We start from the raw sequence: 144,179 nt of genomic DNA, 5'->3' as shown, positions 1-144,179 counted from the left end.
GAGGAAGGACCTACTCCCACTAGTTATCGATGGGACTGGAGGGTAGGGATGAGGGCATTAATTCTCTGGTATATCCTGCCCACTCACACTGCCACAGGAAATTTTCCGGCTGTCAGAATTCAGCCATAGCATTACTACAATGGTAAGGTGGGGAGGTAATGGCCCAGGCACTAACAGTGGCTGGTACAGACTCTCTTCATGCCTGAGCATTTCACTGCCCTAAGAATATCAGAATTCCATCAGTAAGCATAACTATTTCCTTTCTTAATTTTCTGATTCTCCACACCCATGCCCAACAAAATCCAAACACTGAAAATAAAAATCATGACAGCCATCCGCCATCCACTAAGGCAGCTCTCCACCCAAACCACTCCCCATCTCCACATACACCCACACGGAGAGGTCACTGAGAGAAAGATCTCTTTGTTACTCCTTAATTCCCCAACATCCAGATTAGCATGGGGCAGGTAGTTGGCTCTCAAATGCTTCTTGAATGCATTAACTGAACTGACCAGCCTAGTTCGGATCCATGGAATCACAACAAAGTCTAACCTCGGAATCCCACACATGCTTCTCCCGCCATTTAGTTCCAAAACAGAATATCTCGGCTGTTTTGCCAGATTCAAGCATCAATTTTGATACTTGAGAACATTACTCCTTCTCAGACAAAACCGTGTTGCATATTTTATTAGGAACTGTGGAACTACACTATAGCATTTACCACTCTTAGCATAAGAAAGAAAAAATACCAAGTGCTACTAAATACCAGCACTTTCATTTCCTGAACACCCAATGGTATGTGTTACTAGCGCCCTTGACAGAGGAGTAACACATCTGTTACTAAGGGCACCAAGTACAATGCAGGGAATAGAGCTGGGTTTTTTTCTCATCTGTTATATTTACAGGTATCTGCTTGGGTTTTCTCTGGTTCCCTCATTAAACTGTATACCCCTCAAGAGCTTACCGTTTAATGTGTATCTTCTGCTTCTTTCATAATCCTCCAAAGTGCCTGGTAGAGGGCTTGGTGTGTGAAGGATTGTCAATAAACCGTGGCTGATGGCTAAAAATCTCCCTGTACATAGGTGGAACAACCCTAAGCAAGCATTAACAGCTAGAATTTCTTCAGTCTTGAAAGTAGTCAGTGTCTAAAACCTGGAAAACAGGACGCTCTGGCCACATCAGTACTCAGGAATGACTAAATATTTCATTTCTGCAACCAGTGTGTTTGTTTTTTTTCAAGCCATCTCCAAAAGTAAGTAAGCATATAGTGACCTAAATCTTTCATTTTTATGACCCACTGGTATATAATAAACAGTAATCATAACGTAGACTCAATGTTTAGTAGTAGATGGCATAAGAACAGTCATCCTAAAGGGAGGCACTCAAAGACTCAAGCTGTGGAAAACATAACTGAATTCTGTGAATGCCTATTAGTTAGCATAAATGAGGTTTTCAGTGGAGACTTTTCCACTCAAACTCCTGAAATATTCATCTTTGCTTTTCAGGCTTTGTATGAACAAAATCGAAAGAAAACATGTAGGGTAAAATAAAAATTAGGAACTCTACCTCTAGAAGAGTAACTCCTGCACTGTGATTTGACAGGGTCAGGAGCTAGGAGGAAGGATTCAATTTTCAGCCGCTCTGCTCTGTCCCTGAAGCCTGCCAAGTGTTCCAGCTTGGCCTTGATCTGCAGCCGTCCCTATTTACTATATTTACTATGTGACAGACAGCTGTTCCCTCCCGGCTCTCCGCCATCATTCCTCCACCTCACACGCCATCCCTGTGTAAAATAAGTCAATGCCGAAACTGCAGCCCCATGCGAGCAGTAGTCTTTGGCTGGAAGGCTCAATATAAGACAAGGACCGATCAATCAAAGGGACAGATAAAAAAGCAGGCAGAAAAGAAAATGCTCTGATTCACAAGACTACCAAGACACAAAGCCTCCAATATGCCATCAAAAATCTTCTTGTACTTTTTATCATATTTGGTTCTATTCTCGGCTGTGAAAGCCTTCCCCTCACCTGCTGGTCTCTTTTTGAAGTAGAGACAAGAGGAGAGGGAAGCTCAGTGCAGATCATGATTGAGAGCTCCCTGTGTGGACACTCAAATCACACCTGGAGACAGAGACACTATTGTGTCTAGCAGGGACTGCCATTTGTAAGTGTCCCGTCCTCATTATCAGGCTCAGGAGTCTCACCACCACATGTTTATGTAACAGTTTAAAAGCTCTTTACAAAAATAATTTGGGATGGCCTGAAATAAGGTATTTAAACACGTGTGTTTGTGTGTGTGTATTCCTTATTAGCATATGCGTGTATATATTTGTACACAAATGTATGCCACTAAAATAAAGAAAAAATTAATGCAATAAAAATAAAAGGGAACACCATGTCTTCTTTCAATTCTATATGTATATATTTTTAATATAGTTTGTTTTCATTTTCTTTTAGATTTCCTGTTTCTGGAAGACAATGATTTGAATGAAGTAGAGGATTATGGAGCCCCAAATACAGAAATTCACCTTTTTCCTTAGAACAACTTATTTTCTCCTTCTGAATGATTAACAGCATGGTTGGCCATCTGTTAGAGAGACTGAAGAGGGTATGCCTGCTGCAGCTGGGAGGTTAGACCCCTGATCTCTCCTCCTCCTCCCAAATTAAGCAGTTCCACGATCTTTATGTGCCAGGCAAATTGCTTTTAAAACATTTTTCCAAGAAAATTGTCAAACTCAAAAGTAGCTGATTCATACAGATAATTGCCAATACTTTTGGTATCTTTTCTGTTCAAGCAGGAAAAGAAGAGTGGAGAGGAACAATTCCATGGGATTCCATTCCATTGAAAGTAGAGAAATCCTTTCAGACAGTGACTGAGTCTGCGTCAGCTTCCCAGTTGTGATGCTGCCATTACATGGTTGGGTTGTAGTTTCCATTATGGTTCCCATTTTCAGACTTTTTTATTCACACCTACCTTGACATTACTGACTTCAACCAGGGAAGAAATATTCCTATGAAAGACTATGAAATTTATTTTATTAATTTGCTTTCGAGGTGAGAAAAAGCAAGCAGAAGATGATTTAAATTTCAAGAAATCTCTTTACCATGTCTAGTTTCATTACCATCTATGGACACGGGTTTTATTTTCATTTAAGAAAAGAATACATAAATACACCCATGGCCTCCCAAGGGGAGAGTAGAGCAAGTCTTACTATACTGATCCCCATCCCAAAACCTTCTAATGTTGGTGAATCCTAGTGAAAATAAAAATCTAGGGCAACTTTGAAGAGTGAGAGCAGTTGTTTGTTTAATGCAACATAACCTCTAGAAAAGTGGAATGGAAGAGAGTAAAACTGTTGCTAAGAGCCAGCCCCAAATCCGCAAAGCAAGTTTAAAGAATAATTGTATGGACTGTTTGTACCATCTTGAATCATTTTGAGCTCCAGCAAGTAGACTCAGCTTCCTCTCCTTATAATGATGCTCCTTAGTATCTACTCACAGCACTTGGACAATTACCCCATTGAAGATAATCACCACTGAGCATTTCCACCACATGTCTAAACATATACACATATATATGTGTGTGTATATATAAGGACACTTTGAAATACATTTTCTGTCATCCTGAAGAGTAAGTACTAAAAGTACCAGAGAGTTAAATCGTGGGTATCATATCTACCATTACACAAGTTAGGAATCTGAAGCTCAGAAAGATTACTTACTTGCCCAAGCTACGCTGCTAATACTGATGCTACAGAATTTGAAATTCCATTTGACTGGTTAAAGCCCATGCTCTTCCCAATATACCAGACTGCTTTTCAGTCCCTTCTCCCTGCTGAGGGGAGCACTCTGTAAAAAAATTGTCTAGTTACTATGAGTTTCTAGTCCATTGGAGTGCATTTTTCTTAAAACAAATAGTGGAGACTCCTTTTTCTACTTAAAGAAATCTAAAACATCAGGTATTAATGTATTAAAACAGTTGTTCATTTAGCTATGGGGGCATTTTCACTGGAGGAATGAATGTTTTAAGGCACAAATTAGTACTTAATTTTAGTAACACATTTAGATAGTAGCCCTTAAAGTAAGAATTTTCCTGGTAAAGCATCATTTGTTTTGCTTCGTAATGAGAAGAGTCAAATACATTAAAAACTGGATGATCACCAAATCACGAATGGGATTTGACTGGACAGTTACAGTGAGTAGCACCGTTTTGATTACTTGGACAAAACAGAAAAGAGCACTCGGGCAAAGAATCAGGTTTATGTAGGATCTAACCTTGGCTTTCCACTGACGACCGTAGTCAACTATCTTAAGCTCAGTAAATGTAAAGTTCTTGTTCTACAAAATGCACTAAATTACACCTAGCTCCACTAAGATATAAATTTCTATGCTATATTCAGTACACCCTCTTACTATATGAAAGTTTTGATTAGAGACCACCCTTGAATATTATTTTTAAGTAAGGAGAATGATTTGAAGGACAGCTTGATTGCATTCACATAGTCAGTCATATTCTAATAACACTGCGTTGTCTAACATATCAATGAACATTCTATCCCAGGCTTTAGTTTATCAACAATACATATAATACAAAGTAGAATGAAAGCCCCTTCAAAGTTAATGAGCTGAATGTGAAGGCTGTCTTTGGAGCCGTTACTTGCTGTTGCCTCTTTCCATTTTCCACATACGCACTAGTTAAAATATATTGATTTCTGGTTACCAATACATATAAAATACATTGGTTTTGTAATTAAAGGATATTTTACAATACCTAGCTTATACTCTTCAAAAATACCAAGGTCACAAGAAGGTTGAAAAAACTATTGCACATTAAAGGAGAGTAAAGGGACTTGATAATTAAATACAATGTGTGCTCTCAGATTAAATCCTAAACTAGGGAGAAACTAGCTCTAAAGGATAATATTGAAATAATTGATAAAATTTGAGCATGAAATAAAAATTAGGTAACAGTATAAAATCAATAATAAATTTCCTGGGTTTATGATTGTATGCGAATTATGTAAGAGAATTCCTTATGCTTTGCAAATACACACTGAGGTATTTAAGGGTAAAATAGTATGATACCTCTAACATATTCAAATGGTTCAGAGAAAAGATATCTGAATATTTATATATGTATCTATACATATATAGAGAGAGTATGTCTAAACATATACACATATATACGTGTATATATATAAGGATAGGCTTATACATGCATATATAAATATATATGTGAGAGAAAGAGAAAATTTTATAAAAACAAATAGGACCAAGGGGTGCCTGGGTGGCTCAGTTGGTTGAGCATCCAACTCTTGATTTTGGCTCAGATCATGATCTCAGGATCTTGGGATCAAATCCTGTGTCAGGCTCCCAACTCAGCAGGGAGTCTGCATGAGGATTCTCTCTCTCTTTCTCTCTGCCCTTCCTTGCTCTTTCTCCCTCTAAAATAAATAAACAAATCTTAAAAAAAAAAAAATAGGACCAAATCTAAACTATTCTTAAATCCAAACAGTAGTTATATGAGGGGTCCTTGTACTATTCTTATAGCTTTTTTGTAAGTTTAAATTATTTTAAAACTAAGTTACAAAAAAATTGGCTCAGAACAAACATTTTACAAAATACGTTATTAACTACCTTATGGGTAAAGAGTTATGGTTTTATATACTCAACCAATGCATCATCCAACACGTATCCTATCTTCTGCAAATAATATCCTTCTATGTCTTGGACCTGCTTCTACTCTTCATTCCCTTTACCCTGACTCTGAGCACTTTTTCCGCTATTCTACCCATGTGATAGCTACCATGTCCCTGCTCCCATGGCTGCAACCAAGTAGACCATATGTAGGCATTTGACCCAAGATGGGCCAATCTAAGAATCTGTCCATTAATTTTGCACTAGTCGTAAAGGACTAAATCAGTTATTCTCTGAAGGTTGTCTCAGTTTGGATTCCCCCCCCAAAAAAGGTTCTGAGGAAGAATTTGAGTACAATACTTTATTTGGGAGATGATCCCAGGAAGCGTGGTAAGAGAGTGAGGAAATGAGAGGAGGAAAAGAAGAAAACAGTAACGAAAGATGTTGAGTCCTGCTGGGGACATCTCAGAGGCCCAGAGCACAAAACTCAGAACTGGGGAGAGTGGGTGGTTTATGGACCCACTCCCATCCCTCTCTGACCGAAGCTAACTCCTGAGCATACGAACCACTGGGCACTTTTGGCCTGCCCTCTCCGCCATCCCAGCCCGTTTCTCCAGCCTGTGTTCTCAGAAGAGAAAATGCAGAAAACAGAAAAAATTGTTTCTGTTTTTCTCAATACAGAAAAATGCAGGTGCTCAAGGTAGGAAGCCTGGGACAGAGAAGGGACTAACTCTTCAGCCACAGATGACCTCACAGATGGGCCAGGGGCATGACCAAGGCAGCAACAGTGCCTAATACAGCGGTTATTAATGGAAATTTAAAAAGTTATTAGTGAGCTGTGCTTCCTGCTGTGTGGAAGAGTCCTGTCTAGAGCAAAAGAGCAGGAAGCAGACTGGCAGAGAAAGAGGAGAGAGGGTTGCAGTAATGGGAATATTAGCTCCAGACACTCTTGAGGCCCAGGCCCCTGGCTTTGTCCATTCCACCTTTTCTAGGATTCAGGGAGCAATTGAAATCACCTTTACTGCTCAACACAGCTGAATTGAACATGAGTTCTCTCATGTTGTTCTTTGAATATGGTGAATGATAAACATTAGAGCTGCCTCTTACTTTATAGACAGCCAATGCAAATACGCTTTGCCTTTCTCTTATTTATTTGGTGCAAGACATTTAAATGTCTCTTTTGAAAAGCAAAAGAGTTTTGTGCAGTGGCAGTATCGTAGCCAATGAGGTTTATCTGAGGTGCGATTATTGCTAATTGAAAAGCAAAAGAAATCTGACTATTAAACTTACTAAGATATTATCATCTACATCCCTGTGATGAGATAGCAATACTTTGACCTTAAAGCCCCACCATATAAATGTAACCAAAATAGAGTAACAATTGTGAAAACTTAAGCTGGGACCTCTGTATTTCCTTTTAATTTGAGGCCATTTTTAAACTTCCTCAAATATTTTCTTTCTTGATCTACTGTTGCATATATCTTTGTACAACCAAAACTCATCAGATTTCATAAAACATTCTCCATCTACCCTGAGGATAATCTTGTGAAAAAAATATCCAATGATTTCAATCTCTAGAATGGACTTGACAATTTTTGAAAAAAAAAAATCTGTTTCCTAAGTATCTAAAAGGAAACTGAAATATAATTTAGCTTACAAAAACAACTCAAACATTTTATTTTGTGAGGTAGGAAACAAAAACATATTTATTTCCTGATCCTGAGAACACAGCAGTGTTTTGAGACCAAATAAAGATGGATGATTTTAATGTGCAGTGAAGTTGAAAAAAAAATGAGAAAGAAAAAAAATAGCAAGATATATGCCATGCACACACACACACACACACACACACAGTAAAGACAACCCAATAAAAAACATTCCTCAGGACACATTTCTCATGAGATTCTGGAATTTAGGTTGTAAAAGCATATATGGAGTACGTACAAGTTAAGACACAGACAAGTCAATGGCACAACAAAGCAGATCATGGAATGATCACCATCACTATTTTTCCCATACCCATCCTGGCCACTTACCTAGGAAGAGTCTATTGTTCAGGCTGTTCTCAGCCTTCCTAGAGTAATATTTCATATCACTACATGGATGTATATAAGATACACCCTACATGCTTACAGATATTAAGAGCTTAAACAAGGAGCTCTTTTTCATGAGATTTTCACAAACTAATCATCCTCTTTCTTAATTTGTATCTGTCTTATTATCTATCTTATCTGTCTTATTATGGCTGTGTTTATTGAGAATTGGTTTAATTTTGAAAATATGAAATTGTCTAGATTGCCAATATCAAAGCAATTATATGAGCAATTTTTTAAAAAGGTAACTCAAAAGCACGATGTTTACCTGAATTATCTAGATAGCTCTCAACTTTATAATTCATTCTGTCAGCATGATTTTCATTTCTCTTCTTTATTTTATATTCCCTGATGCAGGACACCGAGATGTCTCTTTTGGAAAATAGAATAGCACAGAGTTAAACACGGGAGATCTGGAATCATAATGAGTTGCTTAAACTCTATATGCCTCAGTTTCCATATCTATAAAACTGGGGTATTAATGGTATCTGATTCATAAACCTGTATTAAGGATCAAGTGAGGTAAATACAGTAAAGCACTTAGAAAGTAATTGAAAGCAGAGTTATTCGTATACTATTATCAGAGTAGCCTTATTGTCAATAGCCAAAAGGTAGAAGCAATTTAAGTGTTCATCAATGGAGGAATGAATAAAGGGTACATAGATGTAGATATAGATACCATAAAATACTGTGCAGTCTTAAAAAGGAAGGAAATTCTTTTTATTTTTTTAAGAGAGAGAGCATGTGACAAAGGCGGGGAGGGGCAAAGGGAGAAGGAAGAGAGAATCTTAAGCAGGCTCAACGCCCAGCAGGGTCCTGCACGGGACTCCATCTCACAACACGGACATCATAGCCTGAGCTGAAATCAAGAGTCATACGCGTAACCCAGAGCCCCCAGGCATGCAAAAAAAGAAGGAAATTCTGACACATGCTATCACATGCACGAACCTTGAGAACATTCTGCTGAGTGAAATAAGCCAGTCACAAAAAGATAAATACTACCTCATTTCACTTACATGAGGTATCAAGGGTAGTCACACTCATAGAAACGAAGTAGAATGATGGTTGCCAAGGACAGGGGAAGGGAGGAATGGGGAGTTGTTGTTTATTGGGTATAGTTTCAGTTTTGCGAGATGAAAAATTCTGGAGACCGATTGCACAACAATGTGCACCTACTAAACATTATTGAATTGTACACTTAAAAATACCTGAGATGGTACTCAAAAAACAAACTGAGTATTGTAGAGAGTGGGGGAGGGTGGTTGGGTTATGGATATTGGGGAGGGTGTATGCTATATGGTGAGTGCTGTGAGGTGTGTAAGCCTGACAATTCACAAACCTGTACCCCTGGGGCTAATAATACATTATATGTTAATTTATTTTTAAAAAAAACTGAGATGGTAAGTTTTGTTACATGTATTTTACCACAATAAAAAAAAATGAAAAAAAAACAGAAAAGGAATTTTTCTTAAGAAGATTTTATTTTACCTTCAAAAAATAACATTTAGAAAGTACATGGCACAGAGAGCTTCAATTAAATTTTCCCTTTCTTTCTCAAATTTTCTAATTCAAGATGAGGCTCTTTTCATATTCTGTAATTGTGTGTAGATATTTAATAAACATCAGAAGATCCTCTGGGTTCAAATGGAAGCAAGCGATTGATATTTTGTAGAGTTGTTCAGGGGGCCCTGGGTGGGGATAAGCCCTGTGAGGAAGGAAGTGCCTGGAATCAGATATCTAAGCTGGGATCAGAAGCACAAGTGGTGCACTCTGCGTGGGGTAACGCGAAAAAAGCTGGCAGCCAACCAGTTAGCTGTTTATGTAAATGAAGGAGAGCTACTACATACAGATTCTGGTTCCTGATCCAGCAATGGGTCACTATAAACTCTCTCCAGGCCATAAAAGGAGACTAAGAGGTGGGCAATTCAAGTACAAGAAGAATAAATAATATCCCTCAGACCCATGGCATTCAAAGCTTCTGTCAACTGTTCTGACGCGGGGGGGGGGGGGTGCCTACTACTGGAAGCTATAGAGATGCTGAGTGAGAGAATATGACACAAAGTCAAAAGGATACTATAAAGTAACCCAGTCACTGGGGAAGGGGTTATAAATTCCAATACCTCGGAGTAAACTCAATAAGAAATATGCAGTGCCGACAGCTAAAAAGAAAAACCCAAAACAACAACACCAAAAAAAACCACACAAAATTTCACTGGGGAATATAAAAGTGGTCTTAAAAACCTTGATAAGGACATCTGTCTGTCAAATAAATAAATAAAATCTTTTAAAAAAATTGATAAGAAGAATTCATGTTGTAAAATTTCAAATCTCCTCAATATCACTATAAATTTAATGCAATTCCAATTCTAAAATTATATAACAAAAGAATAAAGGATAGAATTAAGACTTTAAAGCAAAAATAACTAGACTGTGTAGTTCTACCATGATACTAGACACAAAGGTCAGTGAAAGAGATTCTACATTCTGTGATGCACCCAAGAATACATAAGGACGGGGTGCCTGGGTGGCTCAGTGGGTTAAGCCTCTGCCTTTGGCTCAGGTCATGATCTCAGGGTCCTGGGATTGAGCACCGCATTGGGCTCTCTGCTCAGCGGGGAGCCTGCTTCCTCCCTCTCTCTCTGCCTGCTTCTGATCTGTCAAAATAATAAATAAATTCTTTAAAAAAAAAAAGAATACATAAGGACTCAGAATAGTGAAACACTTTTGTAATCAATAAAGAGTAGATTTTTAATAATGGTTGCTTTAAAAATTTGTTAATTTTTTTACTTTAACTCTGGAAAAATACAGTTAGATTCCTAATGTAATGCCAAGTATCAACAAATTTATATATTTCAATATAGTTTATATATATATACTATATATATTTATATATAAACATATATATTTATATGTTTATATATTTCAATATAGTATGGATCTTATATCAGAAAAACACAATCAGTGTATTACTTACGTAATTTAAAAAACAAAAAAGATTAAAAAAGAACTCAAATGATCAACGTATAACTTTGAAAATGTGTTTAAGGGTGCCTGGGTGCCTCAGTTGTTAAATGTCTGCCTTCAGCTCAGGTCACGATCCCAGAGTCTTGGGATCCAGCCCCGTATCAGGCTCCCTGTTCCACAAGGAGCCTGCTTCTCCCTCTCCCACGCTCCTGCTGGTGTTCCCTCTCTCACTGTCTTTCTGTCTGTCAAATAAATAAATAAAATCTTTTTAAAAAATAATAGTGTTTGGGGCGCCTGGGTGGCTCAGTGGGTTAAGCCGCTGCCTTCGGCTCAGGTCATGATCTCAGAGTCTTGGGATCGAGTCCCGCATCGGGCTCTCTGCTCAGCAGGGAGCCTGCTTCCCTCTCTCTCTCTCTGCCTGCCTCTCTGCCTGCTTGTGATTTCTCTCTGTCAAATAAATAAATAAAATCTTAAAAAAAATAATAATAATAGTGTTTAAACTCATTACAATTTAGAACATGCAAGTTAAAATAATGAAATAAAAATTTAGCCCATCACATTGGAATTTAATAGTGTAAATACTATTAAGAGTCCAAGAAAAAGGGTGTTTCTCTTAACTGCAAGTGAGAATTTAAATTAATGTTATCTTTCAAGGAGCAATTTGGCAATATGCTTCCAACGTGTTAAAAAATGTTTAGACTTGCTTCCTTTTCTCTGCCATCTTGGTCTGTGCAGTTGACTGTTCCCTGCCATGTCTTCTTACCAGACTTTCAGGGTCAAGTAATTCATAGCCAAGAAACAAAAGCAGAATTGTCCCATTCCCCAGCAGATTTGGATGAAAACTGGTAATAAAATCAGTTACAACTCCAAGAGGAAATATTGGAGAAGAACCAAGCCAGCCAAGTCTATAAGGGATCACACATGAGATAGCACACAAATTTATGCTGCATGAAGTCACATGTTCATATACTATCACTCAGTAAACATCACTACTACCTGAACAATAGATATGTTTTATCAGGGAAATGATTTTTCTGTTACTTTGCTTCTGCACCTGTAGGTTGATTCAGCAATAAATATGTGAGAACTTCTGTTTAAAAGAAATTTAGACTTTTTCACCCAGCTTCCACCTCCAAAAATATGTGAAGACATAATGAGGACTTTAATCTAGAAATATCATGAACTATGTAACTGGAGATACAAATTATTTTTCTGCTGCAAAACACCCAGGAACGTTGGATTAAAAATAAACTTATTTTTTTAAATACTGGTGGAAAGAATAAGGGGAGGGAGAGGGAAAGATGAGGGAGAACTGTAAAACAAAACAAATTCATTTATGAGCTAAAACTTCCTCAGACCCAGAGGGGTTCATTAGTATCAGTAATCAAGGAGCTCTTTTTATTTTTATTTTTTTAAAGATTTTATTTATTTATTTGACAGACAGAGAGATCACAAGTGGGCAGAGAGGCAGGCAGAGGGAGAGAGGGGGGAAGCAGGCTCCCTGCTCAATCCCCCACAGGACCATGACCTGAGCTGAAGGCAGAGGCTTTAACCCACTGAGCCACCCAAGTGCCCTAATGGGCTTTTTTTAAAAATAGGAAATATAGGGCGCCTGGGTGGCTCAGTGGGTTAAGCCTCTGCCTTTGGCACAGGTCATGATCTCAGGGTCCTGGGATTGAGCCCCACATTGGACTCTCAGCTCAGCAAGGAATCTGCTTCCCTCTTTCTCTGCCAGCCTCTCTGCCTACTTGTGATCTCTGTCTGTCAAATAAATAAAATCTTTTTTTAAAAAAAGTAGACAATAGGGGCACCTGAGTGGCTCAGTGAGTTAAAACCTCTGCCTTCGGCTCAGGTCGTGATCCCAGGGTCCTGGGATGGAGGCCCGCATCGGACTCTCTGCTGGGCGGGAGCCTGCTTCCTCCTCTCTCTGCCCGCCACTCTGTCTACTTGTGATCTCTGTCTGTCAAATAAATAAAGAAAATATTTTTTTTAAAAAAGTAGAAAATACATTCGAATGATTCAAGATTTGAGTCTTATTAAAAAAAAAAAAAAAAAGAGGTGGGAAGAACACTTACTCAGAACCTTTCCTCAAACCACTCCCTAGAGGCATCCATTGTTAACCAGTCGCTTGTGTGCCTTCCCACAGTTGTGGTACATATGCATCTGCAGACTTACTTTTTTAAGATTTTATTTATTTATTTGAGAGAGATTGAGAGAGCAAGCATGAAAAGTCAGGGGGCGGGAGAGGAGAAGAGGCAGAAGCAGGCTCCGCACTGAGCATGGAGCCCAACCAGGTTCAATCCCAGGACCCTGGAATCATGACCTAAGACAAAAGCAGACGCTTAACCAACTGAGTTACCTAGGTGCCCCTGCAGACTTACTTTTAATCTATATGTAAGTAGGATATACACACTGTTCTGTACCTTACTTTTTTCACTTAAGATGAGATTTTTTCATTCCTACTTACAAAGAGCACTCTTGTTCTGTTTAACCAACGCACAATACTCCATTTAATGGCTGACCTCATAATTATTTAACCAATCTCCTGTAGACAGGCATTTAGATTGTTGCCAGCCTTTAACTATTACAATAAAACTTCAATGAATAGCATTGAACAAAGGTCACTTAACTCTTAGACAAGTATGTCTGTAGAAAAAGATTCCAAGAAGTGGAAGGATGTAGAAGGATGCAGCCATTAGATAGATATATATGTATTATTAAGTCATCCTTCTTAGCTGTTGCACCAGTCCACATTACCACCTGTGTGAGAGGGCACCTGCTTCCCTAGACTCATGCCATTATTGTGTTTTATGAAATTTTTGGATATTTGCCCATTTAAGAGCAGAAAAACAACATCAGTGGAGCTTTAAATTTAATTTTTCTTATCACAAATGAGGTCAACTATATTTTCTCAGGTTTAAGGGTCAATTATTTTGCTTTTTCATGAACTGTTGTAACTTTTACTCATTTGGGGTTGTTTTGGGGTTTTTTCTTATTGACTTGATGGATATTTTATATTAAGAAGACTAGCCCTTTTCTTATGATTTGAAAGTATTTTTTCAGTTTTCATTTGTCTCTGACTCTTTTAACAGCTTTATTAAGATACAAGTGATACAAAATAGACTGCTCATAGTCAAAGTGTATAACTTGAAAGCTTTTAATACCTATAATTAAGGAACAATGGACCTGCCATAAACAGCATAATTAAAGTATGCAGTTAGGTAAATTTTCACTTACGTATACTTTCTTGAAATTGTCACCACAAGCAAGAGAAAGAATATATTCCTGGGATGCCTGGGTGACTCAGTTGGTTGAGCATCCAGCTCTTGATCTCAGTTCAGATCTTGAGCTCGGGGTTGTGAGTTCAAGTTCTGTGTTGGGCTCCATGCCAGGTGTGGAACCTACTAGAAGAAGAAGAAGGGGGGGGAGGATATATTATATTTCTCATTCCCAAAAAGCTTTCTTGTGCCCCATTATAACCCTTTTGTCTTGCCCCTCCCAGCCTCCCACTCTATCTCCCAGACAGTAGCAGTTCTGTGTTGTGCCACTATTGATTGGTTTGCATTTTCCATCATTTTAAGTAAATGGAAATATACAATATATACTCTTTTATTTTGGTCTGGTTTCCTTTGTTCTGCATAATTATTATGCAATTATTCATGTAATGTACACCAATAGTTCATTCTTTTATTGCTGAGTAGTATTCCACAATCATCTCAAATGATTTTCAAAAGGGGTCAGAAAAAATGTATACATACACATACATAATATGTATATTTAGAAAAAGAGAATATGACAAAGTGAATGGGGCAAAATATAAACAACTGGTGAAATTGAGTAAAGGGTAATTGGGAGTTCATTGCACTATTTTTTAAAAAGTAGATTTATGGAGATCAAACTTACATATCATACAACATATCCATTTAATGTGTGGGTCACCTGGCCTAGGTTTATGCAATCCTGCAGCGCATCTCCAAAGCCCAGGTGGCCCATTCCCAGAAATACGTGGATGAGGCTTCAAGAAAAAGATCAAAGACATCCTTATCTAGTATGACCAGACCTTGCTGGTAGCTGAGCCCAGTCAGTGTAAATCCAAGCAGCTCAGAGGCTCTGAGGCACGCTCTGGATGCCAGAAATCCTACTGATAAGCCCACCACAGGACCAGTTTTCACTTTTATACAACACAATGGTTGTAGGATTTTAAGGCTTTAAAAAAAAAAAAAAAAGGTGGGGTCTCTTGCAGGTTAAGATGATGTGAATACATACACCTACTTTTCTCCCTCCCTAAACTCTACAAAATTATAGCAAATAAGTTTTGTTTAGTATCTAAACCTACAAGTGTGAGGAAAACAGCAACATTTTAGACATTGGAAAATAGGTGATGTGTGAAAACTGCTTTAGTATCCCCCAAGGAACCCAAATCCCAAGTTGGCAGCAACAAAAGTTCAAAATCAACATAGTTTGCACCACAGTCTCAGAAGGATGAGAAATTGGCAACACCAGAAAAATCTGAAACAGGGTGAGAGAGTTCCTATGTGGGTAGTGCTCGCTTTGGCAGCACATATACTAAAATTGGAACAGTACAGGAGGTGTGAGTAAAAGCTGTTTGAGAAACAGTAAAATGCCAGGTCTCTTACTCCAACCTAGAAAAACACAGAGAAGGGACGCCATGAGACCATATGTCTAGTGAATTGCTGGATGCGGACATCCCTAGCCTTCTTCCCACAACTCCCAACATGCTGACAGCCAGAAAAAAAAACTAAAAAACTCTTTTCCATAGAATCTGACCTTCCTAAGAGTAAGACCTTCAGATGCTGATCCTGGAGGTTCCTCTGTAAATGGCCCACCCAAATTCTGAGTCAGTAAAATTCAAAGTTGAAAAGTTCTTCCCATAGGCTCAGTGCATGAATCAGTTTTTCAGGCTCACACTTTCTTGATCATGAGCAGAGAGCCAGGGAATTACAAACCCAGTGAAGAACGCCTCTACCACAGAAAATGGAAATCAAGATAAGCAAACAGTGGAGAAAAACAGAAAGCAAACATGGAGGGAAAAAAGGCTTAGAAAAATACATCATAAATTTATTTAAAAGAAAAAGAGGGATAGAATGTATTGTATCCATGAAACAAAAATAAGATGCCAGGAAAGAAAGAAAGAACAGAAGGAAGGAAGGAGGAAGGAAGGAAGGAAGGAAGAAAGGAAGGGAGGAAGGAAGAAATGGAAAGGAAAGAAAAGAAGTAAAAGAAAAGAGCCTTAAGACATTAGAAATTCAACAGCAGAAATGAAAATGTTGATAGACGGGTAGAAAGATAAAGTAGAGCAAATCTCTCAGAAAATAGAATAAAAAGTCAAAAAAATGAAAAACAGGAAAGAAAGAAAAAGAAAGTTACAGCATCATTCCAAGGAGGCTAGTGTCTGAGTAATGAGGGAAAGAAATCATCAATGAAACAGTCTAAGAACATTTCATGGAACTGAAGACTGTGAAATTACTGATAGAAAGGACCCACAGAAACAGGTACATCATTGTAAACTTTCAGAACTCTGGGAAGAAAAGTAGTTTCCTAAAAACTCTCAGTGAGAATAAAACAAATTACATATCAAGGATCTGAAATGCGATCATTTACCTCTTTTAGAGATACTTATTGGATATTGAAAAGTGAAACAGTATGATGTCTGGATTTTGATTTAAAATAACTGAAAGTTGAGTAGGAAGTGGGGAGTGAGCTACAGATGCAACATTATTGGCCAGGAATTGATAACTGTGGAAGTAGGGTATAGGTATGGGGGGGGGGTGGGATCATTATATTACTCTTCTTTGTAGATATTTAAAAGAATAGTAGGAATGGTTTGGATTTCTCAGCAACACTGGAAACAAAAAGACAATGAAGCAATGCTTTCAAAATTCTAAAAGAAATATATATCCAAACTAGAATTCTATACCTAGACAAACTATAAGTCAAGTGCAATGGAAATGCCAAAGTAGATCATGGCCTTAGATGAATCAATGGCGGCCCATCCATTTTATTAGGAAGTAAGACAGAGTGTTAGTGCTGATAGAGTTAAGTTGTATATTTGTGTAATAGAAAAAAGTGTTAGTTCTCTTCAGATTGCTTCTGATTGCTTTGCTCTGAGGAGCTCCATAGTCTAGTAGGGGTTGTGGATATAAAGATAAGACTTAATGTACTAAAATAAAGTGTATTAGGTTCTATAAGAGAGCTCTGTATAGGATCTTCTGGACCTCAGCCATATTATGGGGTCAGTGATGCCTGAGATGATTCTTGAGGAATAAATGAAGAAGAAAGGGAAAAGCATTCAAGGTAGAAAGATCACATTAACAGTGGTACAAAGGAATAAACATGGTGTGAATAGAATATAGCACAGAGCCGAACACAAGAGAGTGCAATAAATACCAACTGGCATTAGTTAAATTACTTGGTGTTTTCATAGACTTGGCATATCTGGCCGGGGATGAAACCAGAAAGAATTATGCAGATGTCTATTCAAGGGTTAGGCTAATCATCATGAAAGAGCAGAGCCAGGGAACACGGTGCTGAAAACTGTATAGGGTGCCTCATTTTACTGTGCTTTGCTTGACTGCATTTGGAAGATAATTGAGTTTTTTACAGATTGAAGGTTTGTGGCAACCTTACATTGAGTAAGTCTATTGGTGCCATATTTCCAACAGCTTTTGCTCACTTGTGTCTCTGTGTCACCCTTTGTTAATTCTCAAAATAGTTCAAACTTGTTCATTATTCTCCCGTTTTTTATGATGATCTGTGATCAGTAATTTTTTTTGAGATTTTGTTTATTTATTTATTTGAGATAGAGCATGTGCACGGTGAGGGGGAGGGGGAGGAGGTGAAAGCAGCGGGGAGGGGGGAGAGGGGCAGAGGGAGAGAGAAAAGCAGGCTCCCCACCGAGCAGGGAGCCCAATGTGGGACGCCATCCCTGAATCTGGGATCATGACCTGAGCTGAAGGCAGACGCTTAACCTACTGAACCACCCAGGCACCCTGAGTGATCTTTGATGTTATTATGGTAATTGCTTTGAGTCATCATAAATCACACCCATATAAGACAGTGAATTTGATAAATGTTGTGTTTGTTCCAACTACTCCACAGAATAGCAGTTCCCTGTCTCTCTCTTCCCCTCAGGCGTCCTTATTCTCAGAGACACAACAATCTTGAAATCAGCCCAAGTAACCCTACAACGCCTGTAAGTGTTCAAATGAATGAAGAGTCACAGATCTCTAACTTTTTTTCATTTTAAATGTTTTATTTATTTTGAGAAAGAGCACACGAGCAGGGGGAGGGCAGAGGCAGCTGGTGAGAGAATCTCAAGCAGGCTCCATGCTGAGCTCAGAGCCCAACGCAGAGCTTGATCCTACCACCATGAGATCACAACATTTCTCTCACTTTAATTCAAAAACTAGAAATGATCAAGCTTAGTAAGGAAGACATGTTGAAGGCTGACACAAGCTGAAAGCCTCTGGTGCCAAACAGCTTGCTAACCTGTGAATGTAAAAGAGAACTTCTTGAAGAAAATTAAAAGTGTTACTCCAGTGAACAATGAATGATAAAGTGGAGCAGTCTATTGCAGTGCTCTAAATAAAAGATCAAGCCAGCTACATTTCCTCAAGCCAAAGCCTGATCCGGAGCAGGGCCCTGACCCTCTTCAATTCTATGAAGGCTGAGAGAGGTAAGACAGCTGCAGAAGACAAGATGGAAACCAGCAAGGGTTGGTTCGTGGGTTTGAATAAAATAAGCTATTTTCATAACATAAAAGGGCAATATGGAGCGACAAGTGCTGGTGTAGCAGCTGTAGCAAGTTCTCCAGAAGATCAAGCTAAGGTAGCTAAGGAGGGTGGCCATATGAAACAGACCTTCAATGCAGATGAAACTCCCTTATGTGGGAAGAAGATGCCTCCTAGGACTTCAGAGCTAGAGAGAAGTCTATGCCTGGCTTTAAAATTTTAAAGGACAGGCTGACTCTCTTGTTGGGGACCAAGGAAGCTGGTGACTTTAAGCTGACACCAATACTCATCTGCCATCCTGAAAATTCGAGTGCTCTTCGGAACCATGCTCAATCTACACTGCCTATGCTCTGGAAATGGAACGACATATCCTGGAGGACAGCACATCTGTTTACAATGTAGTTTATTGAATATTTTAAGTTCAATATTTTAAGAATATTTTAAGTTCACTATTGAACTTAACTGCCTAGAAAAAAAATGCCTTGCAACATATAACTGTTCATTGGCGATGCACTTGGTCATTCAAGATTTCTGATAGAGATGGGCAATATGATTAATGTTGTTTTCATGCCTACTAATGCAACATCCATTCCAGCCTATGGATCGAGGAGTAGTTTTGACTTTCAAGTTTAAGAAATACATTTCATAAGACTCTAGCTGCCATAGACAGCCATTAAGTCTGACTGACCTGGGCAAAGTAAATTGAAAACTTTCTGGAAAGGGCTCACCATTCTAGATGTCACTAAGGGGTTCCCTGGCTGGCTCAGTTGGTAAATAATGTGACTCTCGATCTCAGGTTTATGAGTTCAAACCCCACATTGGGCATGGAGCCCATTTAAAAATGTTTTTTCAAATAAAAAAAATTAAAAATAAAATAAAATCTAGATGCCATTAAGAAAATCCATAACTCATGGGAAGAGATCAAAATAACAATACTCATAGGACTTTGGAAGAAGTTGACTCCAACCCTCATGGATGGCTTTGAGGAGTTTGTGAGACTTCAGTGGAGAAACTAACTGCAGATGTGGTTGGAAACAGCAAGAGAACTAAAATTAGAAGTGGAGCCTGAAGATGGCACCAAACTGCTGCAAACCCAGGACAAAACTTGAACAGACGAGGAGTTGCTACTTAGGGGTGAACAAAGCACGTGTTTTCTTGAAATGGAATCTATTCTTGGTGAAGATGCTGGGAAGATTGTTGAAATAACAACAAGGGATTTAGAATGTTATATAAACTTCATTGATAAAGCAGTGGTAGGGTTTGAGAGGACTGATTCCAATTTTAAAAGAAGTTCTACTATGGGCATGAGGTTGTCAAATAGCACTGTGTGTACAGAGAAATCATTTGTGAAAGGAAGAGTCCATCAATGCAGCAAAATTCACTGTTGTCTTATTATAAGAAATGACCACAGCCACCCCAATCCTCAGCAGCCCCCAATTAGTCAGTAGCCATCAACATCAAGGCAAGACCCTCCACCAGCAAAAACATTATTACTTGCTGAAAACTAAGGTGATGGTTACCATTTTTTAGCAGTAAAATATTTATTTTTTTAAAGATTTTTATTTATTTATTTGACAGAGAGAGAGAGATCACAAGTAGGCAGAGAGACAGGCAGAGAGAGGAGGGAAAGCAGTCTACCTGCAGAATAGAGAGCCCAATGCGGGGCTCAATCCCAGGACCCTGAGATCATAACCTGAGCTGAAGGCAGAGGCTTAACCCACTGAGCCACCCATGCACCCCAGTAAAATACTTTTAAATTAAGGTATGTACATTGTTTTTCTGACATAACACTATTGCATACTTAACAGGCTATAGTGTAGTATAAAAATAACTTTATACAGTGGGAAACCAAAAAATCATTTGACTGGCTTTATTGTGATATTTGCTTTATTGCGGTGGTCTGGAACTGAACCCTCCTTGGCTAATATTTCATTTGTTTAATTCAACAAAGTTTATTTATTCATTTATTTGTTCATTCTACGAAAGAAAATTCATCCTCTAAAAAACTTTAAGCACCTATTTGTATAGACAGTGTTTATACAAAATAGTCCTGGGGGTTTTTATAGTCCAATGGAAGAGGCAGATGTTAAAGAAATAAGAAATTATGTGTGATTAAATATAAAATGATATTTTTAATAAGGCACAAATTCCCTGCCATATGACACAACTATGAGGTTCAAGTATTTTATTTTATTTTTTTTTAAAGATTTTATTTATTTATTTGACAGAGAGAGATTACAAGTGGGCGGAGAGGCAGGCAGAGAGAGAGAGAGGGAGAAGCAGACTCCCTGCTGAGCAGAGAGCCCAATGCGGGACTCAATCCCAGGACCCTGAGATCATGACCTGAGCCGAAGGCAGCAGCTTAACCCACTGAGCCACCCAGGCACCCGGTTCAAGTATTTTATTATCAATAAGGTCAGCCTCAATCTTAAAAATACTTCCTAAGTACAATAGTAATTTTTTTTGAGATTTTATTTATTTATTTGAGATCACAAGTGGGCAGAGAGGCAGGCAGAAAGAGAGAGGGAAGCAGGCTCCCCGCTGAGCAGAGAGCCCGATGCGGGGCTTGATGCCAGGACCCTGAGATCATGACCTGAGCTGATGGCAGAGGCTTAACCCACTGAGCCACCCACACGCCCCACAACAGTAATTTTTTTTATTTTATTTTTTTATTTTCAGCATAACAGTATTCATTGTTTTTGCACCACACCCAGTGCTCCATGCAGTCCGTTCCCTCTATAATACCCACCACCAGGTGCCCCCAACCTCCCACCCTCCATCCCTTCAAAACCCTCAGATTGTTTTTCAGAGTCCATAGTCTCTCATGGTTCACCTCCCCTTCCAATTTCCCTCAACTCCCTTCTCCTCTCCATCTCCCCTTGTCCTCCATGCTATTTGTTATGCTCCACAAATAAGTGAAACCATATGATAATTGACTCTCTCTGCTTGACTTATTTCACTCAGCATAATCTCTTCCAGTCCCGTCCATGTTGCTACAAAAGTTAGATATTCATCCTTTCTGATGGAGGCATAATACTCCATAGTGTATATGGACCACATCTTCCTTATCCATTCATCCGTTGAAGGGCATCTTGGTTCTTTCCACAGTTTGGCGACCATGGCCATTGCTGCTATAAACATTGGGGTACAGATGGCCCTTCTTTTTTTTTTTTTTTTTTTTTTCAGATGGCCCTTCTTTTCACTACATCTTTATCTTTGGGGTAAATACCCAGTAGTGCAATTGCAGGGTTATAGGAAAGCTCTATTTTTAATTTCTTGAGGAATCCCCACACTGCCCACAACAGTAATTTTTAATGTATGTTATTAAGCAAGGACCAGGACAAAAACTAATTTGGTCTTCATGTTTGTTTATTTTTAACTGAAACACTAACCACTATTTATCTTTTCCTGTGAATTTCTGAGTTTTCGTTCAAGATGAGTCTAGACCAACTGCATAGACTCTGAGTTAGCAAAATTATAGAACATTTCTACAAGGAAAACATAAGAACATATAGATTCATTCTCTTTTAAGTCTGCAAAAAGAAGTCATTGACTGAAATGGAACTTCTGTTTGGTCAATTAATGGGCCCCTATAACCAAACGATTATAAGTCACAATTTAACTGAAAACCAGAAGGGTAAAAATAGCAAAGACTAAACATATAATATCCCTCTTTCTTCATCTTTACTTCTGGAAGGTGTGTCTTTCCTGCACGATGAATCACTGCCACAGACCTTAAAAATTTGTTCCATAAGAAGGAAGTACCAGAGAAGCAGGAAGACTGTCACAGTGGGCCCCGCTGCTCAGGAGGGAAAAGGCACACAGTCTGCTTGTTGGAAAACTCTCCTTCCCCATAGGCCCCACAAAATGGAAACTAATGTTAAAAGAGAAACATTCCTCCTTGTTTCAACTTGTCCATACAACTGCAGTGATTATGCTACTGATTATCATAGAAGGCAAACTTTTATTGCCACCTAGCCTTCTTGAACTAGTCTTGGGTATTCCCATAACCAACACCACTGTAAAACTTTCAACATCTCAATCCTAGAAGTTGAATGAAAGCATGGTGCCTAAAATTTGCAGTGTATGTTTGAGATTTTGGCAACCATCCCTTCTCTATGAGCCTGGAAACGAAATGAAAACTTATTGACTTTAAACCAGAATCAAAATTAAGGTTTTCTCTTTCAAGACTTAGCTTGATTGCTACAGAATTGTATCCGATTTCCAGATTAATAATTGTTATAGTAACCAAATGTTCCAATAGTATTAAAACCACAACATTGTCTAAAGTCTGTGTATATACTTTACCTCTGTTTTTTGTGTGTTCTCTAAAATTTCTATTTTTATGTATTCCTTTCGTTGTTTTATTAGAAAATGAAAATCAGTATTGACCTTTTTTAGCTTTCCTCCTAGGACATTTTTTTTTTTTAAAGATTTTATTTATTTATTTGACAGAGAGAGATTACAAGTAGGCAGAGAGGCAGACAGAGAGAGAGAGGAGGAAGCAGGCTCCCTGCTGAGCAGAGAGCCCGATGCGGGACTCCATCCCAGGACCCTGAGATCATGACCTGACTCGATCCCAGGACCCTGAGATCATGACCTGAGCCGAAGGCAGCAGCTTAACCCACTGAGCCACCCAGGCGCCCCCTCCTAGGACATTTTTCTTTCCATCTATGAAACACAAGTTGCAAATAACAGTGTCTTCAAAGTTAAACAGAAATTTAAAAAAAAAGGTTATACAGAAATAAGTTATGTACACTTATTTTCTCATTTGCTTTTCCAATAATGATTGCATAAACAATTGTGATAAAGAATTCGTGGGTAGAATTATTATTTTCTATTTCTTTAGGCTCTTTTAGCTAATTCAATATACCAGAGCAGCCCCTAGTGGACATTTTTGTACTCAGAGAAGAATCACCTCATTACCTTACAATGTATGAAACTGGCTAAGGAAGGCAATCTGTACAGATATTACTGATGGTTATATTTCTTAATATTGCTCTGGTGAGCAAATAGGTGAGCTCATAGAGTTCACCTAATACAAAGAATGATAACCAGCCTCACAACTATTGAGTATTTAAAGAGAGAAGTATTTCAAATGTGTGAACATACACACATAGTCTGCTTCAAATTGAATGTGTCATATTTTCTAAAATAGTCCTTATAAGGAAAACAGCCGATGCCCAAATTGCTAGCAATAAAAATTCTCAGTTAAGCCATTCATTCTCACTCACGCTCCTGGCTATCTATGGAAAGATGCTTAATAGAGACAATGCTGTTGCTGTAAAACCAAGACACAAGGTAGAAAACACTGTATGTTATCCCGGGTGTTGATATGTAAATGCAGTTAACAAGGGGAAAAAGCTATGCTAATACCAACAGTCTCATTTCCTTTTGTTAAGTAAGGTTGGATTCGTCAAACATTCAGTTAAAACCAGCAAGGGAGAGAGGATTTTACACATTCATGGAGAAACATAAATAGGTACCATCAAATTGCAATAATACAGTATTTAACTTTATTCTAATACTCTTACCACTTTTCTCCCCAGAATAATTTAACCATGCACACAGCTGCCCTGCTGGGTTGGATTAGAGACCCAGAGAGTCACAGATGTGTAGGAGAGGCAACTCACCCCTGCTTCCACGCTTTGGGGGATTCATCCAACTTGTTGCTAGCCTCCAACACAGGAGAAGTGTCAGGACTTCAAACGGTGCAGGGGAGAAGGGAGCAAAATGGAGTCATTTGCAAGCAGTGAAAAAGAACAGAGGCACTCCTGTAGAGTTCGGCCATGTCATCACTAAGTCAATGAGACAACGTTCTTCTGTTAACTTTTACAGGCATAAAGCACTTATCTGGGCACTTGGACAGTTTAGCAGGGGTCAGCAAATTATGTTTTTGTGTAGCCTGTGAGCTAGGGATGAATTCTGCATTTTCAAAGACTTTTTTTTTTTTTAGGATTGATCAATTGATTGATTTTTAGAGAGAAAGAGAGAGAGGTCTAACAAGGGGAGGGACAGACAGAGAGGGAGAAAGAACAACAGTCTCCCCTGCTGAACACAGAGCCCAATGAGGGTAGGGGGGCTCAATCCCATGGCCCTTATATCATGACCTGACCCAAAACCAAGAGTCAGAGGCTCAACAGACAGAGTACCCCGGTGCCCCTCAAAGATTTTTTTTTTTAAGATTTTTTATAAAGAAAAAAGAGGGGAACCTGGGTGGCTCAATCAGCTAAGTGTCTGATGCTTGTTCTCAGCTCAGGTCTTGATCTCAGGGTTGTGAGTTCAAGACCTTGTGCTCCATGCTGGGAGGGACCCTACTTAAAAAAAAAGAATATGTGTATCAGGAATAACTCAGTTTATTCCTCCTATAAGTCTCCTTTACTCTTACACTACAATCACATTCACAACCAGATATGAAAGTAGGGTTCCCCACCAAGCAAGCCTCTGACACCAGCTGGGTGTCCTATGACTTCATTCAAGTCTGACCCTGTTTACTTGGAGATAGCCTCACGTCCCACAGGTTAATCGCCCTTGAGACTGCCTCCGACGTCCGATGCCAATTGTACATGGTAGGTCCCCAGGTTACCCACAACCTGTGTCCAACTTGACCACAAATTTGAGCCAAATCACAACCCCCTTATTTGGGTTCAATGACTTTGCTAGAGGAGTTCCTAGAACTCAGGGAAACACATTACTGGTTTATTAAAAGGTATGATAAAGGATACAGATGAAGAGACGGATGAAGAGATACATAGGGCAAGGTCTGGGACGATCCCCAGCACAAGAGTTTCTGTTTCTGTGTGGGTAGGGTGTGTGGATATGTTCACCAATCTGAAAGCAATCCAAAACCCATATTAGAATTTCATGGAGATTTCCTGTCATTGGCATGATCAAGTATTAACTTCATCTTCAGCTCCTCTCCCCTCTCTGGAGAAAGGGGGGTTGAGTTGAAAACTCCAAGTTTCTTTTTAAGATTTTTATTTATTTGACAGAGATCACAAGTAGGCAGAGGCAGGCAGACAAGAGGAGGAAGCAGGGTCCCTGCTGAGCAGAGAGCCCAATGCGGGGCTCGATCCCAGGACCCTGGGATCATGACCTGAGCTGAAGGCAGAGGCTTGAACCCACTGAGCCACCCAGGTGCCCCGAAAACTCCAAGTTTCTAATCATGGCTTGGTCCTTTTGGTGACCAGTCCCCATCCAGGAGACCACCCAGAGTTGCCTCATTAGAACAAAACACACATCACCCAGAAAATTACAAGGGTTTCAGGAGTCCTGTGTCAGAATGGAGATCAAAGACCAACTATTAGAACAAAAGATGCTCTTAGGGGGCGCCTGGGTGGCTCAGTGGTTTAAGCCTCTGCCTTCAGCTCAGGTCATGATCTCGGGGTCCTGGGATCAAGCCCTGCATCGGGCTCTCTGCTTAGCGGGGAGCCTGCTTCCCCCTCTCTCTCTGCCTGCCTCTCTGCCTACTTGTGATCTCTCTCTGTCTATCAAATAAATAAATAAAAATCTTTAAAAAAAAAAAGATGCTCTTAGTGCATTTATAACTTAGGAATCTATGAGGGTGTCTGTTGTTCTGAGCCAGAAACCAGGGGCAGAGACCAATTTTTTTTTTCCTATTATTTCACAATATGTGACAGAGATATATGATTCCTGCAAAAGCCTAAAATATTGACTATCTGGCCTTTTACAGGAAAAGTTCACTGATCTCTGCTATACAGAGAGATTTAACCCTCCATAAAGTTAGTGTCTAGAAAGGAAATTAAAATAACAATAATAATAATAAACAAAATAACATAATTTTTTGACTCCTTACTATGCAACAAGCACTGAGTTAAGTGTATGACATTCATTACCTCATTTAAGCCTCACACACACACACACACAAAAACTTAGAAATAATTATGATTATCAATCTCCCAATGAAGAACACAAGACTTTAACAGGTTAACAACCAAGGTCACATAAGTGACGAGACCCAGAATTAAAATCTAGGCTGTCTGATACAGAGCACTTAACCACTCAGTTCAGGTGCAATTGTAAGGATGCCAAAAGGTAGGAAGTGGTAGGAATCTCAAGGAACATTAAAAACCCAACATGTGGGGCGCCTGGGTGGCTCAGCGGGTTAAGCCTCTGCCTTCGGCCCGGGTCATGATCTCAGGGTCCTGGGATCGAGCCCCGCATCGGGCTCTCTGCTCGGCAGGGAGCCTGCTTCCCCTTCTCTCTCTGCCTGCCTCTCTGCATACTTATGATCTCTCTCTCTCAAATAAATAAATAAAATTAAAAAAAAAAAAAACCAACATGTGGTAGAAAAGCAAGGGTGACAGATAAGCCTTCTAAAGGGATGCTCTGGGAACATTTCATGGACCAGGCAGCTTTTAACAAGGCCATGAAATATTGGAAAGATCGAGATAAAGGACAACCAGGTGGGGGCAGTTTAGAGGCAGAAGCCTTGGGAGTGTTGAAGGAATGGTGAGCCTCATTTCATAGAAAGAACCGGCAGTTCGGCTCAGGTCATGATCTCAGGGTCCTGGGACTGAGCCCCGCATCCCTCCTCTCCCTCTGCCTGCCTTTCTGCTTACTTGTGATCTCTGTCTGTCAAATAAATAAATAAAATCTTTAAAAAAAAAAAAAAAAGGAAAGAAAGAACGAACGAACCGGCAGGAAGACCCTGGGAGATCAGAAGGACACTAGGTTAGAGGGGACTGTGGATGCCAAGGAATGCTAACCCTAGGGAAGAAGGGTCACTGACGTCAATGGGCCTGAACATTTATGACTGAACAATTGGCACAACCAACCCAATGCTCTGGGGACATTAACCTGATCAGGATACACTGGATGGATTAGAAGAAGGAGAATCAGAAGCAGAAACATAAATTAGGAGAGCGTTAACATACTCCAGATCCAAGATGGTAACAATCTGATCGAGAGGGCAGACAGGGAGAGCAGAGTGGTACAGAGAGAGAGATGTCTAGAGTATCCGTAAGGTCTCTACCTGCAGCCCTTCCAAAGTCACAGAGCAATGCAGGAGGGGGAGGGGGAGTGGTCTGGCAATGGCAACACCTTCTTGTTCCCACAGTGCCCCCCCCGCCTCAGGCTAAATATTGCCCCTTTTCATGACATTGCTACTCCAATTTTTCCCCAGGTTTGTGCCCCCCCATACCCCCCACCAGTTTTACTGACTAAAGTTCCCCGTTTTTGTTCTCTTGACAAAGTCATTCTTTGATTTTAATGGAATTTTATCTGAATAAAAATGCCAACATTTGGGGGTTGTGTGAGGGAGGCAGAGGGAAAAATACTCACAGTGTGGTTTACCAGGTCTATAATCCCCGGGAATTGTCTTCTAAAAGAGTGATGACATCCATACACAGATGAACGGCTCATACTTCCTGACATGCAGGCCTTGGTTTAATGAATCTGTCAGTTTGTCACTTAAAAAAATTGAGTGTCTATTCAGCAAGGGAAATAAGAGAAATGAAAATGCAGTCTCTGCCCTTAAGTAGCTGAGAGTTTAATATACATACCAAATGAATCAAATAAATCAAATGTACACCAAATAAATCAAATATACATACCAAATCAAATATACATATCAAATGGATACAGAACATTTTAATGTAACTATAAGTTAGTACCATCGAATCATATTCCTTTGGAACACTTGAGAAATGACCATTTTTTAATAGCTAAATAGTATGAACAGGTACGTTCACTTACCCTCTCATTCTCCTTTTACATGTTTTTTACGTATCTACTTTAACAAAGTTCTTTATTTCAAACTCCTTGAATAGAAAAGTTATTTTAAAACATACTATCTCAGGGCACCTGGGTGGCTCAGTGGGCTAAAGCCTGTCTTCAGCTCAGGTCATACCGAACACTTCATCAGGCTCTCTGCTCAGCAGGGAGCCGGTTTCCCCTTCCTCGCTCTGCCTGCTTTTCTGCCTACTTGTGATCTGTCTGTCAAATAAATAATAAAATCTTTAAAAATAAAATAAAATAAAATAAAACATACTATCAGTTTATGGGGTGCCAGGGTGACTCAGTTGGTTAAGCACCCGCCTTTGGCTCAGGTCGTGATCTCAGGGTCCTGGAATCTAGTCCTGCATGAGGCTCCCTGCTTGTCCCTCTGCCTGCTGCTCCCCCTGCTTATGCTCTCTCTTCCTCTCTCTCTCTCTCTCTCACACACACACACAAATAAATAAAATCTTTTAATAAAATAAACTATCTATTTAAGAACACACCACCATATCTTCAACCTACCAGAATCTCACTGGAAGGAGAATGTCCCAAAAGGCAGGATACGGTTTGTTAAATCTTGAGAGTGAAAACAAGCAAGGAAGAGCATTGTTACCCTGACACTGTCTGTGAATGCTTCAAGACAGAGAGGAGCGATGAAAATGTCGCTGAGGGGGAAAACAAACTCAAAAGCCAGCAGAGGCTATTTTAGCAATGAGCTGAAAGAGTGGGGTGAGGACCCCAACCCCAGGGAGGCATCAATGTTGAAAGCCGAGAGGATGAAAGAATGTGGAAGGGCTGGAGCCAGTGGGTCAGGCATTTGGGACAGGAGGTCCTTGTATAATAGCAGTGAAGTCTGGTCTGTGGGGGAGCAGAGGGGTCCCTGGCAGGGGTCGCGAGGCTGGACAGCCCCAGTCTACTGACCAGATATGTGTTTTGGACTGGTCGATGTCACAAGACAAAGGCCCTGACACATCTGAATGCATACACGCTGGAAGTACTCCGAGAGTAACCGCTGACGTAATCAAATCAGAGTCACCAGGTATATTCTCACAGGGCTAAGTCTAGACTCAGATTTTGGAGCTGGTGTTCCAGAACTTCTTTGTCCCTGCTGACCCGTCTGGTCCACTTCCCAACAGCAAGTTCTGGCTTCCTTTCTGCCCTATGGTGCGTTTGAATCAAGTCCCACCACCCTGCACGCGTGAATCATCACTGAGCCCACAAGGAAGGATTCCAGTAAAGGAAGCGAGCCGGACTGTTAGAGGAGCTATTCTGGGAGCCTCATTCTTCACTGGACGCTGCTGATTTCACTTTGTGGATTTACAGGGCAGCAGCTGTGTTTCGATTTCTCCTGTAAAGCTAGCTGCGGAGAAATATCACGAATTAAAACAGACAAAAAGAGACCAAAAATTACTTTACCAGTTACCCCCAAGTTGACAGTCTATAGATTACAACCAAATCTGAAAGTGGTTTGCTGGTCAATCGTATTATTCTGTAGCTCAAGTGTCTAGTTGAAGACCTAAAGCAGGTGAGGTTTTCGGCCCAGATCCAGAGTTTAAAACTTGTGTAATACAATGTCAGCCTACCTACAGTTTTATGAGACTCTCTGTGAAGTTTTGGGGGTTGGGACTGTATGCTGTCATCCATTGTTTTTAACGAATACATTTTTTTTTTTATGATGGTGTTTCCCATATCTACTTCCCATTGTCGGCAACCTCGACCCTGAGTTATTTATAAACTGTTGTCAGACTCTCAAAATGTCTCTGCCTCACCGCATACTGAACTGATCCTTCTCCCTCCCTCTCTCACTGTGGATGGAGAAACAGATGATCACAAAGTTTTAAGAGGCCCTTGGCAGGTTTGTATGGTGGGAGAGAGCTTGGGGAGAGAAAGGAGGGACTAGAGTCGAGGCACAGAAACAGTTCCTGGGAAAATGGCTTTGCAGGGGAGTGACTCCATCCGATGATATTGAGTGCAAACCTGTGAGGAGAGAGAGCCGGCCATGTGCCAATGGGCAAAAGGGATGGTCCCTGTGGACCCGCAGCTGGAGTTTGCTCTGCCCCTTCAAAATGTCATCCAGAGACATCCTTGGGCCACTGAATGGGGCACACAAATCCAGATCTATGCCTCCAGGTGAGAAGCATAAGAAAAAGGCTTCCTCTCCCCTGTATTTAGGAGACCTGCGTTCTCTTTCTGATTTTACTCCTAGCTGGGTGGCCCAGGCTACAATCCCTTAGCATCTATGAGTTCCAGTGACATTTTGTGAATCAAGAGGGGATCTGAGTAAATCAGCCCCCTGGCCCTAAAATCTCCCAGGCCTATAATATGTCAGTGTATCTGGTAGCCTCTGCAGAAGGAAAAGTCTGGGGCAGCGGTTCCTCTAAAGCTTCTGGTCATTGTCTGGTCATGTCTGTGATTGGGCCAAGTCCTCTGGTTTGTGGGATTAACAGGAGGCACCAAATAACTGTGTGTCATCAGAAACAAAGAGTTTGGAAAAGACATTTCCCCTCGCTAAATTAAATATCGCTGCTCGAAAATAATAAAACGCTACAGAAAGCAAACATCAACGCCACCACAAATCAACATCTGAAGAACAGCTCTAGAAAACATCTGGAAAATAGCAGCAAGTGAACGAACCACCAGATAAAATGTTCGATTTCCCAGTCACTGATGTTACTCACTGCAAAAGCCGTTAAAAGGTCTTACGAGGAATCCTGTCTTGGCACTGTGTGAACAGCAAGAAACCCAGCTGTTTGCACTTGCTCTATAACAAGTGCCAGTCAGTGTACATACCATAAGCCGCACAGTTGGCTAAGGAGGGAGCAGCCAACTGCGAGATGGAGGTGAAATCCCGACGCAGGAATGATCAGATCAGGCTGCTGGGACCCAGGAACAGGCAAATGCCTCTTTTTACTCCAACAGCCCACTTCCAGAGCAACTTCCTTGTGAAATGTTGTTTCTTGCTATATATTCATTCATTTGCTTTTACTAGCAATTTATATCAGGGCCTGGAAAGAACGTCTATTTCCAGGCAAGCATCCCTCTAAACCATAACAGATGTTGGGAATGCTATGAGACTGGCCAAAAAAAAGGCCGGGAGTGGGGGGATGGGGGGGAGGAGGGGATATCAGCAGGGACCCTATCAGCGACAGACACGAAAAGAAGGGGCCCCCAAGTGAGTGGGCAAGAAGACAGATAAGTTGATGAGCATGACAAAACAAGATACAGTGAATCCTTCAAACTCTTCACTTCAAAGAACCAGAGGATTGTATCCATTCTGCGTTGAGGTTTTAACAGAGGAGGAGGTAAAATTGCAAGCAAAGGGGGTGCCTGGGTGGCTCAGTGGGTTAAAGCCTCTGCCTTTGGTTCGGGTCATGATCCCGGGGTCCTGGGATCGAGCCCTGAATCAGGTTCTCTGCTCAGTGGAGAGCAGATAATTTTTTAAAATTATTTTTCTCTCTGCCTACTTGTGATCTCTGTCAAATAAATTTTTTTTAAATCTTTTTTTTAAAAAATTGCAAGCGAAGGATAAAGGTGGGAGTGCTCAGACACTCAGACATCAGGGCAGAACGATTATTTGTAATCCTATTTAAGCACTCACTGAAATCAGCAATTCCCTGGAATTTCAAAGGAAAAGTCTAATCAACTTTGCTATTGCTCATTCAATTGTTAAGCTCCTTACTATGTATCAGGAAAGCTTCTGGGTGCAGCTGGGGTGAGCAGAATAAGAGTAAACAAACTGTAGGGTCTGTAGGGAAGACATATTATTCTGGTCATCTCGTGAGTAAATAACCGCCACCTACAATCACCGTCATGAAAACAAACCAAAACATATGCAGAAAAGGGGTCTCGTCTCCTCGTTTATACACTAGGAAAGGTAGACAGTAATCAAATAACCACAGAAATAAATATAAAATTGCAACCATATGGGTGCTGCCAAGGAGAGGCAGGGGTTATAAGAAAGAACAATTAATTACAAGATCAGAATTTGTCAGAGGTTAGAGATGGCTTCTTTGAAGAAGGGATATTTGAACTTTAATTTGAAGGATGAGTGCAGTTTAATTAGGTGAAGAAGGAACTGGGATACAGGTGGGAAAGAGTTCTCTGGGGAAAGAACAGAAGGAATGGGCCTCAGCTGCAAAGCCAGTGGTCGGGAATGGAGCATGCTATGGACTGAAACTGGGAGAAAAGGGAAGAGGAAAATGTGCAGAGTCTATAAGCCATATTTGTCTTTGCTCTCAAGGCATTAAAGGATTTTTTTTTAAGATTTTTTTTTTTTAAATTTTGACAGACAGAGACTAGAAGCAGGCAGAGAGGCAGGCAGAGAGAGAAGAGCAAGCAGGCTCCCTGCTGAGCAGAGAGCCCAATGCAGGGCTTGATCCAGGACCTGATCATGACCTGAGCCGAAGACAGAGGCCCAACCCACTGAGCCACCCACGCGCCCCTAAAGGATTTTTTATGGGAGATAACATGATCAGATTTGGTGTTAAAATCACTCGGGCTACAGTATATCAAATGGTTTACAGGAACAGGAATGGGTACAGGTAGACCAGTCAATGGATTCTCTCAGTCCAAGTGATAGAAGACTATAGCTTGCACTCAGGCGGGTGGTGGAGGAGATGGAATTTCATCCAGACTCAGGGCCAAGACAAGGTGAGCTTGTTGGGTCTATGATCAGGCGGGTCAGGTGGGGAGGGAGGGTGGGTGGCACTAACAATCCCAAGAACCCACACTTCTCAAACAAGAACTTGCTTTGAATGCAGAATGCAGAAAGACGGCAATGACTTCTAGGCGACACAAATACCCAAGGAACGCTACCATGTCTTTTCTTATTTCCTGACATTCCTTTTCTTAATTCCTGATATTAGCCAACAACTTGTGCCCAAAAATGATGACAAAGAAGGAGAGGGAAATGTAGGAAAACCAAAGTTCCTTTTTCCGTTCGTCCTTCCTTATTCATCAGGAATATGGAATGTTCTAGAGAGTATTGGTATGTTGTACACATATAAATAAGTGCAAAAAAGAACTGAGTTGGCAACACCTAAAAAAACAAATAATCTAGTCAAGAAATGGGCAGAAGACATTTCTTCAAAAATACATCCAGATGGCCAACAGACACATGAAAAAATGCTCCACATCACTCAGCATCAGGGAAATACAAATCAAAACCACAATGAGATACCACCTCACAACAATGAGAATGGCTAAAGTTAACAAGTCGGGAAACACCAGGTATTGGCAAAGATGCAGAGAAAGGGGAATCCTCCTATACTGTTGGTGGGAATGCAAGCTGGTGCAGGCACGTGGAAAACAGTATGGAGGTTCCTCAAAAAGCTAAAAATAGAGCTACCCTAGGACCCAACAAATCCCCTACTAGGTATTTACCCAAAGGATACATAATGATTTGAAGGGGTACCTCCACCCCAATGTTTATAGCAGCAATGTCCACAATAACCGAAATAGGGAAAGGGCCCAGATGTCCATCAACAGATGAATGTTAAAGATACACACACACACACACACACACACATATATAATGGAATATTACACAACTATCAAAGAAAATGAAATCTTACCATTTGCAATGTTGTGGATGGAACTTGAGGGTATTATGTTAAGTGAAACAAGTCAATCAGAGAAAGACAATTATATTATTTCATTCTTTTTTTTTAAGATTTTATTTATTTATTTGACAGATATCACAAGTAGGCAGAGAGGCAAGCAGAGAGAGAGAGGAGGAAGCAGGCTCCCTGCGGAGTAGAGAGCCCGATGCGGGGCTCGATCTCAGGACCCTGGGACCACGACCTGAGCCGAAGGCAGAGGCTTTAACCCACTGAGCCACCCAGGCGCCCCTATTATTTCATTCTTATGTGGACTTTAAGAAATAAAATAGAAGATCATAGAGGAAAGGACGGAAGGATAAAGTAAGATGAAATCAGAGAGGGAGACAAACTATAAGAGACTCTTAACTACAGGAAGCAAAATGAAGTTCGCTGGAGGGGAAGGGATGGAGGGATGGGGTAACTGGTTGACGGGCATTAAGGAGGGCACATGATGTAATGAGCTTTGCGTGTTTTATGCAACTGATGAATCACTAAACTCTACTTCTGAAACTAATAATACCCTCTATGCTAATTAATTATATTTAAATTAATAAAAAGAGTTGAGTTAGTTTTATGCCACATTTCCACTCTTCCAGTAAGAACAAAATGCATATGCATGTACAAGCTAAGAAGTAAAAAGACTGTGTAATTTTGTGATTTCACAAGTTAAATCCTCCTATATTTGCCTTTTTTAAAAAAAGATTTTATTTGTTTTTTGACAGAGATCACAAGTAGGCACAGAGGGAGGCAGAGAGAGAGGAGGAAGCAGGCTCCTCCCTGAGCAGAGAACCAGATGCGGGGCTCGATCCCAGGACCCTGGGATCATGACCTGAGCTGAAGGCAGAGGCTTTAACCCACTGAGCCACCCAGGCACCCCTATAGTTGACTTTTAACCAGTATTATACTTGGGACACCTGTGTCACTTGATCAATTAAGCATCTCCCTTCAGCTCCAGTCATGATCCTAGGGTCTTGAGATCGAGTCCCAAATGGGGCTCCTTGCTCAATGAGGGGCCCGCTTCTCCCTCTGCTCTGCTGCCCGCCCCTTTGTGTGCTCTTTCTCTCTATCTCTTTCTGTCAAAATAAATAAAATATATAAAAAAATAAACTGGTATTGTACAATATAGATGAATGGTAAAGTTCTTGTCAATAATTAAAATTTTATCTTTCTTTACTTAAAACGACATGAAATAATACTCAAAAGACATTATAACGAGTTGAGACAGACCATTGAAGAAAAAACTAAACATATATTAGTGTCTTTAATGGTACTTTCCCCCTGCTCCTTTGAATAAGACATCCAGAACTTTCATTTGTGGTGGACCCAAAAATTTCATAGCAGGCCCTGCATACTATATTCCTTCGTATCTTGTAATTGACTGTTTATTTGCATAATTCTTACTAGATTGCTTCCCTGCTGAACATACAGCAGACAGGAAAGAAATGTCCAATAGAAACAAATCTGGACATGGGTCAAGAGAGAGTATATTTGAAAGGATTATTGCAATCAGAGGATAGGAACTACTGGAATAGAGAGAAAGCTCTGGTCAACCAGACCATCTGCACGTGTATCAATGGTCCTTCTAAGAAGAGGAGATATGCACACGGACATGTGTACCTGCAGAGGAAAGACTGCGCCAGGACACCGAGGAGGCACCACCTGCAAACCACTGAGAGAACCCTCAGAAGAAACCAGACCTGCTGATTCCTGGATCTTGGAATTCTGGTCTCCAAAACTGAGAAAAAAAATTTCTGTTGTTTAAACCACCCAGTCCGTGGTACGTTGTTATAGCGTCCCAAGCAAGACTGATGCAATCTTCTTATTTTTGAGATACTTTTTTATATTCTGTATGAAAGTTTGTGCTTTCTGTGGAGTTTGTTGTTGTTGTTGCTGTCACACATATGTATTGGAAATATTTCCTACTCCAGTGACTGCCTTTTCATTTTCTTCATGGTGTCTTTCAAGGAGCCAAGTCTCTAACTTTCATGAAGCCACATTATTTAATTCTTCTATATTATGGTTTGTGCTTCAGTCATTCCCAGCATCTCCGTTGCCTCATCCAGTCAACCAAGGTCCAATCAGGAGACAAAAACACCTCGGTTATGTACTTTTATTTTTTTTTTTTAAACAATCTTTAAACAGAAATGTTCGGTATAAATGATTGTTAAGCAATAAATTGTGGTGAACCACTAACGGAGATTCTAAGAGTTTTCTGAGGGACAGATGGTGGCTACTTCCTTCAAAGCCAATGGAGAGTGAATGGGGAAGGAAATTTCAAAATGGAGAGTCATCTCTCCCACTAGGGCTGAGATTGAGACCTTCCAGGGAAGGGATGGCTGCCACAGGAGCCCTCAGCCTGCTGGTGGCAAGGGACTACTGGAGGGCACTAGGGGACATAGAAAAGTGACAGAGGACACAGACCTCACCTGTGTCAATGACACAGCAGGTCAGGTCTCAAGATAAATATTTGTTAGTTAAAACACTCTAAGCAAGAAAGCGAGCAAAGAAAAGAAGAGGGAACTCTGAACCAGGAAACCTGAAAAGGAGCCGGAAGACAAGCAGAACCCAATGCTGCTAAGAGAAGGTCCCAACACCAGGTTTTTGTATTTGCAGTTTCTCTTGGGGGATTTCTTTCCTAGCCCATCTCCATTTAATCCTTATAACCTTCCTACCTTTCAATATTAATTTAACACATCTCCTCTTCTGGACGCCTTCTCAAATCCAACACATGGTGAGCTGCTCCTTTGGGTGTAGAACGTGTCTGCATTTACCCTGTGATAAAAGTTAAGCTCCTTGAAGTAAGGAGATATGTGTATTCTGCATTCGATCTCCAGATCATAACACACTTCTTAGCACGTTGTTGGTATTTTGGCATTCAGTAAATGAAGTTTTCTTTTGTTTTGTTTTTTGAAATCTGAATAAATCCCTATTTTCTCTGTCCCGAACCACTTTATTTATACTTCTGTCATGGAATGTACTGCCTATGGTTATGTTTCTATGTTGCTTGGTCTCCCGAAGAAAGTACTGTTCCTACTAATCTTCTCATTCCTGTGATCAACAAGCACTGTGTTTGGCATCAAGTAAGTATTTTCGGAATATTTGCTATATGAATTTCAGCAAACTCATACAAGGCCTTTATAGTGTAGTAAAACTGATTTGTGATTGGCTTGTGAAGCCATTTCTCTTATAACTATATCATATAACCTTGGAGGTATTGGTTTAAACTCATTTGCCTGACAAAAACAAAAGAGCTTAAATAGGAAGGAAGGGAGTGTTTTGTTTTTTTGAAGAGAGTTTTTTCTATGAGTAGTAGGACTGCGGTTGAAAATCAGGAATGCGGGGCGCCTGGGTGGCTCAGTCGGTGAAGAGTCTGCCTTCCGCCAAGGTCGTGATCCTGGGATCCTGGGATCCAGCCCCGCATCCCGCTCCCTGCTCAGCAAGGAGCCTGCTTCTCCCTCTCCAGCTCCTTCCTGCTTATGTTCCTTCTCTAACTCTCATTTTCTGTCAAATAAATAAATAAATAAAATCTGGAAAGCAAGAAAGAAACTCTAGAATGGGCTGGAGGGAGCCCTCATCACTAGCACTGCCTCCTCTGTGCATCCTCATGGCCTTGTCCCCACTTAGAGCAGATCTTTTCATCCTTTACTGCCTGCCTTTCCTCCTTTCCTTTCTTCCCTCTAACCGGTGAAATCACAAGGCACAGGAGGGAAATGCTGTTGATAAGCATTCGCTATGGTTGAATATGGCCTCTCACAGCTCCAGAATCTAGTTTCTCCACGGAGACGGACTCCAATCTAAGAGAACTGAGATTGGATTATTTTAGTCAGTCCCAGGTTGTAAGTGGAGGGACTCTGACTTCGCCTGTTTGTGTCCAGTGCCTGCCTCTAGTTCAGTCAACTGTAGGGTCATGCAGTGACAGCCTGGCTAGGACCCTACCGCCCTCCCTGCCACCCCGGGACAATGGGGCCTAGAGGAGGAGAGGAGAGAGGTTAGAAAGGAAAGGAATCTAAATGGAACTAGACAGAAGGAACCTAACACCTTATCCACCAACCCAAGTCCCCCAGTCAGAGTTTAAAAGGAGGAAATCATGTCTGGGTGGGAAGAGGGATTCTACACCACCAACCATAGGGCTGGCCCTAAATTGAATAGTGAGCAATACAATGTAGAGAGGGTAGGGTCAGGTTGCACATGACTGATGGAACTTGAAGGGCCCAAAACATGCCCCGGTCACATCAGATATGACCTCTTATGGGGCTGAGGCTTTTTGGGCAGCTCCTATCTTGCTCAGTAGCGGTTGAAGTCTGGCCAGCAGGCAAAGGCACTGGGTTGGACACTGGTAAAGGTTTATGATTTCCACCATATATGCATACTAACAACATATCATTGCCACAATGACCGTTTTTGAAAGGCAGCATGTATTTATATAGCTAAATATATTTAAATGAGTCCGAGAAAAAGATAATTTTATTATATTTTTATCACATCTCATAGCATTTTCCTATATTTATTATGGAAGAAGGTACCACTGAGCCAGATGCAGATCTGTCTCATTTGTTTAATTAATGGAAAAATAACAAAAAGAAATTAATTTTTTTTAAAACTCAAGTTTTCTGATCTACTCTGCTGTCTGTTGTCAAATGCTAAGTACTTTCCTAGAATCATAGCACTTTCAAAATCTTAATTCATAACTTATTGACCAGAAAGTGTCCCACGGCCAACCTAACCACCAAGGTCATTGTGCTGAAAGGCAGGGTTTTGGAACAACTCGGTACCCAGTCCTTCATACTGCTGTCCCCTGTCACCCACATCTCTGCCCTAGCACTTTAAGGCTTATCTGTATTTTAAAATTAAAAGGACAAAATCTTTAAAATTAAGAAGACATAGGACAACCTTATCAAAAAAGAGTAGATCCTTAATGCTGAGATTTTAGGTGTAAGAGAAGTGCGATTATAGAAATAAAAATGTATGTAGAAACAGAACTTCCTGTCCTCTCAAACAAGAGCACCGGGTAAGCATCTTTATTTAAAATGGTCCATGGTGCTGGGGTTGTTTATGGAGTGATATATACTATGGAATGTGGAGCTGAAGGACTCTAATTCTAGGAAAATTAGTTAAAGAACATTTTCATTACTTTGGTTCCATACCATCCTACTTTGTGATCCAACACCTAAAAGCGATTCAGCTTTCCAATTACCAAGAAACAAACTATTTTTTGTCCATTTTGTGTTTATATTCCCATGCATTCTTTTCAGCTTCACTGCATTATAGAACTCCTCTCAATCCCACTCTTCATGTCCCGTCTTCTCCAGTCAAAGCACTTCTATGCATTGTCCACCAGATGGCGATGGAAGCCCACCGACACGTTATACCACAAAGCAGGAGAAAAATGAGGTAAACCCAAAGGGAGAGGTAGAACTTTCTAATTTGTTTTTAAATTTAATTGTTAAATGGAAGAGGGCTATTGCATCTTACAGCCTCAAATATTGAGCTTCTTAAAAAGCCCAATTTTTAAAAATTTAGAAAGATTTGTTAACGACAATGTTTTTAGTGAGCTAACTAGATAAAGTTTGCTAACATTTTTTTTCAAGTTCTCAGTAATCTCCTTATTGTAACTTCTTGGGTGGGGAGGAATCAAAAGTGGTGTTCTTCAATATGCTTGAAATCTCTTATACTTTTTTATACTCAACTATAGCATAGAAGAGAAAATCTTCATAATGGACCATATCATTAGCTACTGGAGACGGGATCAACTACCTTCGTACCTGGATTCTGGAGTCTTTCAGGCAGCTCTCTCTCCTTTCTTTGTGGCCTCCCCCATTTCCTATCCCATTCACTGAATTATTGAGATAAATGTGATCTTGGGGTAAGTTTCTTAATCTCTTCGAGTTTCAGATTTCTTGTTTATAGAATCATGATTTCTTAAAGATTTATTTATTTATTTATTTGTCAGAGAGAGAGAGAGAGCATGCGCGCGCACAAGCAGGAGCAGCAGCAGGCAGGGGGAGAACCAGGCTCCCCATGAAGCAAGGAGCCCAATGCTGGACTCAATCCCAGGACCTTGGGATCATGACCTGAGCCAAAAGCAGACACTTAACTGACTGAGCCACACATGGTGTCCCTATAGAATTATTTTTTAAATGTCTACTATTTTGTGGAATTAATATACTAGCATACCTAAAACAATGCCTACCACATAGTAGGTGCCCCCAAATGGCAATAAAGATTTTATTTATTTATTTGACACACAGAGATCATAAGTAGGCAGAGAGAGAGGGGGAAGCAGGCTCCCCACTGAGCAGACAGCCCAATGCGGGACTTGATCCCAGGGCCCTGAGATCATGACCTGAGCCGAAGGCAGAGGCTTAACCCACTGAGCCACGCAGGCACCCAAGAATTTTATTTTTATCACCAACTTTTCCCTTATTTTGAAAGTGTACATGTTGCTTACTAACCGTAGTGATTTGTATACAGTTCTTATGATTTATGCTTAATGATGATGGGACAAAATTATGAATATGCCTTTTGTTTACATATGTGCAGATTAACTATCAAAATGACTACATTTTGTATCTATGAAGAACACATGTATTTGCAGCCATTACAATTTTTTGCTACTTTATCTTGGTTGGCTGATTACAATATCAACATAATACATACCCCCCCACACACACACACATAGAGAAGATTTGTTACCTAAGCCCAGAGTGTGTCTCAAAGCACATATTTTCCAAACTTCAGCTAGGGGGAAAACTAACAGATACCAGACCCAATGACTTATTCTGCCTTGGTTCTGGAGAAAGCCGGTGGATTATATGACCTGATTTCAGCTCTACAACTTCTACACCTGTACTAGAGTTCCATGGAGAACAAAGTAAGAACTCTTTGTCTTAGAAAGTAGGCAGGAAATGCCCCAGTTCACTCATGTATCAGAAATCTCCCAGATCCAGGAAATAAGAACAGCTAGGCCTTAGAGACGGCTTTTAGATGAAGTTTGTGCAGTCTACAATGGGGCACCGTCCATCCAGTTTCGATGGGGAGTCTTATTCAAGGATAATAAGACTGATTTTGATAAATAATAAAGATCTTCAGTAGGTTTTCTTAAAGTTGTAACACAGAAATCTTTCACAGAAAAAAAAATAGAAAGTAAATCTACCTATGACACTTCTATGTACCATTCCTCACTATTCATGACAGTTAAAATCTCCTCCTTTTTCAATCCCTCAGTCCCTCCTTGTTGTTCTCTCAGTATTGCTTGTACTTGGCTCACTCCCTTTCAGTGAGCAGCCATCAGCCGCATGCAGCCGGGCACCAGCCACAAACGAGGACAGCTAGAGGCCTCTCCGTTCTCTCCTTGTGAGAAGTATGTAGGATCCCTTAGAATGTGTCGTTCTCTCTTCCTGAATGTTTTTTCTCAAAAGAAATGTTCTCAGAGAATTTCTGGGGAGTAACATTACCCATGTTGTTATATTTAAAAGAAGAAAATCTCATGGGAGAAATTTCTGTTTAAAATAACCCTCTCCCATACCAACTTTCTTGTAGCTCAAGCCCCATAATACCAACCAAATATGCTAGAATGTGATAAGGACTTGTTTTAGTGTATTACACAGCCACTGTGAATAGGATTCTACGTGATTTCTACTTTTCACCAGTGAAGTAGAAAGTTGTAATAAGAAAAAAAACCTTTTCGAAACAAAGTGTGAGCCAAGAAAATAAAGAAAATCTAGTTCAATCCTTGAACAAAACACAGCAGAAAGACCCCATGGGAAGAATACCGTATTAGCTTGCCAGGGGTACCTTAACAAAATACCACAGACTGGGTGGCTTAAACAGTAGACATTCCTTGGGGCACCTGGGTAGGGCCGGGGGGGGGAGCATCCAGCTCTTGGTTTGGGTTCGGGTGGAGACCTCAAGGTGGTGAGAAGGAGACCTGTATCAGGCTCTCTCTCAGCTCAGAGTCTGCTTGAGATTCTTTCTCCCTCTCCCTTTGCTCCTCCCCCTCGTGCACGCGCACTCTCTCGCTCTCGCTCTCTCAAATAAATAAATAAATCTTAAAAAAAAAATTCATTTTCTCATACTCTGAAGGTCTGAAGTCCAAGATCAAGGATTCAACAGGTTTGGTTTCTACCGAGGAGTCTCTTTGGCTGGCAGATAAATGGTGGCCTGCTTGCTCTGTCCTCACATGGTCTTTCCTCTGTGCACAAATATCTGTGTCCTCATCTCTTCTTATAAAGACACCAGTCACATCGATTACGGCCAACCCATATGACCTCATTTTACCTTAATTACCTCTTTCAAGGGTCTATCTTCAAATACAGTCACATTCTGAGTTAGGAGTGGTTAGGACTTGAGGAGGGGTCCGTTAGGCCCCTGGAGAACTTATCTCTTTGGCATGCAGATTATTTTGAGAACCTGTGCACCCAGGAGAAACTTTTGCCCTTCCCTTAACTACGTAGAAGAATCTAAGTTAAAGAATCTTTCCAGAATAAGGGTATTAGCAAAGATAAAATTTATCTGTGTGACCCATCTACCCCGCAGGGCAAACATCTAATTACCAAACACCTAATCATCAAACATCTAATCTTCTTATCTTCCTGGAATTACATTCCTTTCCTCTGAGGTCCCAAATCCCTTCCCCCTTCTTAGTCCAGAATGACATACATACCTCGTTTTGCTGGTCTCTGGAATTTCCATGTCTATGTGGACTCCTTGTACATATGCTCTTACATTTGATTTTCTTCTTTTAATTTGCTTCATGTCAATCTGATTTTTAGTCCCTCTAGGACTTTTGAAGGGGACAGGAATTCTTGCTTTCTGACATACAAGTTACAGGGAACAGAATTCAGTCCACAACAGAGATTTAAATTTTGTTGGAATTTTAGTTGGATATGCTTTTAAAGACTGTAAGGATATTAATAAGCATTTTTGTAATTATTGAAAATATCAAACTAAATGAAATCCATGTGGCAAATTGAATGACAAGTTATGGAAGCTGGAATGGAGAGCAAGTGTGGAGCATGTATAGTTGAACTTCTCTCCCACTATGGGGCTCCCTTTTCCAGAATTCCCAGAATCCCAGATTAAATGTAGCTCATGATCAAAATTCAGCTCATTTGTCCTGTTCTGACACCTGAACCAATAGACTTAACCACTCTTTAGAAGAAAGCTTTCTAATATTTTAGGAAGTTAGACTCATTTTCTCTAGTCCACCCCCCCACCCACAAATTCTTGCACATTTTTATATGTCAATCTTTTTTTTTTTTTTTTTAAGATTTTTTTATTTGAGAGAGAGAGAGCAGGAGAAGTGGAGTGTCAGAGGGAGAAGCAGACTCTCTGCTGAGCAGGGAGCCTGATGCGAAACTTGATCCTGGGACTACAGGATCATGACCTGAGCCAAAGGCAGTTGCTTAACCAACTGAGCCACCCAGGTTCTCCAAACTTTTTTTTTTTTTTTTTAAAGATTTATTCATTAACTTGAGAGAGCATGCATGAGTGGGGGGAGGGGCAAAGGGAGAGAAAGAAAATCTCAGGCTGACCTCCCCACCCTCCCACCTTGAGCTCAGAGCCTGACTTGGGCCTGATCTCATGACCCATGAGATCATGACCTGCGCTGAACTCACGAGCCAGATGCTTAACCAACTGAGCCACTCAGCCACCTCTATATATCGTTTCCTAAAAACCTTGTCATCGTAATGATTTTTTAAAAGTGTGTCCTAACTGAATCAGTACATTTGACATATTTAATCTGGGATGTTTTGAAGAGAATTGTTTCACATCATTGACCTTTTTATGTAATTGAATCTTATCCTTTCCACTAGTAACAAAAAAAAATGAACTAGATCTGTAATATAGAAACACCCCTTCTTAGGATGTTTTAACTTATGTAGCTTCATAGGGATGCCTGGATGGCTCAGTGGGTTAAGCCGCTGCCTTCGGCTCAGGTCATGATCTCAGGGTCCTGGGATTGAGTCCCGCATCGGCCTCTCTGCTCAGCAGGGGGCCTGCTTCCCTTCCCCTCTCTCTGCCTGCCTCTCTGCCTACTGTGATCTCTCTCTGTCAAATAAATAAAAATAAAATCTTTAAAAATAAATAAATAAATAAAAATTTATCTTCTGGAGCAAGTTTGTCAATTTTGCGTGCTTCCAGCAGATGGCACTAAAGATTGTGCTCAGTAATTTTAGTGGCGGGTAGCCCTTCCCAGCCCCTTCATGGTCTCTGCCACCCAGAAAATAAGGGAGTTTCTGAGGGGTAAACACACAAGGATGTTGCAGGGAAGGAAACTAGGCTGGGGATCACCCATAGGCTCCCTGAGTTGTCCCACTGTTTGAGAAGGATGGATATTTCCCGCATCTCTCAATGCACTGTGGGCCACAGTGTGCCCTAGCTCTTCAGTTGGGAAGTTCTGATCTGGGTCATCTTCTTATCAGTTTGGAACCTATGAGTTTACTTTTTTTTTTTTTTTTAAGATTTCAGTTATTTATTTGAAGGAGAGGGAACAGAGGGAGAGGGAGAGAGAGCAGACTCCCTGCTGATCTTAGAGCCTGACGCAGGGCTTGATGCCAGGAACCTGAGTTCATGACCTGAGCCGAAGGCAGCTTCACTGGCTGAGCCATCTGGGTGCCCCTGAGTTTACATTTTTAAAGTGTATTTTATAAATATGAATCCCATGTCAGGGAGAGAGCAGTGAGAATTTTTTTTTTTAAGATTTTATTTATTTGAGAGAGAGAGAGCATGAAAGGGGTGAGGGGCAGAGGGAGAAGCCAGCTCCCTGCCCTCCCAGGCAGAGGGCCTGATGTGGGACTTGATCCTGGGACTCCAGGATCATGACCTGAGCCGAAGACAGTCAGTCGCTTATCCAACTGAGCCACCCAGGTGCCCCGAGAGCAGTGAGAATTTTGAAGGTATTCAGAGTAAGGCTTTGAAGATAAAGGGATTTAGGAATGGAAATTCATAATAATTAAGTATACGGTGAATTGGCAGGGCAAAGAGCGAATCATGCCATTGTTATGGACTGAATTGTGCCCCCACTTCAAATTCATATGTTGAAGCATTAAACCCCACGTGACTGTAGTGGAGCTAGATCTTTAAGAAGTGATTTAAGGTTACATGAGATCATAAGGATGGAGATCTGATCTGATAGAACCTGTGTCCTTACGCAAAGAGACACCAGAGAAGTATGTCTCTCTGTCATATGAGGACATAATGAGAAGGCCGAGTTCTGCAAGTCCAGAAGAGAGCTCTCACCAGAGCTTTACTAAGCTGACATCCTGAACTTGGATTTTCAGCCTCTAGAGCTGTGAGAAAATAAATTTCTGTTATTTAAGTCACCCAGTCTGTGGTATCTTGTTGTGGCAGCCTGAGGTAATACACCATTTTTTCTATTACAGACAATGATCAGCAAGAGGAAAGGTAAATGCCAAAATGGAAACACTGCTGAATATGTGGCAAGGTGATCAGTATCAACATCCCATGGCCATTAACCCATTAGAAGCTGGTTTGGTATCTTAAAGGTCTAAGAAAGTACTGCTGCTGTAGAATGCCAGGGAAATGCCAGAACCGGCAGCATCAGCATCACCTGGGAGCTCATTAGAAATGTAGAATATCGGGGCACCTGGGTGGCTCAGTCAGTTAGGCTGAGCGTCTACCTTCGGCTCTGGTTGTAATTCCAGAGGCCTGGGATCAAGTCCTACATCAGGCTTTGCGGGGAGCCTCCTTCTCTCTCCTCTCTGCCTTCCGCTCCCTCTGCTTGTGCTTGCGCACGTGCGTTCTCTCTTTTTCTCTCTAGCTATCCCTCTGTGTCAAATAAATAAATACAATCTTTAGGGGCACCTGGGTGGCTCAGTGGGTTAAAGCGTCTGCCATCAGCTCGGGTAATGATCCCAGGGTCCTGGGATCAAGCCCTACATTGGGCTCTCTGCTCAGCGGGGAGCCTGCTTCCCCCTCTCTCTCTGCCTACCTCTCTGCCTACTTGTGATCTCTCTCTCTCTGTATCAAATAAATAAATAAAATCTTTTAAAATAAAGTAAAAGAAACACAATCTTTAAAAAAGAAAGAAGAAAGAAATGCAGAATCTCATGATATCCCCAAATACACCAAATCAGAAACTGTCTTTTAACAAGATTCTCAAAGTGATTCATATACACACTGACGTTTGAGAGGCACCACTTATCGTTTGCTACAGGCAAAAAAAGAGAAGAGTAAGCTTGCTCCTAAAACCTCAAAGAGGTGACTCAACTTTCTGTTTGGTGGACATGCATATATGGCCCAGGACTACTTACTCAGGACTTGCGAATATTGGGGCTTAGAAACAACGGTACTTTAGGAACCTAGCCTAATCATATGTAAGAATTTCTAAGGGTTCTAAAATAGGTTGTATATCCTTGCTGCTATATATCTCTGTGTGTGTGTATGTGTAGAGAGACAGCTATTCTAAAGAGATTCCAAGTTATATAGTAGGTGCTCAGTAAATGAGAATTCCATTCATTCAATTCCCTTCAGAATAGCAGGTTAGAAATTCTCAGATGGCAGACTTGTGGGCCACGTTTATCATATTCCCAGTGGAATATATACGGTTGTTCAATTTAACTAATTGCTTCAGACTGCTGTGCATTTTCAGTTCTCCCATTTTACCAATTTTCTTGTCTTTAATGTATTTATTTTGCCAATAGCAATTGTTGCTCTCAATGTGTCTGTATCAATAATAGCTCTTTCCCTGGCCTTGTGACTCATTGTTTCTAACTTGCTATGGGCTGGAGAAGTATAGAAATTACAGTACTGTAGATCTAAAATAATAGCCAAATATTCTAAGTAAGAACCTGAGAGAATTTCCTGCACGTATTTTTGTGCACAGGTTGACTATGTGATAATTATTTGCCTAATAATCCCATTTCTTTTAGGATCTTAGCTATGTCTTTGATGTTCAGATATAACCTTGCTACTCAAAGTGTGGGCCTACTAAAAATGTATTAAATGTGTAAATATACCAGATAGAGGAAGAGAAAAAAGAAAATAATTTTTCATATTGGGGGATGGGACACCTAAGAAGGAAAGCTTCTAAAAGAGAAAAGGTGGGGGCGCCTGGGTGGCTCAGTGGGTTGTCTGCCTTCGGCTCAGGTCATGATCTCAGGGTCCTGGGATCGAGTCAGGCTCTCTGCTCAGTGGGGAGCCTGCTTCGTCTTCTCTTTCTGCCTGCCTCTCTGCCTACTTGTGATCTCGCTCTCTGTCAAATAAATAAATAAAATCTTTAAAAAATAATAATAATAAATAAATAAATAAGAGAGAAAAGGTGTTCCACAAAGTCAAACAGGTCAAACAGGATTTAAAAACTAGAGAATTAAAAAACAAAACAACAAAAAAAAAACTGTCTGAGGAAGATACAGAAAGAATTGGACTATCATCTTCTGAGATACACACTGATCTTTAGTTGTGAAATCTCTTGCACCTTCTGTTATAGAGAATAGGACTCCCAAGTTAGGGGTGACAAATAGTGGTGCGTGTGTCAGAACTTCACACTCGGCAAAAACGTCCCTCCTGTACCTGCAGAAGGGCTTAATTTCAATTATAGCACTTTCCCACTGAACACAGACTTGGAGTCAGCATTTGCCTCCAAACTGCCCATCATTTCAGAACTGACACAGGCCCTACCACATTTGGCATTTCTGTATTTAGATGTGTATTCGCACATCTAAAAACTATGACTTTTAATGACTGGTTTAAACAAAATTTGAAGAGATGTCCTGAAGAAAAAGAGCATCACCTCCTAATGTTAAATAAAAAACGAACCAATTCAGCTTAACTTTGCTATTCAAAAGCAGTGTTTCTCCTGTTCTCCTGTTCTCCTGTGTGTCAGAATCACCAGGAGAGACTGCTGTTGGGTGCCCTGTCCAGAGTTCTGTAGGTCCTGGGTGGGACCTAATAATTTGCATTTCAAACATTTTGAGATCCACCATTCTAAAGAATACTGGAACAAATTTTAAATATGTAAAACTGAAAATCCTTTGACAAGCAAAATAGTACATGATAATTAGCATAGCTTTATGAAGAAAAATGTAAAGGAACCCAGCAGAGTTTGTAGTGAAAGAACAAAGATTGTGGAGCTAAATAGAACTTGGTTTGATCTCTGGTTCTGCTACTTACAGGTTCATGATTTTTACTAAGATGACTTGAACTCTATTAAGGCTTAGTTTCTTCTGGTAAAGTGGGGATAAGAAAAATATCCTGTAAAGTTATTGTGAGGACTAAATGTTCAAGTGACTAGTACAGTGCCTGGTACATGGTTAAGTATTCATTCAATCCTTCCTCTTTTCCCTACTTTTCTCCATTGATGACAGTCATGGAACTTAAAGTAATGGAGTGAAATAACATTTTTTTTTAAAGATTTTTATGTATTTATTTGACAGAGAGAAATCACAAGTAGATGGAGAGGCAGGCAGAGAGAGAGAGGGAAGCAGGCTCCCTGCTTGAGCAGAGAGCCCGATGCGGGACTCGATCCCATGACCCTGAGATCACGACCTGAGCGGAAGGCAGCGGCTTAACCCACTGAGCCACCCAGGCGCCCCTGAAATAACATTTTTTAAAAGGTTGTAGGATCTGACATGCAAAAGATTCTTATAACCATACTAGAAAAAACCACAGTGAATTAGTGGACAAAGTGGAAGCAATTTAGGTTGTAAAGACTGTGGCGAAGATCTGAGGAAACATATGGTCCCAGCCCACCTCATTAGGAGTCACCCCTAAAGTAACAGGGCTCACCTTCATTCCATATACCTGTGATGAAAATGGGATTCCTATACCCAGGAAAATACATTCAGGGGCACAATACCAATTGCCTCGTTATTCCCTTACCCTCATAATGGTAGCCCTTATCCAGGAGTTTTTCTTCTGAGCCTTTTTTCAAAAAACTCCTAGAAAAGTGTTGGAAAACAGCTTCTCCCTCTGTCTCAGTGGAGTGTGATATATCGTTGAAAATCCTAAAACCCAAAAGTACAAACCCAACCACTGAAATCCTATTTGTAGTCCATTTGGGTCATTAAAGCACCAAGTACCATTAATTTATGGCAATGAGGAGAGGCAAGCTTTGCATTATTTCGGAACACACTACATGATCTCCATAATTAATTCAGTAAATTAGACTTATCACTCCAGAAATATCTTGCTAGATCCCATTTCGAGTTCAATGATGTTTCTGAGCAATTTCATTTCGAATACAGAGTGATGGTAGCATACTCAGAATTCCAAGATGGCGAGACGACTTGGCTAATGTAGTCCAAGACTTGCTTGCCTGTTAGCATGCTGGGACAGGTCAGGGATTCAAAAATTTCAATGTAGAGGAAGCAAACTGAATTTTTGCTTCGGATGCTGGAGCTTCTTTTCTAAACATCAAAAGAATGAAGCTACCCTTGGCAAAAATCATAAAGATAAAGCTTGTCCTCCAGTTTCTCTTACTGTTTTCTCCTTCCCTTTTCCCGAGGTTTAACTCAGCGGGAAAAGTTTAGAATATTATTTCGATTCTTGTGCTTATCAAAGAGAAATGTTTCCTTCTCCTCTGCCGAGGGTTAGAATTCCCTGGGAATTCAGGGACCCTGAAACTCATATTTCCTTTAGTTAAAAGTAAGGGGGGTAAAATTCAGGATTAAAAACCAAAACCGAATCCAGGGTTCTCTTTCGGGGGAAGGGAGAACGGGTGGGTGGGGTCAGCCCGGTGCAGCGTGGCCCCGGGGCACCGGATGTCATCCCGCGGCTCTCGGATCACCCTCGCAGCAACGTCGCGCCAGGCTCGCCGCGCGCCTGCCTCCGCACCGGTGGGAGCCGGCCCAGGTTTTCTTCTCCTACCGCGGTCCATCCCTCCCGCCTCATAGCGACCCTGGCTACGCCGAGGCCGGAGCCTTTGTAGCCAAGTTGGCAGTGAGGCCGCGGCCCCCCCCCCGCCCCCGCTCCGCCTTGGGCCTGAAAGCGCCGCGTTTCCGCCGGCAGGGGGCGTTGCAGCGGCGGCCCGAGGCCCGCGGTGCGGGGACCGACCCGAGGCTGGAACCTCGCACTCAGCGTTGGGGGCGCGCAGCACCGCCGGGCGGGACTGGCCAGGGGTCAGGGGCCAGAGGCCAGAGGCCAGGATCGCGGCACTCGCGGCGGCCCAGCTTGGCTCCGCGGTGCAGCGCCGGCACGCCCGGCCGCGGTCCCGGGCGACTCCCTCGGTGACGCGGGGCGCGTTCCTTCCTCTTCCTTTCGCCTCTCCGGCCCCGCCTTCCCTTCCCTCCGCCCATCTCCCCGAAGCGGAGCCGCCGCCGCCGCCAGCCGCGCCGTCATGTCGGCCCCCGCCGAGTCCCCTCATCCGGCCGCCAGCGCCCGGATCTCGCCCAAGCTTGGCGGAGCCACAGCCTCAGGAGCCGCCACGCCCGCAGGCCCGGGCCCGGCGCCGCACCAGCAGAACGGTGAGGCGGCCCGCCCCAGCGGAGCGCGGGGCCTAGCGCCGGCGGGGCAGCCTGCGCGGCCGCTCAGGACACACCGGGCCCGGCCCAGAGGGGTGATGGGGCGGGGGATGCCGTGGGTGGGGGCGAAGGTGAGGGGAGCCGCGGACGAGGCTAAGCTGGGGGCGGACTGTGGGGGGGGGCGCGGGGCGTTGGGTGCGGGGCGCGGGGGGGAGGGGACGGGCGCCCTGGCGCGGGGGCGGGGGCCGACCCGGGAAAGCTGGGGCCGGGGCTGTTTACGTAATGTGACCCTAGGCCCGAAGGCGTCCGGGGTTAGTAGGGGAGGTGGACAAGGAGGGGCCCAGGTCCGCTTTAAAAAACCCTCGTAACCCGGCCTGAGCGCCGGCGAGTTGCCCCGAACGACCCTTTCGCCGGCGAAAAGCCGAGGCCGCGGAGTGCGCGGTGTGGGGAAGCCTGGTGTAGCCCGCGAGCTGTACGGATTGTGCCCTTCCCGTCTCAGGAAAATTGCTTTGATTTCTGCGGCCCAGCGAGCACGTTGCCTTGAAGGGAACTTAAGTTAGCGCTCAAGTTTGTAGACAAAAGGGTGTAAATATGCAACACAAGTGTAACCCTAATCCTGACCCAGTTCGGCCGCAGGCTCTGTCATTGCTGCTGCGGCTGCCGCTCTGGCGTTCAGAGTCTGCTTGTGGTGTTGGAAAGGGAGCAGGTGTCAGACGGATTTAAACGAACACCTTTAGATTGTGGGGGGGGGGGCGGCTTTTTTTTTTTCCGCCAGCTCCACTTTCAGAAAGACGACAGCATGCTAGAGTTAGCCCCGCTTGGAGGGAAGCTTCCAAGGCCTTCACACAGGCTGCAGCCAGTGCGACTTGAAAGCCGCGTTCATGCTAAAGTCGTAGCATTTTAGTATGCGGGAGATTCAAGTGAAAAACGATCATTTCTAGGATATTTATTCCCTGATCGTTGGGATCTGAATGTTTGTGGGTGGTGCCGGGGAAGGGGGACCTCACGTTATAAACTTGATAGTATTTTAGATGAGAACCCTCGAAAGTCATGAAAAAGGCCCTGTTTTTGTAAGAGAACAAAACTACACTAGTACTTTTCAAACAGTTGTTAGACTGACCTGTTTTGTCCAAATGGTTAATGGAAATTCACTGGACTATATAAATCAGTTCAGCCACTATGTGGTTTTTCAGCTGACACTTTTCAAACATGAATACCGTTTATCCTGAGTATCAGAGGTTGAATTTTTTTTTTTTTTTTTTTTCATAAAAGTGATGTCTTGGGCCGGCTATCTTTTGGATCAGCCATACTTGTCAATATTACATGCTTTACTTCCAGTGGTCATTGTTTACTAGGGTGTAGAGTGAACAGTGTAGTAGATTTTGTGTTCCTGTCCTGAACATTCATATTTCTGAGCAGTGTTTGTCCTTGTAAACTTGATATAAATTGTTGTTTTTCCTTTTAAACGTTCTTCTGTGTAAAGGAACTAGCACATGTTTTTTTAAGGAGAGATTGCAAGTCTTTTGGAGTATTGTAAACCCATGTTTAACAGTGATCCAAGGATTGTCTTTTCTTGATTTTCTGGGTATGCGTTATTTTGTTAGTGAATGATTCTTTTTCAAGATTTTATTTATTTATTTGACAGAGATCACAAGTAGGCAGAGAGGCAGGCAGAGAAATAGAGGAGGAAGCAGGCTCTCCGCAGAGCAGAGAGCCCGATGTGGGGCTGGATCCGAGGACCCTGGGATCATGACCTGAGCCCAAGGCAGAGGCTTTAACTCACTGAGCCACCCAGGTGCCCTGTGAATGATTTTTTTTAAAAAGTGGCAAATACGGCTCTTAGCCTTACAAATTTTGTGAAGGCCCAAGAGATGCCAGGATATCTATTGTAATGAGGATATTAAATCTGTTAAGAACATTAGAAGCCAAATATAGATGATGCTTAGTTTCTACTGTTTGTAATCATTACTTTAACATAATTCATTTCAGCATTTGTTGGTATTTACCAGTTGGGTACTTAATATTAGCCTAGTAGAAATCAGAATCCCTGCCTGTATCCTAAATTCACCTTTATTTTGTTGACATTCAAGTTGGTTCTGACCTTGATGGATTTGAAGGGTAGGATTAAGAGGGCAAGACTGTCTTGAGGCAGAGGTTACAGCATGAACTAGTCTCTAATTGTGAAAGTGCATGGCATGTTTAGAAACTAAGGTGTCAAGCGGCAAGAAGTGTGCTGGGTAATAGGGAGAACCCAAGGCATTGAAGCTGAAAGGAATACTTAAAAAGGAGTCAGGTTGCAGAAAAGCCTTAAATGTCATTGGCATGGAATTTAGAAATTAAATTCCTCCTACATTCCATCTCCTTCATAGGCCAAGAGAGTAAATTTTACCAGTTCTCATCACAAGAAAAAAAAAATCTGTAATTATGTATGGTGACAGACGTTAACCACACTTATTCTATGATCATTTTTGTAATTTATACAAATATTGAATCATGTTGCATACTGGAAACTAATAGAGCCTATGTCAGTTATATCTCAATTTAAAAAAGATAAAGAACTAGGGTCAATTTTTTTGTTGTTTTGTGGAAGGTAGTAGCTTAAGTTGAGAAGTAACAAGGTCAAATCTAGTTTTTGGGTTTGTGGTTGTTTTTTTTTGCTAATCTTAGAAAAAATTTTTTTGCTGCATTGTATTGGCATTTATAGATAAAGATTAAGCAATCCTTCGGGGTTTTGGTTTATTCTTTAGGCCTACATGAAACAGTTTGCCTTTTAATGTGTCTCCGTGGAATTCCAGACATGGTGAAAAGAAACAGGTCAGAAGTGTGCATATGAAACATTACAGAAGACAGAATTGTTAAACTGAAATGGTGTCTAGTGATCACTTATTTTAATGGTTATCCGACCATTTAAAAATCAGATTTATTTTTTCAAAGAAAGTAGTGGCTAGAGCACTGATGGAGAAATCCAAAAAAAGTGAACCTGCTACAGTTAAAATAGAGGTAGGGGTTCAGGTGTTCTTGGAGTGCAATCTGAAAAACACCTGGTCCACTTTTGTAGATGTCCAGTTTTGTAGATGAAACCAAGATCCGGAAAGGTTAGGTGGGTATGTTTTTCACCAGTTCCTGTGTAAACTTTGTGAGGGCTGCAGTTCTGTTGCTCTTGTCACTGCTGTATATTCAGGTATTCATTAAACATTTGTTACATCAAGTCCAATTCAGTCTTCCTAATTCCTCCAGTTCTCTTTTTATTAAGAGACTATAGAAAGTCTCTTTAGAGACTTTGACCTGTTTTTGCAAGGGTAGGGAATAGGCAGAAAACTGAGACTTCATTATCACTTTTGTTTTCTAGGTTTAACTGCTCACATGCTTTCCCCCCCACTCATTTGAAGATACAGTTTGACTTGAGCCTGTGATGTACTTGTCTTAAACTTCCTTTTGTGTACTAGTATTTCTATACTTGTTTTTCACTGAGCAGGTTATAGGCTTTTAGAATTATTTGTACTTCCATATGAAGTGTTAGTTGAATATTCTTCAGATTTTACTCCACCTTTTGAGAGTCTCTCCAAAACCCAGTCCTCAAAGAAGGGAAGATTGGGTGAAATAATATCCTGGTAATATGATGGTGTAATTCCAAAATTTCTCCCAGTTGACTTAAATTAAAAGAGATGTTTTAATTAGTTTATTTATTAATGTATTTATTTTAAAGGTTTTGTTTATTTATTAGGCAGTAAGAGAGGGAACACGAGCAGGGGGAGTGAGAGAGGGAGAAACAGTCCTCCCACCAAGCAGAGCACCCGATGCGGGACTCAGTCCCAGGACCCTGGGATCACAACCTGAGCCAAAGGCAGAGACTTAACCAATTGAGCTGCCCAGGTGCCCCTGAAAGAGATAGTTTAAAAGCTTTTGATTGGGGGGGGCACTCAGATTTAACAGTAAACCACTATCACTTCATTCTATTTAAGAAGCAAATGGTGCTCGTTTTCGAATGAAAACGTGTTTTCTTCTTTCCATATGCCTTTTCCAGGAATGATACTACTGGCAGTTTTATCATTTCTATAGCCAATCATGTGAGAAAGATGAGTTAGTAATGGGAATTACTGGGATCCATTATGGAAGATATAAACATACCCTTTGCTCAGCAGTACTATCTGGTCAGTTATAGGAAACCCTTCAGCTTTGAGAGCACATGCAAAATTTAAAAGGATGAAAATCTCCCTAGTGTGTCTGAAGTAAGTTCCTTTTGCTCAGAGCAGGATCTGTGTCTCAGGTTTCTAGTCTTCCTTTATAGTTTAGCAGAAGCATCAGGTCCTCTGGTGAAGATATTGCCATGGTGTAATGTAACCATCTGGATACAGCATTTCCTTCTAAGCTGATTAATATCTCAAGAATCTTAAAAATCATTCCATATATAAACAAGTGCCTTTTATCTGGGTTTAATTTTTCTTTTTCATTGCTGTTTGTGTTGCATTAGTTATTGTGGTATCTTATTCCTACTCCACACCCTCCCTCCCCCCTGGTTTCTGAGACTAGATCTGTAATAATTTTTGTAAACCCCATTCCTTGCCACTGGTTATAGTATTTCAGCTAACTTCATTTTCCTAATTATCTGTAAACCCTGAAGTATTAGAAGCCTAAAGACACTGAAACTTTTGAGCCAGTCTTCAGTGGACTTTCCTAGAAATGAGAGCATCCTCACAGTCAGCCCTGCATGCGAGAGCAGATCGGTTGTTTTATTCAGAATTGTCAGAAGGTGTGGGCTAGTGAGAAGGTTGACGGCTTTGATACAGCTCCTGGTTTTGTAGAGGTAATTACTTAACATCTTTGAGCTAAAGAGGATAATAATACCTTCCTTCCGGAGTTGTTGAGAGAATTATATTAAATAAGTAACTATTTTTAAAGTACTTGATGCTTAGCAAAATGAGATACTTAGCAAATGAGAGTCTCCTACATTCCATCTCCTTCAGAATACCAGGATGTAATTTCTTCAGATGGTGGAGACTCTATGAGTTTTCCTCATCATATTCCCAATGGCAGCAGGCAGTAGGCACTCAACTGAGTAAGTGAACTTGGTTTCATATTCACTATTGTTTTTGAAGACGCCTCTAAAAGGATCTGTGTAGGGCCAGCTCTCCCTATCCTTTCCTATATTTAAGGCTCAATCACTGTTTCCGTCTTTTTATTATCTTCTTCCGCTGCCCAGCCCTTCCTGCCTCCAACAGATCTGCTCTTGGAAGGTTCCCTCTAATGGCCATCTACTTCAGCTAGCTGGCTTGTGGGAAGGTGGATTTAATTGGTTTCAAGTTTTCTTAAAATTCTGTGCTGAAACTGCTTGTAATAGGAGCCAAAGAAAAGCAGGATGAGGTAGGGAGGCGAGAGGGAGTAGTAAAATGCCTCGCCTAAGCCAATGGCCAAGTTGTAGCTTGCTTGTTTTTCCTAGTATTTCTGAGAAACAGGTATTGTGAAATAAGCTTTGGAACCTGCAATGCTTGACCTTTTCACTACTTACCAACTATTTGAATCTGTATATATTAATGACCTTGCATGTCCTTATTTGTAAAATGATGATAGGATAGTGCTACTTCACAGGGTTGTTTTAAGAATCATGTAAGATTATGTAGAGAAAAGCAGAGTTCTTGGCGAATAGTAGGTTCTCAACCAGTATCTGTTTTGTTTTGGTCCCGTTACTCTTTTTTTTTTAAAGATTTTATTTATTTATTTGACAGAGCGAGAGAGATCACAAGTAGGCAGAGGCAGGCAGAGAGAGAGGGGGAAGCAGGCTCCCCACTGAGCAGAGAGCCTGATACGGAGCTTGATCCCAGGGCTGTGAGGCCATGACTTGAGCAGAAGGCAGAGGCTTTAACCCACTGAGCCACCCAAGCACCCCAGTCCCGTTACTCTTAACACTCTTTATTAAAGCAGCCAAAGAGGAAAACTGATGGACTTAATGCAGTGAGATTTCATCCAAATGGTCATATAGACTGTGTCTGGCTGTGGGCTCTGTCTGCCAGCAGTGACTGGGACAGTTAGTTTTGTGGCTATTAGTCTTCCATTAGAAAAGAATAATCCAGGGTATCCAGATGTGATTGGAATTCCTCATTTTAAAAAAGATTTATTTTAAAGAGAGAACACGTGGAAGTGGGGCGGGGCAGAGGGAGAAAGAGAGAGAGAATCTTTAAGCAGGTTCTCCACTGAGCACTGAGCCTGATGTGGGGCTCCATCCCAGGACCCTGAGATAATGACCTGAGCCGAAATCAAGAGTCGGATGCTCGACTGACTGAGCCACCCAGGCACCCCAGGAATTCCTCATTTTTAAAATCACTAAGAGGCACCTGGGTGGCTCAGTGGGTTAAGGCTCAGTGGGTTAAGCCTCTGTCTTCGGCTCAGGTCATGATCTCAGGGTCCCGGGATTGTGAGTCCTGCATAGGGCTGTCTGCTCAGCAGGGAGCCTGCTTCCCCTCTTCTCTCTCTCTGCCTGCCTTTCTGCCTACTTGTGATCTCTCTCTCTCAAATAAATAAAATCTTTTTAAAAAAATAAAAATAAAATCACTAGGGGTGTACTGGTCATATATTTTTTATGCTTGTAAAAAATGTATAGTTTAGCAACATTATTGATACTTTATTGCCAGGGGTCCTATATCCAAAATATTGAGTAATCAGTACTATGTGTACTGATGACTAAATGGATACCAGCCTTGACACCAGAACAGGATTCTGTAAGCCTGTAATGTTCCAGGCCTTAGTCTTTTAATTAGCTGGATCATGAGGAGGTCTTGTGGGCCTGGGGCAAGAGGGCAGCTTTGTGGGGTATAACAGGAAAGCAGATCAGGGCTGTGTGACTATTTACTGGTGGCATTCTTTAACAGAAATGATTGTTAAAATGCATAGTAGCTGGCTATTGACCTATTTCTTGGTAGTTCAATGATGAATAAATTATGTTCTTATATCTGATTCTGCCTCTCCAGGTTAGTATGAATGTGTCTCTGTAGGATAGAGGAGCTTTTCTTTACTGACCTTGATGTTCTTTTTAAGGTGCTGGAAAAAAAACTTTAATCTGACTTAAAAAAATATTGAAATGTGATTCAAGAAAAGACTAATGGAGCAAATATTCTGGATATTAAAAATGTTACTTCTGGGATGCCTGGGTGGCTCAGTACGTTAAGCCTCTGCCTTCGGCTTGGGTCATGATCCCAGGGTCCTGGGATCAAGCCCCGCATCGGGCTCTCTGCTCAGTGGGGAGCCTGCTTCCCTCTCTCTCTCTGCCTGTCTCTCTGCCTACTTGTGATTTCTCTCTCTCTGTCAAATAAATAAGTAAAATCTTTTAAAGAAATGTTACTTCTCTGACAAGGGAGAAGATGAGGAAACTCATTTAAGGAGAGCTTATGATTAATTTTTTTTATAAATGTATAGTGACTAGATATTTCATAAAATATTTACCTTGTAAATTTGGATTTTCATGTCTGGCTTGCTTACAGCAAGAAATAAATTTTTCTTTGGTGGGAATCTAGTCTCTAGAAAGAGATTATGTTCCTGAGGCAGATACATCCTTTGGGTAGATCTTGTGATAATTTAGTCTTGCCAAGAAGGGCATAGATGCCTAGAGAAAAACCAGAGGCTGTATCTAACTGGTATCTAACTGATGGTATAAACCAGGCTGACCAGTTAAGTACCTCCATTGAAAAGTATATAGCCTATTTGTTGAAAATCTTATGTTTACTTCTCAAGTCAGTTTGGTAACAGTGAGTAGATAATGTGTTAGAATAATCTGTTTCCTTTTTTATACAGATACACCTCACTTGAGGCTAAGAATGTAGAAGCTTTTCAGAGATTGTATATAATCTGAATTTTTCTGCTTTTCAGTGATTTGTTGATGCTCTTTTTGTGAGTCACTGTTAAGCCATTTGGTGGATGCAGTAATTCTATTACTTCATCGATTCTAAGACACTTTTTTTTTTTTTTTACATTTTTATCTCTTAATTTGGGGAGCATCTTAGAATTGGTAAGTTTTTTTTTAAGATCTTATTTATTTATTCATCAGAGAGAGAGGCAGGCAGAGAGGGAAGCAGGCCCCTGCTGAGCAAGGCGTCGATGTGGGACTCATCCCAAGACCCCGGGATCATGACCTGAGCTAAAGGCAGACGCTTAGCTGACTGTGCCAAACAGGTGTCCCAGAATTGGTGAAATTTTGAAATTGGTTTTACTGAAACTGTAGAAGTTACAGTATAGTTTTTTGAAAAGCTGCCATTGACATCTGATGTGGTGAGCTGAGTAATGGCCCGGTACTATGTTCGCATCCTAATCTTTGAAATCTTTGCAGCTAAGATTAGGAAGTGGGGATATTATCCTGGATCTGGGTGGGCCTGATATAATCACAACAGACCTGATTAGAGGGAATCAGAAGGAGTCAGCCAGCAGAGAAAGTAATGAGACCACAGAAGCAGAGGTGGGAGTGATGTGCTTTGAAGATGGAGGAAGGGGACACAAGCCAAGGGATGCAGGTGGCCACTAGAAACTGAAAAGGGCAGGGAGAGGGATTCTCTTCTTGGAGCCTCAGAAGGAACCATCTCTGCCCATGACACTTGGACCTTAGCCCCATGAACTGATTTTGGGCTTCTGACCTCTGGAACTGTAAAATAATAAATTTGTGTTGTTTTAAGCCACTAAATTTATGGTAATTTGTTATAGTAGCAGAATATACCTTGTAGGTTTAAAAAGCAGCATCATCAAAACACCTTAGATATAATGAAATACAATATATTACTGTTTTTCTTTTGTTTCAAGTGATGTTCTTGTATCTGAATCAGTAGAGTAAAATGTGTAAAATGCCACAGTAAACAAGTTCAATTCTACAAGAACATATTTGTTCTTGTACTAGAGTGTAAGTTGCTTTAAGTAGTGGAAGCTCTTAAAGTTTTGTGTTTTCTTTTTACTTACCATGTAGTCCTTGTTGATCCATCATGATGAGGGAAATGCCTGATTCAGAAATACTTGATGATTATTTACTAGACTTTACTAGACTCAGAATATAGGAATGGTTTCCATGAGCCAGGCACTATGCTGAGCTTTAGGGATGTGATAGAGCTGAGAGCAAACTAGACTCGTTCTTCACTGAGTTTGCAGTCAGACAGTTAAAGTAGCATGTGAAAAGTGCTAACATTGTGGTCCAGGATACTACAGATGCAACATTAACTAGCCATTCACTTGCCGGGTTAGCAGATGTTTTCTAGAAGCAGAGCTGAACTGAGATCTGAAGAATGAGTAAAAGTTGATCAGATGAAGGGGGGAAGAGGGAATTTTTAAAGATTCCAGGTTGGGGGGGTGGTCAGAGGTGAACAAACACAGTTTGAGAAAAATTTAGTATGGTCAGAGTGCGTGTGGAACAGTGTTTCTCAGCCTTTTTATACTCATGGCTACCTTAGTGCTAAAATTTTAGGTGGTGGCATTCTTGAAGGAATTAAACTTTAGACACTTGCATTTTAAAAAAGCAGATTTTAGAAAAGTATCACATGTTTATTTGATCCCCTTCAGAAGGCTTTACAAGGCAACTTAACTGTATTCTGCGTTTACCAACCCCTTTGATGGCCTTTTGAGGTAAAACTCTCACATATACTCTTTCCTGATAGGTTGTGGCTTCTTTGCTCCCTTCCTCCTAGGTCATCATTCTGTGTCACTTTGACCTAATGATATAGGCACCTTTGGTTTAACAAAATTACGTTTTATTTACTGATGTCTCTCTCTCTGTCTCTCTTAAATAAATAAATAAAATCTTTTAAAAAAATTCTTAAAAAACATAGAAAGGCTGCAATCAAGGCATCAGCAGGGCTGAATTCCCTCCTCGAAGCTGAGGGAGAGTATCTGTTTCTTTACCTTTTCCCACTTTTAGAGGCTGCCCGCATTCCTTGATTCATGGTCCCTTCTCTCTGTCTTCAAAGCCAGCAACATCTGGCACCGTCTCTTAGGATCTTCTGTAGTCACATCTCCCTGACTCTGTTCTGCTTTTAAGGACTCTTAGTTGCGCTCACCTGGATAATCCAGGCTTTTCCCCTGATTTTAAGGTCAGCTGGTTAACGATCCTGATACAGTCTGCAGCCTCAGCTCCCTTTGCCATGTAATGTATCATATTCACATGTTCTGTTGAGTAGGACATGGACATTTTGACAGCGGGGTGGGGGTGAATTATTGTGGCTCCCAATGTCTTACAGACTATGTTTAAAATTTTGAATTTTTTCTTGATGGTAAGAAAAACCATTAGAAAACTTTAAACAGAGAAATAACATGACCAGATTTGCTTTCTAGGAAGATCACTCGGGTTATGTGTGGTGCAATCATTTGTCTAAAAAACAGTGTCAAAGAGGGGCGCCTGGGTGGCCCAGTCAGTTAAGTGTCTGCCTTCAGCTTAAGTCATGATCTCAAGGTCCTGGGATTGAGCCCCACATCAGGCCCCCCGCTCAGAGGGCAGTCTGCTTCCTTCATCATGCTCCACTCCCTGCCCCGGCTTATGTGTGCACACACTCCCTCTCTCTCTTTCTCAAATGAATAAATATAATTTTTTAAAAGTTGTATTAGTTTAGTAAGTCATTGCCAGCACTTTTTTCCGTTTATGCTTTAAAAGCTTATTTTGCAATAATTTTAGATTTGCAGAAGTGATGCAAAGATAGTACAGAAAATGCCTTGTTCTTCACTCAGCTTCCTCTAAGTATTACATCTTCTCATGTCTTAACATCTTACAAAATCATGGTACATTTATCAAAACTAGGAAATTAACGTTGCTGAAATACCATTAGCTAAACTATACCATTACCACCATTTTTTTTTCCTGTCCCTGAATACCGACCAAGATATCTTATATTTAGTTGTCATGTCTCCTTAGCTTCCTTTGATCTGTGACAGAGCCTTAGTTTTTTGTTTGTCTTTTAGGGCTTTGACAGGACCAGTTAGTTATTTTGTAGACAGTTCCTCACTTTGCTGATGCTTTCCCATGATAGGCTGGGTGGATTCTTAAGAATTTATGAATTTTTATTAATTCATGAATTTTTAGGAAGAATACCACAGAGGCGAAGTATCCTTACCACATCGTATCATATCAGGGATTATATATATCTGGTTGTTTTATTACTAGTTTTGTTAATCTCTTGAACACTTGATTGAAGTGTCTTAGCTCAGACCTCTGTGACAAAATGCCATAGATGGGGCGCCTGGGTGGCTCAGTCATTAAGCATCTCCTTCTTATAAGGATACTAATTCCATCATGAGGATCCTACCCCTGTGACCTGTTCTAAGTCTAATTACTTCCTTGAGGCCCCATCTTAAAACTATCAAACTGGGGGATAGGGTTTCAATTTATGAATTTGAGAGGACATATTCAGTCTCTAATAGAAGCTGCCTAGTTCCTCCACTGCAAAATTAATATTTTTTTCCTACTGTTTGTTAGGAGTAACTTAACTTCAGCCCACATTCAACAGAAGGGGAATTAGGAATTACACTCTTCCTTCTGCAGCAAGGTGTATCAAATAATTTGTAGTTATATGCTGAAATCACAGTAATCCCTAAATATTCTTGGGGAGATACTTTACTATCCTGCTGCTGCTTAAAATTTTATCCACTAATTTTAGCATTCCTCAGTGGCTCACACCTGCAGTGATTTTTACTATGGAATTCTAATGGTAATTTTCTCTTTTCCTCGTTTATTCTACATTTATTATTTGGATTTTTTCTGTATTTTTCCATAAGGAAGACTTGCCCCCTTTTTTTCATTTTAAAATATTTTCAGTCATTTCTATTATTTTGGACTCATGAATATTTACTTTATTCTTTGAATTATAATATAGCACTATCATTATTTATATTTGTTGCTCAGATTGTTACAGTTTTAGCCATTGACATCTCTTTGAGGTTGTCTCCTATGTTTCTCTGCTGCCACTGTTGTGTTTTTCGACTGCTTCCCTACTTTCTTTTTTTTTTTTAATTTTTAAATTTTTTAATAAACATATAATGTATTATTAGCTCCAGGGGTACAGGTCTGTGAATCGCCAGGTTTACACACTTCACAGCACTCACCATAGCACATACCCTTCCCAATGTCCATAACCCCACCACACTCTCCCGACCCCCCTCCCACCAGCAACCCTCAGTTTATTTTTTGAGATTAAGAGTCTCTTATGGTTTGCCTCCCTCCCGATCCCATCTTGTTTCATTTATTCTTTTCCTATCCCCCCCCCCACTTTGCATCTCCACTTCCTCATATCAGGGAGATCATACGATAGTTGTCATTCTCCAATTGACTTACTTCGCTAAGCATAATACCCTCCAGTTCCACCCACGTCTTCAAAAATGGCAAGATTTCATTTCTTTTGATGGCTGCATAGTATTCCATTGTATATATATACGTCACATCTTCTTTCTCCATTCATCTGTTGATGGACATCTAGGTTCTTTCCATAGTTTGGCTATTGTGGACATTGTGCTATAAACATTCAGGTGCATGTGCCCCTTCAGATCACTACGTTTGTATCTTTAGGGTAAATACTCAGTAGTGCAATTGCTGGGTCATAGGGTAGCTCTATTTTCAACTTTTTGAGGAACTTCCATGCTGTTTTCCAGAGTGGTTGCACCAGCTTGCATTCCCACCAACAGTGTAGGAGGGTTCCCCTTTCTCTGCATCTTCACCAGCATCTGTCATTTCCGGACTTGTTAACTTTAGCCATTCTGATTGTTGTGAGGTGGTATCTCATTGTGGTTTTGATTTGTATTTCCCTGATGCCGAGTGATGTGGAGCACTTTTTCATATGTCTGTTGGCCATCTGGTTGTCTTCTTTGCAGAAATGTCTGTTCATGACCTCTGGCTATTTCTTGATTGGATTATTTGTTCTTGGGGTGTTGAGTTTGCTAAGCTCTTTATAGATTTTGGATACTAGCCCTTTATCTGATACGTCATTTGCAAATATCTTCTCCCATTCTGTCAATTGTCTTTGGTTTTGTTAACTGTTTCCTTTGCTGTGCAAAAGCTTTTGATCTTGATGAAATCCTGAAAGTTCATTTTTGCCCTTGCTTCCCTTGCCTCTGGCAATGTTTCTAGGAAGAAGTTGCTGTGGCTGAGGTCGAAGAGATTGCTGCCTGTGTTCTCCTCAAGGATTTTGATGGATTCCTTTCTCACATTGAGGTCCTTCATCCATTTTGAGTCTGTTTTTGTGTGTGGTGTAAGGAAAGGGTCCAGTTTCATTTTTCTGCATGTGGCTGTCCAATATTCCCAACACCATTTGTTGAAGAGGCTGTCTTTTATCCATTGGACATTCTTTCCTGCTTTGTCAAAGATTAGTTGACCATAGAGTAGAGGGTCTATTTCTGGGCTCTCTATTCTGTTCCATTGATCTATGTGTCTGTTTTTGTGCCAGTACCATACTGTCTTGATGATGACAGCTTCGTAATAGAGCTTGAAGTCTGGAATTGTGATGCCACTAACTTTGGCTTTCTTTTTCAATATTCCTTTGGCTAGTCGAGGTCTTTTCTGAATCCATGTAAATTTTAGGATTATTTGTTCCATTTCTTTGAAAAAAAAAAAAAAAGGATGGGATTTTGATAGGGATTGCATTAAATGTGTAGATTGCTTTAGGTAGCATAGACATTTTCACAGTATTTGTTCTTCCAATCCATGCTTCCCTACTTTCTGACACTTCAAGATACTCCATTTTTCCTTGCTCTATTCCAGCACCAGAGTCAGTCCTTTGTCCCAGGAGCCCTGGTTCCTTCTTTTAGGGCATGGTATTTAGAAACTGAGAATTGGGCCCTGAAAATATTGTAGCTCCTGGCATATCACGGCCTCAAGGCTTTCTCAGTAGACAGAGTTAGGAGATATATTTGTATCTACTAAGTTATGTATGTAAACATCTCCATAATTCTATCTACGTCTGTCCCTCTGTGTATATATATTACTTAACATCTTCAGTTGGGTTATCCTACATGTAATGCAATTAGACTGATCTGTCAGTTTTTATTCTATCTATCCTAGATTTTTTTTTTTTTTTTTAAGAAGTTTGTGCTAGTAGCTTCTGGTTTGGTTGGGTTTTTTGGTTTTTTTTTGTTTTTTTTTGTTTTTTTTTTTTTAGGTTTTATTCATTCATTTGACAGATCACAGAGAAGCAGGCAGAGAGAGAGGAGGAAGCAGGGAGCTCAGCAGGGAGCCCGATGTGGGGCTTGATCCCAGGACCCCAGGACCATGACCTGAGCCGAAGGCAGAGGCTTTTAACCCACTGAGCCACCCAGGCGCCCCCTATCCTAGATTATCTTGACATCCTGGTTTAATTTTTTTTTTTTAACAAAAATTTGCATATAGTACAACTTGTTTGTATTCTTTGTGGTGTGCAGCTCCATGGGTTTTGACAAATGCATGCAGTCAAGTATCTACTACCACAGTATCATATAGATCAGTTCTGTTACTATAAAATGGCCTTAACGTAGTCCTGTTGTAATCCTCATCTCTTCCTGCATCAGCCCTGACAGCTGTTGCTCTGTTTTCCAATTCTGTCATTCTGCTTTTCCAGAATGTCATATAAATGGCATCATAAAATATGTAGTCTTTTGGGTCTCGTTTCTCTCACTGAGTTACATTCATCTGTGCTGTTGCATGAATCGGTTGTCTGTTCCCTTTTATTACTGTGTACTATTCAATTGTATGTGTGTACTGGGATTGTGTAACCATCCTCTGTTGTTGAATATCTTGATTGTTTCTTGTTTTTGCTGATTGTGAATAAAGCAGTTGTAAACATTCATGTACTGGTTTTTGTGGGAGCACAAGTTTTTGGCTCACTTAGGTTAAACATGGAGTAGCACTGCTGGGTCAAATGGTAAATTCAGTTGATTATGAACAACACGGGTTTAAACTGCATGAGTCCACTTATGCAGATTTTTTTCGATAAATACAGTACAGTACTATAAATGTGTTCTCTTCCTTATGATTTTCTTAGTAACATTTTCTTTTTTATAGCTTACTTTAGTATAGTTATGTACAAAATATATGTTAAGTTTGTTACTGGTAAGGCTTTTGGTCAGTAGTAGACTATTGGTAGTTAAGTTTTGGGGGAGTCAAAAGTTATACTCAGATGAACTGTGCAGGGTGTTCTTGCTCCTGATCTCTGTGTTGTTCAGCGGTCTGTGTTGTTTTTTATTTGACAGAGAGAGACACAGCAAGAGAATGAACACAAGCAGGGGGAGTGGGAGAGGGAGAAGCAGGCTTCTGCGCAGCAGGGAGCCCGATGTGGGGCTCAATCTCAGGACCCTGGGATCATGACCCGAGCCGAAGGCAGATACTTAACAACTGAGCCACCAAGGTGCCCCTGTATTTAACTTTAATAGAACTTGCCAAACTATTTTCCAAGGTGGCAAAATAGTACTATTTTGCATTCCCTCCAGTAATGAATGAGAGTTCATGTTGCACCACATCTTTGCCAACATTTGATATTCTGTGATTTTGGGGGCGGGGTTTAGTTAGTCTAATGGATGTATAGCAATATTTCATGGTTTAATTTGCATTCCCTAATGATTAATGATGAGCATCTTTGTGTATGTTTATTGTCATCCCTATATCTTCTTTGGTGACTCTATTTTCAGACCTTTTGCCAGTGTTTTGGTTGGATTATTATTTCTTAATAAATTCTGGATACAAATCATTGGGCATGTGATTTGCAAATGTTATCCCCTTGTCTGTAGCTTGTCTTATAATCCTCTTAGTGGTTTTGTAAATTGAAGGTTTTTAATTTGATAAAGTCGCTTTTCTCAATTTTTTTTTTTAAAGATTTTATTTATTTAGTTGACAGAGATCACAAGTAGGCAAAGAGGCAGGCAGAGAGAGAGGAGGAAGCAGGCTCCCTGCTGAGCAGAGAGCCTGATGTGGGGCTCGATCCCAGGACCCTGGGACCATGACCTGAGCCAAAGGCAGAGGCTTTAACCTACTGAGCCACCCAGGCGCCCCAATATTTTCTGTTCTTAATCATGCCTGCATAATCTTCTATACTTTCTTCTGGGAGTTTTTAAATTTGACTTTCAAAAAAAAAATAAAAAAAAAATTGACTTTCAGATCTATGAGTCATTTTGACTTAAATTTTGCTTAAGACCTGAGATATATTGAGGTTCATTTTTTGAATATGGACCACAGCAGCCACATTTGTTGGAAATACTATCTTTTCTTCATTGAATTGGCTTGACAGCTTTGTCAAAAATCAATTGGCTGTATTTTTGTGACTCTATTTCCAGAGCCCCTTTTTTATTATGTTCTACGTGTCTGTCCTTTACTGGTACCACACTTTTTGGGATTATTGTAGCATATAAAGCAAACCTTGAAATTGGGTAATATGAGTCCTCCAACTGTGCTTTTTCACAATTGTTGAGATTTTAGTACCTTTGCCTTTTCCATAGAAATTTTAGAATCAGCTTGTTGATATCTATAAAAGAGCCTATTGGTATTTTTATCACGGCAACATCAAACTTAAAGATCAAAACTGAAATAATTTATATCTTAAAACCAAGGGTTTTCAGTCCACAAATACAGTAATTCCATTTTTTTAAAGAAATCCTTGCTTTTCTCAGTGTTTTGTAGTTTTCGGCATATAGGTCCTTCACATATTTCATTAGATTTATATTTTAAGTACTTTCTTGTGATATTATAAATAGTATTGTTTTTAAAAAATTGTGAATCCTGTTTGTTCGTTATTTAGTGTGAGAAGTGCATTTGACTCTTACATACTGATCTTCTGTCTTGTGACTTTAATAAACTCACTTACTATTAGTTCCAGGCTTTTCTTTTGTCTGTTTTTCTCTCTTTTTAAAAAATCCTGTCATTCTGTAAATATCATTTTATTCTTTTCTAGTCTGTGTGCCATTTATTTCTTTTTCTTGCCTTACTAAAGTACCTGGTAAATCCTGAACTTTGTTGAGTAGGGGAGTGGCTTTTATTTTTTTACTGTGAGTGTGTGGTAGTGAAGAATATGGTAATTACTAGTGTTGCTTAGTGCCATTGCTTCAGTTTATGCCACAGGACCAGCGTGTTACCCGTCATTGCTTTTGTGCCATTAGTACAAATGTCACCACAGTGAAGAAGGCAGAGATTTTAATATTGTTATCAAAGTTTTTACCTGTGGATCCCCCAGGACTCTCCAGTATTACCAGCGTTCTAGGTACTACATTTTGAGAATTGCTGTTCTATATCCTTACTGTATGCATTTCCTAGGTCGGCTGTAACAAAGTACTACAAACTGAGTAGCCTAAAACAACAGAAATTTATTCTCTTCTGGTTCTGGAGACTCGAAGTCTGCAGTTAAGGTATTTGGCAGGGCCACATTCTCTCTTTAAGGGAGAATCTTCTTTTTGCCTCTTCCAGCTTTTGGTTGGCTGTTGGCATTACCTGTATTTTGGCCACATCAGTCTGCTTTATCCTCTCATTGCCTTTTCTTTGATGTGTATGTCTTCTCTTTATGTGCATCTTTCAAAGATACATGTGATGGCATTTAGGACCCAGTCAGATAATCTCATGATCCTTAACTTAGTCGTGTGTTTTCTGTCATAAAAGATAATATTGGTCCTTTCCCATATAAAAGCATTTTTACACATTCTGGGGATTAGGATGTGGATGTATCTTTTGGGAGGCTGCTGTTCAACCTACTACCCTTATTCATTACATAAATGTTAGACTGCTTCTCCCGGTTTCTAAAATTTTATTTTTCTTCAGTCTTCTCTTTTAATAAGATCATTTTATTTATTAATTATTCATTTTTAAGTCAGCTCTACATCCAACTTAGTGCTTGAACTCATAACCCCAAGGTCAGGAATCATGTGGTTTACTGACTGAGCCAGCAGGTGCCCCAAAATTAGATCATTTTTTTAAATTAAAGATTTTGTTTATTTATTTGACAGAGAGAGACACAGCGAGAGCGGGAACACAAGCAGGGAGAGTGGGAGAGGGAGAAACAGGCTTCTTGCTAAGCAGGGAACCGGATACAGGGCTCCGTCCCAGGACCCAGGATCATGTCTTGAGCCGAAGGTAGACATTGAACAACTGAGCCACCCAGGCACCCCAAAATCAGATCATTTTATTGATTATTCTTCAGGTTCATTGATTTTTTTCTTCTGTCATACTGATGAAGCCATCTAACATAATTATTTCAGCTTTATTTTGATTTTCATTTTCAAAATAGTTTTCCATTTCTGTTTTGGTACTCTGTTCATTTACTGATGTTATTTTTTTCAATTCCTTAAATATATTTTCTTTTTTGAACATATTTATAATAGCTGCTTTGAAGCCTTTGTCTGCTAAATTCATCTTTGGGGACCACTTTGAGTCTGGTCTCTGCCTGCTTTTTTTTCTTTTTTTACTGAACATCTCAGTGTCTCTACTTTGTCTATACAGTTAGTTAAGCTGCCAGCTAGGGACTTGGCCCAACAATTGTAACTGACAAGAGTAAGTTTCAGGGAAGTAAAATGAATGAACACACAGACTTACCTACAAATGTATTTATCATTATGTAGCTTAATGTTTTTTAAAAAATGGAAAATAACCTAAATGGTGATAAATAGAAAAGTGATTAAAATATGCTAAATTTATATAATGGTTATTCAGACATTTAAAAATCATGATGAAAAGATATTCAAGTCAGGCTACATAAACAAATCATTTAAAAATGTAAATTATAATTCTACTTTTGTTTAAATTAGATAAATCCAAGAAGAAATTACTGGGTTATTGATAGTAGTTATCTCAGGTGGTAAGTTTATGGATGGTTTTTATTTGATAATTTCCTGTACCTCTTTTTGCAATGACTATATATAACATTTGTAGTTAGAAAAAGTTTTCTAGAGTTATTTTTCAAAAATTTGACTATCCACATATGTAACTAGTTTATCCTTTCCTCCACAGCCTTTATCTCTATTTTAGAAGTATTAAAATACCAGCCGTCTAATATGCTGCAGAGCCATTTTGCTTTTTTTGTTTTTTTAAGATTTTATTTATTTGAGACAGAGAGAAAAAGAGAGAGATTGAGAGAACGAGTGAGGGGAGAGGCAGAAGAAGCAAGCTCCCAAAAAAAAAAAAAAAAAGAAGAAGCAGCAAGCTCCCTGCAGAGTATGGAGCCTAACGTGGGACTTGATCCCAGAATGCTGGGATCATGACCTGAGCCAAAGGCAGATGCTTAATCAACTGAGCCACCCAGGTACCCCTGCAGAACCACTTTTTTTTTTTTTTTAAGATTTTATTTATTTGAGAGAGAGAGCATGAGAGCAGAGAAGGTCAGAAGGAGAAGCAGACTCCCCATGGAGGTGGGAGACCGATGTGGGACTCTATCCCAGGACTCTGGAACCATGACCTGAGCTGAAGGCAGTTGCTTAACCAACTGAGGCACCCAGGAGCCCCAGAACCACTTGTAATCCAAAATAATATGTGCATCTAAATTATCCCAGAAAGCCAGTTCTTTTTTTCTTTTCTTTCTTTCTTTCTTTTTTTTTTTTTTAAAGAACTCAGTATCATTAACTAGTGAATTATTGAACACTACATCAAAAACTAATGATGTACTGTATGGTGACTAATTGAACATAATAAAAAAATCAGTAGCATTAATGAAATTTAGTAGTTTCTACTAATGTCCAACCTTAATGTTTAGGCCTAGGTTGAAAGCATTTCATACACTCTGATGTTCTTTTTTCTGTTTCTATTTTTCTGTCTTAATAGTTATATTCAGTAGGAACTTAATAGCTTACACATATAATTTTAGATAGCAAAAAGAAGTAAAAGCAATTTTGATTTATCCAATTATCACAATATATAAAACATTTTAACATGTATTCAATATTAAAAAATTACTGAGATATCTTAGTTTTTTCACTCAATTCAGATTAGCTATATTCTAGTACATAATAGCTGCGTGTCACTGGTGGCTGCCATATTGGATAGTGCAGGTCTATAGCACATGTGTATGATTCCAGGTGTTTTTACCTCTTGTGATAGATCCAGTTTTCAGCACTTTGTTGTTGTTGTATTTTTCCTTTCATTCTTTCCTAGTGTACCTGATTCAATTTTTTAATATTTTCTTTATGCTTTATAGTTCCCAAGTAATATATTCTAGGAAGGAACTATTTTTCTAAAAGAATAGGATAACTTAGTGCATTCTCTATATATGTACACATGCTATGTTTAACTTATTTGAAGATAATACTTTCTTGTGTAAGACTTACTGAAACTATGATGTCTGGACTTTTAAGAATATAATGCATTTTTGTGTTAGGTAAAGGTGGATGTTTTTAAGTTTTAGAATCTGGAATCTGAACCTTTTTTTAAAAAAATATTTATTTGTCAGAGAGAGAGAGAGTACACAGTTAGGGGGAGTGGCAGGCAGAGGGAGAAGTAAACTCCCTGCTGAGCAAGGACCCCAATGCAGGACTTGATTCCAGGACCCTGGGATCATGACCTGAGCCAAAGACAGGCACTTAAGTGACTGAGCCACCTAGGTGTCCCTGGATTCTAACTTTTAAAAAAAGTAGTTAGTTACTGCCTTCAGTTACTATTGCTACATAATAAATTATTCCAAAATTTTATAGTTGAAAAAAAGTATTTTATTATGCTCACAGATTCTGTTGATCAGGACTTTGCACAGGGCAGTACCAAGATGGCTTTTCTCTGTTCTGTGATGTCTAGGGCCTCAACTTAGCAGACTCAGAGGTGTTTTGATGGCTAATGAGTCAACATCTCCAAACTTCAAACCTGAGTGCCTAAAGGTGACCTCTCCATGTGGTTTGACCTCCCCAGACCATGGTAGCTGTGGAATAATTGGACTTCCTACATATCTAGCTGCTCAGGGATCCACATGCAAATGTTCCATCAAACAACATAGCAAATGAATTGTCTCTGATCAAGCAGGGAAATCACATAGCTTTGCTTCTGCCAATCTTTCTTGGTGGAAGCTGTGATAAGCCTACTCAAATTCAGGGGAAGTAGACAGATATCACCCTTTAGTCCCCACAGTATCAGAGAATTTGGGGACCATGTTTTAAAACTGCCACAGTTACTGAGGGAATTATAGGAAATAAGGCAAATGAAACTGCTAATACTAATGAAATGCCCATGATTTATAGATTGTGTCAAAAATAAAAGAGCATAGGTTTATATGACTTATGTATTTATAATATTTGCCAGGCTTGGTTTTAGTATATGGAGAAGAAATAAAACTTTAATATTAGTTTTGGTATTATACCATAATAAAATTAGGAGAGTTATCAAATACATTTTAAAGTTGAAGAAAATGTGTTTCTTGTTAGGGCATGGTAAGACAAAATTTTTAAAAATATTTTTACATGTCCTAGATACCATTTTCTTTTCATTTAAGCTGATCCTTATGTTTATTTTTTTTAAAGTAGAAGCTTTTGAAAATTGATTTAACCCACTGAGCCACCTAGGCGCCCCGAAAATTGATTTAAAATATTTGAAAGGAAATATTTTTCTTCCAAAGAAGTCTTGATTCATTCATTATTTTGACCAAATTACTTTTGTATACTTTTCATACATTTAGAACATTTAGATCTTGATATAGAATAAGGAATGGTGAGCATTGACATATTGTTAGCTCTGTACACCTTCACATTCCCCTGAAGTAAGCACTTTCTTTGATGGACTGGGAAGTAAAAAAGTTCCTCTGGTGGGTAATTTACTTCTGATAAATTCTAGCATCTAGTTACAACATTTCTGTTAGTTTTAGAAGAATGATGTTTGAGTAGGTTGGACATACTGATGGTTATTTCCCTGTTTTCAGATCATGTAGCATGATGAGCCACAGTATTTATTAAGTGGATAGATACTTAAATAGATTTGTCTAATTCTGACTTGGCTCTTCTCTTCACTAATTAAGTCTACCAGTGTAGAGTTTTCTGAGACTGAAGACAGGAGTAGCAAACCATCTTTATATATTTAAGGAAAGAAGGGAGGGAGAACATTTCTTTTTTTTATTTTTTTTATTTTTTGGCATGTTAATGAAAGATTCCTATTGACTCTTTTCCTTTTAAGTAAATAAATTCTTTCAGGTGAACTATGACCATGTAAAATATCCTGTAAGAAAAGTAAATTATACACCTAGTAAAACAGCATTATCGAGTTTGGGTTCTTTGTATACTTCTTGGAATTATAATAAGTATGGATGTTATTTTTTCCTTATAGTTTGATTACATAAGTTATTTTTTTTTCTACCATAGAATATGTATTTATGTGACCAAACTTAAGGTGCCACTACATTATTGAGTAGAAATTGAAAACAGAATAAGAAAAGATAAGCTTTATTCATACATCTTTTATAACAAGCATTTTTATACTTTTGTTTTCTATTTTTAATATATTATTATAGCATATTTAATATATTATTATAACATTATATAGTAATATTATATATTATGGCAATATATATTATATTTTTATTTTAAATACATTATTAAATACATTATATACATTTAATACATTATTATTACATTTTTAATACATTGATATTAATACATTGTTATGCAATTTAATGCATTATTATATTATAATACATTATTTCTATTTTAATACATTATTATAGCAAAGGAAGTGGCACTTCCTTTGTGTCAGTGAACTTGAAACCGCTTATGAATATTTTTTTGTTGTCCTTTCATTTGAGGTATGGTACAGATAATGATTTCCTTCCACAATATAGAAAAATTAGATTTGAGGATAAAGTTTGCCCTTCTTTGGAACCAAGACTGGAATTCCATTGTTAGGGACAATTGACCATTTGCTGAGCTGAGGAAAGCCAGCCAGACTTTAGGATGGTGTGGGTGGGAGGTCATTGTTTTAAAAGCATGGATTTGGGCCAGGTTACTTGATTTATCTTGGTCCTGTTACTTCCTAAGCATGTGACTGTATTAAAGGACTTAATTTAGGTGGCACCTGGGCAGCTCAGTCATTAAACATCTGGCTTCGGCTCTAGTCATGATCCCAGAGTCTTGGGATCAAGCCCCGAGTCGGGCTCCCTGCTCAGCTGGAAGGCTGCTTCTCCCTCTCCCACTCCCCTTGCTTGTGTTCCCTCTCTTGCTGTGTCTCTGTCAAATAAGTAAGTAAAATCTTTAGAAAAAAATAATAAAATAAATAAATATAGTACTTCTGTGCCTCATTTACCTAACTTGTAAAGTGGGTATAATGATAAATTTGCTTCGAAGGACAGTGAGTGGCACATAATGTAATATGTTTAATGATATTTATAATATTAACAAAAGTAATACTAAGATTAATGTTAATTTGAATAGTATTGATAAAATACATTCTCTAGTGATCAAGGAAATAAATATGTATGTCAGTGGAAGTATTAAAAGCATTAGAGGAAAATGAGTATATATAACATTAGAGTATATATATATATATATATATATATATAACATTAGAAAAGGGAAGGCTTGGAGCGCCTGGGTGGCTTGCTCAATGGGTTAAGCCTCTGCCTTCCGCTCAGGTCGGGATCCCAGGGTCCTGGGACCAAGCGCTGCATCCCGCTCTCTGCTCAGCAGGGAGCCTGCTTCCATTCCTCTTTCTCTGCCTTCCTCTCTCTCTGCTTTCCTCTCTCTCTGCCTTTAAAGAAAAAAAAAAAAAAGAAAAGGGAAGGCTCTTTAAGTATGGTTTTAAAATGAACAAGGTCAAAAAATAGTAACCTGTTGGAAAATACATGTAGTACATAATAATAATTTAAGGTTAAATTTTTTAATATACAAGAACATTTATAACTCATTATGGAAAGCACAAGACTGTGAGAAAAGGGCAAATAACAGAGAAGACACCTAAGTAGCTAAGAAGTATCTGGAAAGAGTCTCAGCATTACTCAGTTAAGTACTGCAACCTGAAATGTTTCTCCCCTATCAGATTGGCAAAGACTGAAATGTTACTTAATGTTGGGAAGATGAGGCACTCCTAAGCATTATTCATAGGAGGTATGAATTGATAGACTTCTGAAGAGATATTTGACAGTAAGTATCAATCTTAAAAGCACAATCCCTTTGAACTCCCAGTTACACTTCTAGGAACTTACCCTACAGATTCATTACAGAGGTTGACCTCATAAATATAAATTAGTTCAGTCCCTGAAATAAATATTCATCAAGGGAGATTTAGTAAATAATGTTACATCTCTAATGAAATACTGTGTAGATTTTTAGAATAGTGAAGATTTATGTATGCTTATAGAAGGATATTCAGGACACATTAAGTAAAAGAAAAGCAGGTTTTGGAACTGTGCCATGAAGGATATAAAAAAGCCATTAAGTAATAGATACATGTGGAAAGAAGGATATTAGCTACCAGGGAAAGAGGGGGAATTGTACTTTTTACTCTGTATTCTTCATTATTTGAATTTTTTTTTTTTTACAATGGGTATATTGTTACTTTTATAGTTTAAAAGAAGCTAATAAAAAAGGTTTGCACTTTGTCTATACTGGGTATAATAGTTATCTATTGTTGTGTAACAAAATACCCCCAAATTTAGTGGCCTAAATAGCTAATATTTGATCTCAGAGTTTTTGAGGGACATGAACTTGGGAGCAACCTTGCTGGGTGGTTCTGACTTTGGATGTCATGAGATTGTAGTCAAGCTGTCAGCTGGGGCTATAGTTTTCTCAAGACTCTGCTCCTGAGTTCACTGATGGGGTTGGTGCAGGCCCCAGTTTCTCTTTGGGTATGAAGAATCTGCTCCCAAGTTCACTGATGGGGTTGGTGCAGGCCCCAGTTTCTCTTTGGCTATTGGCCACAGCGTTCAGTTCCTTACCTCATGGATTTTTCCATAGGGCTTTTCACAACTTGGCAGCATTGTTCAAGAGAGGGAAACCAGCACCCAAGATCAGGCTAATCTTGAAAGTGATACATGATTACCTCTCCGACATGGTTTTGATCCTACAAATCAGTCTTGGTATATTGTGGGACGGTGTGAATTCATATACAAGTGTATGAATACCAGGAGGTAGGGATCACTGGGGGCCATCTTGGAGGCTGGCTACCACAGTGGGTCTGTAACAGTATTGTTTTTTGTGACTATTGGAGAAGTAAATTAATTAGGGCGACATTTGATGGGAACGTTGCTTAAAAATTAGTTATCTCCTTGCCAATTCCTGTGTTTGCTCTTCTTTTTCAGGTCCAGCACAGAGTCAAATGCAGGTTCCATCAGGGTATGGAGTGCATCCTCAAAACTACATTGCGCCATCAGGACATTATCCTCAAGGACCTGGGAAGATGACCTCATTGCCATTGGATAGCCAGTGTGGTGATTACTACTCCGGTCTCTATACGGTACCGACACAAAATGTGGTGACTCCTAATACAGCAAATCAACAACCAGGAGCACAGCACATGTATGGCAGGGGTCCTTCTGCACCTCATATAGTGGGATCCACTCCGGGATCTTTCCAGGGTGCCACATCACCAACATTGCATTTGCATACGAGTGCTGCCCAGCGGTACTCCCATTTTGTGAATCACTACAGTAGCCCAGCCATGTACTCTGCCAACTCTTCTGTTGCTTCTCAGGGATTTCCCTCTACCTGTGCTCACTACGCTATGTCAACTGTTTCTACTGCTGCATATCCTAGTGTTTCATATCCCTCTCTGCCTGCCGGTGATCCATATGGGCAACAAATGTTTACCTCACAGAATGCTCCAACGGTCAGGCCACTCAGAGAGAATTCATTTTCTGATCATAGTACAGCCATCAGTCATCCCTCACCGCTTCCACCTCCTCCATCACACCAGTACCACCAGCCGCAGAGTCTTTCAGGATGCAGTACTCTCTCGTGGTCAGCTTCAGGCCTTCCATCAACCCAGCATAATATCGTCCGAAACCACACTGGCTCCCTGGCAACAGCCAACAGCAACTCAACAAATACTGGTAGGTTGAGTGGAAAGTTCACCAAAGCATGGCTGAAAATCATTGCATTTTCAGTCAGGTTTTTATTTGCATGAAGATTTAAGATGATATTGCCTAATAGAAAAAGTGGAAATTAGCTCACTTTTGCAGTTTATTTGCTTTATTTATTATGTTATTTTAGCAACATCTCCCTGAACCCTTCCCCTTGCCCTATTCAGTTAGCCACCCAACCACCTACCGTGCATAGTTATGTTCCTTATCATGACTGGGATCTTAGTCAATATTTATTGATAAATTTTATGCCTCTGCAGTAGTTGTCTTTAGTATGAGTTAGGTCAAGGGCAAAATAGGAGGGTCCATTTGGGCATATGCTTTGTTAGCCACTACTTGCTTTTTTATATTGTTCAACCTTAGGACAGTTACTATTCCAGCCAGAACCCTACTCACTATATATAGAATACTACCCTGGTTTCTCTAAGTGAGCCCCTATTAATGATGCTTACAGAAGATAGTATATATGTATATAATATGTAGGAATACATACTAAAGCTTATGTTTCCGCTTCCCAAATTGGTAAATTAAGATGGAGGCTGGGGAAGATGAAGAAAGATACTTAAAGAATAGTCTTGTAGTTAATCTTTCTGACCTTCTTAAACCAAGATGTAGTTAAATTTAGTAGTTTAAAAATTATGTAAATTATGTGGTCTTTTTAGTGTGGGCTTTCCATGTCATGTACTCATTTTTTTTTTTTAAAAAGATTTTATTTATTTATTTATTTGACAGAGAGAGATCACAAGTAGGCAGAGAGGCAGGCAGAGAGAGAGAGGAGGAAGCAGGCTCCCTGCTGAGCAGAGAGCCCGATGCGGGACTCGATCCCAGGACCCTGAGATCATGACCTGAGCCGAAGGCAGCGGCTTAACCCACTGAGCCACCCAGGCACCCTCATGTACTCATTTTAATTCAGCTTGTAAGCTTGAGCTTAACAAAATACCCTCTCGAACTGAATGAAAATGTATATAAAGAATGGGAACTGGTGAAGCTGTGGTAGTTTTCTGAATGTTGCCTTTAAATTCTGTATCAGAGTCCAAATAGCCCTAAGTCAAGGATGCCATTGAAAAATATCCTTCCCCTGGACAGTTAGATTATTTAAAATTAGAACTTCGGAATATTATATCTGAATATATTTGAGATCATCTATTCTTTCATTGCTGTTATTTAGAAACCCTTTTGGCTGCAATCAGCTAATAGTGGTTTAAACAAAAAGGTGGTATTTTTCTCACATAACAAGAAGTCTAGGTAAATGTAGTGGATCCAGACGTCCTCGGTCCTCGGTGTCTTTTCTCTCCCTGGTCTACCATTCTTTGCATGTTGGTTTCCAGAAACTTCTGTGCCTGTAGACATCAAGTCAGAGTTAAAAGCAGGAAGAAGGGAAAGGAAAGAAGATGGGGTGATGGCACTGGCAGACTTTCCCTATCATTTGCCATAGCTGTTTTAAAAGATAATCCCTTGGGGCGCCTGGGTGGCTCAGTGGGTTAAGCCTCTGTCTTCGGCTTAGGTCATGGTCTCAGGGTCTTGGGATCGAGCCCTGCATCAGGTTCTCTGCTCGGTGGGGAGCCTGCTTCCTCCCCTCACTCTCCCTGCCTGCCTCTCTGTCTACTTGTGATCTCTGTCAAATAAATAAATAAAATCTTAAAAAAAAAAAAAAAAAAGAGAGACAACCCCTTATTTTAGGGAAGGTTAGAAAATGAATACTTATCTTAGTAGCCTTCATGGTAGATGCTGGTAAGAAAGAAGAGGGTTAGCATTGACTGGGTCTTGGGTGAATCAACCTAAAGCATCTGTCACGGTTCCCAAATTTGGCTGTGTATCAGAATCTCTTGCACAGATTGTGATCTTCAGCCTTACTTACTGAGCTGGAATAGAATCTCATTCTCCAGGCTCGTCTTGGGAATCCGTATTTCTGACTTGATGTTGTCATGATGCCTAGTAAAAAAGGTCAGTTTGTTTGTTTGTTTGTTTGTTTGTTTTTTAAACAAATGAGGAAAGCTATCCCAGTTGGGTTGCCTGCTTGTGGTCATTAATATTAGAAACCCAAGTTTGTCCTGGAGCTCAGTTTCTTTGACTCTCAGCCTTCCCTTCTCAGTCAGGGCTTTCTGTCCTCTAGAAATTCTGGGTTGTTTCCTCTCTTCTTTCAGCAGTCTGTTTACAGATCAGATCAAGATCAGATCAGATCAGATTAAGTCTCTCTGACTTCAGGATTTTGTGACTTTCGGGACAAAAAAAAAAAAAAAGAAGAAGAAATACACGTGATTCCTATCTTATTTCTGAGATGGGAATGGAATCCTGTTTGGAACCAATTATCCTGAGATAAAGGATCAGGGAAATATGGGGCCACTTGGCTAATGAACAGAATCCCTAACTGGGAAACACTATTCCTGAAAAAAATATTGAATAAAGAATACAAATAATTACAAAATTACCTTCTATTTGAATAACTAGTAATTAGTTCTTCATACGAAGAGATGGGGTTTATTTCCATTCTTTTAATCCTAGTACTATACTGTGAAAGCCATAATAAATATGATTTTAGAAATTAATTCATGATAAATAGGGGTTTTTCTGCCTTTAGATTGGTAAATTACTTTTTAATTATAGTTTGGAGATTGACAAATATATCAGGTTAATTTGACACTTGTTTTTCATATTTCAAAAGAAATGAAGAAGTTACTTTTAAAACCTACTTTGAAATATTATCTAAGTTCCCAAATTTTCACATTGAGCCAATGTTTATCAATATTATTTTTCATGATGTTCTATGCAACTTAGTAATAATAGTTCATAAGGTATAAGGTATTTGGTAGCTATCACTGTGTTTCTCTTAGAAATTTGAAACATCCCATGGTAGTTTTTTATAATGAAAAAATAATGAATATACTTAGAAAGAGTTCAAAGAAATAGATAAAATGGAAAGTAAATGTTTCCTACCACTAGAGATTTTGGCCACTAATTTTCAGAGATAGCCACAATTAACAATTTTTTGTGTATCCTTCCCAAAATTCTCTACTCATGTACAAGTGTTCTCTGTTAGAAGTATCATAAGCATACACATACATACTTAAGTGAATCATTAAATAGCAAGGAACTGTTTTGTATGATATGCTAAATACATGAAACTATTGAAATTTTTAATTTTTTGTTTAATTTACGATACTTTTACTAAAAACCCACTTAATCTTAGTACATAAATGTGCTATATTGGGTAATAAACTTAATTCATCAAAAAAAAACCTTTGGAACCATATGAATTTTTGCCAGGGTGACTTGGGTGCCTAGGTACAAGGTTTGGCAACCATGGAAATATTGATTTAAATTTTCTAGAAAGAAAGACAACTTTTATTTACCTTGGATGCCTTTACATAATATTGGCACATTAGAATAATTATCTTAGCTATTAAACATAGTTTTAGGTGAAATTCAACCATTGAGTAATTAACAAAAATGATTGTACTTTTTTATTACTTGATTATACTAGTTACATTTTCAGGTGTAACAAAAGTTCTTAAACAATTCATAAAGTGTTGGAGATCCAAAAGCATGAACATGAGTTAAATGATTACCAAAAACATGCTGCTGCATACGTGCTACTATTTTTATGCAGTCATTGAGTTCATTTTCAGAAACATTGGAATAAAAGAGAACTTTAAATGTTATCTCACTTGCCTCTCTATTTTATAAGAGTATATTTCAGCAGTATATTTTAGCCAGTATATTTCAGCACTAGAACTTCAGATTTTTTAATAAAAGTTCTATCCTAACTATGTATGTCTGGGGTGCTATGTTTGTTAACATAGGGTGAAGTTTTGGCTGCTATGTAAAAAGTGTCATTTCATTAGGACTGTTACTGTAGATAAATCTCTGAAGGTTTAAAAAAGTTTTTCCTAGTTTGAGATCAAGTTAGTTGAGTATGTGACTTTGGGTTATAAAGGTACCCATCTTTGATAGCAAGGTGAGTATTGGAACATCATTTAAAATCATTTTCTTACATTTTTACTATCCCTTTGTTTTGAAAATTATATAATTTTAAAGATAGCAAGATAAATCTTGGCTAAGAAGTAGAGTTTTGCCAGAAAATATTATATTCATTAAAATTATTTTTACTTTTTTCCCCTGGAGAATCTCATATTAATATTGTGAAATAGTATTGTCTAATGGTGTTTTACTGTGTGCAATTTTATAAAACAAGAAGCATTTTTAAAAATACTTGTAGAAATAATAATAATAAACTTCTATATAATTCTGTATAAAAATCCACAATAGAGGGGCCCCTGAGTGGCTCAGTCAGTTAAGCGGCTGCCTTTGGCTCAGGTCATGATCCCAGAGTCCTGGGATTGAGGCCTGCATCCAGCTCCTTGCTCGGTGGAGAGCCTGCTTCTTTCTCTCCCTCTGCCTGCTTGTGCTGTCTGTCAGATAAATAAAATCTTTAAAAAAAGAAAAGAAAATCCACAATATATGTGGCATACAGAATTAGTTACTGGTAAGTTAATGTTGTAACTGTTGTCTTGAGTACTGTTGTCTTGTAACTGGTATGCTTGAGGAAAAGCAAAATAAATTCTGTGTTCCCTGATATTTCAGCCGCAGTCTGAAGAATAAATTCTTCATGTATGAAGTAAATTGCAGGCAAAATAAATATTTAAATGTACAAGGCAAAATTTAAGAAACTTTTTAGCAAAAGTATGAAAGACTACCTCTAGAAACTTGTAGAGAAGGGTTTCTTAAAGACAACACAGTAAAATAAATTATAGTTTTAAAGAGTAAGCATGCTCAATTTGACTAATTTTTGAATTAAGAACTTTTCTTCATTGAAGGACATGAAAAAAACAAAAAGACAAGGCATAAACTGGGAGGAAAAAATACAGTATTTATCCAGAATACACACATAATACATAAAATTAATAAGGAAGAGAGCAAAAACCCAAGAAAAAAACAAAAGATCAAATGAAAACATACTCAACCTTATAATAATCAGGAAAAGAAAATTAAAACTAGAGTGGGATATCTTTTTATACTTAGCAGCAGAATGGTAAAAATTTGAGAGCCTGACCACACCATTGGCAAGGATGTGGAATAACAGAACTCTTAGACACTCTTGTTGTTAGGAAGATTTATGGCTTCAGTATTTTAGGACAGTTTGGCATTACTGGAATTGAAGATGGCCATGCCCTAAAATGTAGCTATTCCACTTTTATAATGTGGTGCATGAGTCACCCAGATTCGTATTAAAATGCTTGTTCTTACCAAGTCTCGTATGGCATGGCCAAAGAGACTACATTTTTATACATGTCTGCAAGAGCTGTTGCTAGCCTAGGTACCACACTTCATAGGAAGGCTTTAGAGCACCACATCTTTTGAGATGTGTAGCACTTACAGGACATGGTGACATTTGCTTGGAATACTGGGCAAAAAGGACTGGTCTGCTCTTTAGGTCAAAAGACCTTATTTCCCCCAGGGGGATTCTGAGCCACTTGCCTCACACCTGCAGCTACCTGAGCTGGGGTACACACCTTGAGAAGCTCCGCCCTAGAGAAACATGCATATCTGCTCCAGGGACAGGTTCATGAATATTTATAGCAGCACTATCTTTGTAAAACCAAAAAGTGGAAACCCAAAAGTCATGATAGTGGAATGGGTGAATAAATAATGTCCTTCCAGTGGAGTGCTGAACAGAAATGAAAATACGATCAAGGGCTGCGCTCATTAACATGAGTGAATCCCAGCAATGTAACAGCAGAAGTCACGAAGAATGCATGTAGTGTGATACCATTACCAAGTGAAAAAAGCAAGCAGAAATCATATTTAGGAATACTTGTCTGTGTGGTAAACTATTTAAAAACAAAAGCAAGGGAATAATAAGCACAATTCGGAAGGGAGGACTTCTGTGAGGAGTACGTGGACAGCGTCAGCAGTTTTGGAAAAGTTTTATTTTCACAACTGGTTGCTGAGTTCATGGGTATTTTATTATGGTTTTATATGTGTATTTATGTACATATGCATATACGTATCACAAGCTCATCTATACCAGTTATTAAAGAAAAATGTTTGTGATAACAAAGCTGGGAGTCAGTGTATTCTTTACTGGGGAGAGAGCATGGCAAGTTCAAGGGACTGGAAGACGACCAGTGAAGCCAGAGGAGAACTCAGGCCAGGATGAGGCTAGGGACTTAGGATTATTCCAGGCCTCGGTAACCATGTTAGGAAGTTTTGAGGGTAAGATGTTTTGTCTCCACCCTGAAGCACTGGCAGAATTTTGAAGGATTATAAGCATGTTGGAGACTGGCTGTAGTGGTTCTGGAACAGAGAGGGGCCCTGTTTAAACTACTTATCTTTGACTTTGTGCTGGGAATTTCTTTTGAAAAATTAATTGTGGGACTAGTTTGAGGCCTAGGATGATGGAGTTGTTCCTGATACATGTTTTTTTTTGCTTTCTTTTGCCAAGAGCCTCTAGGTACTACCAGCTTATTGCACTAATTCAAGTCCAGAACTCTAGCCTCCCTGGGCTCTGAATGTTCTGAACCAAAGCTGCTGGTGTTTGTTAGGATTAGTTTCTTGGTTTATCCTTCTCCTGAGGGTATAACCCTGCAGAGCACTCACTTCAAAGTGGAAGTACGGGATGCCTTATCAGGTACCCCACCCGGTATGCCCTGGCATGTGTCTTCTGTTTCAACACAGAAAACAGCAGATCAGCTTTGTAGCAGACAGTGAAAGCAGCTGTGAGTGTTGGCTATTTCTCTGAGTTTTCAATTTTGTACAGATTTTGGCCCAGAAATTTATTAATAGCATGTTAGGTCTTTGATGATTTTAGGAAAGTATTATAAAAATGGTTTTTAGGGAGCCTGGGTGGCTCAGTTGGTTACGTGGCTGCCTTCAGCTCAGGTCATGATCCCAGGGTGTGAGGATGGCCTGCATCAGGCCCCCTGCTTAGCAGGGAATCTGCTTCTCTCTCTCTGCCCCTCCCCCTACTCGTGCTCACTCTCTCTCTCAAATAAAGAAATGAAATCTTTGAAAAAACATAGTTTTTAAAGTTACCTTTAATGGGAGGTTCAGTCTTTACCTCACCCATCCTTACTGTGTCTTCTACCCCCCTTCCCTTTTCTCCATCACCCAATGTTAGATGATTTTATCTTTCTTAATTTTCACTTTGTACTCTTAAATATACTCATCACTCTGTTATGTTTTAGTGATTATATCAGTTATCTAATTCTGATTTAAAACGAAATGACTTTTTTTCCCCATAGTTCTGTGGGTTGGTTGGACAATTCCTCTACTGGTTTTTCTTGGACTCACCATTGGGTCTTCATTTAGCTGGAGACTTAGCTGGGTTGGAAGGTCCTAGAACTTCACTCATGTATCCAGCAGTTGGTGCAGATAGTTTACAGGGGTACCGAGGTTTTTCGACACTTAACTAACTTCCTTACATGATTAGCTCAGGGCAGCATTTCCAGAGCAGAGCGGATAGCTACAAGGTTTTTCTGAGATTTTAGTTCTGGGACTTGTATACTGTTGCTTCTGCCACATTCTTTTGATTAAAACCAGTCACAAGGTCAGTCCTAATTCAGAGGGAGGGAAAATAGACTCCACTTCTTCATGAGAAGAATTGCAGAATACTGTGACCATGTTTTCAGTTTCCCAAAATGGTATTTGTCCTCCCTAAAAACGATGAATAGCACATTTAGACTCCTTCCACCTTCTTTCCCATTCCCTATTATATTTCTGTCATTTGTACACTGTGGGGCATATAATGTGTTGGGGTTTTTTTTTCCTTATTTTTTTATTTTAAGTAGTCTCTATCCCCATTGTGGGGCTTGAACTCATGACCCCGAGATCAAGAGTTGCATGCTCTTCCAGTTGAGCCAGCCAGGTGCCCAACATATAACATGTTTTGTTCTATCACCACCTTCTTATATTTGTTTTAGTCTTAGCCCTTCTAAGTTTGTCTCTCTATATATGCACACATACATACGTATTTAAATATACGTGCACATATGTACATACATATATGCATGTGTTCATTATATTTTCACTGTTCACTACTAGTTTTTTGCCATAGGTTTTTTTCCCCCTAACTTTGAGATATAATTGACACACTACATTGTGTAAGTTTAAGAGGTACAAAGTGATGATTGATATATGATGCACATATGTATTAGAAAATGATTACCACAGTAGGGTTAGTTAATATATCCATCATCTCACAGAATTACCTTTTCTGTGTGTGTAGAGAACATTTAAGATTTACTGTCTTAGCAACTTCCAAGTTTATAAAACAGTATTGTTAACAGTTGTCACCATGCTGTACATTAGATCCCCAGAACTTACTCAGCTAAATATTTATGGGGCTGCCTCAGTGGCTCAGTGGGTTAAGCGACTGCCTTCGACTTAGATCATGATCCTGGAGTTCCAGGATCAAGCCCCACATCTTATACTCCCTGCTCAGAAAGTCTGCTTCTCCCTCTGTCCCCTCTGTTCACCCCACCGCCTCTGACCCATGCTCTCTCTCAAATAAATAAATAAAATCTTCTTAAAAAAACCTAAAAAATTTATGGTAACAGATGGTAAGTATGCTTATTGTGGTGAGCATTATGTAATTGTCAAGTTACTATGTTGTACAATCGAAACTAATACAGTGTTGTATGCCAGTGGGTATACGTCAATAAAATAATTACAGTTTATACCCTTGGACCAACATCTCCCTATTTTCCTTCCCCCTCCACTCCACCCCCATGCCAGGCCCTGGAAGCTACCATTCCACATTCTACACTTCCTATGAATTCCAACTTTTTCTACATATAAGTGAGATTGTGTACTATTTGTCTTTCTCAAACTTGTTTTACTTAGCACAATATCCTCAGGGTCTATCCATTTTGTCACAAGTGGTAGGATTTCCTTTTTTGTGGTTAAATAATATTCATGTGTGTGTTTTTTGTCCACTCACCCATCAGTGGACACTTAGGCTGTTGCCATGGGTTTTTCAGTGAGCTCTTGGTTGATCGAAGATTATGGTCTAGATCAGGCGGTTTGAACTATCACAGAGGCCCACTGTGAATCACCTGTACTTTGTTTATTCCAGACGTCCAACCTAGAGTTACCATTGAGTCCTTACTTGATTACGTTTGAAATACAGCCTCTGATTAGTAGCAGTAAATAAGATGTGACAGTTTATAATACAAAAGGGGATCTGAGCTTTGCGCAGTGGCAGTATCATAGCCAATGAGGTTTATCCGAGGCACGATTATTGCTAATTGAAACAAAAGGGGATCTGAGCCGATACTAGAAACGTTTTTGGAATTCATGGACTACATTACTGCAGAAGCAAATAGCCTCTATTCACCTTTTCTTAGGTACCATTTTGTAGTACGATAATGAATTAATAGTAGTGACCATTAGTAAAGAAAAATTGTTTGGGGTTCATTTTGTTTAAAAAGGTAAGGAGGCTTATGACATGTTTTAGGAAAGTTGCTCTTAAAGATTATTAAAACATTTGGTATTTTAAGTTTTCAGTTTTTCTGGAAATCATTTCTTTGGACATTCTTATTTTCTCTATATAATACTAGATAAATGTGATCCTACTGAGGTTTCTACAAGAACTTCAAATAAACCATATTTTGTTGGTATCTTAATATTTTCAAGTTGATTGCTGTGGGTGAAATAGTTTTTTGTCTCCAGTTACAGATTCTTTATCTTGTCCTGTTATGCAAAATGTTCAGCCTCTCAAGTCCAGCCCAGTCGTATCCACTGTTTTATCAGGAGCCTCATCAACACGAACACCTCCAGCTGCAAATCGCCCAGTTGAGCCTGTAGCCTCAGTTACACAGCCATCGGAGCTGCTACAACAGAAAGGTATTTTAAAAATGTATTACATATATGTGGAGAGCGCGCGCACGCACGCACACACATATATATACACACATACTGATTCAAAACCTGATTTTATTATTTTTTAAATTTTTTTAAAGTTATTTATTTATAATCTCTATACCCCACGTGGGGCCTAAAGTCATGAGCCCCAGATCAAGAGTCATATGCTTTTCTGACTAACCCAGCCAGGTACCCCTCAACGAGGTAATTTTTTAAAAGTCAAACTGTGTAACCATCATTTATAGAAAATAAGACAAAATGTAATTTATAATCTCAATTCAAACACTATTACCTTTTTATATATTAACTTCTAGTCTGTTTATGATTATTTACATAATCACAGTCCTATCTTACATACCATTTTGTGTACTGTGTTTACATTTATTAAATTATACACAGTTCTTCATATATCCACATATAGTCGTTGTAGTCATTTTCATGGCTAATACTTCATCGTTTCAGTGTATTGCAATTTACCAGTCCATCCCTCTATTGTGGAACATTTGTTTTTTATTCTTTAAAGGTTATTATAGTTTTCTTTTAGGATAAAGCATCCAAGATTTTTTTATTTAATGAATCTCCATATCCTATTTGATGATTTCTCTACTTGTTATTATTAATGAAAGTAACTTTTGACCCAATTTTGGGAATAAGAAGGATGAAAACGAAACTGTAAGCCATACCTTTGCAGCATGGACAAACAATACAGTGTATTCATTTGCTTGTTTAATATTCTCCGTGTGTTAAATAAGTGACAGGTAACTAAAATGTGTTATTTTTTACTCTCTTTCCCTACTTTGCCTTTTATTTTGTTTTTTTTTTTTCTGTCTAAAATTCCAAATCTGTTGATGTTTCCAGTTGAAATACTGTATTTTTTATTTTGTGAGAGAGAACTGAACTGTTACTAGGAAGTTTGTATTTCCATAGCAACCATTAGTGATATCTTAGAGACTATACTTACTGTGTTATGGCAGCTTCTCACCTTGAATTTGCAGAATTCTGTTTCTCTCTCATGTTTCTGAAACTCAGAAAAAGCATTTCAGGTTGATCTCACTACTTGCTGTCTGTTGAGTATGTGGTCAAGAGTACTTTCTATCATTTGAGCAGATTATACATTATAAATTTTCTTATTTGGCTTTATAGGAAAACCAACTGCAGCATCCTGGAGTGTCCATTGATTCCCAACAAGCCAGTGGGTATATTAGGAATAAAATCTAGTTTTTTTATAAGCATTTGCCTTTAAAATGAGGGACTGGTAAGAAAGTTTTGCTTATCATGAGTAGAAAAAACACAAGCGTAGGTTGAACCCCTAACAAATGAATGGTATCATTCCTCTACATTTACGACTGCCTTCCGTTTCTTAAATATTGTGCTCATTTTGACCCTTCACATTCCTCCTCCTAATATCTTTTTTCCTATTATATTTTCTTTTTTTACCATTTTACTTTAAGTAGCATCTTACCATTGTACTTTGTCATTTTACATGGTTTTACAAACCACATTCCCACAAAATAATCATAATTATGTTTCCTTTCTTTTCTTACTCTAATATAGATTTAATAGGATAGATTTGAAAAGAGGAGCTACCATTTATGGAGCATTTACAATGTGCCAGAAACTTTATATTTATTATCTCATTTAACCCCCATTGCAATCGTATAATATTATCCCTGTTTTACGGATGAGAAAAGTGAGATTCACAAAGATTAGGTGATCTCCCCAAGATTTTAAATTACTCTGCCTAAGTAGCAGAGTGAAAGATTTTTAATTCAAACCTGTTTATTTTTCTATAAAGTGAGGGTGAATTGTTTTCTTATTGCCAACAATCTTTTGATGTACCTTAGAGAAGCTCCTTGAATAAGTAACAGTAAAGAGAATATTAGAAACATTTGAACTGTAGCTTTTATTGTTTCTTTTTCTTAAGTAAGGGGTTGGTTTAGCTTAGTGGCCTTTTTACCTTTGGATAGATCTGGATGTACAAAATACAGTGTGCGGTGGGGCTACTATATGTGTTGTGTAAGTTTTGGTTTGTGTGAATGGTGCCTATTGTAGTTAGGTGGTGTGTGGGCTGCATAAGCTATGCTGTGGTTCCGATATCCCTATTAAAATATTAATGCTTCGAAGAGATCACTGTTTTTCTCCCGGCTTCAAAGACCTCCTTGCCTAGTTATTCTCAGAAAGACCCAGCATTCTTATACTGGTTTTAAGGCAGGGGGCTGCAAAGTTTTGCTTGCATATCTCCTAAAAACTTTTTGGGTAAACTCTGTAACCACTTAAACATTTTTTAGATTGACATCTAAAATTTTTCACCATAAGTCTAAATAGTTGAAGGCATGTAATTTTTCAACATAATGCGTATATTGACTTTTAAAATAAAGATGTTGTATTATTCTTTGTATTCACTAGATTGAACCTACCATCATCCTTTTAAAAAAGGCCCAAATGAACTTTTCTTTAAAATTTTTCTCCTTAATGTCGTACTGTTTTCCCTGAATATAATAATATAATACACTCTTAAGCTAGAAACTCTTTTATCATTCTATCATACTTCTCTGCCATAGTAATGTTATATAAATTGCAATTTTACATTTTGCTTTATTGTCTATGACCGTAAGATCTAAGCATTAACATTTTTTCTTCTGGATTAAACTGTCTGTACAATTATTGTTAGCATATAGTTGGTCAAAACAACATATAAACATTATGAGTTTGCATATTTTTTAGTGGGAAGTACATTTTTACTGGAAGTATATCTTTGGATGAGCTGAAGGTTTGTGTACCTGAGTTGTATATGATTGAGTGCCAGAATAAGATAAACTTCAGATAAATTTCATTCATAGTTTTTATTTTCACACATATAATTGTTATAAACTTTGTTCAAGTGAAGTAGCTAGGAATGGTAATGAAAGGCTTTTATTAAAGCAGTATTGTTCTTTGGAGTTTTTTAATACGTTTAACTTCTGAGTTACATATCAGAAATTTTTATTGTTGTTTGTTCCATTTTATTTTCCAGGTTGTAGATAGATGGTAGCATCATTACTGTCACGTAGCAGTTTACTTTATCAAGTGTATTTAACTTTTATTTTCTCACTTGATCATCAGGTGAAGCAAGCATAGCATATTTCATCTTCCTTTTATAGAAGAAGAAATTGAAGTTTAGAGAAGTTAGGTGTCTTAGCCAAAAACAAACTCCCTGAGTGGGGTGCCAAGATCAGTATAGATCTTCTGCATCCAAACCTAAAACTTGTTTAACTGAATCAGCAATATTCAGAATATTGTGAATTTCATTGTACCATTGCCAGTACAATATCATATCCTTTAAATGTATTTTTATCAAAGACTTGAAGCTGTGATAGAGGTCATTCGTTTTATTTGTGGTATCACATATAACCTAATTGGCAAAGGTAGTCTTAATTTTCAAACCAGTGGGACAAATTTTATTCTTTATCAGAAAATCTAATTTCATTTTTTTAATCTAAAGAAATGTATTCCTGGAGTTTCAAAGGCGTATCATAAGCTCCATTGAGAAATAAATTATGGATATATCTTTTAAGCCAAATTACTAAAAGCAGTCAAATTTAAACAGCAAAGATCTAATGTGAGTAATTTATCCTTTTTTATAGTAAGTTATAAAAACTAGACAATGAGTCAGTATGCTGTTTTTCATTACCAAATTTGAAATAAAGCAGTGCAACATGTACCCAGTATTACACTATTTATGAAGTGAGGATTAGCTTGAAAAGCATTGTATTCCTATGGTAAATATATGCATTGTGTGTATCAGACTCTGATATTTGACTTTTTAAAATGTTTAAATAGGAATCAAGTATAAAAATCAGAAACAACTGTTGATTTCTTCAGACATCATGATTAAAATATTTCCATGTAATTAATTGAAAAAAAAGAAAAGTATATACCATTAAGTAATAGTAGGTTCCCATTAGTAAATATTTTTTTGTTGTTAAAAGGAGGCAGAGAGGGGCGCCTGGGTGGCTCAGTGGCTTAAGTCACTGCCTTTGTTCGGCTCAGGTCATGATCTCAGGGTCCTGGGATCGAGCCCCACATCAGGCTCTCTGCTCAGCTGGGAGCCTGCTTCCCCCTCTCTCTGCCTGCCTCTCTGCCTACTTGTGATCTCTCTCTGTCAAATAAAAAAATAAAATTAAATTTAAAAAAAAGAGGCTGAGAGAATTAAATATTGTATAAAATAAAAGGAGGTGAGAAATGATTATAATCATTGTAAATATTTTATGAGAAAATAGGTTGTAAAATACTTTATTGAACATCTCAGATTGACTCTGAAAGAAATTATGTACAGTTTTTATCTATGAGTTTTATCCAGTGTATCTTGAAAAAATTGGTCAATCCTAGAGAACATTCTACTTGTTTTTAAAAGAATTTACATTGCTAAGAATACTCCTAAGATTGGTGGAGGGCTTTTTTTAATGACTTGCCCTATCCCCTGTAGGATTAAGTATAAATTTTTTAAATTAAATATACACAAAGATACATTTTTAAAGTTCAATAATAATAATATCTAATAATTATATAGTAATTAGTATATTTTAGGCAACATTTGAAATATTAAACTTTGAAATATACTAATTCATTTAATCCTTAAAACAGCCATTTGAGGTAGTTATTACCCCTTTTTACAGATGATGTAAATGAAAACTAGAGAGGTCAGTAACTTGCCCACGGGAACATAGCTGGTAAGTGAAAGAACCTAGAATCAAATCCAGAGTCCCCATCTTTATTCATAGCGTCCTGCAGCTTGTCTTCTCAGTCTTCCTTACTGTTTTTGCTTTGTTCTCATGGGACTCTTTCAAAAGCAGTGTGTTCTCTGACAGTAGTAGTTTTGAGCTACATGTATACAGAATTATTAAATAAAGTCATCATTACTCCCACCAGTGTACTTTTCAATATTTCTAAGTTAAGAATATTCCAGTGAGCACCAGCCCTATTTCTAACATATTTTGTCTTAACTGAAACATGAATGGCAGGGTAACAGAAAGTCTATAGATATAGGGTGTCTTGATTAATCATTTAAGGAAGAAGGAAGCTTTCCTTTCAGGGCCGGAGGTATTTTTATATCTCAGGGCCATGTATTATGGGAAGATTCAGGATAAATTAAGAGTATGTGTTTCCTTTGTAAAGTGAGGGAATGGCTGTTGTTAACATAGGCACTTTCTTAGCTGGTAAGTTTCAGAAAGAGAGTACTCTGGAAATTGATTCCCTTAAAACCATTATTTTGCAAAGACTAAGAAAGTCTAGTAGTGTGTGTGCCTAGTTTGAAGACCAGCTTAGGCAAGATAGCACTCAAAAGTCTGAACTCTTGAATTTAAAAAAGCTAACTTCCACAAGGGATTTGTTCTCTTCAGACTAGTTTTATTTATTCCCAGTGTAGCTGTATCCAGGGAACAGTGAAGATGCCCTGTATTAAGCAGCTCCAAGAGTATGATCTCTTGGAGAGTTTTGCCCAAAGGTACTTTAATATGAGAGGTAGTTTAAACCGAATGTCCTTTTTAAAATACTGGGGCTCAGTTGATAATAAAGCTCTTCATCATGTTAAGTTCTATCTATGAAGATAGATTACTTCCTGATTTACTAGATTCAGACTGAAAACTCTGGGTAAAGCAGAGTAATTTAGGATACAGCATTCCTATGCCCTTTGGTGGTGGTGGTAGAGGTGTTGGTGGTGGGTGGAGTGGGAGGTACTCCATGTGCTTTTCTGCAGTGGCTTTTAGACTAAGCTCTAGAGGGTGCCGTATTCTGCCACCTCATAAATGCAGTCTGAGTATCTCATCCATAGGTTCTGGCTCTCAAAGAAGGTCTCAGGAAAGGCAGTCAGGAAGTTTGCATAACCATTCACATACCCTACAGTACATGACTTGGCTGTCAACTCCTTTTTGGTTGTAACTCCCCATTTGTTGCCATTTGTATGTATTGTACCTAGCCTAAAGTGGGGCATTTAAATAAGGATTGGTTGTTATTCTGGAGTCACAAATAAAAATGTCATACTCTTGTGCCATTTAATATCCTCCACCTTTAGACAAAGTTTACTTGGACAAGCAAAGGAAGGCTAAATTCTGAGCATAGTAAGAGTCACAGTTGGGGAAGGCTTAAGTCTTGACGCTTTTATCATTAGCACTTCTTAAAATGGAGCATCTTTTTTCAGGAAAGTAAAAATTTGAGTATTTTGTGTGATGGTCTGTTAATACAGTATGTTGACATCCATTGTATAATATAAAATGATATAATAACATTACTCTATTCTGTCTTATCCATAGGTTTCTTCCAGTGCATTAAGTAATTGCTCTTTAGGTTTTTTAAATCACTGTATAGCTATCTCATTTGTTTCCAATTAAGCGTTGGATATTTTTCTAATAAGTGAATCTTTTAAATTCAGTAAATGTGGAGAAAGAGAGGAAGATGTTTTATCATATATATAGGTTTGTGCCGTACTTTGACTCCTTTGGTTAGTGTCAGAGTCAACAGCCTGAATATCGATTCAGTCATGAAAAGAGTGGATTCTCTTCTGTTTTTTTTCCTGCTTAGTGGCCTCTCTTAGCACAGTAAGTGGAGTTTCTTCTTTCTCATTTCTTCTTATTGTATATACACACTTGTACTTTTTAAAGTGCAATGCTAATTGCATTTTGAGAAAGTACTTCATTTTTAAAGAGGTTCTTAAATTGAAGAATTTGTTTTCTCTAAAATCTTTTTACAGGGGTCCCTTGGGTGGCTCAGTTGTTAAGCATCTGCCTTCGGCTCAGGTCATGATGCCAGGGTCCTGGGATCGAGTCCTGCATTGGGCTCCCTACTTAGCAGGGAGCCTGCTTCTCCCTGTCCCACTTCCCCGCTTGTGTTCCCTCTCTTACTGTGTCTCTGTCAAATAAACAAATGGATAAATAAAATCTTTAAAAATAAATAAAATAAAATCTTTTTAATGTTAACTTGTGTTTAATTGCAAACTTTTTAGTATATTTAATGCAAGGTCTAATATTAGCCAAATTTTCATTTTAAATAGGCTTTTATTAGAGGAATATGCCACTCTGAATGTGGTCTTTCAAAGTATCAAATTGATTTCTTATATTGCCTGAATTTATTTTAGTTTGCATTGATTTTTTCTCAGATGAGTTTGTAATAACTACTATTTTATCTATATATATTTTTGAAAGATTTTACTTATTTATGAGAGAGAGAGAGCGCGAGCACGAGCATGGGGGTGCTGGGAAGGTCAGAGGGAGAAGCAGGCCCCCTGCTGAACATAGAGCCACCAGGGGGCTTAATCCTAGGACCCCTAGATAATGAGCTGAGCTGAAGTCAGATGCTTAACCAGCTGAGCCACCCAGGCACCCCTATTTTATCTAACTTTAAAAGATGTCTTAGCAAAGCCAGCAGATTTTTCTGTGACTTATTTGGTTAGTGGGAAGATCAAAGCTTTACTCATCAACAGTTTAACCTTTGCGCTCTTCTGAGCTCAGATTTTTCTCCTTAATTGCTTTTTTTTTATGATAGACGTGAATTATGTTTATTAACATGCTAATTTTAAAAGGTCATCTGAAAGAAAAAAGAAAGCTTCAGAGGACTACCGTGTGATTTTGGTGAGGCAGGGCTTTATTGTGCTTCCGATATTGTGAAATGTCCTTAAAAATCCACACTGTGTTTCTGTGTTTTTTTCTTGTATCTTTTTTTCAAGTTGAATTATAAGGTTTTCTTTATAAAGATATTTATTTCTTTTTTTATATTATTTTTCATTGGGGTTATTTTATTTTCCCTCATAAAATTTTGTGAATGTCAATTTTTAGGCGAATTTTTACCGGATGTATCGAACAATAAAAATGCCCAATCACTCTTTTTTTTTTTTTTTTTTTTTTGGTAGAGGGAGAAGAAGTGTGACATAGTTAACCACTGTGCCTTTTCCACACAGTCTTCCCTCAGTGTGTCTTACAAGAGGACCAGTCTCATTCGTCTGCTTCAGACTAACGTGTAGGCAATAGGCTGAGATGATTGGTCATCTCAGAAAATTCAGTGTTTTGTAATTGTCACACTTGTAGGGCCACAGTTAATAAACTCTTTTTTTGAGCATCTGTGAGCAGAGAACTATTCTGAGTACAGTTCTTTTCTTTAACTGTCATTCTTTTTCCGTTATGAGAACTGAGTTACCATCAAAGTGGCATTAGCAGAAGGAAGGTATCAAGTATTTGCATGTATGTTGAATGCGGTATACATTCATTTCAGTAGAAATGATCACTGCTCAGCAAGAGTGTACAGTCCCAAAGGAAGTATACCACAAGGGCCCCAAGGTCAAAGAAGGTAAACATGTATAGAGCTCAGTAAAATTTTCAAAGTATCATTGCAGTTTCCTGAATACTATCAGTGTAATACGTGGTACTTATTTCACACTTAAACCAGTTCATGTAAAAGCTGCTTTTACTAAACTGCTTTGCAGAAATTTTCTAACGGTTCCAGTTTTGATAATAAATTTGCTAACATTAAAATGCATGCTGGGATGTTCTTTAGAATGTCAGAGTTCCTTCTCACTTTTAATGCAATGTCAAAATTTTATTTCTCATCTTTCCTGTTGGTTTGACTCTTGTGTTTGTGCTTTCCACTTTACAGGCATGCAGTATGGTGACTATGTTAATAATCAAGCTAGCTCCGCACCAACTCCCTTGTCATCAACTTCCGATGATGAGGAAGAGGAGGAGGAGGATGAGGAAGCAGGTCTGCTTTAGCTTTACACCAGTTCTTGATCTTTTCCTACTCAAATTTTCTTTTTATGTCCATAGTCTATTAGCCTTAAAAAAAAAAAAAAAAAAAAAGTGTTGCAGATTTAGCTCCATGAACTTGTTTGGTTTGGGTTACAGAAAGGTTGGGTCACCTGAGAGGTTGGGTCACTTGGGTTACAGAAAGGTTGTGTTTTGCTTGTTTATTTTATTTTTCTTCCTTTGGACATCTTTTACCATTTTGTAAGTAACAGTGCATCTTTCATGATGATAGAGTACTTTCTTTCAGAAATGCATTTCCTCTCATGTCACATGCCAAAGAATGAGCCCTAACTGAAGCTTTTGGCTTATGATGCTTTAGCACCCTTTTAGGAATAGTGTTTTATATTCTGCTTTGCATGTCACTTTCATCTAATTGAAATGAACCACATGGGTTTTAAAATAGTAAAAAGAAATTGACGGTGTTTTTTTAAGGTCCTTTTTGGCCCTTCTCATCATATATTTAAAAGAGCAAGAATTTGTAGTTACTATCCTGCTTCTTGAGGTAGTTCACATCTTGCTAGTGAAGAAGTTGTGTATGTAATTACGTGTTGCAACCTGTTTAATATTTACCTTTTCTAGCTTTGCTGGGTAGAACACTGCTGAACATTAAGCAGTTCACTTCCTTCATTAATTCTAACAGTGTAAGACAACCAATAAGTGCTGACCTTTCAAGGTGTGTCTGACCATGATTCTCCTTTGGTCATCTTTATTAGTGAGTAGAAGGATATGCTTTATAAACAGTATTTTTATATGTTTAAACACAAGTTTATTTCTTAATGCATTTTTGAAATATTCAGATCCTTGTGCACAATTTGAGGAGGGCTAAAAATAGAGGGTTATAGATGGGGTAATTTTTTTTCTTTAAATACCTAAATACCCATCTGTCTTTTTGGATTTTTTGTCATTTTTAAATTCTGTATAATTTCAGTCTTACAGAAAACGTAGAAGAAGAGTAAAAGAAACTCCCATGTGCACCTACATAAACAATTTTGCCCCTCTTGCTTTATTATTATACATTTTTTTCCTACATCATTTGAAAGTAGGTTGGAGTTATCATGTAGCTTTACTCCTCTGTACCTTAGTATGTATTTCCTCATTATAAGAACAATGTCTTACATAACATAAATGCAGTACAGTGTTCAGGATATTAAACACTGTTGTAATAATATCTGCTACACAATCAATAGTCAGATCTCAGCAGTTGTCTCAATAAAATGTCTCATAGCTGTTTTCACGGCCCAGGATCCAGTTCAAGGTCATCCATTGAATTTTGTTGCCATTTCTATTTAGACTCCTTCCATCGAAGACAGTCCTTTAACCTTCCTTTCTTTTTCTTGACTTTGACATTTTTGAAGAATACAGGCAAGTTGTTTTTAGAATGTACCTCAGTTTGGGTTTATCTAATGTATCCTTGTGATTAGATTCGAATTGTGGTTTTGGCAGGATTACCACTGAAATAATGTTATGTTCTTGGTGCGTCCTGTCCCAGGCACATGATGTTAATTTGTTCCCATATTGATGATGTTAACTTTGATCACTTGATTAAAACGGTGTCTGCCAAGTTTCTCCACTGTAAGTTACCACTTTTTCCCCTTGAAATTAATAAGTAATTTGTGGGGAGATTTTTTGATAGCGTGTAAATGTCCTGTTCTTATTTAAACTGTCACTCAGTTTTAGCATTTATTAATGATTTCCTAATTCCTACATTCCTTCTATATTTAGGAGTCAAGGTTTCAGTGTAAAGAAGAGCTTTTTCTTCTCCCTTGTTGACTTCTGTGGGTTCATATTGACTCATAGATTCTTATTTTATTCACTCAGTAATAATCCATTTCAATCATAACTATATTTTCATAGCGGCTTATCTGAGATGTGGCCATGACAGATCCTTCAGACCATCTTTTGAACATGTCCTCATGAATCTTTAAGCACATCGAGGCCTCATTAAGATATTCCTAGCTCATCTTATACTGCTGCAACAGTGGACTGAGCCATTTCTCCAAGGTGTCCTGTTTCCTTTAGTGAAGAAGGGTATTTTAGAAACTAAGATCTAATTGTAGTGTGGTTATTGCCACTAAGGGGTCGTTTGTTCTCAGGCCCTATAGTATTATTATTATTTAATGTATATATTATTCAGATCCTCTCATGATCCTTATTTTGCACATTTCAAAAGTGTATTATTTCATATAATGTTATTTGTCAGCCTAACTTTTGCCCTTTTTTTTTTTTAAAGATTTTTTTTTTTTTTTAATTTATTTGACAGAGATCACAAGTAGGCAGAGAAGCAGGCAGAGAGAAAGAGAGGAGGAAGCAGGCTCCCTGCCGAGCAGAGAGCCCGATGTGGGGCTCGATCCCAGGACCCTGGGATCATGACCTGAGCTGAAGGCAGAGGCTTTAATTCACTGAGCCACCCAGGCGCCCCTTTTGCCCTCTTTTTGTAATTTTTTTTTGAATTCCTGTATAATTAACTAAATTACTCTCATTTTTAATTCTGTTTGTAATTAGGTGCAATTGTTGAAAAATCTGTTTCCTTAGGCTAAAAATATTGGGAAATCAAAAAAATTAAACATTTATGGTTTTTCTCCTATCATCTTTGTCTTGTATAATTACATTTTTCTTGAATATATTACAGATTAAAAATTTCTGAATTTTTTTATTAAAGATTTTATTTAAACTCCAGTGTAATATTAGTTTCAAGTGCATAATATAGTGCATAATACAGTGATTCAGCAGTTCCATACAATGCCCAGGACTATCACAACAACTGCCCCCCTAATTCCCATCACTTTTTTCACCCTTCCTCCCACCCCCTACCCTTTGGTGACCATTAGTCTGTTCTCAATAGGTTAAGAGTCTGTTTCTTGGTTTGCCCCTCTCTTTTTCCCTTTGTTCATTTGTTTTGTTTCTTAAATCCACATATGAGTGAAATCATATGGTATGGTATTTGTCTTTCTCTGACTTATTTCGCTTAGCATAATACCTTTTAGTTCATTCCATGTCATGGCAAATGGCAAGATTTCATTCTTTTTTATGGCTGAGTAATATTCGTGTGTGTGTGTGTGTGTGTGTGTACGTATGTGTACATGTACCCACCTCTTCTTTATCCATTCATCAGTCAATAGACACTTCGGCTGGTTCCATAATTTAGTTGTTACAGAGAATGCTGCTGTAAACATTGGGGTGCATTGAGTAAATACCTAGTAGTGCAATTGCTGGATCATAGGGTATTTTATTTTTAACTTTTTGAGTTAAAAATCCTCAAAATAGCCTCCATACTGTTTTCCAGAGTGGCTGTACCAGAATAAGTTCTTAGCTCAGTAGCATTTAGATTTTGATAATACTGGACATTTTTGAGCGCTTACTATATGCCAGTTGCAGCACTAAAGAGCTGATGGATTTTTGTGTCAGTTTTTCTAGATTCAAATCTTGACTTTGATACTTAACTAGCTTTGTGACAAGTTTCTTAAACTCATTGAGTCTCAATTTACTCATCTGTAAAATGGAATAATAATAATAATAGTAACATTCATGTATGGTTATTTTGAGGATTGACAGTATTCTTTGTGAAGAGCTTAGAACAGTGACTGGAAAATCAAAAAGATAACAGTCATTAACATTGAGGTTATGTTCTTACTGCAGTTTATTTTGTTCAGCAGTCCTGTAAACCAGAGAGAATTGGCTCCATTTTGCAGAGTTGACCGTGATCTGAAGGAGCTAAGTACCACCTGTCTCTGGTCCCACAACTACTAAATAGCAGGGCGGAGATTGAAACTGATGTCTGTCTTGTCTTCATGAAGGTGTGAAAAGGAAAAAGTCTCTGTCTGCTAGTGAGCCCACAAAGCACTGCAGTTCAGGGAAACTAGAGGGCCTGGGGCAGTAATCACTACTGTGTCATTTATATACTGTCTTCTTCCTGCTTTTTTTATTACGCAGCAAAATAGTAGGACTCTACCATGGACATTTTTATTACAATCCTGTGTTCTCAATTCATGGTTTGTTAAAAAAAAAAAAAATCATATATTTGTTGACTGCAAATTAAAGACATGTTCTGAATGGAAAAGAAGATGTAACTTTTAAAAGAATTTAATTTTATTTTTTAAACTCTGCTCCGTTCCAATAATTTTTTCATGTGTGATGAGGTAAAAGAAAATGGCTCGGATTGTTGTGGGGACTAAATATAAGTACTTATAAAAAGTAGAGCTTTAGAGTGCTCTACTTTAAGCATTTCAGTGGTATTCATTCCCTATATTCATGGAACTTTTGTGTGTTGAGTTTATATGGAATTGTTCTCCACTTTTGAAAAAATTTATTGAACAACAAGGGAATATTTGAGCAGGTTCAGAAATCATTACTATTCCTCTTTTTAGTTATGATATACACTTTGTAGTAAGGACTGTCTTATATTTTGCTAGAAGCTACTAAAAGTTCAGAATTGTTGGAGAATAAACTTAAAGGAAGCTCAACAAGTAGCAAGCTATCAGGTTCCCATATGATTTATCTTAAATCCTTGTCTTTAAGTTTATTTGGTGACAGGTATTCACTCCTTCAGTTGTTGGTGCTAGAGTGGGTGGTCAGTTAGTTTTAGGTCCCATACTGCGGACAAATACTAGCATAGTTGTAAGTCAGACTTCAGACTTTATCAGCCCTGTTCCTGCAGAATATCATCAGGTAATGTTCTGTTACCTGCTATACAAACTCTCAAGCACCTTTCCTCTAGGGAATTTTCAGGTTGGGAAGAGGCGAGAGGGCAATAGGTAGCTTTTTCACATGGCTCTGGGAATGTGACAGCTTGGGTGCTGTATTTTTTAAGTGCTAGTGGAATAAAACTTTTGATTTCTCATAACAAGTTTTAAGGTCGTAGTCAGTTTTTGTTTGACTTTCACACAGGCTAATAGTAATTAATCAGCTCCAGGTACTGTGTTAGAAATAATGATATATTTATGGTTTGCCGTGGATATTTTAAAAGATAATGTTTTCTTATGACACAGAAGAAGTTAAGTCAACTCCTGTGGATAACAAGAGAATATTGGCCTGCTTAGGTCTAACTTCCAAAGAGAATTCTTCTTTTTTTTTAATTCAAGTATCATTAGATTTCTCAAACTTCTTCATCTTAAAACTAGAAGATTGTACTCTTTGACCAGTATCTCCCCCTTTTCCCTTTTCCCTGTCCCTCAGAAGTGAATCCTTAAAAGCGTTCAAATCTGTATTTCCCCTTAATTGATGTAGTGTTTTATTATTTTAACAAGTGGATATCTTTCAGCTGAATTCAGTACATATATATTTTTAAATTTTTATAAATTGAATACGTGTCCTGGGTCTCTGAAGGATATTCATGCCACAAGAAAAGTATCTGAAGGTTTTCAGGGTTCATCTATATTTAAATTTTATTTATTTATTTGACAGAGAGATCACAAGTAGGCAGAGAGGCAGACAAAGAGAGAGGGGGAAGCAGGCTCCCCACTGAGCAGAGAGCCCGATGCGGGGCTCGATCCCAAGGACCCTGAGATCATGACCCGAGCCGAAGGCAGCGGCTTAACCCACTGAGCCACCCAGGCACCCCAGTGTTCATCTATATTAAAAAGAAAATGTACCTGTTACATTTTGTACGTTACCTGTTACCTGACATTTAACTTATAAACATGACATACATACGTATATATGATTGCTTTAGCTGGAACTCCCAACTTTCTGCAGAGCGAGAGGGGTTATTAAGGGCTACAGGAAGGAGATACGGTACCAGCATCTAGAGTTAGAATTCAAAAGCTACTTTCAAAAAGAAATAACATTCAAGTAGTAATTAGATGTCTAGGCTAGCCCCAAATCTAATTAACTGAAATACTAAACATTTGAAAATGCTTTCTTTTTTTTCCTCCAGCCATGGCAAATGTAATGTAGATTATGTGTTTTATAAGTACCTGCAAACTGGTCCTATCTAAGGTTTAAGAATGAGGGCAAGTCCTTAAGCTATTCATTTGACTAAAGCCAGCTCGTGCACAGAAAGCAGTATATATTGCTTGGTGTCATGCTTCAGAGATTAATACAGTAGCATAGCCTCCTCCATATACTCATCAGATGATAGGGAAGCATATGTGATCACAGAATGTCTTGAGAAGTGCATTAAATAAGGGGTGAGGAAATTTCCTGATATAGGAAAGGAAATAATTTTCCATGGGTATATTAGAAAGGTTTTATGGAGGATTTGAAATTTGAAGGATGAGTAGGAATTTGCCATGTGGAAGAACAGAATCTAGACTAGTGAACCAATATCTATGGTGCAGAAATACAAGAGAAGATGGTATGTTGGGTGCAGAATGAAAACATCAGTGTGATTGTATCGTGAGGTAAGAAAGAGAAAGTGGTGTGGGAACAGAAGAGAAAAAGAGGTAAAGAGGGCAATTGGAAGCCACATTTTGAAACTCTTTGATACCACAAAGATGTTTAGATTTTATTCTGTAAGATAGTAAGGGAATAGTGAAGGTGTTTTAAAATTTGTTCAAAATACTAACTTGTATAATGTACCTCTTAAAAAAATACATCTTCAACTTGTGTTGGCAGTGAAGTCGTGACTTAGTTAGAATTGAACAATAAGTTTTAGCAAAACTTGAGATGTTTAGTGGTCTAAAATTAAAACTTTTATCATGGCTTTGCTGTTTAACAAGTTGAAGATAGAGGGGCACCTGAGTGGCTCATTCGTTAAGTGTCTGCCTTTGGCTCAGGTCATGATCCCAGGGTCCTGGGATTGAGGCCCACATCAGGCTCTCTGCTCAGAGTGAAGCCTGCTTTTCCCTCTCCCACTCCCTCTACCTGTATTGCTGCGCTCTCTCTCTCTTTCTCTCTTTCTGTCAAATAAATAAATAAAAATATTTAATTTAAAAAAAAAGTTGAAAATAGAGATTTGCATTGATTCTTTTCCTAAAGTGAACTTTAGAGTAAGCTAGTGGTTTCAAATTATTTAATAAATAAAACAGAATATTTCTTTTTTTAAAAAATTTATTCATTTGAGAGAGAGAGTTGGGGTGGGGGAGCAACAGAGGAAGAGGGAGACAGAGAGAATCTCCAGCAGACTCCCTGCTAAGCCTGGAGCCTCACATAGAGTTTGATCGCAGGACTCTGGGATCATGACCTGAGCTGACATCAGAAATCAGATGCTCACCCTACTAAACCACCCAGGCACCTGAAAACAGATTATTTCTACAAAATTAATACTTTAAATCTTTAAAATAATTTGATATGTGTAAACAGTCTTAACATTATTTTTTTTCCCAAGAATAATTATTTCCCGATATTTATTTTTTATTTTTTTATTTTTTTATTTTTTTTAAAGATTTTATTTATTTATTTGTCATAGAGAGAGAAGCGAGAGCAAGCACAGGCAGACAGAGTGGCAGGCAGAGGCAGAGGGAGAAGCAGACTCCCTGCCAAGCAAGGAGCCCGATGCGGGACTCGATCCCAGGACGCTGGGATCATGACCTGAGCCGAAGGCAGCCGCTTAACCAACTGAGCCACCCAGGCGTCCCTATTTCCTGATATTTACATTTGAGTTTTTCTTGGGCACCTGGGTGGCTCAGTTGGTTAAGCATCTGCCTTCAGCTCAGGTCGTGATCCCAGGATCCTAGGATCAAGTTCTGCATCAAGCTCCCTGCTCGGGAGAACCTGCTTCTCCCTGTCTCTCTGCTGTTCTCCCTGCTTGTGGACTCTCTCTCTGTGTCAATCAAATAAATAAATAAAATCTTAAAAAAAAAATAAAAGTTTTTCTTTTTTTTTTTAAAGTAGATATTTTTATTTATTTATTTGATAGAGATCACAAGTAGGCAGAGAGGCATTCAGAGAGAGAGGGGGAAGCAGGCTCCCGGCTGAGCAGGGAGCCTGATGTGGGGCTTGATCCCAGGACCTCGGGATCATGACCTGAGCCGAAAGCAGAGGCTTTAACACACTGAGCCACTCAGGCGCCCCTAAAAGTTTTTCTTGATCAGAGAGGAATGCTATGTATGTTTTTAAATAATAGCTTTATTGAAGTACTGTAAAATTTACTCATTGAGTTTGTAGCATATTAACAAAGATATGCAGCAATCACTATGTAATACTAAACATTTTTATTGCCCCCAAGGGAAACTTTGTATCTTTTAGCAGTCACTTACCGTTCTTACCCTCCTCCACGCATAGGTACATGAATCTCTAGGCATCCACTAATCTACTTTCTGCCTCTGGATCTGTTTGAGCATTTCATATAAACAGATCATATAATATGTGGATTTTTGTGACTGGCTTCTTTCTCTTCACATGGTGTTTTCCAGGTTCGTTGTGGAGATACATCACATCTTATTTATTCATTCATAAGTTGATGGACATTTGGATTGTCTCTATGTTTTGGCCATCTGAATAATGCTACTATTAACATTCATGTATGTGTAGATCTTTGTGGAGGTTTGTGTTCTCATTTAGTTAGAGTGAAATTGCCAGGTCTTTAGGTATCTCTGTGTTGTGTTTAACCTTTTGAGAAACAACCAGGACGTTTTCCAACTGTACCCTTTTAAAGTCTCATGTAGTTCCCAGTTTCTCTGTATTCTTGCTAAAACTTGGCATTATCTGTCATTTCATTTATAACCACCCTGGTGCATGTGAAGTGGCATCTCATTGTGGTTCTGATTCTCATTGCCTTAGTGGCTGATGATGTTGAATGTCATTTCATGTATTTATTGGCTATTTGTTTGTCTTCTTGAGAGAAGTGTCTGTTTAAGCCCTTTACTCATTTTTAATTTGGTTATTTGTCTTTTTATGGTTGAGTTGCAAGAATTCTTTTTATATTCTACGTACTGGAGCCTTACCAGATATATGATTTGCAAATATATTCTCCCATTCTGTGGATTGTCCCTTCTTTCTTGAGGGTGTTGTTTGAAGCATGAAAGTTTTTTATTTTCATAAAATCCAGTTTACTCTTTTCTTCTTGTTGCTTGTGCCTTTGGTGTCCTATTTAAGAATCTTTTGCTAGTCCACGGTCACAAAAATTTACTCCTATATTCTCAGATTTTTGCTGCTTACATTTAGGTCTGGTGACCCATTTTGAGTTAATTTTATTGGAGGGCAAGGAAGGGGTCTAACTTTATTCTACTTCACGTGACTGTCTTATTGAAAAGAATATTCATTCCCCATTCATGTTGTCTTAACATAAGGTTTTGAGATGAAATTCCCATAGCATGAAATTAACCATTTTAAAGCGTATAATTCAGTGGTGTCTAAATAGTGCAACCACCGCCTCTGTCTGGTTCTGACATTTTGGTGGTTGTGTAGTCACCACTTTTCTCTTGTTCTGACTTTGAGAAGGTACTAAGATAGGTAGAACTGAACATTTTCATCATCCCAGAAAGAAACTATTTTCATTAAGCAGTAACTTGCCATTTTCTCCTCCTCTCAGCCCCTAGCAACTGCCAGTCTACTCTTTATCTCTGTAGACTTACCCATTCTGGATATTTCATATAAATAGAATCATAACTATGGCCTTTTGTGTCTGGCTTCTTTCATTTAGCATGTTTCCAGGGATCGTTCACATTGTAGCATGTATCAGTATTCCACTCGTGTATAGCTGAATAATACCCCATTGTATAGATACGCCACATTTTGTTTATCCATTCATCTGTTGATAAATATTTAAGCTGTGGTATATTTGGGGGGAGACATACTAAACAAGGATTTTATTTTAATTATTGAAGTACAGTTAATATACAGTGTTAGATTCATTTCAGGTGTGCAGCATAGTGATTTGACAATTCTATATGTTACTCAGTGCTTACCACAGTAAGTGTAGTCACCACGGGTTGCCATATGGTGTTATTACAATATTATCAATTGTATTCCCTGTGCTGTACTTTCATCTCCATGACTGATCAATTTTATAACTAGAAGTTTATACCTCTTACTCCCTTTCACCTGTTTTACCCATCCACCTACACGCCTCCCCTCTGGTAACCACAGTTTGTGCTCTGTAGTTAAGAGTCTGTTTTGTTGTTTATTTGTTTTTGTCTTTTAGATTCTACGTATAAGTGAAATCATATGGTATTTATCTTTCTCTGACTTATTTCACCTAGCATAATACCATCTAGGTCCATCTGTGTTGTAGCACATGGCAATAGCAATATGCCGTTCTTCTTAATGGCTGAGTAATATTCCTGTGTGTGTGTGTGTGTGTGAGAGAGAGAGAGAGAGAGAGCGCTTTACCCATTCATCTATCAGTGGGCACTTGGGTTGCTTCTATACCTTGGCTATTTTAAATAATGCTGCAGTGAACATAGGGGTGCATGTGTTTTCAAATTAGTGTTTTGGTTTTGGGGGTTAAATAGCCACTAGTGGAATGACTGCATTGTTTGGGTTGGTTTGTTTGTTTGTTTGTTTCATTTTTTGAGGAACCTCCATACTGTTTTCCATAGTGGCTGCACCAATTTACATTCCCAGCAACAGTGTAGGAAAGTTACCTTTCCTTTATATCCTGACCAAAGCTTGCTCTTTCTTGGCTTTTTGATACTAACTAGCGATTCTGACTGAGGCATAGAAATGCTGAGTAGCCGGCCAAGTAGCAACCCAGCCCAAGCTGGAGACCCTTTTTTAAGAAGGTTTCATACAGCTGTGCTGCCTTGTAAAAGTCATTAAAATTGCATTATCTTATGATATCCTAATACTGATAAAATGTATTTAATAGCTTGAGATTTGGTAGATGCAATCATGGAGGTATTACTCTAGTAATGTTTCCATCAATCTAACATTTATATTTGTGTTTTTGACTGCTTTTAAAAGTTTGATACCTGTTCTCTAAGACAGCTTCACATCATCTGATTAAATTTTGTTCCACGTGTCAGCTCCGTATTCTCCCCACTCGTATTAACAGAAATTTACATCTGGTTTTTAAAGGTTGTTAAACATCAGTCACTTTCAGTTTAAAGTCAAAAATTTTTCCTAGTTCAGTAAAACATCTTTTTCAAAATTGCCAGGGAGTGCTCTACGATCCATTGTCATTTTAAACTTAGTGGATATTTTGGTTTTTCCTTTTAGGTGTCGACAGCTCTTCTACGACAAGCAGTGCTTCTCCAATGCCCAACAGTTATGATGCCTTGGAAGGAGGCAGCTACCCAGGTAATTCATTTTGTGCTTAGTTGATGCTTACTTGAAAAATTACTGACCATCAGTTTTTTCCAAACATCAACATATATTAGACATAATTAGTAGGCTTTTTTTTATATAGCAGTATTTTTAACAGAAAAAAAAAGGGACATTTTCTGGTATTTTTCAGCCTTACTTTAATAGTTGTAATTGCCATGTAAGAACTACAAATGTTGTTTCTGGGAAACTTAAGAAAATTTATTATTTTTACTTTTGTTATCATGCTCTTTATCTTTTTCCTCTTTCTAAAAGATTTTTAATGCTAAATAATTCTCCTCTTTCCCTTCTTTCTTACGCTAATAACTTCTTAAGTAAATTTTATATTTCTGTTCTCATGCTTAGGTCCTTGAATTCCTTCCAGCTAGCCTCTGAGTATAAATAGTCTTTGACTCTTTACTCCCCCAATGGCTCCTGGCTGCCTCACCAGGTAAATAGATAAACCAACTTGGGGGTAGATCTTGGAGGCATTACTTTTAACTTTATCTGGAAATAACTTTGGTCATTACATAGGAATAGTAGTGGTGCATAGTATTTAAAAAAAAATACAAACTTAAGTTTTAGAATTAGTAGTCATTTCATTATATCTTAAATTGTGATCTTCCTTTTTTGTATGTCTCTTATCACAGATAAACTGACAACCACATCTGACTTCTCTTTTTTTCACTTTCTAATGATTTGAAACTTTAGGATGAACAGAAAAGTAATTTGCCCTTCTCTTTATTTCTTACCACTTTGGTAATAATCCAGGATGGAGCTTAATTGAAGTTGACATATGCTGGACCTAATATACTATCTTGCTATCACTGTGCTATGAAGCAGTAGAAAACTTTCATCTTCTCAGCTTAGTATAGAGTTCTCTTTTAATATTTCAAGAATACTTCAATAAGCTACTCACTCTTTTGTGCATAAGGATTTTTTTTTCCTCTAGGGATGCGTGTTTGTGTAAGAAATTGGGGACTGTTCCAAAAGCAATCACTGTTATCAAAATATTCCAGAAGAGTTCATTCGTTCAGTAAAAGGGAAATACTACTTGTGGAATCACTGTATTGTACACCTGAAACTAATGTAACACTCTATGTTAACTATCCATTTGTTTAATTTAAAAAAATTTTTTAAGATGCATTTGCTATAACTATATAGTATTTCATGAGCTTCAAATTAACCTAACAAAACAAAAACAAAAATTAACCTGAAGTGAAATGCTGAATGGGATAGTTAAAAGATCGTGGCTTTGAAATTTTGAAGTTCGACCTTGATTTGCTTGTCCATATTCATTTCATCAACAAATCATAATCTTCCTATGAACTGTGCTGACACTAAGTGAGTGACCTTAGGCAAGTTTTCTAGCTATTTATAGTGTGCCAGAATTAAAGATGTGAATATCTAGAGCAGTAAGATTAAATGAATTGAAAATACTGGTGTCAGGTGCTAGGATAGAATTTAGGACTATAGAAATGTACGATATATTGTCCCTTTCCTAAGAAAGGGGAGAAGTTTTAGATCTCCACATTTATGACTCCAGCTTTTTATATCTTGTGCTAATTACTGTTAGCATGTTAAGAGAACTTTCTACTTACATTCCCATCACTGTGATGAAGGATAAGCAGGATGTGACACTACATTAAACTTCTTGTCCTAAGAAACCTGGGAGGTTTCCAGAAAACCAGTAAGCCAGCCCTTGCCTAATAAGCACAAGATGATAAAAGAATATCTGGGAACATATCTTCAAAATGAGAGCCAATAGATATGGTCAGTAGAAAGATAAGATTCTTGAAGAATCTTTAAAAAATATGTTTTATTAAGTCACACGCTTTTAAGAGCATATTTTTGTAGAGTCTAGTTCCTGGTGAAGAATAAAATTTTTATATGAAAAATGATTGAAATTCAAATATATGATATAGATTTATTTGACTTTAAAATAAGACTAATCATATAGCAACATATTAATAATGGTATGTGTAGTAATTTTTAGGGTTTCTTGTGATTTTTGTGCTTAATGATTAAATTTTCTACAGTTTTTTTCTGTTTCAATCAAATTTTAGTTCTTTATTTTAACATTTTATTTATTTATTTGAGAGTGTGTGTGCACAAGCAGGTGGAGCAGCCCACAAAGGAAAAGGGAGAGGCAGGCTCCCTAGTGAGCAGGGAGGCCAATGTGGGGCTCAGTCCCAGAACCCCAGGATTATGACCCAAGCTGAAGGCAGATGCTTAACTGAGCCACCAGGAGCCTGTAGTTTTTTCTTTTAAATTTAAATAATGGAAGAACATTTGTTGATTAAATTTTATTTGGCATCTGTTACATACCAGACATTGTTTTAGAAGTTGAACACTGTACACTAGTCTCATAATCTCAGTTTTGCCTCTGCAAATAGTACAGACTTCTAGCTGAGTAAAGGGAGCAAAAGGTTCATGATTCTGGGCGCCTGGGTGGCTCAGTGGGTTAAGCCGCTGCCTTCGGCTCAGGTCATTATCTCAGGGTCCTGGGATCGAGTCCCGCATCGGGCTCTCTGCTCTGCAGGGAGCCTGCTTCCTCCTCTCTCTCTCTCTGCCTGCCTCTCTGCCTACTTGTGATCTCTCTCTGTCAAATAAATAAATAAAATCTTTAAAAAAAAAAAAAAAGTTCATGATTCTATTCTCGCTACTTCTGTGGATGTTTATAATATCTGGATGTTTGCAGTTTCTCCTAGTCAAAGGTTTATAAAAGGAAAATGCCAAAGATAATGCCTTGCCCAGGAGCCAGCTGTTTACAGAGTCCTGATTTTCAATGTTAACACCATTTTTTTCCCTTTGCTAGATATGCTTTCCTCATCAGCAAGCAGTCCTGCTCCTGATCCCGCTCCTGAACCCGACCCTGCTCCTGCTCCTGCTCCAGCATCTTCTGCTCCTCAGCCTTCAAAAATGACCAAGCCATTTGGGTATGGTTACCCAACTCTTCAGCCCGGTTATCAGAATGCTACAGCACCACCTAACTCTGGAGTACCGCCCAGTAGCCCAGGGTATTCTGGATTCCAGCCGTATGCTCAGGTATGTATAAAGACACCACAATTCTAGAATGGTCAAACTATTACCAATTCTCACAAATCCCTGGTGATTCAAATGGATCATAGGTGTGAATACAGATAGCCTAGGTCAAACGTACATAGATTTTGGTTCCAATTTGTGTGTGTGTGTGTGTGTGTGTGTGTGTATTTGTGTGTACATAGATAGAGATAAAAAGAAATATAAATATCAAATCTTTAAAGTCTTTAAATCTGGATCAAGTTATTAGGTACGATTTTTCTGTCCTTTGTTGTACTTTTATTTTTTAGAGCCTTGCTCTTTATTTCTTTATTTCTCACTCTCCTTCTGTACTCTCTTGTCTCAAATAAATAAAATCTTAAAAACAAAAACAAAAAAAAATACTTTCCATTCTACTATTTCAATTATTCTTTTATAATCAGGAAAGTAAATGTTAATTTTTTTAAAGTCTGTAATATTAAGCTGGCTTTTTCCTCAAAAAAAAAAAAAAAGATGTTATAAATGTGGTTTGGAATTTTGGTTCCAACTCTTAGATCAAAGAAGTCTTCATGGTGCGACATAGAACTGAAATTGGTAACAGTCTCCACAAATGTAAATGCTAATCAGTAGTTGTATTTATTACAATAAATGACCCATTTATTATGTATATTAGACAACCCATTTAATATATAAGACTATAAATTGTATTATTTAATAATATATATTGATATATAATATCATATATTATTATAATATTATTATTATATATGATATATATAATGACCCATTTATAACAAAGTGACCCATTCTGATATGACCTTTTCTGGAGTCACCTTTTAAATGCCATATCAGGGACGCCTGGGTGGCGCAGTTGGTTGGACGACTGCCTTCGGCTCAGGGCGTGATCCTGGAGTCCCAGGATCGAGTCCCACATCAGGCTCCCAGCTCCATGTGGAGTCTGCTTCGCTCTCTGACCTTCTCCTCGCTCGTGCTCTCTCTCACTGTCTCTCTCTCTCAAATAAATAAATAAAATCGTTTAAAAAAAAAAAAAAGTTTAAATGCCATATCAATTTAATAATAGAGAATAGAAAGTATCTTACATTTATATTAAGAATGTAAAATGTAAGAAAACAATTGAAATGGTAAAGCATTCTACTTAAAATGAAAAACTGTTCTTAGTAGACTAAATCTACAGAATATTCATCTTATGGTACACTAAGAATGAAGATTAAATTGGAACCTGGGTGGCTCAGTCAGTTAAGTGTCTGCCTTCGGCTCAGGTCATAATTTCAGGATTCCGGGATCGAGCCCCACATCAGGCTCCCTGCTTAGTGGGAAGCCTGCTTCTCCCTCTCACTGTGCCTACTGCTCCCCATGCATGTATTCTCTCTGTCAAATAAATAAATAAAATCTGTAAATAAATAAATAAATCTTTAAAATATTTACTACCTGACCCTCTACAGAGAAAGTTTGCTGACCCTTGAAATAGTAGAATGGAAAGTATTGGTTTTTTGTTTTTGTTTTTAAGATTTTATTTATTTATTTGAAACAGAGAGTACAGAGGGAGAGTGAGAAGCAGACTGCCCACTGGGCAGAGAGCCCTATGTGGGCCTCAGTCCCAGGACCCTGAGATCATGACCTGAGCCAAAGGCAGCTCCTTAACCAGCTGAGCCACTGAGGAACTCCAGAAGTATTCTTTTTCCATTTTATTTTGCAGAAGTTAAGAGATTGTCCTTGGACTAAAAGTAAAAATTAATATTTATTATACTAGATTTTAAAAATAACTTCATTCTTGGGGTGTCTGGGTGGCTCAGTCATTAGGCGTCTGCCTTCGGGTCAGGTCGCGCATTGGGGTCTCTGCTCAGCAGGAAGCCTGCTTCTCCCTCTCCCGCTCCCCCTGTTTGTGTTCTCCCTCTCACTGTGTCCCTGTCTGTCAAATAAATAAAATTCTTCAAAAAAATAAAAATAACTTCATTCTGTCCTTCTGTAATTTCCATCCTTTTTATACTCTAGCTCCAATGGAAGGATGACAGGAGTTTGATTGAAGGAGACAGAGGCATACTAAAAAGTAACTGATGATTAATCACGGGAGAAATGAGCATCATGAAGCAAAAGCTTTAGACTTTATACAGTTAGAGATCAGTGACTTAATACCTTTCCTTTTTTATAACTTTTTATTGAAACATCTGTATTCTATTTATGTATAATTAAATAAATCAATATCATACTATTTGATACCTTTCTACAAATTGACACATGTAACCAACAGCCAGAGCCCTTTCTCATGCCTTTTCTAGCCACTAACCCCCAAACAAAAGTTAGTAACTATCTTGACTTCTAATACTGCACATTAATTTTACCTGTTTTTAATAATAGCTGTGTATATTCTTGCCTAGACTCTTTGGCTCAACCTTATGCTTACTGTGTACTTACTGTGTTCATTCATTTTCATGGTTTCACGTACCCCATTATGTGAATATAGTAGTTTATTTATTTGTTCCATTGTTGCTGGGCGTTAGGGTAAGTTTTCAGTGTGGGGCTATTATGAATAGTGCTCTTGTGAATATTTCTGTTCATGTCTTTTAAATGAATTTATGTATCAAGGAGTGGAATTGCTGGGTTGTGGAGTATCCAGACTCTCCGAAGTTAATGCAAAAACAGTTCTCCAAAGCAGGTGTTCCAGTTTATACCTCCATTCACAGTGTGTGAGAGTTCCAGTTACTGTATATCCTAGGCAACACTTAGAATTTTGACCTTTTTATAGTAGTTATCTTCTTTTCATATTGAAGTGAAGAAATTAAGACTCAGATAAGTGAAATTGTCTGTCCAAGACCAGGCTTAGTTCTGAGAATACAAGTCTTTACAGTTAAAAATTAAGCACTTTTTTCCTTCTCTTTAAATGGTAGGGACTTGTGCAAAAGAAGACCAAAGTCACACTTGATATATGTATCTAAGGAAGATGACAGAGCAGCAATTTGGTTTTATTTAATCTGAATTTAAAGTAGTTTTTTGGACATTAGTTTAAGGGTCAGTAAGCAATAATAATTTAAACACACAGCTAGGATGTACATTTAAATTCTTACCTATCTATTAAAAAAAGATTATAGATGTTAATCTAAGATTAATATTAGCAAGCTAATTTTAGAAGAAGCCACTTAAAGGTCACTTTTTATATGCCCTTCTGATTTACGGTTATGGCCAGAGGGGTATCAGGGTCACCAAGAATAATTTGGAGGTTGCCAAGGACTTGTTTTAAAGTGTTTTCAAGTCTGACCGAGAACTCTGACATTGTTGGTGAGGGGGAGATTAAGAAAACAAAAGAGTAATAGGAATGAGATCAGAGGTAATGAAGGACCGTAGTCAAAAGCTTAGATTTTATCCCAAGTCCAAAGGGGAGACATTGGAGATTTTATGTAATGGAATGCTACATCTGATTTACATTATTTAGAGAATCATTTGGGCTGCTGTGTGAAGAACAGATCAGGGATGGAATTTTCTGAAAAGACATAAATGGAAACGGGGGCGCCTAGGTGGCTCAGTGGGTTAAAGCCTCTGCCTTTGGCTCAGGTCTTGATCCCAGACTCTGATCCAGAGTCCTGGGATCAAGCCCCACATCAGGCTCTCTGCTCAGCAGGGAGCCTGCTTCCCTTCCTCTCTCTGCCTGCCTCTTTGCCTACTTCTGATCTCTGTCTGTCAAATAAATAAATAAAATCTTAGGGACGCCTGGGTGGCTCAGTGGGTTAAGCCGCTGCCTTCGGGTCGGGTCATGATCTCAGGGTCCTGGGATTGAGTCCCGCATCGGGCTCTCTGCTCAGCGGGGAGCCTGCTTCCCTCTCTCTTGCTCTGCCTGCCTCTCCATCTACTTGTGATTTCTCTCTGTCAAATAAATAAATAAAATCTTAAAATAAATAAATAAATAAATAAATAAAATCTTGAAAAACAAAAATGGAAACAGGGAGACAAATGGAAGTTTTGCCATAATCACAGAAATGTATGATTGTGCTTTGTTCTAAGGTAGTGATTGGTGAAGGTAATGAAAAGTGGATGGATAATGTCTGTCTTTTGACTTATTGATGGATTTGTTATGGTAGTTGAGAGAAAGGAACGTATAAAAGATAACTTGGGTTCTTGGCAGAACTGGGTAGAGGATAGTTCATTTTACTTTGAAGGTGAAGAGAGAAAAATACGTCTCAGAGTGGCAATCGAGTTGGCCATGTTAAATTAAAATGCCTAGTAGACATTTACATGGAGCTATGTAGCAGGCAGTGGAAGTGTATATGAATGCCCATTGCTCTATATTACCAAGTTCATCAAGAATTATTTTTTATTAAAAAGAATTATTTTTTTTAAGTAGACATTTTTAAAAATAATTTAGTCATAAATTACTCAAGTCCCAGTTCATATTCTTTCATAATTACTCAGTCTTCTGGTTTGTCTGATACACATTGCAATATTTTCTCCACCTTGACATTTGTTTTTAATTTTAATGGTATATTTTGGCATTGAAGGAGTATCTTAGTTTTATATAGTCATACTATGATTTCTTTTTAATTTTATTTTCAAAGATTTTATTTATTTGACAGAGAGAACACAAGCAGAGAGAGTGGCAGGCAGAGGGAAAGGGAGAAGCAGGCTCCCCACTGAGCAGAGAGCCCAACAAAGGGCTAGGTCTCAGGACCCTGGGATCATGACCTAAGCTAAAGACAAATGCTTAACCAACGAGCCACCCAGGTGCCCCCATATTATGATTTCTTTTGTTTTTACCTGTGTTTGAATCTTTTAAAAGATCTTTTCAACCTTAGATTAGGAAATACTCCCCCTATAAATTTTTTTAGTTCTTAGGTGATTTCAGTTTTATATCTTTAATCTATTTAAGGTTTTATTTTGGTTTATAATGTAAATAATAAACTCACTTTCCTCCGAAAAAATAGCTCTAAGTTCACTATCATTTACTAAATAATCTGGTTTTTTTTCCCCACTGGCCAAAAATTGGGTAGTTTGAGCATCAAAATGAATAACTGTAATTCATTAACTCACTTAGAGTTCATAGAAAGCTGTGAATTCATAATAATACTAAAAATATAACAAATGTAACACAGAAAAAATAAAGTAAAACTCATTGAACATGATTATACATTTTTATGCCATCAACTCATTATCCTGAAAATCGATTGTTGAAAAAACTTGGAAACAAAAACGTTTATCCTGCCTCACAGAATCCAAATTCTTGATGCTGAAAAACATTGCTGAAATTTTGTTATGAGGTTTAACCATGCTAGGATTTAAATGTATTCATTATTTTGCTTTGAGTTTTTTTTTTCAAGATTTCTTTAAATTGAGCTGCCCTATTAAAACCATTCTGTTCCAAGCCAGGTTCAAATTTTTTCATATTCTTACTTACTCAGTATGTTAAAATCCTGTAGTATAGTACATTGTATTCATGCTCGTTATATTGTTCTTTTGTTTGTTTTGTTTTAAATCGCTTTTTCAGCAGTATCCTGGTATGAACCAGCTGTCCTCCGGTCTGGGAGGTCTGAGTCTTCAGAGTTCTCCACAACCAGAAAGTCTGAGACCTATAAACCTCACCCAGGAGAGGAATATTTTACCCGTGACTCCTGTTTGGGCTCCTGTACCTAACTTAAACTTAGACCTCAAAAAATTAAACTGTAGCCCAGAGTAAGTATTTATTTTATGATCTTTAGTAAATGATACACTTTGTCAGAAATGTTTGACTGTCAAAACTAGTAAAAGTGATATATTAATTCCTTGGTTGGAAGTTTTGTTAATGGGGAATTTTCCATTTTACTTTGTACAGAAGTTCTAGCTATAAAATTCATTTTAGGTCCTGTTCCTGCCTCTATCTTTCCATCAATCCTATTCCCTATCACCTAATGCAAGGGAAATTTTTTTTTGAGTGAAGGAATCAGGAACCCAGATTCAACTCTATTTTTCTAGAGTAATAACTTCTGATGTCTTTTAAATAAGGTGGGATCTTTAAAAATGTATGCCCTTCGATCTCTGCTTTAAAAAGGACACTGACTTCACTTAACGTAATCCCAAGAACAGTTTAAATGGTTTATCTCTGAGTTTCCTTTTTCCACGCAGCATAGAATGTAAGACCATTACCGTATCCAGCCTGGATTTAAATTTGGATGTCCTTTCTTGAATATTTCCTCACCTCATGGAGAAGTTTAGCTGACTGTTGGCATCTGGTGGCCACCAAACCCCGTTGTTTCCTCCTGGTGGATGAGTTAGTTCTGCCACACACCTCATAGTACCTTCAAAACCAAGCCTTCTCCTTTGTTGTGTTATTTCAATACTTCTTTCTCCTGAGAGTAGGATATTCCTACGTACCCAGATGCTTCCTAGAAAACATCTTTCTGCTCCTTATAAAGTAAACTGATTCACAGAACATGTGTCTTCTTCCTCGCATTAGGAGAATTAGTGTTCCTCTTTACAGCCAGTGTTTTTTTAATTAGGGCAGTAGTTTTCTGGCTTGTTAAGAAAACTGTAAACTTCTCTTTTTTCAGTCAAAATCTTATGTAGATTTCCAATACAGAAACCAGAAAATGGAGTTCCTTCTGCCACACACTATGACCAACCCCCATCAGTGCCTGAGGCAGTGTCAAGATCATTGCTGTGAAAATGTATAATCATTGATCCTAAGAGGAAAACAGCTGCCCATTCCTATGAATATAAGTTGCTGTCAGGTCTATGAGTATGTGGATTTTGGCCTTCTATTTTGAAAGATTAGGCATTGCCTAAGTAGGTGAATATAGTGTTTATATATGTCATAGATAGTGGATGGTGTATGCTTCTACTCAGTTATGTGTTTTCTGTGAAAGTCCCTCTCTTACCAAAATAGCAATGCATAGTATTTGGGAGTGTAGACTTTACAGTTGGATGGACTCAGGTTCTTACCATGGTTCCACTGATGAGTAGCTGTAAGACTCTGCAAATTTCTTAACAAATTTTCAATATTGTCAATTGTGAAACAGGAATAATAATTGTGCCTACATATAAAGGTAAATCATTTATTTAATAAATATTTACTGAATGCCTTCTAAATTAAGGGCCAGGTACTGTTTCTAGATGCCAGGAATGAACCAGTAAACAGAGTTCCCTATCTCTTGCAACCTTTATCTTATTAGGGAAGACATACTATGAACAGTCAAAATGTCTGAGTTAACCATCATACATTATACACCATCTGTGTAATGTAATGTCAGAATATTACTGTGAAGTAGGGAGTAGTGAGGCCAGTAGAGGTTGACTGTATTCAGTTGAGCAGTCATGACAGGCTTTCCCAAAGAGTTAACACTGAGTGGAGATCTGAATGAAGGGTGAGAGCAAACCACATGACTCTGGGAAGCAAGTGCCAAGCATGTGCAAGCTACATAAGCAGCAAATGCAGAAGTCATGAAGCAGGGATCATCATAGTGTTCAAGGAATGCCACCAGCCTGGAGTCCAAATGTGTCTGGGTATCTCGACATACTGTGAGCTGCTCTTCTTAAAATTCCTTTCCTGGTTTCCAGTACTTCTCCTGCTTACCTCTTTGCTCCTTTATTGATTCTGTGTCTACTGACCTTAACTTATAACTTAGTAAGTTATAAACACTAAATAAGTGAGTACTTAGTAAGTTATGAACACTTTCTCTAAGAGAGGGATAGTACTATGATGGCACAGAACAAAATGATGACTATCTCAAGTGGAGAAGACAGACACGGTACACAGCCAACTAAATCAAAGCAGACTAATCATACCATAGAAGCATAAACTGATCTCAGAGCACAGAGGAAGACATCGTTTCTTCTGACTTGTGATTGGAGGGAATGGTGATTTCAGAAGAAGCGATAATTTTGACGGGTCTCAAAGTAAGAGACTCATCAAAGGACTTTCAGCAGGTGAAAAATGGAGAGTAAAGCAGGAACAACATTATTAAAGATACAGAGGTTTCCTGTTCACTTTTGTTTTCCTTTTCAGTCCTTCCTAATTTATATTCTACATGCTAGTGATGTTTTTTCCCAAATCTGTTGTACTTTCCCACCATGAAAATGTTGAGTCCTTAATTAGGGTTTTTGACCTATATTGTATATATGCCTGCTTAGTGTAATATGGATCTTCCTAGTTGTAGTTATATAACACCCAGACGATTTTCATTTATGCCCTTAAATTCTCTTGATTATCTGCATCTATAGTATGTATATATGTATTTTCTGATCATTAATAAAGTCTGTGTTGTCTGTATTTTTTTGCAGTTCATTTCGGTGTACTTTGACAAATATTCCACAGACACAGGCTTTATTGAATAAAGCTAAGCTTCCTTTAGGACTGTTATTACATCCCTTCAGAGACTTGACGGTAAAGTAACATATTTTAAAATACTTGCGGGTACTGATGTGTGTTTTTGTGTAGTGTGTTTTGACTATATATTTTCTTGGAGATTTTTTCATCTTTTATCTTTTAAGTTAGAAATAATCATTTTTGTCAGTTCACCTCAGCAAACATTTTCTAACTACCTGCTTTGTAACAGGCCCTAACCAAGCACTGGTAAATACAGAGATAATGAAGTCATTGACCTTGCCCCTGAGAAATTTGTATCTAACAGGGGACAAAGATATAAAAAGAAATAACTACAATACAGGGTAACTAATACATGTACCTAACCAAATTCTACGAGTTGCTTATAGGCAGGGAGTATAGTATAGTACTGGGTGCAGTAGCAGAGGTTTGTTATGAGTGATGAGGTCTGAGCTGGACTTTGAAAGATTAATGGTTTTGGAAGTTGGAAAGGCCATTACAGTTAAACCTTAGGCGTCTTTATTAAACATAAAGGTCGCACCAACGGTTGTCCACTTGGGGGTGGAGGAACTGTATGCTGATTCCTAATTCTATGAAACAAATAACTTTTTTGTAATAAGTCGTCCAAATGCTAAAGGTCTTCTGAATGAAAACATTTCTTAAATTTCCATAGTCTCTTGGTTTCATACTAAGCCTGCCGGATTTTTACATATAGTTCTGATATTTTATGCAAATATTATCTTTAAAATTTCTAAACTTCAGAAATTAAGTTTCTGCAGATACATTTTATTTGTACTCTAAAAGGTGCATTACTCTCTCACATTTTTTTAATTACCGTGGTTTTCTACCCCTCTTAATGCTACTGAGTTTCTTTTGCTCTCATTCATCCGAAAAAATGTGTATAAACTACCCATTATGCTAGGTGCTGAGATACAAAGGTTAGTAAGCGTCCTCATGGAGCTAACTTGCGTACTAACTAGGATACATAAAAAGGAGCAGAGTGGATAGAAAATCAAATAATTATAAATGTGCAGTAAATACCTTGAATTTATTTACTTAGTAAATACTGTTTGATCACCTGTAATACTGTTTCAGCTATTATCTCTAAATCAAGATCATTAATTTCCCATATACATAGGTAAGAATTTTTGTCTAAACGCAGATGCCATCATGATACCTTCTGGAAGTATACACTATATTGGCAACAGTAACTTTCTCTGTGCTGTAGAATTCTGGCCAATTCTTTATTTTCTCATTTTCAGTTAATTGTATTTCCGTTTTTTCATAAGTGTGATGTCATTACTTGTGTAACAAAAACTATATATGTGAAAGAAATTGAATACAAACACATAATCATAATGTAGAGATAGGAAAAAAGTGCCAGAAGGAAATATACTAAAATGTTATCAGGGATTAATTCAGGGAGACAGAATAATATGTGATTTCTAAGTGTTTTTTGTATTTTCTAAATTTCTTAAAAATGAATATAAAGTTCCTTTCCCAAATCTTTTCCTACCTTTTCCTTTTCCAGAAGCTCTCTGAAACAGATTTATAGGTTTATTTTTACATAGCATAATTTGTAATCTTTGCCCCCTCAGCACTTGAGAAGATCACTAAAATTACCAGCTTTTCAATGGTCTCTTTTTTTAAGTTTAGCACCATAACATTTTCACCCTCTTAAAAAAACAACTCATTCAAGTTAGGTATGACTTCTGCCTTTCGTCATCTGAAACTGTCTCACACACACAAAAATTTTTTTCCACATATTTCTTTTAAAAGCCACACTGTGCTTGGTTCATGTGGCCTTGGTCCCCGTTAGGACTGTGGCAGCCATCTAGTGCACGGTGCCTTATACTCTGGGACTAGGTGCTGTCAGGCAGCAGACACAAGTGGTATGTGTTTCTTTCTCAATGGTGTTTCTGGAGGCTACCTGATGAGCTCCAAATTAAATTATTTTCTTGGCCAACCAGGCTTTTCATATCAGTCAGTAACTTTTACTGCATTTGGTTTGGTGTTATCTTACCATTTGTGACAGAGAAGGAGAAGACTTGATGGCTGCTTGTGTTGCTCAGCATATCACTGGATTTTATGAAAATGCTTCCATTTCAGAACACTGTTACGGTTTTCTGTTCTGTCTGTGGAGCAGAGCAGTATGTGTTCCATTTTTACCCTGAAGTGCTTTTTTTCTGCTACAGCATCTTTATTTTACTTCCTAGCAATTACCAGTGATAACATCAAATACCATTGTGAGGTGCCGATCTTGTCGAACATATATCAACCCTTTTGTATCATTCATTGATCAACGGAGATGGAAATGCAATTTGTGCTATAGAGTTAATGATGGTGAGTTTCAGATTCTTAAAATAAGTGTGTCTAATATAATTTTAAACATTTTGACATTTTTGGTCATTAGCTGGTCTCCATTGCTTTAAAGACTTTCATGCCACTTTTTATGCAAGAATATAGGCTAGGGACACTTGATCTTGGCTGGGGATGATTAATAATTAGGAGAGTGACAGTAACGGCAAAGTAAAAAAATAGTCACAAAACAAGCAATGAAGATCATGTAGACTAATTGTGCCATGTCTCTCTGTTATTCCCTTTAGTCATTTCTTAGGTCCTCTTAATATAATTGCTTTCAAATTTGTGTTTCTGTTTTTTTTTCCGTGTCATGTGATAAAATAAATAGGACATAAGCCTAAGAAGCAAGGTTACCTGTGTTCTGGTTTCCTCACCTGATTTCACAATAAGTTTTTTTTATCTTGATATATTTTTAAAGAGCGTTTTTATCATTGGATGTTCACAGAACCATTGTAAACCTTATACAAATATTGATGGTAAAGATGTTTATTTCTTGGTATGCTTATGTCTTGTTTACTTACAAATTATGTTACTAAATTTGTACTGGATTTCTAATTTTTACCTAGTTCCTGAAGAATTTATGTATAATCCCCTTACTCGATCTTACGGAGAGCCTCATAAACGACCAGAAGTACAGAATTCAACTGTGGAGTTCATTGCTTCTTCAGATTACATGGTAACTGCTCAGTGTAAAAATTAGTCATGGGCTATAATTGTATTGTCATTTATAATTTGCTGTTGAGTGAATTCTTGGAAAGTTTGAGTTGTTCCCAGTATGAATTTTTTTTAAATAATGCTGAAAGTTTATACTTCACAAATAGAAAACTCTACATTTGTAAAGGTTACTTGATGTCCTAGAAGAATGCAGTTATGTCAATAAGAAACATTAGTAGTTTTTTTAATGATAGGGACTATTTACAATATTGTTGCCATTTTGATTTAATTGCTGACATGAAATGAAAATAAATATTCTTTTACCGTGTAATATTTAAGACCTTCAAACAGAAAAAATTTTCACGTTTTTGCCAAAAAGTACAGTTTCAGGCTCTTAAAGATAACACCATCTTACTGATTCATCCAGTACAGATGAATGGACAGTGACTTTAATTTTTCTCTTTCCAGTTTATCATCAAATTCTACTTTTCTTTTGTTTTTCTTTTCTTTTTTTTTTTTTTTAAGATTTTATTTATTTGAGAGAGAGAACACAAGCAGGGGGGAGGGGAGAGGGAGAAGCAGACTTCCCATTGAGCAGGTAGACCATTGTGGGATTCATCACAGGACCCTGAGATCAAGACCTGAGCCACAGATGCATGCTTAACACACTGAGCCACCCAGGCACCCCCTACCTTCTCTTTAATTGTACTACAAGAGCTCATTCTTTTCCCTTTTTAAAAACAAATTCTTGGCTTAAGTTCTGCTCATCTTCTTTATTGTATCTGCTCATTTTAAATGTATTTATAATAGCTTACACTTATTTCTTCAGTACCCTCGTCACTAATATTTGTTGTCTACAAAAATGGAAGGTGTTGCTAGTGCAGAAAGGTGAACGGAGACAGCTAATGCGTATTAAATTTCTGTTTGGCCCATTTCTTTCTTGGTTTTTGTAATTTTTATGGTCCTTTGCGTTCACTTTAGCATCTGCTCACTTAAAGTACTATTTCCTTGTCTGTTTCCATATTAACTATAGTAAACTTTTTCTCTTGGGCGTTTTTACTCTCAGCTTCTTACCTTCTTTACAACTTACATTCCTAACTCCGTAGGATCTTAATCTAATTGAAATGGTAAAGCAAGAAGTTAATCTTTAACTTTTGTCATATGACCCATGTGATCCTTGGTCAACATATTAAGAAAAAAAAAAAAGTTTTTCTGTATCCTTTCAACTTTTATAACAGTAATTTTCAAGCATACTTCAAAAAAGAGATAATAGTATAGTGAACTGTTATTTACCCCTCACCAAGCTTCAACAGTTGTCAGCATTTTTCTAGATATATTTCATCTATCCCCAGTCCCACCTCAATATCCCCTCCCCTCACACCACCCTGGAATTTATACATATCATTTAACGTATAAGTACTTCAGTATGTATCTCTATCAGATAATGACTTAACATCCTTAGAATACCATCACAGGACTTCCTTTATACTTGGCATTTAACCGTTGGGATTTAGCCATGACCAGCTAACCCTAGAGCTAGTACTAATGGCTAGTACTATTGTCCAATTTTAAAAAGTAAATATTAAAAAACCAGTGTTTTTCTGGATTAGGGAAGGGATAGAGGTGTTCATATTAAAAAATAAGCTCATGTTTTTCTTTGAAAGATGAATCTCAATCAACACTCTACCAGTAAACATTAGCCCATTTATTTAACCATTACTATGTAACAACTCCTTTTTTTTTTTTTTTTTTATAATTTAATTGAGAGAGAGCACACAAGCTGGGTTGGTGTGAAGGGCAGAGGAGAGGGAGAGAATCTTAAGCAGGCTCCATGCCCAATGCAGAGCCTAATGCGGGGCTGGATCTCACAACCCAGAGATCATGACCTGAGCCAAAATCAAGAGTTGGACACTTAACCCACTGAGCCACCCGGCCATACCTAACAACTGCCTTATTATGCTTAATCCATAACCAACTTTATAAGAAAAAAGTTAAAGGAGTGTCATTTTCATTAGTACCTAAGATCTAATAAAATGTCAGTCCTCCTATTTGTGTATTTTTTGTGTGTCATTTACTCAGTAAATATCCAGTAATAATAGTGTTATAAAAAGAATAAATTGTGCCTGCTAAATAAAGTACATTATTTTCATTCTTTTCAGCTTCGTCCTCCTCAACCTGCAGTTTATTTATTTGTTCTAGATGTATCTCATAACGCAGTAGAAGCTGGATATTTGACAATTTTGTGCCAGTCATTGTTAGAAAATCTAGACAAGTAAGAAATTTTTTTACTCATGATGTGTGTGTACAAATATATATAAATGTGAAGAGTTTATTAGCAATTTATGGAGTTAGTTTTTAATTTTAATTACAGTTTGACTTTATCTCTCACTGCAAGAGTACTTCTTGTCCACCTCAGACTAAGGTCCTGCTTCTTTGGTTACTGTACTTTATGACATGGTATCTGAATCATAAAATTGTTTTGTTTTGTTTTTAATTTTTTTATTTACTTGACAGACAGAGATCTCAAGTAGGCAAGGAGGCAGTCAGAAAGAGAGGAGGAAGCAGGTTCCCTGCTGAGCAGAGAGCCTGATTGGGGTTCCATCCCAGAACCCTGAGATCGTGACCTGAGCTGAAGGCAGAGGCTTTAACTCACTGAGCCACCCAGGCACCCCTTCCTTTTAGTTTCTGCTGATAACTTAGAGTTCTCATATTTTTATCCTTATTGAATCATTTGTCCTGGTTTTAATCACAGGTGCTTAATTCAGATAGAACTCCAGCTGTGAGTGGCAATGGAGGACTGTGCAAAGAGATAGTTTTGAAACTGTAGAGTCAGCTTGCTGGAAGAGTGTGAGGATATATAACCCTAGAAATAGGAGCCAGACCAATGAGTAACTATTTGTGAGTTAAATAATCTATGCAAAACCAAAAGGACAAAATTGGGAATGGAAAATCACTTAAAACATGTATATATGTTTAATTAAGCAGAAAATAGAAGCATTAGGAAAGTTAAAAAAAAAAAAAAGGTAACCTGTTTTTGGAAAGAGCTAGTGATAACAACATTGAGAAAGGAATTTGATGTGGAGCAATTCCAGCTCAATTCTGAATTTTGAGCTTGGAATAGAGTAGATACATAGTCTCCATTCTAATTGGTAACAAACTACCCTAACACTCATTGACCTTAGAAATTTCAGAGGAACAAAGAATTGTCTGTAAAAACATCATAAATCCTGACCTATATTGGCAAGCTAAATACTTGCATTACTTGGTGCATTCTGTTCTCTGAAGTGCTTTGGGACCTTGTTTGCAGACCATCTGACTAGCCTAATCAGTCATGCATAATAGGAATAATGCTTCTTGTTTTGATGCACACTATTTTGGCATCCTCTAATATTCAAAAATATTTTTAAAATATTGCTAAAATATAATTATTATATATAAAATTATATAACAGCTGCTAATATAATTGGTTGTACATAGAAACATACCTTTTTAAGATGAGGCATCCAAATGAAATGGTAATTTATTCTTTTTTGCCAAGGCATTGACTTTTGAATACTGGTTCTAACAGAAAACTTCTAAAAGGTTGATGATAGATAAAATGTCTTGATGTTCTTAAATGTGGTTTTTATTTAAAATCTCTACATTAAAATCTAATTTACATTATATTGCTTTTTCTTGGAAAATACTCATATGTCATTCTTCCCTTAAACTGTTTAAACTAGATACATTATTTTTGTAATATTGGAACTGAAAATATGAGTAGATTTTTAGTTAAAGGAGTGTGTTTTAGAGGAAAGTTAGCAAGAAATCTTTGGGGTTTTTTTGTTTTGTTTTGAGAGAGAGTGTGCTTGAGGGGGGCAGAGGAAGAGGGAGAGAAAGAGAATCCCAAGCAGGCTCCACATACCCAGCGTGGAACCCAACTCGGGGCTTGATCTCACAACCCTAAGATCATTAACCTGAGCCAAAATCAAGTCAGATACCTAACTGACTGAGCTACCCGGGCACCCCAGAAATCTTCAATTATCTAATCATTTCATTTTTAGTTTTGGTTTATTATTTATGGTTCAGTTTTCTGAAATACTAACTCTAAACATGTACTTTCATCTGAAAATGGGATGTTTCATCCTTGGTCTTTTCTGATGTATGTTGGTTTAGGGAAGAATAACTTCCTGTCATCTGTGGAAAAGCACATGTAATTATTCTTAGACTTAGTTTACTATTTTATTATATTTTAAAATAAAATATGCAACTGAAAACTTTGAATTTAAAGTTGTCCTTTTTATCCTTAGGCTTCCTGGAGATTCACGAACAAGAATAGGATTTATGACCTTCGATAGCACTATTCATTTCTACAATTTACAAGAAGGATTATCACAGCCTCAAATGTTGATTGTGTCTGATATAGATGGTAAGCAGTGAGTAAATCTTTCTAACTGTAGACTTTGGAATTGAGGCTATTTGTTTGACAGTATATCCTGTCATAATTCTGTAAGGATAATTTGTTGTACTTTGATATTTGTCTTTTTTTTTTTTTTAAGATTTTATTTATTTATTTGACAGACAGAGATCACAAGTAGGCAGAGAAGCAGGCAGAGAGAGAGAGAGGAGGAAGCAGGCTCCCTGCTGAGCAGAGAGTCCGATGTGGGACTCGATCCCAATCAGGACCAGAGCTGAAGGCAGAGGCTTTAACCCACTGAGCCACCCAGGCGCCCCTGATATTTGTCTTAAAAAGTTTCCTGGAGGGGGTGGGGAGAGCTTCCTGGAAAAAAAAAATAGTTTCCTGGAAAATACTTCATTCTAAGTTTTTTATGCCTGTGTATGTACTTATACATGTGTGCACACACATATAAAGTGTATGCAGAGTGGATATATAAGCAGTATTATGGTGCCCATTATATATGGCCAGATAAAAACGAAGCTTTTTAAATTGATGATATTCCTTTGACTTGATTTATCTGTTGATTAAAATAAATGTTCTTCCCTTTAGATGTTTTTCTACCTACACCGGATAGCTTACTTGTGAATCTATATGAGAGTAAAGAGGTGAGATAGATTTTTTTTTCTTAAAGTATGAAAATATTTCTTTTATTTCAACTGTTGACTGAAGTCTTATTTGTTTACTTGGTATATAAATATCACATAGACGATGTAGATAGCATATCTATTGACCCCTCAGTTTGCAGTCCCCCAAGATAGAGTGGTATATATTATACTCCAGAATGTTTTAAAGAAGAAAATTTCCTTGCCCTCTCAGTAATTCAATTTTTAATCTTTGTTTTCCCAGCTTATAAAAGACTTATTGAATGCATTACCAAATATGTTCACCAATACAAGAGAAACACACAGTGCCCTTGGTCCTGCGCTTCAGGCTGCCTTTAAATTAATGTCTCCAACAGGTGGCCGTGTGTCTGTATTTCAGACACAGTTACCTTCCTTGGGTGCAGGGCTTCTGCAGTCCAGAGAAGACCCTAATCAGAGATCAAGCACAAAGGTATTGTATATTTGGTGTCTTGGTCATACTTAAGATGGTGTTTGTACCTCTATAGACGTGTGACTATTTGTTCATTCTTCTACTTTTCTATTTCATTAATAGTAGAAACTCTGCTGAGAAGGTTTAATCAGATTGTCGTTTTGTGTTGTTTTAGTTCTTGGTTTGCAAGTCATAGAAATTTAGAGATCATTTCCACTAATCCTTTCATTTTACAGATGAGGAAAACAGATTAAACTTGCCAAAGGTTGAATAACTAATAGTAAAGATGTGACTTGATTTTCTGGCTGCAGTGCTCTTTCATGTTATACAAGGGATAATACTTACTGAGCCTGAGATATTATAATTTAACATGCTCGTACTAATAAACATTTAAGTACAAAGGTAATACAAATCATTGCCTAACAAATTAAACCATCAGTAATCTTTAATGTCAAGATAATAGCGTTTATGGGCACCCGGCTGGCCCCCTTGGTAGAGCATGAGACTCTTGATCTCAAGGTCTTGAATTTGAGCCCCATGTTGCAGGTAGAGATTACTTAAAAATAAGATCTTTTTACTTTTTATTTTTTTTAAGATTTTTTATTTATTTATTTGACAGAGATCACAAGTAGGCAGAGAGGCAGGCAGAGAGAGAGGAGGAAGCAGGCTCCCTGCTGAGCAGAGAGCCCGATGCGGGGCTCGATCCCAGGACCCTGGGATCATGACCTGAGCCGAAGGCAGAGGCTTAATAACCCTCTGAGCCACCCAGGTGCCCCAAAAATAAGATCTTTTTAAAAAAGTGTTCAGTTATATAAACATGTACAAACTAGCATAGTTGGACATCATACACATACAGGACATTTTTTAACTGGCTTTTTTTCATTGAAAGAGTATATTGTGAGCATTTTCTGAGGTCCCTGGAAATTATCTTTAAAAAATATTTTTTGGAGTTATCTGGCTGGCTCAGTTGGAAGAGCATGCAACTCGGTCTCAGAGTTGTGAACTCAAGCCCCACTTTGAGGGTAGACATTACTAAAAAACTAAATAAACTTTCAAAAATAAAGTAAGAAATATTTTTTAGTAAATATAAATGTACTCTATTTAATTAGTTGTCTCCTAGCTACTAAATTGTTGTCTCCAGTATTTTCACTATTAAAGGAAGACTATGAGGCTGAATACTACTTGAGTTTTATATGAAGATTTTGTTAGAGTATTTTAATCCCTTATTTCAAATATTAAGTGAACTGGAATCATTTTGTGCTGTGTGTAAGTTTTGTCTGACCTCAAAGAAATATTACTGCAAATAAAAAAAAAAAAAAGAAAGAAAGAAATATTACTGCAAATAATTATGAGTATGGGGGCGCCTGGGTGGCTCAGTGGGTTAAGCTGCTGCCTTCGGCTCAGGTCATGATCTGAGGATCCTGGGATCGAGCCCCGCATCGGGCTCTCTGCTCAGCGGGGAGCCTGCTTCCTCCTCTCTGCCTCTCTGCCCACTTGTGATCTCCCTCTGTCAAATAAATAAATAAAATCTTTAAAAAAAAATTATGAGTATGAATTTAACAGTTTTAATAGTACCTTAAATATTTAGCCACATATTCAGTTTTTCCTTAGGAAAAATTCCTAAAAGTAAAATTATTGGGTCAAAGAGTATAAGCTTTATTTAACTTATTAGTGTGTTTTATTTGTGTGGGGTTTTTTTGTTTTGTTTTGTTTTATTTTATCAACTATACCCTTAAAGACTCTCAAATCTTCTAGCCATCATTAAGTATTGTTGCTTTTTTTATTCTTCACCAATTTGCCAGGGAAAAATAGTGCCATATGTCACTATTATAGAAACTACATTTCTAAGTTATTTTTCAGGAAAAAAAACCTAATTTTAAAATAAATTGGGGCAAGTATATTTTTTAAACGCGTCAAGTATAGCTGTCACTCAGTTCATCGATCCATTGCAGTCCATTATAGAATACTGAGGGGTTTGGAACACAGGAGAGTAGTTATGTGTTACTGAAGTCTTCAGTGCTGTTTTGTTTTGTTTTTCTCATTTAACTCCTTGAAATATTCTTTATCTGCCTGGGACTCAAAAGCTTAAATTCCTGTGCCGGTATACATATTTCTTCATACTGGAGTAAACTCTAATATAGTAATTTTACACTATAATTAAGAGGATTGAAACATTTTGTTTTGTAACGTAGGATAGTAATGAAGAACTTGGAGCCTGGCTCTTACATTTTTAACTCCTCTCGGTTGCCACCTTCGCAGCTCAAGTGTCCTTACACCAGTAGGAAAAGCCTTCTTTAACCTTTGACTCTTAAACATCTTTACGAACAGTGTACAAGTGGTGGTTAACAGCACTCAATCAGGGGTCAGACTTGGCAGATATATCTTCCAGCATCTACCACTCAGTAACTATGTAACCGGTCATTTCTTAATCTAGTTTTTGCCTCAGTTTCCTCACCTGTAAAATGTAGGTAACTTTAATTTGCATAAAATATCTCGAACAGTGCTTTTTAAGTGCTTTATAAATATTAGCAGTTATTAGTATTTTTAAAGGATCTGTGCCAACTATCGACATTTAAAAAACTTCCTTAGTTTGATAGGAGGACGAAGGATAGCCTCTTCGTTATTGTAAGAGAGACGTAGAAATATGTGTCCAGTGCAAGGTTTCTAGCTCTTACTTTATGACCTGTTGACTTAGGTTGTACAACATCTTGGCCCTGCAACTGATTTTTATAAGAAACTGGCTTTAGATTGCTCAGGGCAGCAGACTGCAGTGGATCTGTTCCTTTTAAGTTCACAGTATTCTGATCTTGCTTCTCTAGGTAAGGAGATATCGTCATGTTCATCTGTTTACATAAACGCTTTTAGCATGTAGTCAAATTTAAACTCTTTATTAAGAGTTCTCAACATTTGGGGGTAAAAAGCATGTGAATTAGATAGATACAATCTGTGAAAATTACCAGTAAACTGTAAAGCACTATACATATCTAAAATGCTATTACTCTTTGTTTTTAAAATCTAATTCCTTTACCATTTTGCTTAATGATAAACCTTATCACATACTTTACAAATAGTTGTGTTTGCTCAGATTTATGTATTATCCTTTTGACTGCTTAGGTTTTCTCATTATGACAGATTTTGTTCAGGACATAGAATCTCTTCTATTGTTGGACAAGTAAGATATTACTGGGTATTATTACAGGATATTCTTATTTCTGTAGCTAATACTTTTTCTGTTTCTCTCTGAAGCTTGCATGTCCAAGTACTCTGCAGGGTGCATCTATTATTACCCGTCTTTCCACTATACTCACAATCCTTCACAAGCAGAAAAGTTACAAAAAGACCTAAAACGGTATCTCACAAGAAAAATTGGATTTGAAGCGGTTATGAGAATAAGGTGTACGAAAGGTATGAAATTATTAAAGGTAGGCTTTATATTACATACTTTCGTCAAAATTAATTACCAATGACTACCTGTAATGATCCTTCATTGTGAAGAACTTTCTGCCTCATCCAGGTAGCTGTAAGCTCTTTTAAATATATGTAGTTATTGAATAATCATTGCCCAGTTTTTTAAGTAATTTGAATAAATAAGCAAAAGTAATGTTTGCTTTATTAGGAAGAACTTAAGAGAAAGCCACCTTAGAGGTGATTTTAGAAGGAGAATTAGAGAAGTGGGGAAGACTGTAAATGAAAATTGTCTGATGAATGATTGCATTTATAATCATTCAGTTAGTCTTTAGTTTACCTCAGTTTCATGTGAATGTTTGCTGAAGGGAATCTCTTCTCTAATTTATAATTCTTAAAAGAGTTACACAGTAACTACCATTTGTTTCATATGAGAATGTATAAGATCAGTTATCAATACAAGTTAAATGTCTACTTTCCCTTTTATATAACCTGTATTGTTTTTTCTGAACTGGTATTTAGAACCTCTGCTAACACACCAGTCCTACTCTCCAGTTATCCTTTTGATTCAAAAATCAGAGTCGGGTTTTACTTTAAAAAGTAACTTTAGCCCAAGATAAAGATACTTTTGTTACTTCATCTTTTATAAAAAGTTTTCTCTTTCCTAGGTCTTTCAATGCACACTTTTCATGGAAACTTCTTTGTCCGTTCCACTGATTTGTTATCCCTTGCCAACATCAATCCTGATGCTGGATTTGCAGTACAACTGTCAATAGAAGAAAATTTGACAGATACTTCCTTAGTGTGCTTTCAGACAGCCCTGTTATATACATCAAGCAAAGGTAATGTTAACAGACAGGAAATAAAATCAGTAGTAGTTTTCCCCTCCTTTTACATGCTAGGGAAATGGGGAGAGAGAATGAACGAACATACAGTGGGAGATAAATGGAATTTGCATAGTTAATCAAATATGCGTTCTGTTTTTGTTGTTGTTGTTTTAAATCATTTTTGAGTCTTTAGTATCTTTTTTGACTCGTGGAAGTCATGTATTCTCAGGGTCATATGTGTCTGGTAAACTGGTGCTAAATCCAGTTATGTCATCCTTGGCATTATTTTTTGCCCCATAAAATAAAAAATTCTACCTAGCACATAAGGCCCATATTAGTTATTTGGCAGTCAAGTTTTCTGACCTTTTACTATGTTGGATGTAATTTGGAATGATCGATATTAAAATAAAAACCAGAACCTAATGTTCAGCTATATACAAAATACAATATAGGTTCATAGTCCACAGATTTGGGGAGTGTTTTATTTCTCTTTAAAACATGTTACTTGAGGGGTACCTGGGTGACTAAGTGAGCTAAGCCTCTGCCTTCAGCTTGGGTCACGATCTCAAGGTCCTGGGATGGAGCCATGCATTAGGTTCCCTGCTCAGCAGGGAGCCTGCTTCCCCTCCCCCCCCCCCCCCCCCGTCTTTGCCTACCTCCTCTCTGCCTACTTGAGATTTCTCGGTCTCTGTCAAATAAATAAAATCTTTAAAAAAAAAAAAAAAAGTTTTACTTGCAACACTTTGTATTCACATTTCAGAATTCTATGGGTGATTTAATCCAATCAGAATAGTAATTTGAGTAATGTTTTGAACTGTTTGCTTTATTTCTGTCTTGGCCCGATGTGTTTCTGCAATGATGTTGCTTCCTCCTTCTGTGTAGGTGAGCGGAGAATTAGAGTGCACACGCTGTGTTTGCCAGTAGTAAGCTCACTCGCAGATGTATATGCGGGAGTGGATGTACAGGCTGCCATCTGCCTCCTGGCAAACATGGGTGAGTGAAAATGTGAAGGAACAGGTGAAAGGTGGTTTTCTGTCCTAAAAACTGAAACCTGGGCATTTTTTTTTTACCCTATAAATCCCTTACTTAGAAGATACATACGTTCTCCATTTTCATTTACAGCACTGTGAATTGGACTGTTCTTATAATTCTTGTTAATGCGTTAGTTTAAAAATCTTTGCGGGGGGTGGGAGGTTGGGGTACCAGGTGGTGGGTATTATAGAGGGCACGGCTTGCATGGAGCACTGGGTGTGGTGAAAAAATAATGAATACTGTTTTTCTGAAAATAAATAAATTGGAAAAAAAAAATTTAAAAAAAAAAATCTTTGAGGGCTTCATAATCACTGAAAGCTGGTAACAACCCAAATGTCTTTCAACTGGTAAAAGTAGGAACAAACCATGGTATATCCATACAGTGAAAATACAACTCAGTAATAAAAAGAAATGAACTGATGCTATGTCAGTAGACACGAATGACTCTCACAGGCATTATGCTAAATGAATGGAGTTATACATTCATATGACCTTCTGGAAAAGGGAAGATTATAGGGATGGAGAACAAACAGATCGTTGATTATCAGGGTTAAAGGTAGTGGGATTTTACCACAGTGGGGCAATACCACTGGATATTTTGGGGGTAATGGAACTGTTACGTATTTTGATTATGGTAGTGATTATATGGCTGTGTGTTTGACATATAATCCCTGTACAATTATACCCAAAAACATAAATTTTATTGTGTGTAAATTTAAAAAAATTATTTTGGGGAATCAGTATAACATTGAATGTTTGGTTTTCAGTGAATTTTCTCTTGGGGCATGAAATGAACTTTATTTTTCATACAGCCCTAGAGAAAAATAGTCATTGTTATTCATTTTGGGAAAATTATAATAGCATTTACAAAAGTATGCCAATTTTTAATTATTTTTTATCTATATTTCAAATTCAGTATATTATAACTGATTGTTTTTCAGTGCAGTTTTATTTTTAATACTTGAGCATATCTGTAGGCTATCTTTAGCTTAATAAAATATGTACTTAGAAGAAAATAAGTTTCACACTGATACCTGGCTTTTCACTGTCTGTGTGAGAACCTATGTTCAATTGCCCTCTTTGTTTCCTTGACCCGGGAATGCTTTGACAAAGAAGATTTCAGAGGATCACAAGGGATAACTCAGATTGTATAACTTACATTGTTTATGCAGGAAAAAAAAATGATATTTTATACATGTGACTTCTGCTGGAGTAACTACACCATCCCTAGAGCTTTCTCAGATGTAAATGGTTGATATACATTCTCTAATATCAATGGCAGTTAAGTGGTTTCAGATATAAAGAGATGAAGAAAAAAAGATCCAAAATAATCTAGGTCTGCTCTGATTGTGAGAATTATGCAGATTTACTTCCCAAAATTGTGTAATGAGCAGACACTTGCAAAATGAAGGGGCAAGTAAAATGTTAGTCTTCTCCTAAAAGTAGAATTTTTGTTGGTTTCTTAAATAATGCGTGTAAATTTTATCCCTTGTAGCATTCATTGGAGTCTGGTGGTTAAATCCATGTTCACTGTGATTGCGTTACAGCTGTTGATCGGTCTGTCTCATCCAGCCTGTCAGATGCAAGAGATGCCTTAGTGAATGCTGTGGTGGACTCCCTGTCTGCGTATGGCTCAATGGTCTCAAATTTACAGCACTCCGCACTGATAGCACCCAGCTCCCTCAAGCTCTTTCCCCTCTACGTTTTGGCCCTTCTCAAACAGGTAGCTCTCTGTCTACACTGGTACATTTCATTCATGTATCAGATGCATTACATACCTTCTCAGTACAAGATGAAATGAAATCCAGGTTTTCTGGGGTTTTTAATAATTAACTAGATAGTTTTACAACTTAGCATTGGAAAAGTTTTGAAAAACAATAGACCAGTAGAAAAAAGTATATAAAAACAAATGATGACTGTCATGAAGCCATATGCTCTCACTCTTCAGTATGTGGGAGCAGCTTGAATAATAGTGTGCTTATAGCACAGTCTTAAAAATGTATGTGCTTCTGGAAGGAGACTCTAAGGAGAGGATTTACTGTCCATCGAACATCTTTCCAAGTCTCAGGTACTGTAATAGTTGTTATATATGCATCATCCTATTTAATCCTTACAGCAGCCTAGAGAGGTATTTTTTTCTTTGTTTTTCTTAAGATAACATAGCTTTGAGATATGTGAAATAACTAGCTCACATATCTGCCTATTGAATGTCAGAGCTGAGAATTCAATCCAGGTCTATTCGAAGGTCGTGCTTTTTCCATACTGTGATGGTATATATATTTGTTTTGATATTTGTCTATATTTATGTTTTATTTGAAAAATACGGTGTGGTTGTTGTTGTTTTATAGAAAGCATTTAGAACCGGTACAAGCACACGCCTCGATGATCGTGTATATGCCATGTGTCAGATAAAGTGTCAACCGCTTGTTCATCTGATGAAAATGATTCACCCCAACTTATACAGGATAGACAGATTGACAGATGAGGTATAATTTTTTTAGTGTACTTGAAATTTTTGTAATTTAAATATATTTGAATGTCTTGATTCTACAGCTAAGCTACTAATGTATTAGTAACAATTTTTTACATCTGCTTATTCCCTATGATAGTAATAATACATTAAATAAGGACACTAGGGGCGCCGGGGTGGCTCAGTGGGTTAAGCCGCTGTCTTCGGCTCAGGTCATGATCTCAGGGTCCTGGGATCGAGTCCCGCATCGGGCTCTCTGCTCAGCAGGGAGCCTGCTTTCCTCTCTCTCTCTGCCTGCCTCTCCATCTACTTGTGATTTCTCTCTGTCAAATAAATACATAAAATCTTAAAAAAAAAAAAAAAACCTCCTTAAATAAGGACACTAGCTATGAATTTGGTTGAATAATAGGACTGTCAGATACTGTCTGTGGTTATGGAGTTTTCAGAAATACAGGAAATAATTCACCTTGTGATTTGGTTATAATATTTATTACAAAGTAAGTTGTAGAGTGGACATTTCCATTTATATTTTGTAGATACTGGCTGTTCTTAATGTGATCAGAGTATAATTTTTATTTTTGTTGGGTTTTTTTTTTTTTTTAAAGATTTTATTTATTCATTCATTTGAGAGCGAGAGTGTCAGCATGCACAAGTGGGGAAAGGGGAGGAGGGAGAAGCAGACTTCTCTGCTGAGCAGGGATCCTGTCTGACTCAGAGCTCAGTCTTGGGACTCTGGGATCATGACCTGAGCCAAAGGCAAAGCCTTAACAAGACTGAGCCATACAGGTGTCCTGTTTTGTTTTTAATTCCAGTGTAATTAACATATAGTGTTATGTATTAGTTTCAGGTATATAATATAGTGCTTTAGTAATTCTGTATATTACTCAGTGCTCATCATGATAAACATACTCTTGGTCCCCTTTATCCACCCCCCACCCACATCCCTTCTGGTGACTGCCAGTTCTCTATAGTTAAGAGTCAGGTTTTTTTGGTTTGTGTGTGTGTGTTCATTTGTTTTGTTTCTTAAATTCCACATGTGAGTGAGATCTTAACGGTATTTGTCTTTCTCTGACTGACTTATTTCACTTAGCATTATACCATCTACATCTATCCATGGTGTGGCAAGATTTCATTCATTCTTATGGCTGAATAATTTTCCATTGTGTGTGTGTGTGTGTGTATACACCATTTTTTCTTTATCCATTCATCTTTTGATGGATACTTGGATTACTTCCATACTTTGGCTATTGTAAATAATGCTCCAGTAAACATAGGGGTACATATGTCTTTTGGAATTAGTGTTTTTGTATTCTTTCGGTAAATACAAACTAATAGTGCATATTGTAATTCTATTTTTATTTGAGGAACTTCCATATGGTTTTCCACAATGGCTACACCAGTTTGCATTCCCACCATGAGGGTTCCTTTTTTCTCCACATTCTTGCCAACATTTGTGTTTCTTGTGTTTATTTTAGCCATTCTTACAGGTGTGAGGTGGTAACTCATGTGGTTTTGACTTGCATTTCCCTGATAAGTGATGTTGAGCATCTTTTCATGAGTCAGGTGGCCATCTGGATGTCTTTGGAGAAATGTCTGTTCATGTCTTTTGCCCATTTTTAATTGGATTATTTGGATTTTTGTTGTTGTATAAATAATTGTATGAATTCTTTATATACTTTGGATATTAAACCTTTTTGGTTTATTGGATATATCTTCTCCCATTCGGTGTGCTGTCTTTTCATTTGGTTGATTGTTTCCTTTGCTGAGCAGAAGCTTTTTATTTTTATGTAGTCCCAGTGATTTATTTTTGCTTTCAATACCCTCACCTTAGGAGACCTTCTAGAAAAACGTTGCACTGGCCAGTGTCAGAGAAATTACTGCCAGTGCTCTCCTCTAGGATTTTTACAGTTTCAGATCACATATTTGGGTTGCTGTTTCATTCTTTCGTGTGTTGCTCTCCAGTTTCCTCAACACCGTTTGTTGAGGAGTCTGTCCTTTCCCATTACATATTCTTGCCTCCTTTGTCAAAGATTAATTGACCAAATAATCATGAGTTTATTTCTGGGGTCTCTCTTCCATTCCACTGATCTATGTTTCTGTTTTTGTGCCAGTATCATACTGTTTTGATTATTATTTCTTTGTAGGATATCTTGAAATCTGGGGTTGTGATACCTCCAGTTTTGTTGTTTTTTTTTCCAAGATTGCTTTAGCTATTTGGGGTTTTTTGTGGCTCCATACACATTTTAGGATTATTTGTTTTATTTCTCTGGAAAATACTGTGGCTATTTTGATATTGATTACATTAAATCTGCAGATTGCTTTGGGTAGTATGTACATTTTAACAATATTTATTCTCCCAAGCCATGAACATGGAATAGCTTTCCATTTGTTCGTGTCATCTTCAATTTCTTCCATTAGTGTGTTATAATAGAGTTTTCAGAAACAGGTCTTCTACATCCTTGGTTAAGTTTATCCTTAGGTATTTTATTGTTTTGGGTGTAATTGTAAATGAGGTTGTTTTCTTAATTTCTCTTTCTGCTACTTAATTATTAGTGTATAGAAACACAGCAGTTTTCTGTATATTGATTTTCTATCCTGGAACCTTACCAGATTCATTTATCAGTTCTAGAATTTTTTGGTGGTGTCTTCAGGGTTTTCTTTCTTTCTTTCTTTTTTTAAGATTTTATTTATTCATTTGACACAGAGAGAGAGAGATCACAAGTAGGCAGAGAGACAGGCAGGGTGGGGGGTGGGTGGGAAGCAGGCCCCCTGCTGAGAAGAGAGCCCAATGCGGGCTCTGTCCCAGGACCCTGGGATCATGACCTGAGCTGAAGGCAGAAGCTTAATCCACTGAGCCATCCAGGCACCCCTTCAGGGTTTTCTGTCTTGTCATCTACAAGTAGTGAAAGTTTTACTTCTTCCTTACTGATTTGGGTGCCTTTTGTTGCTATCTGATTGCTGTGCGTAGGACTTCTAGTACAAGTGGTGAGAGTGGGCATCCTTGTCTTGTTCCTGATCTTAAGGGGAAGGTTCTCAGTTTTTCGCCATTAAATATGATGTTAGCTGCGGGTTTTTCATATATGGCCTTCATTATGTTGAGGTATGTTCTCTCTGATACAAGTGCAGTTTTGATTATATTATAAACCAGATCTGATGTCCAACAGTTATTTTTAATATGAAAATATGTAGTGTCTTTTCTTCCTAGAGTAAAACTACTCTTCGGAATCTTCTGTATTTTGCTCCTTGAGAAATGTAAAAGAGTAGCTTGCTTTCCAGAAGATTTAATAATCGTACTTTTAACATATGTGATCTCAGAAGGGAAGAAAGTGTACAGATCATTTTACATACTCATGTTTTTATCTTTGTTTTTCAAAGATTTTATTTATTTATTTTAGAAAGAGAGAGAACATGGGCAAGCAGGGCGAGGCAGAGGGAGAGGGAGAGAATCTCAAACAGACTCCTCGCTTAGCACAAGCCTCATGCAGAGCCCAACACAGGCCCTGATCTCTTGACCTGAGATCACCACTTGAGCCAAAACCGAGAGTCAGACACTTAACCACACAGGCGCCCCATCATGTTTTTATCTTTGTAACTTGAGTACATTTGAGTGTCTTGATTCTATAGTCAAGGTGGTAATGTATTATCAGTAACTTTTTGCATCTTACAAAATTCTCTAGTGTCGTTTTTCAGTATTTTATAAAGAGCTAGTAGCCATTATGTTCCACACTGTGCTGATAGTTGTATAAGCTCACTCCATCTTTTTTCCCCCCCCAGGGTGCAATACATGTTAATGACAAGGTTGTACCTCAGCCACCTCTTCAAAAATTGTCTGCAGAAAAACTGACAAGAGAAGGTGCTTTCCTTATGGACTGTGGCTCTGTAAGCACCCTCTACTGATAAAATTTAACACTGTTCCAGCGGGCAAAAGGAGAAACATGTATGATCATAGATCAGGCAGTGAAAGGTGAAATAAGGAACAGAAAGGCAATAAATTAGTCCCTGGCACAAGAGGTCAATTTATTTTAGACTTTTCTAGTTGGATATCGTTTTATTATCATAGATTATTTATTGTATGGATAATGTATACTTGATAGAATAGTAAAGAAATAAGTTCTGTCTTTAAGGATTTTACCATTTAGAATCCCAAAATTCAAAGGGACCTCAGTAGTCTATCAATTTCAACTTCTGTCCTTTGCCTGAAATGCCAGTAATAATTAGGAGTTTAGGAGAAGTCACTGGGCAGGATGGTGGTGAAGGGTATCAGAATGGTCAAGATGACTTCATAACTGATACCTTTTGAGCAGGAAAAGGGTGGATGTGGGAGAGCCCATTAGTTAAAATAGACAATAACTGAAAAAGTGGATAGGGAAAATAGTGAGTCTTGGCTAAAATACTTGGTTATCTTGGCTAAAATACTACCTTCTAAAGGGAAAAAAGATAGAAGATGGTAAAATACAGTTTATGGGAATTCTTGAAATTTAAGCTAAGAAGATGTGAAGCACTCTAAAATTTCAGATTAGGGAGTTTTAATATTTTGTTGTTTTTTTCATTTTAGGTTTTTTACATTTGGATTGGAAAAAGCTGTGACAATCACTTCATAGAGGATGTACTCGGGTATCCTAATTTTGCATCAATACCACAGAAAATGGTCAGTGCCTTTTACAGTTTTAAGTTTTTGTATGCTTGTTTGTTTAAAATTTTTAGTGAGCTAAATTCACACACTTCGCCATTTCAGTTGTCATAAAGTATACAACTGTGGTACAATAATCACCAGTATTTTAATTTCAGACCATTTCTGTCACACACACCCCCAAAAAAACCTGTATTCCAAATTCCCCTCCTCCTTTCCCCTGGCAACCATTAATTACCTTCTGTCTCTCTGGCATTGCCATTTCATGTTATGGAATTATGGAATTCCATAATATGTGGCCTTTTGTGTGTGTGTGTTTGTTTTACTTCTCATGATGTTTTTATGTGTGAGTACTTCATTCTTTTTTTATGACTAAGTAGTAATTGAACAGTTAGGCTACATTTTTAAATCCAGTCATTCATTCATGAATATTGGGTGTTTTTCATTTTGGGGCTTTGTGAGTAGTGTTAGTATGAACAGTTTATGTGCAAGTGTTTGTTTGAACACACGTTTTCGGTTCTCTTGGGTATATACCTAGGAGTAGAATTGCTGGGTCACATGGTAAACTGTGTTTAACTTTTTGAGGAACTGCCAAAATGTTTTCCAACAACTTTAACTTCTGATTTAAGTTATTTTATTGATAATAAATGTAATTTTTTCAGTGGACATTTATTGTATGTTTGTTAACCAATACCAAAGAAATATGATCCTAAAATAGTTCTCTGTAATGAATAGGAAAGGCCTACTTTACCGTTGGATATTGTAGATATGTCCTTCCTCCGGAAGTTAATTTAAAATCAGTGTAATTTTTATTGGGGCGCCTGGGTGGCTCAGTTGGTTGGACGACTGCCTTCGGCTCAGGTCATGATCCTGGAGTCCCAGGATCGAGTCCCATTTCAGGCTCCCAGCTCCATGGGGAGTCTGCTTCTCCCTCTGACCTTCTCCTCGCTCATGTTCTCTCTCACTGTCTCTCTCTGAAATAAATAAATAAAATCTTTTTAAAAAAATAAATAAATAATAAAATAAAATCAGTGTAATTTTTATCACATTCTGATTGTGATATTGCTATTTCAAAATCACAGTTGTTTGCAAATAGCAAACAATTGCTGTTGTCTATTTCTGGTTGGTTTTTTTTTTATATTTGACACAGTAATTCCAGAGTTCACTTCTAAGACTCAGCAAATGAAGTTAATAAGGAGAAGTTTGAAAAGAGGGAAAAAAGTCAGCAAATGGGAAAAGCCTATGAAAAAGAAGTTCTAAATAAAATAGTGAACTTTATTTTAGTGCTATAGTTATTTAAGCACTGTGATACTAGCTTTATAAACATATCAGCAGAACAAAACAGAGGTCAAAAATGGATCTAATTCATGAAAAATAGAATGTGCTAATGAATATATTTAAAGAAAAAATACTAGAAAAATAATCTTTATTGTATTAAAATGGATAAGGCCTTTGTAAGTCAGTGATGAAAAAGATTAATAAATCTGATAGCATTAAAAACTAAAGTATTTCTATGTGGTAAAATAAATAAAGCCAAAAGACAGACAACAAAATCAGAAAGTTACCTGTAGCTCGGGACTGAGAATGGGCTAATTTTTCTAGTATAAAAAGTTGTCTTACAAATCTTTCAGAAAAAGACACCCTGGTCCCCTCAGAAAAAAAGGAAAAGAAAAATGGGCAAAGGATTTGAATAGACAATATACAGGGGGGGAATGTAGTAGTAGCCATATGAAACAATGTTCAGGCTCACTCATAATTAAGAAGACAAAATATCAGTAAGTAAAGCTTTTCTATTTAAATTTTTTTGTTTCACATGCTGTATTTTGAGTGATTTAGTTTATTAATTTGGCTTTGGAAACATATAAATGTTTCCTCCCATCATATAAATTCATATACAAAAATATTTATTTCTATCTTGTAATATGTATTTATTCAATTTATAAAATATATAAGAATAAACTCTTAAGTCTTTAAAAAGAATCTTGCACGTAGTTTTTAAATGTATTTACATGTCCACACCGTTCTTTAAAATTCCTTACCCTTAAATTTTTTCTTAAGTTTTTATTTTGATTCCATTTAGTTAATACACAGTGTTATATTAGTTGCAGGTGTGCAGTGCAGTTCAGCACATCCATACACCACCAGGTGCGCATCACAAGTGCGCTCCTTAACCCCCATCCCTTATTTCACCCCTCCTACCCTACCCGCTGGTAACCATCAGTTTGTTCTCTATAGTCTAGAGTCTCTGTGGTCAAAAGTCTATTTCTTAGTTTCTCTCTCTCTCTCTCTCCCTCCCCCTCTCTCTTTTTCCGCTTTGCTTGTTTGTTTTGTTTCTCAAATTCCATTGAAGAGTGAAATCATGTGGTATTTGTCTTTCTCTGATTATTTTGCTTAGCATTGTACTTTCTAGCTCCATCCATGTTGTTGGAAATGACAAGATTTCATTCTTTTTTATGGCTGAGTAGTATTCCAGTGGGGGTGTGTATATATATTATATATATTTATAAGTGAGAGAAACATATATATCATTTCTTCTTTAACCATTCATCAGTCAGTGGACACTTGGACTACTTCCCTATCTTGGCTATGGTTGATGCTGCTGCTATAAATAGGGATTCTTGTAGCCCTTTGAATTAGTGTTTTTGTATCCTTTGGGTCAGAACCTAGTAGTGCAGTTGCTGTGTTGTAATGTGGTTCTATTTTTAAGTTTTTGAGGAGCCTCCATACTGTTTTCCACAGTGGCTGTCTAGTTTGCACTCCCACCAACAAGTACGAGAGAATTCCCATCTCCCACCCTCACCAACACCTGTTGTTTCTTGTGTTGTTGATTTCAGCCATTCTGACAGATGTGAGGTGACATCTCATGGGGGAGGGGGGTTATATCTCATTGTAGTTTGATTTGCATTTCCCTAATGATTAGTGATGACTAACATATTTTCATGCATCTTGTTGGCCATCTGTGTGTCCCTTGCCCTTAAATTTTAGGGACTAACGGAAACACACAATTCTCTGAGAATAACTGTTTTTAGAAGAGGATGGAGTCTATAACTGTTGGGTAAATTTAGAAGTTAGTGATAACCCCCTTCATTTGCATGTTTCCTTTAGATGAAACTGAAAGTACAGTACAATACCAGTGACATACTAATCATTGTGTATGTTTTACTGACTTAGTTAGAAAAAATATAATATGCAGGCAAAATATCAGTGACATACTTATCATTAAACATGTGTTGGGGCACCTAGGTGGCTCAGTCAGTTAATCATCTGACTCTTGCTCTCACCTCAGGTCATGATCTCAGAGTTGTGAGATTGAACCCTGCCTTGGGCTCCACACTGGGTGTGGAACCTATTTAAGATTTTCTCTGTCCTTCTCCCTTTATCTCTCCTTGCTCCCCTTCCTCCTGCTTGCGCATGTGCACACACACACTCTTTCTCTAAAAATGAATGAATGAAACATATTTTATTAACTTATCCAGAAAAATATAAACAGATTTGTGAACAATTTGAATTTCCCCCTTTTGGTTGCTGCTTTAGGTCTAGGAATAGAGTGCTGGCAGTTGGTTGGCGGTAACAGGAATGAATCATGATTTAGTTCTAATATTGCGATAGTCCATGAGAAAGGAAGTAATTTCCTAATTGTATTACTTTTACCAGACTCATCTTCCAGAGCTAGATACACTTTCATCAGAAAGAGCAAGATCCTTTATAACTTGGCTTAGAGACAACAGACCATTAAGCCCAATTCTTCACGTGGTAAAGTAAGTACTTCTGTAACTTAATTATGAAATTGTCTTATCCTGTGCAGTCTGTGTGAAACTGCTTGTTTTCAGAGCAAACCTTAAATAATATTATGAAAACATATACTAATAGGAGAATGCTGTTAATTGGTTAATAGCCATGTTCCATTTTCCTAAAGCCCCCACGTGTTAGTAATTGTTTAAATATATAATTACTCTGTAATAATGTGCATTTTTAGACAAATACCCCCTTTTTTCTTTTTCATTTCAGAGATGAGAGTCCTGCCAAAACAGAATTTTTTCAACATTTGATTGAAGACCGAACAGAAGCCGCATTCTCTTACTATGAATTTTTGCTTCACATTCAGCACCAGATTTGTAAGTGAAGTGGAATAAAATTTGAATATGAAGAAAAAGACCCATAGCCTAGGTAAAGCGTAATCTGTCAGGGAAGCACATCTAGGATATTTGAAACGAAGGCGTTTGCTGTTACAAGACAGACAGAGTGCGTAGAGTGTAGCCCCTGAGGCTTTGGCAAAAGGTGAAGGGGAAGAAAGAACTTGACAGGTTTTCTTCAGCCTGAATTAATGGTATTTATGATGCTGTTTCACCGAGTCCATTTTGAATTGGTTTCTGCACATTTCCAGTAGTGCGGCAGTGCAAGCCGGCACATTTAGGTAGCTCTGTGAAATGATACGTCATAATGTCAAATTAGATCAATTCCTTTTTCTGATAATTAATATAACTCTTCCGGACTTGAACTCTGTCTGACAAGAGATGCCAAAAGGCAGTGGTACCATGTTACTTGTTTATATGAATTACTTTTTAACAAGGAATGATTTGTATTCATGAATTCAATATTTTCCCTGTAAAAAAAAAAGTAGCATTTCAGTACATGAACTATAGAAAAATATATATATAATGTACATAAATGTTACATTTGTAAAGAAAATGTAAAAATGTAACTACAAAATACAAATTGCTTAAACTGTACTGCATTGTTGGATGACAACTCCTTTTGTCACAGTTCAAGAATGAGGTTGACTAATGCGTATTATGAATCGAGTCCACGAAAGAAATACAAAACTCTTTGTAATTCTGTTAAATCTTTTATGTGGATTTATTTATGATCAGCCTACTAATTAAAAATATTTTGCTTGACAATATTTGGTGTTTTTTTGTTGTGGGGAGGGTTGGTGTTACTTCTGCATATAGGATATATTGAGTTTACTACTTGAATTTAGTAGTATTTGAATCCATTCGTTTTTATTAGTTTCTGGATATTACCAAGTACTCATTCTGTTTGTATTCTAAAAAAACCAATGTCACTTTTAAAATACATACGAGTATTGACTAGGTATAATCTTAATTTGTCTTTCTCAGTTAAATTGGGCATTTTCTTCTGTACATTCATAGCAAGAAAATTTTCATGACATATGTGACTCTTCTATTTAATTGACTGTTATGATTATCATCTTGAATTTTGAGAGTGATTTTATTCTAATGAGAAAAGTCTCTCATTTGCTAACAGCATATTTAGTATAAAAACTATTAATGATCTATTAGATTGTGGAATGGAATTCTGTTTTATAACTATGAAAGTCCCATCGATTCACTTTGAAAGGAACAAGATTTTTGGTGTGTGTAGTGAGTGATTTTTACTGGTCTTGTGTTTGGTGGTATTTTCTTTAGATAAAAATAAAAGTACTCTCTCACATTCCCTGATGGAAATGAGAGGTTAAATGACTCACCCTAAATGACATTACTAATTAGTGACAGAGCTAATAGTAAAAGCCAAATGTTCTCCCCACCCACCGCCTACTCCCCTCCTGCCCTCACCCCAGGACTGTATTTGTCTCTGTACCGTGCTGCCTCCAGGAAGAGTGAATCTTACTTAACATTAGGGAAAACTACAACACTCTTAAGGACAGCTAAATACTGTAATTTTATAACAAAAAGTGTCATGTTTCTATTTTAAGAAAAACAAAAATCTTTTGTCTGGATATTTTGTTTTTCATTCAATAAATATTTATAGGCACTTAATACTTGTCAGACTTTGTTCTAGGCACAAAACACAAAATCCCCACTTCCATAGAGCTTACAGTTTAGAGTAATGGTGTGGAGGACTACAGAAAAGACAGTATATGTCAGGCGTCATGAATGCTACAAAGAAAAATAAAACTGGATAAATCAAGAAGCCATTTTTTTTTTTTTTTTTTTTTCCCCAAGAAGCCATTTTTGATAGTAACTAGGGAAGGCCCTTCTGGAAAGGTGACAGCTGAGCAGAGATGTAAATCCACCTGGATATCTGGAAGGAGAGCCATCCAAGTGACAGGTGAATATAGAAATTATCTTCAGATTGCCCTTGTTTTCTCTGGGGAAGGGGAAAAGTAGGAGA

At 38.1% G+C, this 144,179-nt stretch overlaps 1 protein-coding gene and 2 pseudogenes across 5 annotated transcripts; all 3 read left to right on the top strand.

The window, feature by feature from the left end:
* The first annotated feature begins 6,824 nt into the window (after nucleotides 1–6,824).
* Nucleotides 6,825–6,947, top strand: LOC122890638 (annotated as a pseudogene).
* A 43,106-nt stretch (nucleotides 6,948–50,053) lies between these two features.
* On the top strand, nucleotides 50,054–142,945 carry SEC24B (SEC24 homolog B, COPII coat complex component). Of its 5 annotated transcripts, none has more exons than XM_044224283.1 (24): nucleotides 50,054–50,200; nucleotides 75,343–76,092; nucleotides 85,792–85,965; nucleotides 94,603–94,707; nucleotides 105,789–105,869; nucleotides 108,691–108,920; nucleotides 114,388–114,569; nucleotides 117,153–117,255; nucleotides 119,412–119,538; nucleotides 120,123–120,232; nucleotides 122,370–122,482; nucleotides 124,500–124,618; nucleotides 125,198–125,253; nucleotides 125,495–125,701; nucleotides 128,376–128,499; nucleotides 128,927–129,085; nucleotides 129,754–129,927; nucleotides 130,795–130,905; nucleotides 132,492–132,667; nucleotides 133,293–133,430; nucleotides 137,189–137,293; nucleotides 137,970–138,062; nucleotides 141,699–141,802; nucleotides 142,053–142,945. In XM_044224283.1, the coding sequence occupies exons 1-24, from the start codon at nucleotides 50,074–50,076 to the stop codon at nucleotides 142,165–142,167; spliced, it is 3,783 nt and encodes a 1,260-aa protein (XP_044080218.1). In that variant the 5' UTR covers nucleotides 50,054–50,073; the 3' UTR covers nucleotides 142,168–142,945. The 5 variants fall into 5 exon arrangements, with proteins under 5 accessions (XP_044080218.1, XP_044080216.1, XP_044080220.1 ...); XM_044224281.1 differs by having other exon boundaries at nucleotides 114,385–114,569; XM_044224285.1 differs by lacking the exon at nucleotides 94,603–94,707.
* LOC122890622 lies at nucleotides 85,307–85,434 on the top strand (annotated as a pseudogene).
* Nucleotides 142,946–144,179: the final 1,234 nt, after the last annotated feature.

Source organism: Neovison vison, chromosome 11 (assembly GCF_020171115.1).
Source record: "Neovison vison isolate M4711 chromosome 11, ASM_NN_V1, whole genome shotgun sequence".
Lineage (NCBI taxonomy): Eukaryota > Metazoa > Chordata > Mammalia > Carnivora > Mustelidae > Neogale > Neogale vison.
This window is presented reverse-complemented; position numbering and strand designations above follow the sequence as displayed.

What these genes read in the sequence shown, in the direction of transcription:
- SEC24B (XM_044224281.1), top strand. Translation starts at nt 50,074, where the DNA reads ATGTCGGCCCCCGCCGAGTCCCCTCATCCGGCCGCCAGCGCCCGGATC. An exon ending in GATTGTGTCTGATATAGATG is followed by an intron (nt 124,619 to 125,197) that starts GTAAGCAGTGAG and finishes TCTTCCCTTTAG; the next exon opens with ATGTTTTTCTACCTACACCG. An exon ending in CATCAATACCACAGAAAATG is followed by an intron (nt 138,063 to 141,698) that starts GTCAGTGCCTTT and finishes TACTTTTACCAG; the next exon opens with ACTCATCTTCCAGAGCTAGA.